At 39.9% G+C, this 119,865-nt stretch overlaps 1 protein-coding gene, 2 long non-coding RNA genes and 1 pseudogene across 8 annotated transcripts; 1 reads left to right on the plus strand and 3 right to left on the minus strand.

Annotated features, from left to right (window-relative positions):
* Nucleotides 1–18,507: 18,507 nt before the first annotated feature.
* LOC112658019 (uncharacterized) lies at nt 18,508–21,467 on the minus strand. Of its 2 annotated transcripts, none has more exons than XR_003135443.3 (3): nt 21,327–21,467; nt 20,523–20,761; nt 18,508–19,845 (listed from the first exon to the last, which is right to left on the minus strand). It is a non-coding gene; the product is annotated as an uncharacterized LOC112658019 (long non-coding RNA). The 2 variants fall into 2 exon arrangements; XR_003135444.3 differs by having other exon boundaries at nt 21,254–21,411.
* Nucleotides 21,468–25,151: 3,684 nt separating this feature from the next.
* Nucleotides 25,152–37,952, minus strand: LOC125754385 (uncharacterized). Of its 2 annotated transcripts, XR_007408408.1 has the most exons (4): nt 37,677–37,952; nt 36,425–36,673; nt 33,519–33,633; nt 25,152–25,728 (listed from the first exon to the last, which is right to left on the minus strand). It is a non-coding gene; the product is annotated as an uncharacterized LOC125754385 (long non-coding RNA). The 2 variants fall into 2 exon arrangements; XR_007408409.1 differs by lacking the exon at nt 33,519–33,633 and having other exon boundaries at nt 37,677–37,946.
* On the plus strand, nt 37,612–101,482 carry RNF182 (ring finger protein 182). 4 transcript variants are annotated; one of them, XM_025444112.3, is made up of 3 exons: nt 37,612–37,765; nt 38,504–38,694; nt 97,955–101,482. In XM_025444112.3, the coding sequence occupies exon 3, from the start codon at nt 98,164–98,166 to the stop codon at nt 98,905–98,907; it is 744 nt and encodes a 247-aa protein (XP_025299897.1). In that variant the 5' UTR covers nt 37,612–37,765; nt 38,504–38,694; nt 97,955–98,163; the 3' UTR covers nt 98,908–101,482. The 4 variants fall into 4 exon arrangements, with proteins under 4 accessions (XP_025299897.1, XP_025299915.1, XP_025299889.1 ...); XM_025444130.3 differs by having other exon boundaries at nt 38,504–38,602; XM_025444104.3 differs by lacking the exon at nt 37,612–37,765 and adding an exon at nt 38,029–38,203.
* On the minus strand, nt 80,839–81,453 carry LOC112659647 (rRNA-processing protein FCF1 homolog; annotated as a pseudogene).
* Nucleotides 101,483–119,865: the final 18,383 nt, after the last annotated feature.

A 119,865-nucleotide genomic window follows, 5' to 3' on the forward strand; every position in this document is an offset into this window, starting at 1 on the left:
TTGACAAGAACTCTTCCTGGCAGAGTGGCAGACGAAAGCCAGATTGGCACAGGTTTCAGCAGAATGGGAGAAGAGAAATTGGAGACAGCAATTATAGTAACACTTTCTGAGTCTTACTCTAAAGAGCATGGAGAAATGAGATGGAAGCTGAAGGGTAAGTGAGATCAAGAGAGGCTTAAAAAATTTTTTTTTTATTTAATGTGAATAGGGACACCTGGGTGGCTCAGCGGTTGAGCATCTGCCTTTGGCTCAGAGTGTGATCCTGGAGTCCTGGGATCAAGTCCCACATCAGGCTCCTCACATGGAACCTGCTTCTCCCACTGCCTATGTCTCTGCCTCTCTCTCTCTCTCTCTCTCTGTATGTGTCTGTATTTCTCATGAATAAATAAGTAAAATCTTAAAAAAATTAAAATTAAAAATGTGAATAATCACAGTAGGTTTGAATGTTCTAGCATGTTGCAGGTGCAGGAGTGAGATGGGAGAAATGATGGACTGACGCTCTCAAGGGATGGCTAGGATCTCACCCTCACTGTCAAATGTGACTATGTTTTGTCCTGATAAAAATGTCGTTTTTGGCAGTGGCTCATCAGAGGAGACCTCTGTGAAACAGCCGTTGCGGGCATCAGACAGTCTGTATTGAATGAAGCATCTCTTCTAGTGAATTTGAGGAATTTTGGAGTTTGTGGGAAGAAGAAGGAAGAAAGAGCACCAGCCCTATCCCCAGATGGAGGGTGCGACTTTGGGCAGAATCACCGGGCTGGCGGTAAGAAAAGGCACCATCTGTCCTGGCAGTTCAGCTCTGGCCTTTCCCCAAGAAAGTGGCATTGGTACCATGGTCCCCTGTGCAGCCAGAAAAGATAATTAGACTTTAAAACTCCTTTCTAAAACAAAAACAAAAGCAAAAAAAAACCTCCTTTCTGGGGGTGCCTGGGTGGCTCAGTCGGTGACTCCAGGGTCCTGGGATCAAGCCCCACATCGGGCTCCCTGCTTCCCCCCTCCCTCTGTCTGCCACTCTACCTACTTGTGTTCTCTTTTTCTCTCCGTCAAATAAATAAAGTCTAAAAAAACAAAACAAAACAAAACTCCTTTCTGCTTTCTCCAAGGCGATGACTTTGATTCTATACAAAAAAATGAACATTCTAAAAACTGAAATCAGGGTGAAGAAAGATATGATGAGTTTTCACTTGAGCTTAAGGGTTAAAAGTCCGAATTCTAGAGCCAGGCTGCCTGAGTTTGAGGCCTGTTTCTATCACTTACTAACCTTAGGTAGGTTGCCCTAATCCTTCTGTGTCTTGGTTTTCCCATCTGCAAACTGGGGAAGACAACAGTTCATATCTCAGGCTGTACAAACCAAATGAAATTGTGTAGGTAAAGCATGTAAAGTGAACAGTAAGCATACAGTAAATGCTATTACTGTCGTTGTTGTTTATGAAACGGGCTCCTTTTTGTAATGTTTGATATGTTTTATTATGGGGAACAAATGAAGGATCGTTGGACTTAGATTCAGAATCAGTGGGTTTTGATCCCAGTTTACCATGATTCCTTCGGGAGGCCCTGCATAAGATGCTGAACCTTTCTGAGACTGAGCTTCTTCACCTATACAATGGGATAAGATGACATCTAAGTGCTTTTATTTTTTTTAGATTTTATTTATTAATTTGAGAGTGCACCAGCAGGGATAGGGGCAGAGGGAGAGGAAGAAGCAGACTCCCTGCCGAATGGGGCTGGATCCCAGGACCCTGGGATCATGACCTGAGTTCTAGGATGACCATTAACGGATTGAACCACTGAGGTGCCCCTTCAGTGCTCTTTCAATACAAATATTATTTGTCTCTTTTTATGACTTTTGCTAAAGTAGCTTAGAGCTACCTTGAAATTGTATGGCCTCTTTTTTCAGATCACAGTGATACTGCCCTGCAGAAAATAACTTGGGCCACGTGGCTTAAAACACAGACAGAACAAACAATTTGGATGCAATTATTGAGGTGTGTGGGTAAGGGAATGAGAAAGACTCAGAGACGGGTGAGGCTCAGGGTCGGTTGACAGATTTTGCTTAAAATTTTACTAAGTAATGAAAATCATGTTTTTGGGAAATGTTTTGACCCAATTGACAAATGGCCAAACATTTTCCCCTCACTATGTCACAATGGCCTGTTCTGATCCACAGTGTATGCACCTCCCATCTAGCAAGGTGAATAAGAACTGGAATGTAAGTGGATTTAGATAAGGTAAGATTTATGCTAATGGGTATTCTAAAAAGGCAAAGATATGAGGAGGGGCAAATTTGGGTGATGGATGTTCTTGCCCTAGTCCTATGAAAGGGTCAATTGATATTTTGATATTCCCATTTTTAAAAAATGTATTTTTAAAATTTTATTTTAAGTAGGCTCCATCCCCAATGTGGGGGTTGCATTCACAACCTTGAGATTAAGAGTTGCATGTTCTACTGACTGAGCCAGCCAGGTGCCTCTTGATAAAACCACTTTGACGATGACAATTTGTGACATGCTAATATTCCATTATAGATATATATCACATTTTGCTAATCAATTCTGTTGCTGGACAATTGGTTTTCTTTCATCTTGGTTATAGTGAATAACACTGCTATGAACATGGGCACACAACTGTCTCTCTGAGACCCTGCTTTCAGTTCTTTTGGGTATATACCTAGAAGTTGAATTGCTGGATCATCTTGTAATTCCATTTTTTAATTTTTTTAATTTATTTTTATTTTTATATATATTTTTTATTTATTTTATTTTATTTTATTTTATTTTTTACCATTTTTTAAATTTTTTGAGGAGCTGCCATATTGTTTTCCATTGTGGTTGTGCCATTTTGCATTCCCACCAACAATGTACGTGAGTTCCACTTTCTCCACATCCTTACCAACACCGCTTCTTTCCTGTGTTTTTGGAGTAGCCATCCTAATAGGTGTGAAGCATCCCTTCCCTTTTCACTGGCACAGAGATGTGAGGATTCCAATAACCTGGGATCTGTTGCCTGGGAGAGCTTCTGGGTAAAAGAAGCCAGTGGCTCTTGGCAGTGGTTAAAGAAACAGAGCACAAAATAGATGGAGCTTGAAAATGCGTCACCATGCAGAAGTAAACTAGCATCGAGGCTATTTTTGTGCTTTAAGAGACTCAATTAAGATAAAGGGGAAAAAAACCCCTATTCAGCTATGGTGTTGTGATGGGTGTGAAGAGAAGTTGATAGCTTTGTTTTGCTCCAGAAGTTCAGCAAGAAGCAAAAAGTAGTTTTATTTTGGTGAAATGCTTCCTGAAACAAATCCACCTCTAGCTCTCATTAATGTTTATCAGGGAGACTTGGACAGTGAAGGAAAAATGTGCAGTGAGCTGGTGTAGTCCAAGGTGAGGTTTTTGGGGCCCAGCCAGCTCCAGCACCTCGGCTTCTGCTTTCATTTTTTCCCCTTCACTTCCCCTGACGATGATTCCAGGGACTTTAAGTCTCCTGTCTATACTTGTCGCTCACTCTCTTTGCACCAGAGGAGTTATCCTGATGTCAGAGAAGGGTTTGGCTCCCCCACCCCCAAACTCCCACATTTGGTTTTACCGGTGCTGGATCACTGGAAATGAGTTTATGGATCCCATCTGAAGTGGCTGAGAAGGAGCTTCACACTAATATTTGTGAATGAGGGCGCTTAGATATGGGCCACACGGGCAGGCGAGGTGTTTAGTGCGACAACAGCCTAAGGGGTTGGACCTTGAGAGAACCCAAGGAGAAGGCAGCCATCTGTGGGCCAAGGACAGAGGCCTCAAAGGAACGAAACCTGCTGACACCTTGATCTGGGACTTGCAGCCTCCAGAACAGCGGGGACATGCGTTGTTGGCGTGTACATCTCCTGGGTCTGTGCGCTGCGCTGGGAAGCCAGAGCCCGCCTCTAGAGACTTTGTCCTGATGGGACAAAGTCGAGAAAAGGAGGAAAACTGGTTTGTCTTCTTTCTCCTGTGTGTGTGTGTGTGTGTGTGTGTGTGTGTGTGTGAGAGAGAGAGAGAGAGAGAGAGAGAGAGAGATAAAGAGACGGGGGCAGCCTGGGTGGCCCAGCGGTTTAGCTCCTGCCTTCAGCCCAGGGCCTGATCCTGGAGTCCTGGGATCGAGTCCCACGTCGGGCTCCCTGCATGGAGCCTGCTTCTCCCTCTGCCTGTGTCTCTGCCTCTCTCTGTCTCTCATGAATAAATAAATAAATCTTTAAAAAAAATTAAAGAGAGAGAGAGAGACGGGTGGGGGAGAGAGAAAAGAGGGAAGGGAGGGAGGAGAGAGGGAGAGGTGGGGGAGAGAGCAGGTGCCTTTTCTTTTGGAGACAGAGTCGATTGACGGGGTGGTGACAGTTCCCTCCCCTGCCCTTCCAGTGAAGAGGGGAGCGGTCGCCTGTCTCCCCATCTCCTGCAAGCGTTCCTGATCGCCCCCCTCGGGCTCCGGGGCCCCAGGAGACCCCGAGGGAAGCTGTGCGCCCAGCTGCCCCGGCGGGAAGCCCGGCCCCGGGGTGGGGAGGGACTTGGACACCGGCCGCGGAGCTCGAGGCCCGGCGGACCGAGGACTGTGGCGGAGAAGCGGCCACCCCACAGCCGGGGGTGGGTGGGGGGAGGATTCCCGCACCGCGCGTGGAGCAGGAGCTCTGTGGGACCGCGGCGCCGAGGTCCCCGCACCGTCCTGTGGGGCCCACCGCTTGTCGTCGGCAGAGCACCTGCCCCCGGGCACCTGCAGGCCACCCACGGCTCCCAGGACGGGGACCTGCAGGGATGGGGACCGTGGGGCCGGGTGAGGACAGGCGCAGGTGCCGCGCAGGTGCCGCCCAGGTGCAGCGCAGGTGCAGGGCAGGTGCAGCGCAGGCGGGGCCGGAGGGACCAAGCAGGCCCCTGAGGCCCAAGTGGCACCTGTTCAGGGCTGGCTGGAACAACGATTTATTGGAATCCCCTGAAGAGTCCGAAACACTGTCAGCGACCTTTCCGTTGTCTTTCCCTCCCGCCCCCAGGGCACCGAGGGGGACAGCTGGTGGGCTCCTCCGAGCAAAGTCATCATCATCAGTTACAGAGGAGAATAAAACCGCCTCCACCTTGGTGCAGTGAGCTGAGAGCGCTGGATCCCGAGTTCCTCCAGGAGCTGCTTCCAGGCCCGCGGTTGGACAGTGCCTATTGTGTGGCCGCGTCCGGAGGCTGGACCCCAGCACTGACACCAGGAGAGCGACTGTAGCTACACGGACACCAGGAAAACCAGACCTTAAGGTAGAAAGAATTACTAGGCGTAATGAAGATCTCTCTGTCATGACACAACCTTAGATTTACCAGAAAGAAATAACAATGCTTGTGTGCATCTAGTTTCCTTTAGGACACAAAGGAAGCAACCGTTAGGACAAGTAGACACACTCACCTTCATGATGAGATATGTTCACATACACTTTTCACTTTTTTTTTTTTTTTAAGATTTTATTTATTTATGAGAGAGAGAGAGAGGCAGAGACACAGGCAGAGAGAGAAGCAGGCCCCATGCAGGGAGGCTGACATGGGACTTGATCCCGGGTCTCCAGGATCAGGCCCTGGGCTGAGGGCGGTGCTAAACCACTGAGCCACCAGGGCTGCCCTCACACTTTTCACTTCTTGAAGACCAAAAGATATTTAAACAATAAGGACATGAAAAACAAAAAACAAAAAACAATAAGGACATGGAAGATTAAAAAACAATACTACTAACAACATTATGATATGTTATAAACTCCTGCATCCACAAACTGGAGGACATATTTTTTATAAGAACACATGTATAGAAATTTAAAAACAAAAACAAAAACAAAAAAGAAATTGACTATGAATGAATGGATTATAAAGGTCATCTTGACAATTTTCAGAGGTCACATTTTCTGAGTATTGTGAAATTAAGTTAGAAATCAACTAGAAAGGGGCACCTGGGTGGTTCAGTGGTTGAGCATCTACCTTTGGCTCAGGTTGCGATCCTGGGGTCCTGGGATGGAGTCCCGCATCAGGCTCCCCATAGGGAGCCTGCTTCTCCCTCTGCCTCTGTCTCAGCCTAGCTCTCTGTGTCTTTCATGAATAAATACATGAAATCTTTTTTAAAAATGAAGAAGCAATAAAAGAATATATTAACCAAGTTGAAAAGTGTTTCATTGAAAAGACAAATTTTTGGGCACCTATCTGGCTCAGTTAAGTGCTTGACTCTTGATTTTGACTTCAGTCATGATCTTGGGTGGTGAGTTGGGTTCCATGCTCAAGTCTGAGTCTGCTTGAGATTCTCTCTCCCACTCCTTCTGCTCCTCCTCCTCCCCTCCTCTCTCTCTCTTTACAATAGATAAATAAGGCACTTGGATGGCTCAGTTGGTTAAGTATCTGCCTTCAACTCAGGTTGTGATCCCCAGGGTTCTGGGATTAAGCCCCACATCAGGATCTCTGCTCAGTGGGGAGCCTATTTTTCCCTCTCCCACTCTCCCTGCTTGTGCTCCCTCTCTCTCTCTGTCAAATAAATAAATAAAATCTTTGAAAAAAAAAGACAAGTTTCTGGGAATGGTACTTTTAAGAAGTCTGCAATTAGTCATATAGTAATGTAATCACAAAACATCAAAGACAACACAAAATTCTTAAAGCAGTGGGGAAACCCAGATTACACAACAAAGAGTCCATTTAGACTGGTAGAGGAGGCACCAAGAGCAAAACAGAAGCTAGAAGAGAAGGAAACTGTATAAAGTACTGAAGAAAAATAATTACCAACCTAGAGGTAAATATTCAGCAAAACTATTCTTTAATAGGAAGGCCGAAACAATTCTGATAAACACTAGGAGTTTATCAACAACAGATCCTCACTAAAGGAATTTCTATTTAAAAAAAAAAATAGAAGAGAGCAGGTGTAGGGAGGAGAGGGAGAAGCAGGCTCTTCACTGAGAGGGGAGCCCACTGTGGGCTCCTTCCCAGGAACCCTGAGATCATGACCTGAGCCAAAGGCAGACATTTACCTGATGGAGCCACCCAGGTGCCCCACTAAAGGAATTTCTAAAAGATATACCTCAAGAAAATGGAAAAATACCTTAGAAGAAAGAGCTGAGATGCTTATCTGTATCCTTTCTTCTAACTTAGTTATCATCCTTAACCACCATCTGACAAATTGTATATTTTTCATGTTCATTTGGTTTTTGTCTCCCTCCTGCTCCAAAGGAATATAAGCTCAAGAATGGTAGAGAGGGGATCCCTGGATGGCGCAGCGGTTTGGCGCCTGCCTTTGGCCCAGGGCGTGATCCTGGAGACCTGGGATCGAATCCCACGTCGGGCTCCCGGTGCGTGGAGCCTGCTTCTCCCTCTGCCTGTGTCTCTGCCTCTCTCTCTCTCTCTCTGTGTGTGTGACTGTCATAAATAAATAAAAATTAAAAAACAAAACAAAACAAAACAAAAAAGAATGGTAGAGAGTCCCAGGCAGTAATACATAGAGTCCCTCGATAATATTTCTGAGGGTGACAGTGTTATTTACATCATAAAAAGGATTTTAACTACAAAGAAGAATTTATAGTGATAAAAATACATTGTTTTATTTTATTTTATTTTTTTTTTAAATTTTATTTATGATAGTCACAGAGAGAGAGAGAGAGAGAGAGAGAGGCAGAGACACAGGCAGAGGGAGAAGCAGGCTCCATGCACCGGGAGCCTGACGTGGGATTCGATCCCGGGTCTCCAGGATCGCGCCCTGGGCCAAAGGCAGGCGCCAAACCGCTGCGCCACCCAGGGATCCCAAATACATTGTTTTAAAAGCTTTTCTTATTATCCAAAGTTACTATAGGATCAGCTCCCTAATGGGCAGACCATGTCGGATTCCCAGGGCAATTCCTGTCCTGGCACACTGCTCCTTTAACCACAGCCCCAGAAGGACCCCCCCCCCCCCCCCCCCGGGACAAATAGCCCTGCCATATACTCTCTGTCTTTGGTTTGGCTTGTTGTGGGAGAGACTTTTAAAGACAAAGGTTCAGGACCTTTGCAAGTTGGAGATGAAAATTGAGATGATGCATTCTGATTGGGTCACTAATTTTTCCCTCCTTCCCTCACTATAGTTTATATAGTAACAGGTGTTTCCTTAGCTTCCTACTTTCATAATCATGGTAGGTACAGAAAATAGTGACAAACAATGATTTTGAGGCTCTGAGCAGTCCAGCTACTTCTTCTGGCTAACAACCCCTTGAAAGTCCTCCTTCTGGATAAGTGTGTATGTGAGAGTACATGTGTGTATGTATGAGCATGTCTGTATGAGTGTGTATGTATAAGCATGTCTGTATGTGCATGGAAGATGTGAGTGGGTGTGTGTGCATGGCAGGTGTCTGTGTGCACATATGGGGTGTTTGTATGAGTTTGTGTGGAGGGTGTGTGTGTGTGTATGTGGTGTGCGTGTGGGGAGAGACTTTGGGATGCCTTATGATGCCTCTCCTTCCCATCCCCTCCTGGCCCCAGACTGTCTCTGCTCTGCACCCCCTCTGTAGCCAGGGCTGCCAAGTGTCACACAACACTGCTCTGGAAGGTCTGCTTGCTGATCAGAGGCAGGAAGCACTGTGTTTCCCTAACTTTGGGTTGCCCACCTTCCGCCTTCTCCTCCTTCTGTCGTTCCCTTTAGTTTTTGCCTCTTGAGAAAGATGTTCTGTGCCCTTGCTACTGGTCTCCTCCTCTCTTTTTGGAGTTTGATATAATCACATCTTTCCAAAAACACATCTAATCCACAGAATAATATACAAGTAGTCTCCTTAACACAATAGTTATACTTCCATTTTACGGATTATATTTTCGTGACTGACATAAATATTTCCCTCTTTTGTGACTTCAAACTTAAGCTAATTAAAACAAGAAGAAGCTTATACTTGGTGATGGAAACACTTTTCTCCCCCAGAACATTTCTTTTTGGCTTTTATAACTCCCCCTTTGGACATTTCATTTTTCTCCCTATCATTATGGAGTAGAGTATGTTCAGCTTTTGGAAATAATACTTACTGATTTTATAATTTTGCTAGCTCTTTTCTCTTCTTAATTGCTCTTTGAATCTTCTCCAAAATGTTAACATTTATCTCCAATTAAATGGTGCCAAAAGCACGGTCGTATTTCTTCCCCTAGCTTGGAGCTCCGCTAACTTGCTTCATCACTGCGTCCTCATCTCGCTCTGAATCCAGCCACTCTGTGCTTTCCTCCTTTCTCTCTGGGGCGGGTGCCCCCCTCACCTGGTTTCTCAAATGACTCTTCCTTTGACTTCACCACTGGCTGCCAGTCAATCACAAAGCCTTCTTGATTTCTACTCAGGTATGGCTCAGATTGGGAGGGCTTGCTATGTCCTCACAGCAGTTTCCCTCTGAGAAGCTACCATGCTTTCTCACCTGATTTCCCAAAAGTGCCCAGAGATTGGTCTCACTTCCTCATACTATCCCTAATCGATGCTCATCTGCGGCCCATCTTCCATCAAATCCACTCTACAGCCCGGCAGTTCTCTGCAAAACCATTTTTATTTCATCCTTTCACTTTAGATCTTACAAATGCCTCCCCATCACTCTTTGTATAAGGTCAAAACTCCTTGGATGGTCCAGTCACGCTACTCCTCAGCTTCCTCTCTTACCACTGTGTCCCTTCCCACCCTTCTGTTGCATTATACATCATCAATTCTCACTTCCTGGCCTTTATTCCTGGATTATTCCATCCCCCACTCAGCCTAAAATCTCTTCTTCCAAAGCCCTTTTGACCACCCAGGTCTAATTAAGCACCCCCCAGCTGCACTTCCATGATCATGTTCATCCTATATCATTGCACCTACCACGTTATTATACTTATCTTTTGGTCTATATCCTTCAAGAGGGCAGGAACTGGGTAGCATGCTTCTCATTGTATTGCTAGTGTATAGCATTGTGCCTGACAGAGACAAGGTGATTAATAGTATTATTATTATTACTATTTTCGGTGAATGAATGAAATAAGTTGCTAGTGATACACTTGATCTTAGCCAAAAGGCCGAAAAGTGATAGTTGCTGGTGATATAAAGGAATTATGATGATGGAATTTCAGGCAGAATGATTCTGTTTGATAGAAAGAAGCCTGGCTCTCTGTATTAGTTAGCTCAGGCTGCCATAACAAAATACCATAGACTGGTGTCTCAAACCACAGAATTTTGTTTTTTCACAGTTCTGAAAGCTCAAAGTCCAAGATCAAGGTGTTAGAAGGTTTGGTTTTTTGTGAGGTATCTCTTCTGGGCTTGCAGATGACTGCCTGCCTTCTCACTGTATCCTCATATGGCCTTTCTTTTGTGTGTATAACTCTGATATCTCTCCCTCTTCTGATAAGGACACCAGTCGAACTGGATTAAGATCCACTCATATGACCTCATTTAACAGTAATTACCTCTTTAAAGCTCCTAGCTTCAATTACAGTCACAATCTAAGGTACTGAGGGTTAGGACTTTAACATGTGGACGTGGGGGGTGGGGAGCACAGGTTAGTCTATAACACTGTCTTGCCTCAATCTAGGCAATCTGAAGGGTAACCCAAACTCCAGAGCTCCTCGAAGGGTGGGCTGAGGCCTCTGTTACAATTGCATTGCATCGCAAAGTAGCTTCTCCCTCCCTTCATTGCCTGTCTTCCCCATCTGTATCCCCTGAGAGCATCTGCAAATGAACCCACTTCATGCCCCTCTGCTTGAGAGTCTGTTTCCGGAGAGCCTTCCTCAGACCCTCAAATTACAGGGCATGTACCTATTTATTTCATCCGCATGTACTGCAAATTCATGCCTCTGCTTTGGCATTGCTCAAACTAAGTGTGATGGCAGAGTTCATCCTCCGATGATAAGCACCGCTGATAAAGAAAGAGGTGGTAATATTACCAATCTGAAGAATAATATTTGTATAATTCTTAGTAGTTGAAAAACTGCAGAACAAAGAGTATCAGACAGAGTTTCAACCACGGTCAACCACGGTGACCTATTTTATAAACCCATTTTCTATTTCTTTAGGTTCATTTTGGAGTTATGACATTGCTAACAACATGTGGGAGCCATTTTAACTTTTGAGCTTCCTTTCCAACATGTTGACTCTGACTACAGACCATTCACCCAATGAAAACACAAATACTTACATTGTGCATGTAGGTTCTGTTGGTATGTTTTTATATCTCAGATTTTGAAATCTCAGGTTATTTGGTAACGCTTTCACGAAAAGAGGGATTATGTCTGACTAGCACTTGCATTGTAGATGATAGAATAGCTCAGAGTACCTAGGAAGTGATTTAATGGATTCAAAACCCACATTTTTGCCTCTCTTTGAGGATTTTCCTGAAAAATATTCCTGGAATAATGTAGCAATAAGTAAGTTTGAAAACATTAAAATTCTTACTATGTTCCCAGGGGGTCTATGGATCCAGTGTTTGTTTGGATAGCCCCTAGCATCTGTAGCACCTGCCCTCCTGCTTTCTTTCCAGGTGATTATTTGGTTTTTGGAGGGCTGTTAGCTATCTTGTGACGAAGTGTTAGCTATTCACAGCTGGTCCTATATGCATTGTGCCAGGAATTTGTGTAGCCCTGTAGACATTTAAATTATGAATTCAGTTTTGGATTGACAAACCGTGCTAAATAGGACTTTGGCCAAACTATACTTATGGAAGTAAAAACTGCGAAACGTAGGAATTGCTAAAGTAGTCTGAATCATATAATCACCTAGCATCTAAATAATAGAGCTGTCCTTCTCCCAGTGAAAAATAGCCTAGGACCAGCTGGTTTCATTGGTGAATTCTACCAAACATTTAAGGAAAAATTAACCTCAATCCTTCTCAAACTCTTCCAAAATATTGAAGAGGAGGAAATACTCTCAAACTCATTTTATGGGGCCAGCATTATGCTGATAATAAAGCCAGATAAGGATACTATAGGAAACAAAAACTAGAGGCCATATATCCCTGAAGAATATAGATTCTCAACGACGTCCAACTAGCAAACTAACTCTAGTAGGAAAGGATCATGTACCATTATCAAGTGGGACTCATCCCTACAATTCAAGGATGGCTTAAAATATGCAAATCAATAGATATGATTCATTAAATTAAGAGTACAAATGATACACAACATATAATTATCTCAATAGCTATAGAAAAAGCCTTTGACAAAATTCAATATTCTTTCACAAATAAAAAACTCAAGAGATTGGGTGTAGAAGAAATATACCTCAACATAATAAAGTTCACATATGACAAGCTCATAGCTAACATTATGCTTAATGATGAAAGGTTGAGAACTCTTACTCAAAGAATAGGACAAGGATGCCCACTCTTACCTCCTACTCAACATAGTCCTGGAAAGTCCTAGCCAGGGCAATCAGCAAGAAATAATAAAAGTTATCCAAATCAGGAAGGAAGAAGTAAAATTGTCTCTGTTTGAAGATGACATGATTTTATAGATAGAATATCCAAAAGATTCCAACAAAAAACTGTGGTCTCTGTTTTTCTGACTGCCACAGTCTGGCCTTTGAGGCCAGCCGAGTGGCAGCATCCAAATGCTGGCTTCGTTTAGGTTATGTGAATTCTTAAATATTTTTTGTTTGTTTTTGAGAGCTTGGAGATCTCTCCAGTGAACAATTCTCTGATGCCGGAGAGTTAGCTCCAGTTTGATTGACTGTACCCCTGTTTAGCTCTTGCCACTACCTGAACACCCAGGCTTTTGCTGTTGGGATTCTTTGCTTTAGTGGATCATAATAGAAAATGGTGCACAGATGACTTCCTTGCAGAGAAGGGCATTCCTGTGTTCTTGTGCCAAATGATGGGAGACAGGCTGGCCCTCAGCTGCTCTTTCTGCTTTCCCTTCTCACTCTTGTCATTATTATAGTTATTTTAACAATATGCAATTGGAGCTTTATTTAGAATACTCAAGAATTGGAAATGGATCAAATTTCAATGATAAGGAAAAGGTTAAATGAAATGCAATTCAATTTTAGAGTGAAATACTTTACAATCCTTAAATACAAGAGTCATGTTTTTAAGGAATAGTTATGTGCATGGGAAAATGTTCACAATATAATAATAAAAGGAAAAAATAGTTAACAGTTTATAGTAAATCCCAATTTTACTTAATACACACATGTGCCTGCATATACACACACACCAACACTCACACTAAAAAATCCTATAAGAAAAAAAAAATCCTATAGGAAAAATAAGACAATGGTTTTTTTTTAATTTTTATTTTATTTATTTATGATAAGCACACAGTGAGAGAGAGAGAGGCAGAGACATAGGCAGAGGGAGAAGCAGGCTCCATGCACCGGGAGCCCGATGTGGGATTCGATCCCGGGTCTCCAGGCTCGCGCCCTGGGCCAAAGACAGGCGCCAAACCGCTGCGCCACCCAGGGATCCCAAAATAAGACAATGTTAATAATGGTTTCACCTGGTGGGATTTAAGTGATGTAGTATAATTTATTACAGCTTCTTATTTGTTTTCCTTTCCTTCAATTTTCTGTAATCAATATATATACTTTTATTTATTTTTTATATATACTTTTATAAACAAGGGAAAGAATTTTTTTAAAAGATTTTATTTATTTATTTGACAGAGAGAGAGCACAAACAGGGGAGCAGCAGAGGGAGAGGGAGAAGCTGAGCAGGGAGCCCGACACAGTGCTTGATCCCATAACTGATCCGAACTGAAGGAAGGTGGCCAACCAACTGAGCCACCCGGGGGCCCCTAAGCAAGGGAAAAATTTTTAATCCTGTCTGAGTTTTTAGCAATTTTATCATGAGGTGGATAATTTTCTGCCACTTATAATAAGGGCCATGATCTAAGAGACTTTCCCATTGGAGATAGTGAGAAATCAGTGTGCCAATAAAAAGGGATGAGGATGAGCAAATAATTGTCTTCCTATGCATTTTATCAAATGCTAAAAGGAGGGATCCGTGGTTAAGATCGGGCACTGCTCTGTTATTTATACCTGTGATATATAATAGTGATTAAATTAACTATAGTAAACTGAATACAGTTCTCATTCTACAGTGTACAGTTATTCTCACTGAATAACTGTCTTAAAAAGGTTTGGTGTTAAAAAATCTTTCTGTTGTCACTATGGGTTCCAATTATTATTTTTCTTTAAGATTTTATTTATTTATTTGAGAGAGAGAGTGTGTGTGGGAGCACAAGTGGTGGGGAGAGGCAGGGGGAGAGAGAGAAGCAGTCTTCCCACTGAGCAGGGAGCCTGATGTGGGACTTGATCCCAGGACCCCGGGATCATGACCTGAGCTGAAGGCAGACGCTTAACTGACTGAGCCACCCAAGCACCCCTCCAGTTATTTTTTTAACCAATGAATTTGTTCTCTATGCAGATGTTGGGCTCTCCAGTGAGATAGTCTTTCCTACCCTTTCTAGCAGGCACCGTCAATCCCAGTGAGAGAGTCTCTTGAGGAACCTCCCACTTTGCTTCAGGGCGATGGCGAAGAAGAAAGCTTTTTCCCCCTGACACTACTTTCGCCAGTACTCTAAAGATTCCTTCTCCCTGTCCTCTTGGGGCGTAGTGGAGAGTGGTGGGGCCCAGTTCTGCATCCTTAGGAGACTAGAAAGACATTTAATTGTTGGCAGGTCTCTTAGAAAGTGGAGGTCTTCTGGGTGTTATACTATATGTTGGCAAATTGAATTTAATTTTTTTTTAAAAAGCGAAAGTCTTAACTCTTGCTTGTCCTACCTTTGGATCCTGATTGTCAATGTAGGGTCAACAGAGAAAAGACCTGAACACTCTGTTGCACTCTTAGTCACTATCCTTCATAGACTCTTGGCTATTTTCCTCTCCTCACATCATATTTTATCAGAGTCACTATTAAAATATATTGCTTCCCAGAGCAACTTTCTTCTCATTAAGCTTTTGTAGTTCTCTGAGTCAGATGCTCTTCCGTGTTGTGAGGCAAGCCACCAAAAGAAATTGTAGGTAGGTAATGCACATGAAGGGCCTGGCACAGTGCCTGGCTTGTTGACCATCTAAAAACCCTGATCATGAATCTCTTTATATTTTGAAGACAAAAGGATTGAAGTACAGTTCATGCCTATTGAACTCCTTTTATCAGTTTACAGAGATTCAGAATTATTCCTTTTGATAATGACAGCTCCCTTTTAGGGGGCATATGTTAGGCATAGTTTTGGCCACAAGTAAAATAATACTGATGAATAGTTGCTCAAGCTATGATGCATCTAATTATCTTACTTCACAAGAAGTTTGGAGGGCAAGCATTTCCAAATTTGGTGAAGCATCTCAACGGTGCCTTTAAGGACACTTTAAGAAGACTTCCTAATAGGGATGCCTGGGTGGCTCAGTGGTTGAGCATCTGCATTCAGCTCAGGTCATGATCCAGGGGTCCTCGGATCAAGTCCCACATTGGGCTCCCTGTGAGGAGCCTGCTTCTCCCTCTGCTTATGTCTCTGCTTCTTTCTCTGTGTCGCTCTTGAATAAATAAATAAAAAATCTTAAAAAAAAAAAAAGACTTCTTACTATCATTCTGCTCTGCCTTCCCTATCATGTTGCTTTTTCTTGCTAAGCTGCACTGCTTGCCAGGTAATACAACAGGTCCAGATGTGGTGACTGCATCTGAAGGCAGGAAAGAAGTGGAAGAATGGGGAGGGCAGTCTTAGGAGTGGCCAGTTATCAGGTTTATAATCCCTGCTTCCCCAGGGAGATCTCTCTTACAAACCTTTGGCCAAAACTGGCTTGTTAAGCCACACTGGCTGCAAGGTAGATTGGCAAAGCAAATTTCTGAGGTTTTCATTCCCTATCGTTTGAAATACGTAAGGGACCAATAAGCAGGGGGTGAATTTGAACTAGGTAACCAGTAGCATCTGTTACAGTGGGGATTTGGGCAGAAGAAAGAAAAAAGTAATTTGACCTTTCCATTTTTCCAATTACGTGTTGTGATTCAATTACATGGTTGGAGAAACCAGACTTTCTTTTTAACTGTAGTTTAGGTGATACTTTTGGGACTGTAGTGCTTATATTGATTTTATTTTAGGCATATGTCATAAGCAAATCATACATACCTTCCCTGATAACAAAAATTGCTGACAGCAATACGTCATTTGTTTGCTTCCCGGTGTCTAATTATATTCATAAAACTCAACTTCCCAGGCAGGGTGCAAACTAGGAAATCAACTCACCTCATAATTATTGTGTCTGACCTCCTGTCCCATTCTCCTAAACTGTTCAAATTTGAACAACAGCTTGAGAAAAGGTTGGGGGGGAGGGGCACTGAGTTTAGGCTTCCTCTAAGAATGTTAAAATCCACTTAGGTGTGGCTACATTCATTGGAGCTGCACATTTTAGGAGAAGTGGTTCCCTCTTCACATTGCATTACTATAGGAATTGGAAATAATTGAATAGATCAACAATTCCAAATAGATAAAGAGGCTCAAAGAGATAAGAGAATGCCTATGACATGATGCAAGGACAAGACGGTACATAGGAAAATATTTAAGTCAAGTTATCATATTTTTAATGCTCACTCTGTGCTAGTACTATGTACCCTTATCGCAAGATGGGAAAAAAAGGAAGTCCAGAGTTCTCTGGAAAAGCTCACTATCTTAGAGATCTTATCAATTTCAGGAGGCATTAGAAATGCTGCAGTAGAAATGCCTTGGACTCTGGAGCCTGATAAAACAGGGACCTAGGACAGGCCTCTGCTCCCTCCCGGAACCCAGCCTATCTCTGAAGGTGCCAGAGAAATGAAAACAGTATGTGAATCTGAGAAACAAAGAGCAAGAAACCCCTAGGGAGAGAAAGAGGTTGTGAGAGTTGCTGGGGAAGAAATGGAATAGGGGCAAAGGACAAAAGTTTGGGACAAATTGAGCACACCTTCCCCGTGGATCCCCCCCAACCCCTATCTGTTGGCCTTGGAAAATCACAGCCTGCCTCTTTGTGGATAAACATCAGCTTCTGTCCTGTGCCGCAGACATGGGGCAGAGACAATGTCAGGAAGGCAGTGGAGCCAGCCTACCTGTCCACTACTGAGTGGTCCTTCCTCTTTCTTTCCCTCCAGACCTTGAATAGTAGATGAGTACACTCAGGAAAACACCTTGAAGAACAATGCCTGGGGCAGAGAATTAAAAGTATACCTGAGGGACAAGATCATGGTGAGAGAGGGTAGTTGCCTGTGAGTGAGAAACAAAGTTTTGAGTTAGCCACTGAACTCTCCAGCAATACTTGTTACTGCAGTATATCCTATCCTGTCTTGGCTATTGCATTACTATAGGAATTGGAAATAATTGAATAGATCAAGAGTTCCAAATAGATAAAGATCCTCAAAGAGATAAGAGAATGCCCGTGACATGATGTAAGGACAAGACAGTACATAGAAGGATATACTGATTATAGATTAAAATATGGTTACAATATCAAACTCAAGAGATAGGGTACAGAGCAGAAAGCATGTAGTTGAACCATTAATTAGTGAACTGAAATATCAGGTCCACAAACACTCCCAGGAGGCAAATTAGTGAAGAGAGGAAATGAAAGGGAAACCTAAAATAAAATGAGAAGGGAAAATACTGATAATTGATGATAATGAACTTGTAAAAATATAGAAAGAGGAAAATGTGAAGTGAATGTATGAGTGGTGTCAACAGATCTGGGTCGGCCTCCTGCTAACTGGCAGTGTACCTTGGACAAATCATTCATCCCTCTGAAACCTCACCTCTCAGCCCTACAAAATCTTAGTGGGATTCACACACCCTGGACTGAACCCCAGCTTAGTCATGATCTTGGGCAATTCTCTCAGCCCCTTTGTATGTTCGTTTCTTTGTATGTCAAACAAGGTAACAATAGCTATCTAATAGGCACACAGCCTATTAGCCTATTTCTATTCCCTTTATTTTAGGAAAATTCTAAGACTAAAGTTTAGATTCTAGCTCAACATAGTAAATTCACAATGTCTAAATTGTGATGTCTGAATTGTGATGAACCCAGCTCTTCTGCTGTTGGCCTATGGATCTCTGTGATAAGCCCTGGGTGCTTAGCCATTAGAAAAATAGGGCTCCTTTTGTGGGAACTCCATTTTTCATAAATTTTTTGATTTCTCACTTAGCCTAATGAAATAGTCTAATTTTACAGCTATTGAGTGGAGAATTTGGTGGTGCACTCCAAAGCACTGGGAAAGTTAGGGGCAGCCGTAGGACTAGAAATCATTTTTTAGAAAAAATGAACCCAACGGTAGAATGAAAGAAAAATGTGAATAAATTTGTATGGCATGCCAGTAAGAAGAATGTTGCTATTTACAATATCCCATCGATAGGAGTGATTGCATTATTTTCCATTATAAATGTAGTAAGTGGTTACTTAGAAAATTGGAAAACATGGAAAGGTATAAGGAAGGAAAATAATCAAGGGGACCACCATCTAAACAATGTTATTCTTAGCTCTGGAAAAATTTCTTTTTGTTATATTTTCCATTCAGAGATCCTACTGCACGCATTTGAATAGACACTTCTGTGTCTTGCCATTTACTCTTCACATTATGATCATTATCATTACCGTCACCCTTAACGTGGGCATTTCATAGTGTTTCATAGTCTTCTTAATCTTCTTATTAAATGGCTGCATAACAGTTTATTGGGAGTGGCCGTTTATTTAACTATTCCTCTGTCAAGCACTTGGGTGTTTCTAGTTTTCTGCTGTCACAATAGAATTATGAATAAAGGCTCTCTATGTTAACAATCAGTGGACTGAAGAATATAAACAATGCAGTGTTTATAGCACACAGTAACTGTTTGAAAGGAGCATATTCCATTTTCATGTAAACTTTCATTTGAAATTTTCAATTTATTAGTGCGAAATGTATTTATTACACCTCATATTTAAAAGGAGATAGAAGTCTTTTTCAATTAAGGAAGCAATATGTGATGATTTTGAATAAGGTTGAAAATCAAATTGCCCCCTCATGTTATTTCCCAGAGAAATTACTGTCTTTATTTTGTATACACTTCCAGATTTTTTGATATGCACATACTGACATTTATTGCTGTAACTACCAACATTAGAAACATGCATAGTGTTTTGCATCTTGCATTTTTTTTCACTTATTTATAGATGTTAAATATCTTGTCACTGGCACATGTAGGCCTCCTTCTTTCTTTTTAATAGCTGCACGGTATGAACACAGCACAATTTCTTTGTGTCATCTCCTTTGATAGACATTTGGGTTGGTTTCAAGTCTTCTCCTCTTACAAATACTGCTGCAGTGAGCGCTCTTGTATATATGGTTTATTTTTAATGAGCATTTACTGCTGTGAAAATGGGACTTTGAAAATAATTGCTGGCAAGATCATTATCTCAGTGCGCTGAGACATGCAATATTTAAACATCATTTAAATTTTAAGGTTTGGATTGAGTCATTTCCATTAAAACCAGGTTAAAATCACAATGATCTTTTTTCTCTTATATAGGAATGAATCCTCTTGCTCCAGATGGGACATAAAGCTCCTTAAATTGAAATTCATTGCACGGGGGCTCTGATGGCCCTTAACAGATGGAAGAACAATCTCATTTGGATGGTTATGTAATTCAGTGATGATCATGGAACCCTTCAGATAGTCTCAGACAGAAGGTGGACAGTAAGGAAGGCAGGTGAAGAAGCTGTGGATTCATTATATTTGCTGCTTTGTGTGTATTTATTTGCTGGTGTCAAGAAGACTGGAATCCGAGATCTGAGCATATGACACGGTTTGGTCTGATGACATACCCTGGGATCTCAGAAATCAAGCATTTGGATACCAGTTGGAATTCCAAAAGTTTCTTGTTAAATAACCGTGGGAGGATCATTCCATCTCTCTGAAGGCCTCATTTTCACAACTGTGCCACAAAAAGGCTCTAATGGGAAAGTATAATAATAATGTTCATTCTTAGATATTTATTGAGCCCTGTGTCCTGAGAACTGTTCCAAGTGCTAAAGATACAGCTGTAAACAAAATAGATGAGAACTGATTCCACTCCCCCCCACCCCACCAGTTGCTACCCTTCCTCAGCTGGAAGTAATCACCTGCTGTACATAGTTGACATATCCCATCAAAATTTAGCTTTTCTGCATTACATCTTAGTAATGCAGGCTACACCATGGCCAACTTATTAGTCACATTAAGTGACCTATCTGAACTTATTCATTCAACAAGCTACGGTTATATTATATTATGCCTGCATTGCTGAAGTTAACACTCAGTTTTTAACACACACTAAAATCCATCCATCTTTCTTTCCCTTTACCTATGATGATACCTGGAATAAGTATCTAGAAAATACATTTTTGTTGACTAAATACTCACAAATATTTATTGCTAAAACTTCAGGCACTAGGAATAGCTTCAGAATATACAAGGACAATATACAATATATAATACCACTGCTGCTTTCAAAGACCTCACATCTAGTTAGGAGAGAAGACTATCAACCAGGAATATGATGAATGCTTTAAGAATTGTGTGCACAGTTTGTCTGCCTCAATCTCTCCAAAAAAAGTTGCCATTTCCTATTTTCCTGTTCTATTCACTTACCTCGGATTTTTTAATTTGTCTAAAATTAGCAGACCAGATAAGTCAAAACAAGTTTTTTTTTTCTTCTGTTTTTTGGTGAATCAGAGATAACAGTTTCCATCTTTTTCAAGGATGTGTTTGGAGGCAGAACTGGTAAATGTTTTATACCTAATTGCAAAGCTGGTATAAATATTTCAGGACACAATTGAGTTTTTCTCATTAAAACTGGTTCTCCTGTCTCCGTATGCAGAAGTTTCTAGCTGTGGAGAGAAAGTACTATTTTAAAATAATTGCAAAGATTCTAATTCCATGGTAACCATGACAAATAGACCTCTGTTATAATAGGTTTTGATGGGCTTATTTTTAGTTAGAACAAAGACAATTTTGGTTATTAAAAAATACCTTAACCTAACTTGATCTCTATTTTTTAACTTGCTCCTACTTAAAGGCTATGGTGGGCCAGACAAATCAGAAATGATTAGTTTTTCAAGTCAATAGCATTATCTGTGAATCACTCGTCTCAGGCAGATTTGAAGGTATTTGTTGCAGGGTTGCTAGAAATCCTAAATCTTTTTTTTCTCATATTTCCACATTTAGGAAAATCAGTGTAAAAGCAAACGACATTCTTTGGTACTCTCCATAGAGTTACATTTGAACGTGCACTAATGGATAGGAGAAATTTTCATTTTCCCTTTGGTCACTTTTCATGTCCTACCCATAGATGGCAGCAAGTGATCACTCTGCTAACCCACCTGGCCCAGCCAGTCCGGGTCAGCCTGTGTTGTAAAACCATGGTAAAAGGGAGGAAAGTGGAAGACAGCATACCACATCCTCGGAGGATGCTTCGTTTAGTTGTCTGAGATATGGCTCTTCTCTTCAGAGCTGGAGAACTTTGCTCTCTTTAGATTCTTCTTCTGAGGCTTGAAAGAACTCTAGCAACATTGAAGGAACAGTCAAGGCCGGGCAGGGAGGGCAAGTAGCCTGGGGCTTCCTGGATCGCTCAGTGTCTTCTGTGGTCTCATTCAACTCAACTCATTCAACTCAAGTGTTGTAAAATGGAAGTTCTTCTGGAAATTCAGTCTTGTCCCTTTGGTCTCTATGGGTCTGCAGTCTCTGTCTCTTTCTTATTTCCCAACCTCCCAGCAAATTGTATTTTGGGGTGCCCCCCCCCATGTATACCAGCAACCCCACGAGGCTGGAGAGTCAACCTGCAGGTGATTTTCGACAGAATAATTTAAAATAGGCATAAACTGATTGACGGGTATACATATACTTTTCCTTTTATTTTGTATTTATTATGTGTCTAGCACAAATGCTTTATATACATCTCATTTAATACTCACAAGTACTCCATAAATTAGAGATTATGAATCTCATTTGACCAGTGAGGAAATTAAGTTGTTCACATTTATAAATTCAGTTTAAACTGCTTTCTTTGGCTTGTGTAAGGAGGCTCCTTCTTGAGAAGTGGTAAGACTTTGACCTTCTTAGTCAATATGTATAGATTACTTCCGTGTGTATTATGAAAGATATAAATGTTCCATACTTTTTAATGGTTGGGCTCACACACAGGAAAAAGATGTCAAGGGAGCAGAATTTATAATTATGGTAATTGGAGCCTTTGGAAGACACTGAAATAAGAATTTTTCATAGAAATAAAAGAGGCCTGGGTGGAAAAATAGAAGCTAAACAGGAGCCTGGTGAACTTAAGAGGTACTATCATATTTTTCTAGTTTTCCTTGATTGGTATAACATTAAGAACATGGCCAGTACCCTCATCTTGCAAGGGCCAAGTTGTATGAAGAGGATCTTTTCAAACTCTCATGGGAACCTAGGATCTATATCTGCTCTCAAGGTATCTCTGGTGGTATAAGGTCTCCTGAGGCATCGACACAAGGTATTTTATAAGAATCCATAGCTTACAAATAGGTGCTAAGCACATGCAAAGATGTTTAACATCATTAGATATTAGTAAGATATAAATCAAACCCACAATGAGATACTACTTTATACCCATAAGGATGGCTGGAATCAAAAAGTCAGAAAACCACAAATATTGGTGAGGATATGTAGAAATTCCCTACTACCTGGGAATGAAAAATATGCAGCTGCTTTGGAAAACAGTTTGGTGGTTCCTTGAATAATTAAACATAGAGTCACCATAGATCCTAGCAGTCCTACTCCTAGATTTATCCTCAAGGGAAATGCCAATGTTTGTTCACACAACAACTTGTATATGGATGTTTATAGCAGCATTGTTCATAATAGCTCTAATGTGGAAACAACCCAAATGTCCATCAACTGATGAACAGATATACTCATACCATGGAGTGATATTCAGCAATAATAAGGAGTGAAGTACTGATACGTGTCACAACATAGGTACCTCTTGAAAACACTACACCAATTGAGAGAAGCTAGTCACGAATAAACCACTTATTTTATGATTCCATTTAAATGAGATGTCTATAACAGACAAATCTATAGACACAGAAAGTAGATTAGGGGTTGCCTAGGGCTGGAGGTGGAATGAGGGAGGTTGGGAGGCTGATAGCTAAAGAATATGGGGTTTCTTTTGGAGGTCATAAGAATGTTCTAAAACTGATTCTAGTGAAGGTTGCACAACTCTGTAAATATATGGAATTATATGTTTGAAATGGGTGAATTATATCTCAACAAAGCTGTTAAAGAAAAGAATCCAAGGGCACCTGGGTGGCTCAGTGGGTTAAGCATCTGCCTTTGGCTCAGGTCATGATCACAGGGTTCTGGGATAGAGCTTCGGAGTTAGGCTCCCTGCTCAGTGGGGAACCTGTTTCTCCCTCTCCATCTGCCCCTCTCCCTTGCTTATGCCTGGCTCATGCTCTCTCTCTCTCTCTCAAATGAATAAATACAAAATCGTTAAAAAAAAAAAAAAGGAATCCATAATCTGCTACAGTTCGTTTTGTAGAATTTATTTGCCAGGTACTCTTCTAAGCACTTTGCATATGTTAATTCTTGTCATCTTCACCACAATCTCATGAAGTAGGTATTTTAATCTTTTCTATTTTACAGTTAGGGGGATTTAACTGTAGACATACAGGGGATGAAGGATCTTGGCCAAGGTCGCCTAGCTTGTGAGAGGCTGCATTAGAATCTCTTGGGTAGAACTAGGAGGGTCCCAAACCTACTCTGAGTCATAGGAATTCTGCTTCTGAGAGAGAAATCTGTGTGTGTGATCACCTAGCTAATCTTTTCCTCATTTTATATAGAGGAAAAAAGGGCACGCTTACAGGGAACTGGCACAGAAGCTCTGTCTACTGCTCCCTATCTGGGACTCTCCATTGCATCATATCAACCAGGTGCAGCAGGGTTAGCAAGGACACAATCCAAGCCATCGCCGTACATGGGAAGACAGTTTTTTCTAACCTTTATTATTTTTGAATCTGGAAGGAGAGGTAGGTAGGTCAGAACGCAGAGCTGGTGGAAGAATGTTACAGAGAAGAAAATGAAGGCGCAGGCAATGAAATTGGTTGGGGATTTGGGAATTTGTGAGAAGTAAAGTGAAATAATATGCAACCGTGCCCACGAAATAGGGCCTGTTTCATTTTTCATTATGTATTACAAGAAGATTTCAAGGGGACTAAATTTGCAGAAAGCTTTTGCCTGAAGTTAGAATGATTCTCATATGAGAAACGATTAGGTACTCCATATTCCATTTCTGCTTCGCTGTTACATCTAGAGAGGCAGTGGGTGGACGGTGGCAGGCAGTGGGGAATAAGGAGAAACCAGAAGGAAACTGCCATTCTATTAAAATGACTTAAAGTCATTGAGTATCAAAGAAAGCCTTTGGTAGTAGCGGATGATCAAATTGCCCATCATTGCTCCTCCTCAGAGCCATCTCGCAGGCATCATCCCCTTGTTTACCTAAGTCAGCCTTCTGGAACAGACTTCCGACAGCTTCTGCGCTCCTCCTGTCTCTTTATGATGTTGGCAGCCAGTTTGGCCCACGGTCTTCAGAGTTTTCCTTGAGCCTGGCACTTCAGTCATCCTTTGGAAATTGCTCAATTGCTCTGTTCATTCTCACTGCTGTCTCTTGAATGGCTCCAAGTAGAGCCCTGCTTCAAAGAGCACTCTGATATTTGTAGTCTCGCACTGGATTGGTAATCTTGCAGGTACCCCTCAGGGGAATTCATATGTCTGTGGGCAAGTGTAGATGGCAATGACATTCACAAGGACATTGTCAGCAAACGTGTGAATGCCAGACGCGAGGGGAAGAACAACCCCTGAAAAAGTAGATAGAGTGAATTTGGGGTGAGAAAGAACAACAATACAAAGGAGGAATGCAAGAGAAGTGTCCTTGTGAAGCAGTGATAAAAGGTGAATGACAGCTGTCCTCTGGCTAGCAGGAAGTGACAAAGGTTGGTGACTCAGTTTGAGTGACAGCTCTGGGTTATGGACAGATTGGTAGGAATTTCCCCAGAAGGCAGGATAAGCCTCTAGGCCCAGCCACTATACATAAGCCACTACTCACTTAGCGATCCACGCGAAAAGAATGAATAGCGAGAGCCTTTCAGCTTAATGGAAGTAAACATAAGATAAACACTTTCAGTAACAGTATGTGAAAATATTCAGGACCATAAAACAATAAATCAGGCAGACTGTCTTGCTTTTATTTTATTTTATTTTTTGACTGTCTAGCTTTTATAGATTCAGCTCTTCTTCATCATCCTTTTCATGATGATGATGATGATGATGATGGAAATAATAGCAATAACAGTTATTACCATTATTTGATTGTGTTTGGGTTGATCTCTGTGGAAAGTCCTTCATTCACTGAAGGACTGATTTCCTGCCTATAAAGCACCTTATGCGTATTGAACCAGTCGGAGAGTACGACGCAGCCCTTGACAGGTGCAGTAGGTTGCCGGCCCAACAACCTGCTCGCTGGTCTCATCTGGCCATGTGCCCGCCTCCAGGGCATGATGTCATTGGCCTACACCAAGCATGGCTTTAGAATTTCTCTCCAGCTGTGATTGGCCCGGGCATGAACCTGTGACCCCGATCAGTCCACTAAGACTCAAGCTGCTGAGGAATTCTGGCAAAGGTGTTCTTCCTTGATCAAAGGGAGCAAGAGAAAGTCCTTCTGAGCCATCCCACTTCTTCCTGTTTGGAGGCACTTGAGTGGAGATGTGAAGTTTGCAGCCACGATGACCATTCTGTGACTATAAGAGCTGCCGCTGCCAGCTTCCTAGGAGAGGAGAGCAGAGAGATAACAAGAGCTCATCCTTTGTTGGTGTTATGAGGCTTCTCTTCTTGTGGAATTGTCTTCCTCTAGATGTCTTGTTTTAGGAAATAAACACCTGTTATCTGAACTACTTTTACTTGGTTATTTCCTTCCTTGCCATGGAAAGCATCCTACCAGATACAAGGTGCTATGGTCTGAATGTGTCCCCCTAACATTCATATATTGGAGCCTCATCCCCAGGATGATGGTATTAGGAGGCGGGGCCTTTGGGAGGTGCTGAGGTCATGACAGTGGAACCTTCATGAATGGGATTGATGCTCTTATGAAAGAGACCAAGGAGAGATCCCTTCCCCGTCTGCCATCTGAGGCTGTAGCAAAAAGACCACTGTCTGTGCACTAGCAAGTGAGCCCTCACCAAGATGCATTTGCCAACCCCTCCACCTTGGACTTCCTAGCCTCTAGAACTGTGAGGAAGGGATGTTTATTGTTGGAACCACCCAGTATAAGGTCTTTTTGTTATAGCAGCCCAAATGGATGAAGACACAGGTATTTGAATAATTTAACGGTCTGCTGCCACAAATGTGAAAACAGTCAAGACAACCATCTGGGGTATATGCCATTATTTTGTACCCGTGTCCCCTGAGGCTGAGCTATCTTTCTGCTCCCTGGCATTTCAATCTCTTTAATCATCTGATTCTGTGCGCACACATCCCAGTTTTACAAATAAAGTCCCTGAAGAGAAAACAAAACCAAATTAAAAGTTTGCTTAAACAAATTGATCCTATAAAGTCCTTTCGGAGTAAAAGCTGATGGAACAAATGTGTTTCTAGCGCTAGGGTGTTCAGGGCTGTTAAACAGGGCAAAAGTCCAAGAAAGGAAAAAAACCTCCAACAAAAGAAGCCCATGTGAGTAATTAGGGACACAGGAAAGGAAGCTCAGATTGCAACTCCAAAGCTGTGCTTTGGTGCCAGTGAGAGCGCTGTCAGAGCAACAGGATGAGTTAATTTCCAGGCCACATTTTACAAACTGGCACCTCTTCAGGTTGCCTTCACCCAAAACCCAGAACAATCAAGCACCACCTCCCGTACGTACAGAGCAGAATGACAAAACAAACTCTTCACTGGCATTTGATGGCTAAGCACAATGCCATGGCAATGACCCAAATGCAAGTTCTACCTGGGATGAAATGCTTAACTAATTAATTCAACAAACTCCCAGTGGAGGGCACGATACCATGTCCGGAGGAAAGATGCCGTGCTACGGATGGCATGGGATTCAAAGAGAAGACACCCAGCTTATGTGGCTTGGGAGTTTTTATTCCTGACATATGCAAATACCACTCTAGCACAAAATGTAAGGTAGTAAGTTTTACAAGAGAGATATTAGGTCATGTGCTATGGGAGGTACCAGGTGGGAGAGATTCTATCCCACCAAGAGGGTGGGAGATTGGGGTGCCTGGGTGGCTCAGTCAGTTAAGCATCCAATTCCAGGTTTTGGCTCAGGTCACGATCTCAGGGACCTGGGATCGATTCCCATGTTGGGCTCTCTGCTCGGAGGGGAGTCTGCTTGAAGATTCATTCTCTCCCTCTGACCCTCCCCTCACTCCTGTGCTCTCCCTCTCTCTCAAATAAATAAATAAATAAATAAATCTTAAAAAGAAAAAAAAAAAGGGTAGGAGATTGCTTCATGGAGATGGGGGCTGGCATTTCAAGTGAACTTTGAAAGGTGGGTAATCTTAGAACCTGAGCAGAGTCAGAGAAAAGGGCAATCCAGGCAGAATAAACCTGCCATTCCAGAAAAGAAGCTCTATTTTAGTTTAGCTGTGGCAATGAAGGCAATGTAGCAGGCATTACCATGGGAAAAATAAGTTAGTGCCAGCTTATGGAGAGCAAAAGACTTGGAAAGGCTGTTATTCTATAGGCAATGGGGAAATGGGGAGTTACGGAGTGTTGAAGAAGCTCAAGCCAGCAACAACGGGAGAATGAGTAAAGGTTGGGGAGCCTGGGGTCACATGACCCGTTAAGAAGCTATCATGACATTTCACATACAATATAGTAAAGCCCTTACTAGGGTTATGGAAATGAAGGTGAGGAGGGGGGGGGGTGGTTTGAAACTTAAGTATTTTAAAAATTGAGTTGATAGAATGTGGCAAATGGCCAGTACAAACGGCAGATGAAAAAGTTCACCCAAGCTTTCCCCTGTAAAGTGAGTTTCTGAAAGGACCGAGTACCCTGCCAACGCACAGGTTTTGTTTTTATTAAAGTCAAACTGTTCTCATGAATGTCTTTCCTGTTAGATGAGTTAACTGAAGCCCCCTGTGATTCCACAGTCTCCAGCAGCCTACACAACAGGCCGCCTTGGAGGATTCCTGGCTCCCTGCCTCTCTCAGGCAAGCTGTCATTGATGAGGCTAACAATCGCGCTGGTCTTGGCGACACTAGATATCCATCCATGGGAACCTGGCCTGGGACCAGCCGGCCTCTTAACTTCCAATACACTTCATTATTAATCCTGGTCAGCTGTAAGGTCCTTTGAAGGCAATCTCATAGAGGACATAAGAGAGCATTTAAAGAAGGGTGTGTGTGTGTTTGTGGTCACCTAGGGGATGAAGTCTCAGCTTCTCGGCTGGAAGGACAAGGGATCTCTAGGACTGTTAATAATATTGAGTTAATACTGCAGGGGGCAGGAAAATCCAGGAGGGGACAGAGTTAGGCTCTGTGAGGTCCTATTCACCAGGAAAGTATTTTTCCAGAGCTTATAGATTTTACTATCCTGGGTTTTAATTTTACTAAAGAGAATGACTTTTCCTTACACTATTCCATCCAATCTGCTCTTTGCTACTACTGTCCCAATATCATTTCCTGCCACGAGCCCATAAACACCCTGAATTCTGGCCACACCGAATCAAGGTCTCCGAACTTGATATGCTAGCTCAGCACCTTAGAGCCTTGCATCTGTTGTTACCTCTACCTGGAATGACCTCCCTTCCTTTGTTGCTTTGAGAGCCAGTGGGAAAATTGCCTCCTTGGTGGCCTGAAGCATGATCTGTGGATTGCCACAGAGTGCTTACCACCTGTGCTGCCACCGACACACTCTCCCTTCTCTGCCCGCTTCAGACTGCTCTTCCCGATGGCTAGGCTGCCCCTGCTTTATCTCTAGGTCTCTGGCCCAGCCCAGAGATTGTACATGGAAGGGAGGCAGCACAAAAGAATAAAATCTTTGAATCGGCTGATGTTCATCAACAGGTAGTACATTAATATCTTAGTGGGTTCTTTTTCTCTTGACTATCTGTTCTAATTTTTTTTAAATCTGTGGCTTTTCTCCTTATTAGAGGTTGACATATCTGGCTCATTCCCCAGCCTTCCTCCAGCCCCTCTGCTGATTTAGATTTCTGCGTGTGTCCTGGTATAGCCCCTTTGTTGGTGAGGAAAAGAAGCCAGTCGAAGAAGATGAAGGAAAAGAAAAGGTTATTATAAGGAGCTGGCTAGGAAACAAACTATGGCTGGCTCCCTGTCAACCAGAACTTGGAACTAGGAAGCCATCTGCTGAGAAACCCTTTACCAGGTGTTTACTGGGTTCCCACCATCAGGTGGAAGGCAAGTCCTGCCGTCTGGGAGCTTGCATTCTAGAGAGTGGGGTGGTGGCCAGTACATAACGTTAACCGGTAACAATTTAGAAGATGGCGTTTGGAAAACAATAAAAGAGGGCCATGTGATAATGAGAAAGTCGGTGCTGTTTTAGATTGGGTGGTTGGGAAAGTTCTCTTTGAGTGGGTGACATTGAATGAGTAGCTGAAAGACACAAGGGAGGTAGATCCCCGGGAAGAGCATTCCAAGTTAGGGAAGAGCAGGGCTGGGGACTCAGATGGGAATGTACTTGTTGGGTTCAAAGAACAGAAGAGAACTTGTGAGACAACCTCATCGGCCTTTTGGGGGCCACAGAACTCTTGTCTCTGCTTCTCTCTTTGCATTCCTTATCTTCCTTTTGTCCCAGGATGGGCAGCACAGTTGACGCTAGTTGTGCAGCATGACATCTCAGCTGTATCTACTTCCACCTGCTTCTGCTTTTTTTTTTTTTTTTTTTTTTTTTTTGCCAGAAGAGATCATCTAATTGCCGGGGACTTCTCCCTCAACACGGAATCCTTCATGGCAGGCCAGATACCTAGGATGTGTTCTTGGCACTGTCTTCTTCCTGATGCCCTAGAGGAGACCCCTTAAAGGAGACCCCCTTCTCTGTTCTTCCTCCAGAATGCTTCTTGATTTTTTCCTTCTCTCCATTTCGGCTGCCACCACTTGTCTACTCCAACTCACAAGCCTCTCTCGCCTCGTCTACCCTTCTAGTGTATTGTGGGCCTCCCTGCTTTCATCTTGGTCATGGCAAATCCATTCTCCCTAAACTAGAATCATCTTCCAAAAACTGCTGATTGCTAATTGCTCATTTGTGGTGGCAGTGCCTGTGTGAGGCTTTGGGGTGGGTTTTTCAGACTCTCTCCTTGTTGGGCAATTTGATACACCTCTGGGAAATCTGAAGTATGCCCAGTTGGAGGATTTGGTTTTGTGAATGGTCTGGAGGCAGGAGCATTGAGACCCACACCTGTGGCCCAATGATTTGGGAGTCAGCATCAGCTTTGCTCTTCGTGTGGTCTTGATCTTGTGCCCAGTTCTAATAACTGTGCTCTTCCTCTCCCCAGCCTCCCTACATCTATCCTCATTTCCTCGCCCAAGCACTTAGCTGCACTGCCATTATTAGCCATGACTATGATCGTGTTGACTAGAGCTGTTGTTCTGCCCCCTAGAAGAGGAGCTGCATCTGCCCCTGTTGAAATCTTCCCTGTGCTCTGCCTCAGGTTGCCTGACTTTGCCAATGAAAACGCAGGGTGTCTAGTTAAATTTGGATTTCAGAAATGCACAAAGAACACATTTTAGTATCCGTATGTCCCAAATATTGCTCATCTGTATTTTATCTGGCAACTCTAACCTGCCCTTTGCCTAGAGTCCACCCTACCCCGCTAAAGAGCTTGTTCAAGATCTCTCTGCCACATCTGGCTACAGTTAACAAGCCTGCATCTGGTTATTTTCGGTTATCTCTGCCAATTTAGCAAAGCAAGGTATGCTCTCAAAGTGATGGTGAGGCATCCGTGGAAATGGCGCCATGCGTCCTTTCTTTGACATGTTGCGTAGCTCAGCCACAAGGAGTCTGTCTGGTCATAACACCCTTGGCTTGCCTTTGATGGGGTCAAATTCCTCATTCATAATGTTCAAAAGATCTAGTCACAAAGAGGGCCTTTAAAATAATTTTACTATTAGAATGATGTGTACGATGCATAGTTTCCCTTTGATACCTCTTCTAGGCTCTCGCTCCAATGGTATTATGGCATTAGAGTCACAGAGAACCTTTGATCAATGAGCTTTACTAAATGATCTAATTCAAACTTATGAAATCCATTACTGGGGACAAGGGCAGGCTTCAATACCCTCATTTTATAGATGAGGAAACTAGAAACAAATCATTTCCATTTTGCTAAGAGCTAATTTGCAGCTGTGTCAGGGATCAATAAGTAAATGAACTATGAATTCAAAACAGATAATATTGGATCTGATTGATATGCTGACACATTTTTTTTTTTTTTTTTTTGGCACCGAAACAAGATAAGCTGAGTGTGGAGAAGGTCTGATGCCAGAGACTCCTGAAAAGACATGTGAGCCTCTACTTCAGGACTCAAGAAAAGGAAGCAACATCTTTACACCATCTCCATGAATACAGAATTTTTGAACAAAGCTGGGAGTTCACTTATTTCAAACAAAATTTCTTTAAACCAGATCAAAAAGGACAGCAAAAGTTTACTTTAATGTGATTTGATCAATATCAAATTATACTTCTGGCAGAGATATTATGTTGGATCTCTCCATAGGGAGCTCTTGGCAAAGAACTGTGATGTATTCGTGTCTCTAATTTTGTTTACCTGCCATTTTCCCCATTGGCAAATAATCTGTATATATTTTTCAATGAACTTGCACAATAAACGCAAGGGGATAATAATTGATGTCTAAGACAGTGCTTCTCAATCCCATCTCCTTTTGGCTGTGTTCTTTGGAATTCTTAGAGGATGTTTCTTTAATTAGCAACAACTTTCTCATGCTAGTATTACGTCCGTGAGCCCAGTCGTTAAATATATCGCCACTACCAACATTGACAACATTTTTCACAATACCTGGTTAAGTAGCAATGTAATTTCAAAATTCATCTTATCTCTGTGGAATGAATTGCAGGGAGAAGTTAGTCTCCTTCAGTTCTATAAGCAGTTATGGAAGTGTTTGGCACTGATAAGAAGGCTGGATGTCTTTTTATTTCTTTACTTTCTGAAGCCATTAGGGTAGTCTATAATCTTTGGCAACCAACACGTACAGGGACCTCATTTCAAGTTAGGTGAAATGCTTGCGATTTGGCTGCATCTTTTATTTCTCTAAGAGATTCACTATGATGGAGGAATTGACAATGTAAATTGGGCATCTTCCGGAGCCTTTGAAACAAATATGACTTAAAGGCTCCTGTATGGCCACAGGTGTTTTTTTAATTCAAGGCACCAATACACCTTCTTTGAGCAAGGATATTCATACTGCTCAGGAGAAGTGTATAAAGGAGTGCATTTTCCCTCCTTGCAGGGATATTGCAAATATGTCAATATTTGCCTTTTAGAGCAGATTTGTCTGGTGTCCTGGCAGGGCTATTGGAAGAAAGGAATTTGTGAGTTCTGGATTTTTCAGCTTCTATAGACTTGACAGGGTGTTTGTTTTTCTTTTCTTTTCTTTTCTTTTTTTTTTTTTTTAAACTCTCTGAATGGTTAGAGCCAATCAAATTTTAAAACTACTCAAGAAGAAGACTAATTTTAAGGCATAGACAACAGAAGCATTTTTTTCTACGTGTTTTGAATGCATTCATATCACCTCATTAAACAATGTCAGAACAGGCCCAGAAGGCAGGGGCTGAAGAGTAGTGGCTTAATGAGGTTGTAATGAGGACACATTGAAATTTGCTTTTTCTCTCTGCCTATTCCAAAACCCATGGCTTAATGTAATAAAACATGTTTGAGCTCAAGCTCTCAAATAATTTAAAGATATTTCTTAGTGTGTGGTTAAAGAGTCTAGTCATTCTCCTACTAAACACCTACATGACCTTGTACCCAGTGTGTAATGAATATTACTCTTATTATGACTTATAACTGAGAAAGAAGGACTTGGGAAGACAGATGCCAAATTATTAGAACAGGAACATTTTTATACAAATGTTTCATGAGCGATATCTTATTTATTTTACACATCAGGAATTTGATGATCATAAACAGAATATAAACCACTTGAGGATATTTGTTATATTTTGTTAAACCTGGAATTTTTAATATTTATTTAAATGATCATGGAATGCTGATTTGGTCATTGAAATTTCTTGCTTATTTTGCTAACTTAAAATAGATTAAAATATCTCTTTGATTTTGATAGTAATTTTATAACCAGTTCTGGGTTGAGGAGAATTAAATTTTGATGGCTCAGCCACAGTTCCAATCAGCTTATTTAAAGGAAGATGAAAGATTTGTTATAAATATAGACTAACCTGAATTGAAGGTTAATAGACTATGTATATCAGAGCTATAGCATCAGAAAACAGCAGAGGCAAAGTATAAGGAAAAAAACTAAAATTTACTCAGCATTTATATGATCAGGCATTATAATTTAAGTCTTTCATGCACTTATTTATTGCATTCTTATAACAACTCAGTGAGATAAGTACCATTATTACCTCCATGTTACAGATATGGAAACCGAAGACTGGATGTATCAAACTGCTTGCTCATGTCATGTAGCTGATAAACAGCAGAGCTAGGATTCAGGCCCGGGTCATCTAGCTTTACTGTCTGCGGTAAAGTTTTTATAAAATATAAACAAATGAGCTAATGTCAGTATATAATTTTTTTTTCTAATAAGTTGACATTATATAACATAAAATGCTATATTACGTCATATCTATGGGTTGGGAAGCACTAGTGAGGTAATTATATTTTGTTTTAACTGAAAATTAAGAAGAACAGTTAACTTTGGCCTCTTTTTTTTTTTTTTAAGATTTTATCTATTTATTTATGAGAGACACAGAGAGAGAGGCAGAGACATAGGCAGAGGGAGAAGCAGGCTTCCTGCGGGGAGCCTGATGTGGGACTCAAACCCAGGGCCCTGGGATCACGACCTGAGCCAAAGGCAGGCGCTCAAACACTGAGCCACTCAGGTGCCCCAACTTTGGACTTTTTGATGCTATTTTAGCAGAAACAGTCATTCTAAAACAGAACTAGCCAATATGCCACATACTTAATCTTTAACCTTCTAGGAACCATGTTATAGTGAAAAGAAGAAATGTAATAATTTGAATAATAGATTTTATTTAAACCAACATATTAAAATCATTATAATACATACTATAAATACTCTTAATGAGATATTTTGGGGTTATTGTTCCAAATCTGTGAAATCTGGTGTGTATTTTGTGCCTACTGTATATGTCAACTTGGACTTGCCCCATTTTAAGTGCTCAACAGCCTCATGTGGCTTCTAGTGGCCCCTGAATTGGATTATGCAGCTCTGGAAAATCTTTTTAGGAAAGTAAGTTTATCATTTAACAGATTTCAGAAAGGCTGAGAATTAGAAAGGCTAGTCAGGCATCCACAGAAACATTTTTCAGCTTGAGTACCTTCATTTCTGACTTAACTACATTGGATTAATGGCTGCCACATAACCTGTTCAAATGATATATATCCACTGGCAGGTAAGGTGACAAATTTTAGAAGGATGGTTTCCTGACAATTTTGTCATTTTGTCTAAAAGCTAGAATAGAGCAGACCTTAAGATAAAACTAAATCTCCTTGAGGAAAGTGAATGTCTGTCTGTAAGAATAACTCATAGAATAAGGCATAACCAGGTCACTAAGGAATTCACACTTTGGAGGCCCAATATGGGCTTTTTCAAGCTTTTGGCATCTGAGGGCAGGGCTGGCCAACTTAGTAGGCCTTCACTGTTCTGTATTCTGTTCCCAGCCAAGCAGTAATGTTTCCGTCAACAAGCATTTAGTAGGGCTCTTTTTTTAATTCTTCATTGAAAAATTGCTAATACCTGTTCATTGAGAAAAAAAAGAATAAAAACCAAACAGACCAAATAATTCTGAGCTGTATGTAGTAACAAGTAAGAGTTCCTTCAGTTCTTGGGATCCCTGGGTGGCGCAGTGGTTTAGCGCCTGCCTTTGGCCCAGGGCGCGATCCTGGAGACCCGGGATCGAATCCCACGTCAGGCTCCCGGTGCATGGAGCCTGCTTCTCCCTCTGCCTGTGTCTCTGCCTTTCTCTCTCTCTCTCTGTGACTATCATAAATAAATAAAAATTAAAAAAAAAAAAAAAAAAAAAAAAGAGTTCCTTCAGTTCTTACCCCAGTTTCAGGGCTAACCACTGTTAATAATTAGGTATGTATTCTTCTAGATCTTTATCTATATGACCAAGTTTATGTGTCTACCTATTTATCTATCTAGAAAATCTCTTGTGCAGAAATGGATCACCCCATATACATTGTTTTGCAGCCCCTCTTTTTAAAATAAGAAACCAGTATCTTTCTATGTATCATATATATATATATATATATATATTTTAAAGATTTTGTTTATTTATTCATGAGACACACACACATACACACACAGAACCAGAGACAGAGGCAGAGGGAGAAGCAGGCTCCCTGCAGGGACCTTGATGCGGAACTCAATCCCAGGACCCTGGGATCACGACCTGAGCCAAAGGCAGTTGCTCAACTACTGACCCACCCAGGCGCCCCTATATTTTATTATTTGTAATGGCTGTGTAGTATTATACGGTATAAATGTGCCAAAGTTGTTTAGCAATGTGACTATTGATGGATATCAATAGCTGCTTCAAATTTCTATTACAAAACTGCTGCATGGCACATCCTTGTCCATCTGTAATTGCACACTTGTGTATTTGTGCACAACAGATTTCTAAGAATTGAGATCGCAGGGTGAAAGGTATGTACATCTTAAAATTTTTTTTCTTAAGGAATTTATTTTTGAGTGAGAGAGAGAGGGAGAGGAGGGCTGTGGGGTGGGGAGGGACAAGCCGACTCCACATTGAGCTCAGAGCCTGTCTTGGGGCTTGATCTTACGACCCTGAGATCACGACCCTAAGATCACAACCTGAGTGGAAACCTAGAGTCCCACGTGCAACCGACTGAGCCACCCTGGCGCCCCTGTGCATTAAATTTTGACAAATACTGCCAAACTGCTTAACAGTCTGTCGGAAAGACCTTGTCTCTTGACTTCATCTGGAAGTACCAATGTTCCTGTTACAGGAAACTGGCCAGCCTTCCTGAGGAGCAAGCTGTTTCTATTCTCCACCATAAAATGGATGTTATATTTTCCTTGATTAATATGTACGGCTTCAGTTGGTAATAACAGTGTTCTGCTTTATGGCTTACAGGTAGCGAACCCAGAAAATGTCAGTTACCGTGGATTTTTTTTTAAGTTATTGACATTCCTTTGGTGATTCACAAATGCCAGAAAATAAATGCCATGCTCCCCAGGGTCTACACGAAGACACTGTGGGTTCTGGATTCTGTAGCTCATCTTTCAAGAAGACCTAGGATGGGGTGATGACTCACTCACCCCACGGTAGCTGTTCTGTAGCTCTGTCCTTTAGAGGCAGCTTGACGGTGGGTCTGCTAGTATTTTTCCTCCCTCTCCAAGAATTTCCTTAAGAAGGGACGCCTAGCCATGTGCCAAGGTCAGCCTCGCCACTCTCTTCTGGGAAGGGCCGTGCACGGTCTGGGTCTGTAGCGCCTGGCAGGCTGCTGGCACAGAGTAGGCTCACGGGAGATGCGCAGCAGCGGCAGCCGCTGGGATTCACAACGCAGCCTGAAAGTTGAGTTTTGCCTTGTAGGGTTGCAAGTGCATCCTGTTGTTTATCATAAGAACACAAAGCCCCCCTCCTCCACCCCCCCCAAGTTTCTCCTACTGGTGCCCCGCGTGGGACCAGGGTGTGATTTGGCGGGAGGGAAAGCAGACCCAGGTGGAGCAACGCTGGGGAGAGGAGGAGGAGGAGGAGGAGCAGGAGGAAGAGGAGGAGGAGGAGGGGAGGAGGAAGAGGAGGAGGAGGAGGGGAGGAGGAGGAGGAGGGGAGGAGGAGGAGGAGAGGAGGAGGGCCAGGAGGAAGAGGAGGAGGAGGAGGGCCAGGAGGAAGAGGAGGAAGAGGAGGAGGAGGAGGAAGAGGAGGAGGAGGGCCAGGAGGAAGAGGAGGAAGAGGAGGAGGGCCAGGAGGAAGAGGAGGAGGAGGGGGAGGAGGAGGAAGAGGAAGAAGAGGAGGAGAGGAGGAGGAGGAGGAGGGCCAGGAGGAAGAGGAGGAGGAGGAGGAGGGGGGGGGAGGAGGAGGAGGAGGAGGGGGAGGGCCAGGAGGAGGAGGAGGAGGAGGAGGAGGAGGTGGAGGAGGAGGGCCAGGAGGAGGGGGAGGGGGAGGAGGAGGAGGAGGGGAGGAGGAGCAGGAGGAGGAGGAGGGCCAGGAGGAAGAGGAGGAAGAGGAAGAGGAGGAGGAGGGGGAGGATGAGGGCCAGGAGGAAGAGGAAGAAGAGGAGGGGAGGAGGAGGAGGAGGAGGAGGAGGGCCAGGAGGAAGAGGAGGAGGAGGAGGAGGGGAGGAGGACCAGGAGGAGGAGGAGGAGGGGGAGGGCCAGGAGGAGGAGGAGGAGGAGGAGGTGGAGGAGGGCCAGGAGGGGGAGGGCCAGGAGGAGGAGGAGCAGGAGGAGGAGGAGGGCCAGGAGAAAGAGGGGGAGGAGGAGGAGGAGGAGGGCCAGGAGGAGGGGGAGGTATGGTGTCCCTTGGCAGCTCCGTGCGCGCTGCGGCAGTGGCCACAGGAGCATGGGGTACCAGTTGCTCAACACTTTATCAGTTTGCACTGCTCTTTCTTCTCTCTCCGGTGAATTTCCATTTTGAGGGAAGAGCTCCGTAGAGGAAAGGTGTGGTGGGGGGTGGGGGTGCCGGAAGGTCCAGGGCGGGGCGGGGGTGCCGGCCGGGGTGGAACTAGGAACTGGCCCCGGCTCGCGGCCCGGCCGCTGCCCCCTGCTGGGGCGAGCCCGACGCGCGGTGCGGAGCGGGCGAGGGGGCGTGTGTGCGGCCGCTCCTGGGGGGGCTGGTCCCCTCGGAGCCCGGGACTGCCGTGGCGGCCCCGCGCGCCCGGGCCCCTGCGCACCCGGGAGTGGGGGTCCCCGCCCCCCGCCCGCCGGGCCCCCGGCGGTTGCCATGGTGACGCAGGGTCGGCGGCTCGGCGCAGTGGAAACAAAGCGGCCCGCCCGCTCCCGGCCGAGCTCCTCCTCCGCGGCGCCTCCCTCCCTCGCTCGCTCCCTCGCTCGGTCCCTCCGGGTCCCGCCGCCGCCGCCGCCGCCGCCGCGGGCCAGGTAAGGCGAGCGCGCCTGCGGCCGGGGAGGGCTGGGGGCCGCGCCCCCGACGCCCCGGGGCCTCCCCGCGCCTCCCGCTCCCCGACGGCCGCCGAGCATCCCGGGCGCTGCGCGGGGCCCGGGGCTCCCTCCGCCCGGCCGGCCGCGGGGACTGTGCCCCCGGGGACCGCGGCGTTTGCCGCCCTTCGGACGCGCCTGCCTCCCCGCTGGTCCTGTTTGAGGACGGGGCGGGAGGGGGAGGCTCGCAGGGCCAAGAAGCCACACATTTCTTTTTTTTCTTTTTTTTTTTTTTTTTTGCAGTTTCTGGAAAGTGAGCCCATACTTCGGTGCCCACGACCCGAAGCCTTCGGGTGCTCCCGAAGTTCACTTGGATTTCGAGCACGGCCACCTTTGTGGAAGGTGCAGTTACACCTGTAAGGGGACGGGGAGGGGAGCCCGCGTTTCCCACCCAGGCAACGAGCCGAGTCGGTGCAGCCGCAGGACCGTGGGGGGTAGGTGCTCGGCGCGGGTGTCCTTGCTGCCGCTTGCTTCTGGGAGGTATTTGCTCGTGCTTTAAGGAGCTGCAGCATGCCCGGCGTTGTTGTGTGTGAGGACGTGGTCCAGAGCCCCTCTGGAGGCAGGTAGCCGGGCGGTGTTTGCACCTGTGTTCGGATGCTGTTGCCAAGGGCGTGTGGGCCCTGGGTGGGGATGTGCTCAAGTTGGGGTCCATCGCTCCTTTTCTCAACGGGCCCCACGCCTTGCTCTCCTTTCGTGATACTTAGTTTGTTGCAGACACAAAGAATGAATTAAAGATAGCGATTGTCGAGACTCTCTTACTACTTAGATATACCATCTTGGGTGTGATAATGTGAAAGACGGCAGTATTCACTTTCAGAAGCAGAGGTTTATCAATCCGGAAGGAAATAGTACATCAGTGTTACTTTAATTGGGGAGAGAGGTCGGTTGGTAACTGGAAAATGATTCCACTAATTGTATTCTCGATTTAGTAAAATAATACGCAAGTTGGAATAGGTCAGTCAGACAACATTACATGGAATGCAAGAAATGATGTTTGCTAAAAGGTAGTTCGTGGAAAAAAAAAAAAAAAGCCAATGGCACGGATCATTTTGAATTGGAGTTAAGTTGATTAGAATTATGGCTATTAAAGCTACTTAAGGTGCCAGGCATGAAGTGATTATCTAATATACCTCCTCTCTCTTTTGGGATTTCAACACCTGTTAGCCGGCTGATTACTAGGTTTCTAAGTCAGTTTGTATTTGCCGGCAATTTTAAGTAATGCTACTTCATGAGAAGATTGTACTGAGAACCAAAGGATTAAGTTGCAACAACATTTTGCGGATTATTTCACAATTGGGTTTGTTTCTAAACTGATTTTACCTGTACAGCCATTCACAGATGCTCTGTTAAATACTCTTTGATGGTGGTAATGAATGGTACATTGATTAAAATGAAGTAGATCTGCTTTGAGAAGGTAACCAGGAGAGAAAATAAATATTTTCTCATTTAAGCATGAAAGGCAATCAGAATACTGAAGCCTAGGCATACTAAATAGGCACAGAATGTAGTTTCATGTCTTGTAGTAGAAATAATTATTTTTGTGCTCGGAGGTATCAAGAATACAGCTTTATTCAAATATTTGTTAGCAAATCCAGTATTAGGTGCAAGGACTCTGGACCTGCTCTTCAGTCAGATGGAACCCTCCCTATGGGTTCTAGCCCAAACATTTACATTGTGGAATTTTGTATTTCTGAAGAGTGGAGTTGTCCAGTGTTAATTCAGCACGATAAGGACTCATGTGTTGCCTTTGCTAAAGGCACAACGTTCAATAGAGTGTGGCATTTTTAAAGCTGTCTCTTTTTCTGCCAAGAAATAAAGTCAGTAAACATCAGGAATACACAGTCATGGACTGCAGGCATCGGTTTGTAGTGATTTATTTACACAAGCTCTCAAGCATGAAATGGAGCTTTTATCAGTGCAGTAAAGAACAATCATTTGGCATGTTCATATATGTTGCTGGCTTTTGGAGGTATGTGCATACCAAGATAATAAAAGAAAAAAAAATAACTCATTTCCTCAGTATCTTAGGAAGTGCAAAGGAAGAGTGTGCTTTATGGCCTTGATTTTGATTAGCCACCTGGTGGAAGTAGAGACCAGCACAGCACATCCTCAGGTGTAAAAAATCCTAAATTGTCACTCTCGATTTTTCACAGTAGTGTGAGTCTTCTGCAATTCTAGGCTTAAAACTCTTAATTTTATAAGGGAACACTGGTCCTAGTTTTGGGGATAAATTGTAAAAAATGGTCTGATAATTGTAATCACAGCCATTATTGTCCCTGGAAAATTCTGCAACTTCACGTAATCAAGCCGGTCCACGATTGTGAAACAAGCCACGAAAGGTTCTCGGTTAAGTTAGGATTAACATTTATATTTGTGCCATTGAAAGTCGGTTGTTTTGTAACCATCTGAGCCTGCCTGGCAGCATAAGGCCACTGAAGCCTTTATTGGTGGTTTCTGGGTCAGCGTTCTCTTGCAGTTTCTAGTTGCCCTGTGCTAACATGCTGCCTGGTTGGTAATTTGGCATCGAGTACAATGTGTTGTGGCATTTATAAAAGTACATTTGTGAAGGATGATAGTTTTTTTTTTTTAATGATTTCTCCATTTTCAAAACATGTAGGCTCAAATTTGTGGCTAGGGAGAGAGTAATATGGCCCCTGAGACCTCGAGGAAAAATGGCATAAATAGAAGGTTAAGTGACCTGCTGTGCAGGGTGGGTGGCTGTTGATCATAATGATGGCGCTGACACAAGGCATAGGAGAGAGCATGGCACTGGTCACAGGAAGTGGTTTTCTTGTGACATGGATTATTAATAGTGACTGATGGAGATTGAGAAATGTTTGGGCATATGTTTCATTTTTTGTGCTCCCAGTGAATATGAAGATAAGATGTCTTCACCATTTTATAAATCACAAGTGGTTGGGGAAAATATGTACATTTATACTGTCTGGCACTTGATGGGAGTGTTATAAATACAATTCAAAGTTAATGATTGATTTCCTTACCTGTCAGTTATTGGTAACGATTCAGTTTTGGATATCAGGCAACAAATGTGTATCAGGTGTTTCCTTCTGTATATTCTGTATTGCTTGATCAAAGTCTCATCTGAGATCTTAGGGTGAGGAATTATTTGTTTCCAACTATCATGATTATTTCTCTTATCTATAAATCGTTATATGTGAAATCCAAGTATTCTCCATTGGCCTGGTTTTTAGCCTTCTCTTTTCTTATGGGGAAAGTTAATTCCTTAATCTTCTTAAATAATTTTATATCCCCAGGGCTTTAAAAAAATATGATTTGGTTAATTTGTTATTCAACCAGAAGAATATCTGAAACTTTGTTTATAGTGGTGTGCATTAAAAAAAAAATAGCGCATGTTATAATCTCACATTTTGGACGTTTACAGAGTTGTAAGGTGATTAGGAAAATTTCGGATCCTGTAGGGTGATGAATTGTACAAGTGTCTTACATTAGATCCCCTGCTTCTCTACCTTGTAATAAGTTGAAGTGAAAACCAAAGAACCATGAGGTGGAGTCTTCAGTGAGTTAAAAGATGTTAAAAAGGGAGTTTAGTACATGCTGAAAGGCTGTAGGGCTACATGGTCCCAAGGATAGGAAGGAAAAAGACTCTGATGACCTTAATAATGTCTTAATCACTTTATGGTCCAAACTCCGGAAGCGGTCACCAGAGGGCTGTTTCCATGCTTTTCAGAGGGCTGTTCCTGGTCACTTACCCCCACTTTTTCTCCTGACTAACCTAAAAATGACTCCCTTGAACTGTGGCTAAGTGCACTCTGAATATTATAAACCACAAATTAAGGTATGAGCGCAAAGGTTTGCTTGCTGCCTGGGTGTATTACGTAATCTAATTGGTCAGGGTAGACCAGTTAGATAATCAAGACAGTAATGGAACTAATATATTGGTTGTATTTACATGAAAAACTGTGTTTCTAAGGATCAGTCCTCCTTCCCTTTCTTTTATTTTTCATGAGAGACACACAGAGAGAGGCAGAGACATAGGCAGAGGGAGAAGCAGGCACCCCACGGGGAGCCCCATGTGGGACTCAACCCCAGGCCCCCGGGATCATGACCTGAGCCAAAGGCAGGTGCTCCACCACTGAGCCACCCAGGTGCCCCGAACCTTCGTCCCTTTCTTATAACCATTGTCATTGAATGGAGATGTAGCATTTTACACAATTTCATCGCCCTGTGACATGTCAGGCATAATTATATTGAAGAACAGATGCTTACTCAAACTCTTGAATTGTAAATCTACAATAAAAGGTTTGTGTGTGTTCTTCTCTGGCATTTCCTCTTGTTACATATGGTTTCTTCAGACCTTGTGTAGTATGATTGCAGTTTTATCTTTTTTTTTGTCAATCAATCAAACCCTCTCTAGTGCTTCGTACGAGCCAGTTTTGTTCTATGCATGGCACAACTAGTAGCTTATTTAAACCTCCCGGGAACCGTATGGGGTGGGTACTTTGGTGAGCTCCAATTGAAGATGGAGAAAACTGGTGTGATCGTTCTCTGTTGTATTGACCTAAAGGTCTACAAAACATACCAGGATCCTAGTGTTTTTTATGTGAAGGAATGCAGGAAGCTTTGCTTTTTTTCATGTCACTGATGTGTATGTGTGTATGTTTGTTGAAAGTGTGGAAATAATGGCACTCATTGTTAATGGCATGTGGGCTTTTTTTTCTCATTTTAATGATAAGAAACAAAGCCCAAAATCATAAAACAAGCATTTCTTCATAGCATATTGTGACATGCACCAGTGTTCTTTTCTGTATATAGAGACTAGGGAGTGCCTGACTGGCTCAGTTGGTAGGGCATGTGATTCTTGATCTCGGAGTTGTGAGTTCTGGCCCCATATTGGGTGGAGAGATGACTTAAAAATAAATCTTAAAAAAAAAAACAAGAACTAGAACAGATTGATTTACAAAAAAAGCTACTTTCTGAAGATATTTGTCCTTTCACTTATTATTTGTATTCAATATTAAAAAGAATACATCTTTTTGATGGTGTTAGCTTGCTATATACATGTAAATATGTCTTTTGAATGTTTGTCTATTTTGCATTGCCTTTTGTGGGCTATCCTTAATCTGGGCTCACCTGTCCTTAGCTAACTTCTTGCCCTAAGGGCTAAATGATACTCCTTTTTTTTAACTCTCTTCCAAGAGAATTTTGTGTATGCTTTTAAAAAAACCAATTTGGCATGTTGTGTTGAAAAAAAAACATATCTGTTTTCTTGTGCTAGACTGTAAGCTTCTGAATAACAAGAGTTAAGTCTTAACTCATTTCTAAAAATAAGGTAGGTACAAGTATGCTTTTTTTTTTTTTTTAAGATTTTATTTATTCATGAGAGACACGGAGAGATAGAGAAGTAGAGACACAGGCAGAGGAAGAAGCAGGCTCCATGCAAGGAGCCTGATGTGGGACTCGATTCTGGATCTGGAGATCATGCCCTGAGCCAAAGGCAGATGCTCAACTGCTGAGCCATCCAGACGTCCCACAAGTATGCTTTTCTTAATTGAATACTTAAAAGATTTTTTATGTGATATAAAATTACTACAGTTTATTCTAATTCCAAAGTCAGTAGTGAGGGCTTTTAAAAAATCAATTTTAGGGCCTTAGGAAACTGATTCAAGTTTAATGTATCATTAGGGCCCTATAAAATTAATCTAAGCTTTTAGTTATTTAAAATACAACATTAAAAATCATATACCACAATTCTGTTTCAACTAATATGGATTTCTGATATTCGTGTTTCAAAGGTTATATATAAAAAGCATAAAAAATAGTAGCTAGCTTATTGTATGAGGACTGGGTGTTGTATGTCAAGTGTTCAATCACTAAATTATACTCCTGGAACTAATATTATACTGTATGTTAACTCACTAGAATTTAAAAACTTAAAAGATAGTATCTAGCTTAATTTTATACTAGCAATTATGATAAGCTTTTGATTATTCTAGTCAAGGAGCAAAAAAATGGATCTCTGAAAATCGTTTACATTTGTTCTTACAATAATTTCAGTGTTTTACCTCCTTTTCTCCTCCACTACTCCGTGTAAAATGATTAAGAGTGATTAAGCATTTTAACTTGAGTGGTCTTTCTTTTTAAAGGTTTTATTTATTTATTTGAGAGTGAGGTGGGGGGGAGAGAGCATAAGCAGGTGGAGGGGCAGAGTGAGAAGCAGATTCCCCACTGAGCAGGGAGCCTGATGGAGGGCTCTTGGTACCAGGACCCTGGGATCATGACCTGAGCTGAAGGCAGACACTTAACTGACTGAGCCACCTAGGTGCCCATCAGTGGTCTTTTCTTCTCTCTTTCTCTCTCTCTCTCTCTCTTTTTAATTTTTAAGATTATATTTATTTATTTGACAGAGAGTGCATGTGAGCGATCGCGTGAGCATAAGCGGGAGCAGAGGGAAAGGGAGAAGCAGACGCATCACTGAGTGGGGACCTGATGTGGGACTCGATCCCAGGACCCCAGGATCATGACCTGAGCTTAAGGAAGATGCTTAACTGACTGAGCCACCCAGGCACCCCCTCATTGATCTTTTCTTATTTAAGCTACGTGAAAAGATTAAGAGACAAGTGTCCATAAAAGCAAGTAATGAAGCAGAGTTCTGTAGGTTCTTTTAATAAATATTGTAATAGCTACCAGTTATTGAGCACTTACTTGGTGCCAGGTAATCTATAATAATCTATAACATATACTATACAAGCAATCTCTCTTGATTTTCAGAGTAACTCTTGTTTCCTCACTCTTGTTTCCCAGCAGCCATAAGATGCTAATAAATAGCTTATCTAGGTTGCATAGAGGTGGTAAATTTAAATATATGATTTGTGTGACTAAATCACAAGCTGAACTTGACCAGGATTGCTTTGCTAATTATGGGCAAAGACTGTTTCCTGCTGCCGTAAAGATGCTTTTTGCTGATGTGTGCTTTGGGAAGGGAGGCCATTGAGGATGGCCAGGTGGGGCAGGTTCAGAATGGTGGGTGTGGTCCATTAGAGGAAGGGGGAGTTTTCAGGAGAAAACCAAGAAAAATATATCCTTGCTTATGCTTACTGCTGCAGACACCAGGTGGGGTTTTGGGGTAGAAGGAGAGGTGAATACTTTCTCTCAATCTAAATTAACTTTTAGAGTTTAAAACAAAATTAAGTGGAGTTATATTCTATTTCCTGAATTTATTTTGTTTTATTATATGAAATGAAAAAGAACTCTGTGCCCATCCCATACCTCAGGGTGGACTCCTCCAAGGGTCAGAGCAATATGTTCTCCATCACATAAGGAGACGTCCTTGTCTTAGGATGCTGGAGGTCTGGATGAAGTTAGATGCCTTGTTCTTTGAGCATACCAAGTCCGGTCTGGTTGCCAAACCTTAGCACAAATGTCCGTTTTGCTGGGACTGCTTGTTCTCCAAATAGTAGTGTGACTAACCCTATTGTTTCTTTCAGGTCTGTATGCTGATGTTATCAGAGTGGCCTTCCCTAAGCACTCTATACAAAATTGTGATCTGTTTCTAGGACTTTCTCGCCCCTTATCTGTTCTTTTCTACATTACTATTACCACCTGGCACATCATGTAAACAAAAAAGTATATATGTTTGTCTTACTCTTCCGTTGTGTAAAATTCCATAAAGACAGTGGCTCTTTTTTTTTTTTTTTAATTAAAAAAAATTTTTTTTTTTACTTTTTAATTTTTTGCTACGGAAGTTTTAACCTTGAGAATATGTCTGGAACATAGTAAATGCTCAATAAACACTTCTTGAATGAATAAAATAATCTTATTCATTCAAGTTTCTGGTAGAGGGGACCCGTCTTAGGAAAACCCTGGAATATTATAGGAAAGTTTTAGATTTTCATAGTCAAGTCTCTGTCTGCTTAATGTGGTCAAGTGGTTGTCTCTGTAGCTTATTAAGTGATCCCAGAGAAAAGCACAGAAAATGCCATCCTCTATTCTAGTGAACAGATCAGAATTACTGACTTGGTGAAACTTGAGACCTCTGTAATCACTGAAACATCAACACTTCCATGGCAGAAACTTTTTCAAATGGGTAGAGAGCTGTTAATAATACCTTTCTATTTTAATTGTTTTGTTGAAGTCTTAAAAAAAAATGTACCATATAGTCCCCTTCTCTTCTCAAAGGCTTTGTAAAAATGAATATAAACTATTTGGAGATAATTTTTGAGCCCTTGCTAATGTTAATATGAATTAGAATTTCTTATTGCAATTGTAGGGTGAAGAAATAAAAAGGAAAACATGAGAAGTCCCCTGCTCTATAAGCTTGAATTAACAGTTTGCTTGTAGATATTCAAATACTAATGATAATGATAAAGCATCCCAACAGCTGGAGGCTGCAAAATCAAGTCAGTCTAACCATTTTCTGATTTATGTTTTTTTTTTTTTAAACTAAGTGTATTTTGGGGGAGAGGGGTTGCCAAGTGGTGCTTTAGCAAAGATTTTCATGGTCTCTTAATCAGTGACAAGTTGACAGGACTATAGAAACTACAAAACACTTCCGCATTCCCTGGGATTTAAACAATTCTGCTATTTGTTGTATCTGATGCATCTTTGTCACTTATGAACGTTTTCTTTTTGAGCTTGTATCCATGTCTCTGAGAAAGAGGATAGACGTATCGAAGATCATTAAGTCAGCTCTTAGGAGCTAAAAAATGTGCGGTCTGACTCACTAGTTCATGGTGCCTCCATTGTAGGGACATAAAGAACCTGGACTTCTAGTAGTCAGATCTGTGCTGGATCCTGGCTTTGCATTTAGTATCTTACAACTGGTACCAGTCTATTGGTGGGAAGTACTTAGATTTAACTCTACCTCTGAAGAGAGGGCCGAGATGGAATAATTTGGAGAATTTGGGGAACAAATACATTTGTTGGAATAAGGTAGGAAGTTCTTCCTACTGGTCGATGGTGGTGGTATGAAATTAAATTTAAGGAGCCAGATAATCAGCTCTTTCTGTTAAAACTCCTATACGCCTAGTTCTGAAGCTGGGAATCTTGTACTTAGCCCATGAACTTTTGGTTTTAGAAGAGAATGTATTCATTTGGAGAAATGGCACAGGTGCCAGGAACTGTACCAGGAGCTGGGGGGATCTGAACTGGGCAGGGGGTGTGGTGGGTTGTGGTAAGAGGACACGTGATGGACAGACAGATGCACTTAAGGTACACCACATGGATGATGGATAAAAAGCACTTAAAGGTAGCCTGATGCTCTTTGGCATCTCTTCCCTCCATCACATGACCTCCCATCTTTCTGCCTTTTCCCCTTAAAAGATGAAGACTAATTACTTGAAGATCACTTTAAATCATTTCTTTAAAAAAAAGAATTCTGGCATTTTACCTTTTTCTTTTCTCAAGGTCTCTATAGTTGTGTTCCAATATAAAGTTGTGAATCCAATATGTAATTATAAAACTACATTGTGAGTCTACTTAAAAAAATTTAATAGTATAACATATTAAGATGTCAGACATATAGTGGCAGTAATATCTTAATAAAATAAGGATTTCTTATTAAACTAAATCTACAAGTAAATTTTCATCAGTTGATGTGCATTATAAGACATTTTTCATGTAGTAGATTTTTTTTAAGACAGCAATTTAGTGAAATCAGGACAGAGAAATAAGAACAGATATGATTAAATTGTGGGATTTAGGTTAACTATGTTATAGTAGCTCCTTTTCTAAAATTATTACTAATTGGATACATTTTTATCTTGTTTTTTTATACCTTATTTGATTTTATTATTATGGAATAATTCTTCAGTAATTCTTTTTTTTTAAATTTGGCTTTTGTTTTTGCTCAAACTTGATGGGCATATTAATTTCATTGTGTAATATTTGCCTTTGTATTCTTTATACAGCTAATAGTTCTAACATCTTCCTTATCTTTTTGTACTCTGAACTTATGAGGCTTCTCTCTCTCTTTTTTTTTTTAAGATTTAATTTTTAAGCAATCTCTACACCCAGTGTGGGGCTCAAACTAACAACCCAGAGACCAAGTTGCATGCTCCACTGACTAAGCCAGCTAGGTGCCTCATAGGACTTCTTTTAATCCTCATTTGTGCAGTGCTTTCTTCTGCCCCTGGGCCTTTGCATTGGCCACTCCTTCTGTGTGGATGTTCTTTCCTTCTGTCTTCACTTAGTAACTCCTGCTCATTTGTCAGATCTCAATTCAGTTGTTACTTGCTTAGTGAAAATTTCCATTACATTCTTGACCAGATCAGACACTTGTACTCATTCAACAAATATTTATTGAGTGGCCACAGTGGGCCAGCAGAGCTCTAAGCTCTGGGAAAATTAACAGACAAGGTTCCCTTCTGCTCATGCACGTGTGAGTGCACACACACACACACACACACACATACACACACACACAAACAGAAATCCAAATAAAAAAGAAAACTAGCAGGGACAAATACAACACAGATATGTAAGGCAAGTGAGTGGATGCTACCTTAGATTTGGAGGCGAGATAACATTTAAGCTGTGATTTGAGTGACAAGGGGAGCCTTTATCAGGAGCAGAGCAATTTCAGGCAGAAGGAACAAGTGCAAAGGCCCTGAGGCAGAGAGAAGGCAGGAGAATGGTATGAGACGATGTCACAGAGGGAAGGAGTGGCCAGATTGCTCAAGGTTTTATAATTCGTGGCAAGGACTGGGTGGGTTTTCTTCTTTGTGCCATGGGAAGCAGTTGTAGAGCTTTTTGTGGAGGTGGCAGTTGGGGAAATGGGAATAATTTGGTTTACATTTCAGAAATATTCTTGTACATAGAGGTTGGGTCATGGGTGAGCAAGAATGGTGGCAGGAAGAATTATTAGGAACCTATTGCAGTAGTCCAGGGTGAAATGTGGTGTACTTATTACAGTTGTAATTTTACATTTATTTATGTGCTCATTCGGTTGATACTGCCCTCCGTGAACTGTAAGCAACATGAGGGAAGAGGCAATTTTTTTTCCCCTCCTTAAAGTTGTATTCTCAGTGTTTATTCGAGAGACTGGCAGCATATGGGCACTCAGTTGACATGGTACTTGAGTAGCTAGATAAGGTTTATGAGAAACAATGAATAAGATGTAGTCCATATATGTTGGTGTAACTGTCCATTCAGTGTTTTTCTGATATTATGCCTAGAAGATCGAGGAATGCATCATGGCCTAGGAAATTATTACAGTTAACAGGAAAAAGATGTGTGAAGTCGTTAATAGCAAGGGCTTTATTCAGATATTCAGATTAGAATTGCTAGTCCTTCCTCTTACTCTGATAGTGGAAATGCGACAAGCTACATATTAGTGAGTGGAAGGTATTTTCACAAGGAATCTGGGAACGTTTGGTAGTCAAAAATGATGCCATGTTAGTTATAACCATATGTTGTCACTGAAACCATTGAGATTGTTATGATCTCTAAACCATGGTAATTTATGAGTAGGAAAGTTACTCTGTGTATTTACATCTGAGTATACATAAAAGATGTCTTAGAGCATTTAATTAGAAAAAATCAGACCTATAACCGTGATTTATTTAAGACCGACCTCACTTACTCTAATGGGGCATTCGAAATGAACCATGATACTGATTTATGTAGTGTTGGTATGCAACTAGCAACATAACGGATTAAATGTTTTCTCTCCTCCTGTCTTTATAGACAATGATGGAAGAGTCTGAAACCTTTAAACAATTTTATTCAGACAGTGGGACACATAATTAGGAAGAGCTTAAAGCATTTTAAGGTCTAATTTATATCTGGCCTGAGATTCAATTATTCTTTGTTCTGCAGTAAATTTAAATGGTTTGATTATTAACCTCTAGGTCATGGTCGACTGGTCTATAGATGATAGGTTTTTCTGCCAGACTAAATCAGCTTAAAAAAGGAGAAAATTTAGACAGCCCATATAAAACTCTTGTGTTGTAGAAAGGACAAATTTCTTAGGTAAATGCATCAAGGATTCTGTTGACTTTACTACTTAAGTTTTTCTGTAGCACTTAATGAATATCCAGCATGTACAAGGCACTGTGCCAGGCACTCATGACCCCGAAGCAAACACCTTGCTGATAGGGTAATGACCAGTCGTTCCACTAGACTGTGATGTGAAGGGTGTGTGATGCCCATGGAAGCACATAGCGGAGGCATCCGAACAAGATTTGGGAATAATTATTATCAATGCTGAATGAAGGATGGCCCCAGCAAGGCCAGATTAGGAAGACCTTAATCTCTTTCCAGAGGGGAGTGAATCATCAGATTTGAGTTCTAGAAAATCTCTCTGGGGGCTGCCTGTAAACTTTTATTTTATTTTTTTAAAGATTTTTAAATTTATTTATTCATGAGAGACAGAGAGGCAGAGACATAGGCAGAGGGACAAGCAGCCTCCTCACAGGCAGCCCAATGCAGGACTTGATTCCCGAACCCCAGGATCATGCCCTGAGCCAAAGACAGATGCTCAACTGCTGACCCACTCAGGTGTCCCAACTATATAGACTTTTTCAAAATCACAGCATTCTTTACCTGTATTGTGTAAAGATACAAGGCAGCAGCATTTTTACTTATTTATTTGTTTGTTTATTTATTTGGTTGGTTGGTCGGTCGGTCGGTCGGTGGATCAGTCAGTAAGTACGCAAGTAGGGTTCATGTTGGAAGCCCAGTGTGGCACTTGAACTCACCACCCTGAGAGTGATACCTGAGGTGATATCAGGCATTGGATGCTTAACCTACTGAGCCACCAGGCACCCCAGGATCATTTTTATTTTTATTTATTTATTTATTTATTTATTTATTTATTTATATTTAAAAAAAATTTTTTTTAAGATTTTATTTATTTATTCATGAGAGACAGAGAGAGAGAGAGAGGCAGAGACACAAGCAGAGGGAGAAGCAGGCTCCATGCAGGGAGCCGGATGTGGGACTGGATCCCGGGTCTCCAGGATTACACCCCGGGCTGAAGGCGGCGCTAAATCGCTAGGCCACCAGGGCTGCCCCATTTTTATTTTTAATTAAACTTTGTCATTGAAGATTAATGTGCATCCAGAAAAGTGCACAAGTTGCAGGATGGTAGCTCTTTGCATTTTCTGAAAGTAATCCACCTTTGTAACCACTGCTCACATTAAAACATAAAATATTATCATTATCCTAGAATCCATTTGTTTCATGCTTTCAGCTGTTAACTCTCACCCACAAGGTGATCACTAGTCTGAATTCTATCACTATTGATCAGTTTTGCCTATTTTAAAACTTGTGAATCTGTTTCTGGAGACTTTCTGTATTCCGTCCTATTGGGCTACTTGTCTAATAAAGTACCTTAAATTTTTTTTAAGATTTTATTTATTTGAGAGAGAGGCAGAGATAGAACATAAGCGGGGAGGAGAAGGAGAAGCAGGCTCCCCATTGAGCAGGGAGCCCGACTCCAGACTTGATCCCAGGACCCTGGGATCATGACCTGAGCCAAAGGCAGACTGAGCCATCCAGGTTCCCCTAAAATATCTTAAATTGTTGTAGTCCTAATACCAGATAATGTTAAGTCTTTCGATTTTCTTTCTCAATTTCGTTTTGGCCTTTTCTTGGTGTTTAGCATTTACATATAATTTCTAGAATCACCTGATCAATATTCACAAAAACACTGGCTGAGATTTTGATTGGAATTGCATTTGAATCTGTAGATCAGTTTGAGAGAGTTGACATTTTAACAGAGTTGGGTCTTCCAATCCATGAACACAGTATAGCTCTCTGTATGATTAGGTTGTCTTTAATTCCTCAAAGTTTTCAAGTAGTGTTTTCAAGTTCTCTCTGTACCATTCTTGCACATCTTTCATCAGGATTCTTTTTGTTGTTGTTGCAAATGATGTCTTTAAAGTTTTACCTCTTAATTTCATGTTGCCTGTGTTTGCAAAATACAGTAGATCTTGGTGTATTGACCCAGGTTCCAAGGATTTTGCTACATTGACTTGTTAGTCTTAATAGTTTGTCTATAGAATCATCCATCCTCACTTAGTAATTTACTCATCACTTAACTTCCTTCACCATACAGGATTCTAAGAACACTTTAACTCTGTAAAAGCCGCTACTCTACTGTTACTGTCATTTCTTTTAATTTCACACATAAGTACACCACACAATACATTGTTTTGGGCAGTTGATATCTATTTGTTTACTATTTCTTTTTTTTCACTTTCATACAACATGCAGTGCTCATCATAACAAGTGTCCTCCTTAATGCCCATCACCCTATCTAGTCCATCCCCCTACCTATCTCCCTCCATCAACTCAGTTTGTTCTCTGTTAAGAGTTTATGGTTTGTTTCCTGTGTTTTTCTTTTCCCCCTTCCCATATGTTCCTCTGTTTTCCTTCTTAAATTCCACACACAAGTGAGATCATATATTTGTCTTTCTCTGACTGACTTATTTCACTTAGTATTATATACCCTCTAGCTCGATCCACGTCATTGTAAATGGCAAAGTTACATTCTTTTTGATGGCTGAGTAATATTTCTATATATATATATTCCTATATATATTTATATATATACACAATATTCCTATATATTTAAATATATATACACACACACACCCCACATCTTCTTTATCCATTCATCAATTGGTGGACATTTGGGCTCTTTCCATAGTGTGGCTATTGTTGATAATGCTGCTACAAATATTAGGGTGCATGTGCCCCTTTGAATTAGTATTTTTGTATCCTTTAGGTAAATACCTGATAGTGCAATTGCTGGATCATAGGGTAGTTCTATTTTTACATTTTGAGGAACTTCCATACTGTTTTCCAGAGTGGTGCACCAGTTTGCATTGCCACCACCCGTGTAAGAGGGTTCTCCTTTCTCCTACCCTTGCCAACACTTTTTGTTTCTTAGGTTGTTAATTTTAGCTATCCTGACAGGTCTAAGATGGTATCTCATCCTGGTTTTGATTTGCATTTCCTAGTGATGAGTGATGTTGAGCATTGTTTCATGTGTCCGTTAGCCATATCAATATCTTTTTTTGGAAAGAGTGTCTTCATGTCTTCTGCCCATTTCTTAACTAGGTTATTTGTTTTTTGGGTGTTGAGTTTGATAAATTCTTTGCAGGTAGTGAATACTAACCCTTTAGCTGATATGTCATTTGCAAGTATCTTCTTCCATTCTGTAGGCTCCCTTTAAGCTTTGGTGAGTGTTTTCTTTGCTGTGGGGTAACCACTATTCTATAACTTTGCCTTTTCTATGCATTTAATATAAATTGAATCATACAAATGTAGTCTTTGTATCTTCTTTCACTTAGCATGTTTTTGAAACGTACAAGTCTTGTCTATATTGAAATATGCATTGATTGGTATTTTATTCCTTCTTATTACTGAGTAGATTTATATTGTATGGATATACTTTGTTCTGTTTATCCATTCATCAGTTAATGAAAACTTGGGTTGTTTCCAGTTATTGGTTACTCTGAATAATGCTGCTATGACAATTCATTTAAGTCTTTGTGGAAACCTATGCTTTAATTTCTCTTGGGTAAAAGAGGTAGTGTGGAATTCCTGGGTCACATGGTATTTGTGTATGTTTAACTTTTTAGGAAACTACTGAACTGTTTTCCAAAGAGGCTCTAACATTTTATATTCCCACCAGCAGTGTATGATGGCTTCAGTTTCTTCATATCATTGTCAATAGTTATTGATTATGGTCATTATAGTGGATGTGTTGAGTTTAATTTGTGATTTAATTTGCATCTTCCTAATGATTAATGATGTTGAGCACCTTTTTATGGGCTTATTAGCCACTTGTAAGTTTTGTTTGGTAAAATGTCTATTCAGTTCTCTTGCCCATTTTAAAAAATGGGTTGTCTTCTTATTGATTTGTAAGAGTATTTTGTATATTCTAGATACAGGCCTTTTATCAGATCTGTGATTTGCAAATATTTCCCCCAACTCTATGACTAGTGTTGTCATTTTCTTTATGACGCATTCTTTTGAAGTACAAAAAGCATTTTAATTTTGATGAAGTTCAGTTTAGTAGCATTGCCCTGTATGGCATGCTTTTGTTTGTACCAACGAAATTTTGCCTAATCTGAGGTTTACTAGGTTTTTATGAGATACAGTGATTTTCTCTATTTTCTTCCAGAAGATTTGCATTCTTATTACAGTTAGGCTTATGATCCTTTTTTTTTTGTTTAAAACGATTTTATTTATTTATTCATGAGAGACACAGAAAGAGAGGCAGAGACACAGGCAGAGGGAGAAGCAGGCTCCATGCAGGGAGCCTGATGTGGGACCTGATCCCGGGACTCTGGGATCAAAACCTGAGCCAAAGACAGAGGCTCAACCACTGAGCCACCCAGGCATCCCTATGATCCATTTTGAATTAATTCTTTGCATTTGGTGTGAGGTAAAGGTCTGTTTATCTGTCTTTTTTTGCATGTAGATGTCAAATCTTTTACCAGCACCATTTTCTGAAAAGACTATAATTGCCCCATTGAATTAGCATCCTTGTCAAAGGTCAACTGATAGTAGATGGAAGGGTTTCTTTCTGAACTTTTAATTCTGTGCTGTCTATCATCCGTCCTCACCCTGTATCATGCTGTGGAGTTACATCAAATTTTAAAGTAAAATAAGTCATCTTCCAACTTCCTTTTTCTTTTTTAACAAAATTGTTTTGCTTATTTGAAGTCCTCTGCACTCCCACATACATTTTAACTTTGCCAATTTCAACAACACTATTGTTGTTAGAGATTGTTTTTGAATCTATAGCTCAATTTGGGGTGAAATTCCATCTTAACAACAATGAGTCTTTCAATTAGTGAATATGGAATGTCTCCATTTACTTAGATCTTTAATTTTCTTTGGTACTGTTGTGTGGTTTTCAGTGTGTATGTCTTGCACTCCTTTTGTTAATATTCTTCCTAAGTGTTTTATTCCTTTTAATGCTCTTATGAATGAAGTTGTTTTGTTTATTTCATTTTTGGATTGTTTGTTGCTAGTGTGTAGCATATTAGCTGGTTTATAGCTGATAGGAAGAAATATAATTGACTCTTGTGTTTGTTCTTGTGTGTTGCAGTCTTGCCAAATTCATTTATTAGTTCCAGGAATTGTTTCTACATATAGGACCATATAATCAACAAATTAAAAAGTTCTGTTTTTTTTCCTTTCAAATCAGAATGCCTTTCTTTCCTCTTTTTTTTTTACTTTCACTTCTTTCTTTCTCCTTATTACAGTGCCCAGAACTTCTACTACAATATTGTAGTAAAATGGGACAATCTTGCCTCTTTCGTGGCAAAAACAGACATCCTTGCTTTGTTCTTGAACTTAGGGGTGAAAGCATTCAGTCTTTCAACATTATGTATGGTGTTAACTGTAGTTTTTTAATAGATGCCCTTTTGTTAGATAGAGGAAGACCTTTTCTATACTTAGAGTTTTAAAAAAATATAAATGAACATTTGATTTTTATTAAATAATTTTCTGCATGTAGTGAGGTAATCATGTTTTCCCCTTTATTAATATTTATTAATTTCCTTCTTATTAATATTGTGTTTACAAATATAGTTCATTACATTATTGGATTTTGAATTTTATTATTTACTTATTTATTTAAAGATTTTAGTAATTTGAGAGAGAGCATGTGCACAAGCAGGGAGAGGGAGAAGCAGGTTCCCCACTGAGAAGGAAGCCCAACACGGAACCTCCATCCCAGGACCCTGGGATCATGACTTAAGCCAAAGGTGACTGAGCCATTTAGGCACCCCAGATTTTGAATTTTAAGTGAACTTTGCTTTCAAGATTAAATCTCATTTGTCTTAGCTGTATTTTGCTGTATTGTTGAATTTAGCCCACTAGAACTTTTTAAGAGGATTTTTGTGTCTGTATTAATAAGGTATATTGAACTATAGTTTTCTTGTGATATCCTTATTTGGCCTTGGAATCAAGGCAATACTGGCCTCACAGTTAGAAAGTATTCTCTTCTTTATTTTCTGAATGAGTTTGTGAAGAGTAGACTTTGTTTTGTTTTTAAATTTTTGATAGAGTTCACCAGTGAAGGCATTTGGGCTTGGGCTTTTCTTTGTGGGAGGATTTTAATTTACCAATTCAATTTTTTTTCCTTGTATAGGTCTATGAATATGTAGTTGTTTGTAATATTCCTTATAAGCCTTTTAATTTCTGTAGCATCAGTAGTAATTTCCTCTATTTATTTTGATAATTTGGTAATTTATGTCTTCTGTTTTGCTAGAAATAGTTTGACTATCTTAGTTGTTTTATCAATTTTGTTTATTTCTTCTTTACAACCAACATTTAGTTTCAATGGTTTTCACTATTATTTTGTTTTCTGGTTCATTAATTTTCTTTCTAATCTTTATTATTTCCTTCCTTCCATTTGCTTTGGGCAGTTTATTTTTATCAAGTTTCTTGAAGTGGAAGCTTAGGTTAATAAGACCTTTCTTCTAATGTGATATAGACATTTGTAGCTATAAGTCTAAGCTTTGCTTTCAGTACATCCCATCCAGTTTGGTATGTTGTGCTTTCATTTTCATTTAGCTCAACATATTTTTATTTATATCTATTTTTTAAAGATTTTATTTATTTATTTGACAGAGCACGAGAGGGGTTAGAGGGAGAGGGAGAAGCAGACTCCCTGCTGAGCAGGGAGCCGGACATGGGGCTCAATCCCAGGACCCTGAGATCATGACCTGAGCCAAAGACAGATGCTTAATCGACTGAGCCACACAGATGCCCCTCAAAATATTATTATAGTTCTCTTTTCATTTTTTGATCTAGGTGTATTATTTAATTTCCAAATATTTGGGATTTTTCCTTATTTATTTTTGTCGTGGATCTCAAAGTTCCATTGTGATACATATATTTTGTTGATTATAATTTTTAATTTCTTGAGACTTGTTTTTTCCTAGCATGTGTTTTATCCTGGAGAATGTTCCATGTGTGCTTGAAAAGAATGTGTATTCTGTAGTCATTGAATAGAGTTTTCTACTAATATCAGTTAGCTTAAGTTAGTTGATAGTTTTATTTACGTGTTGGCTATCATTGTTGATTTTAGGACCAGATGTTCCATCAATTAGTGATGGTGTGTTTTTGAAATCTCCAATTGTTATTGTTGAATTGTCTGTTTTTCCTGTAATGACGGTCAGATTGCGCTTTCTGAGTTTTGGGGTTCTATTATTAGTTGTATATAAATTATAATTGTTATGTCTTCCTGATGTATTAATAGGTTTATTATTATGAAATGTGTCTCTTTGACTCTAGCAATATTTCTTGCATTAACGTTTGTTTTATTTGATATTATATCCATTTTAGCCTACTTATGTTTGCTGTTAACATGATATATCTTTCTCTACTTTGACTTCCAGTCTATTTGTATGTTAGGTGTGTTTCTTGTAGATAGCACCTAATTCAGTTGTGCTTTTCCATTTGGTCAGTCTCTACTTTTTGATTGAGATATTTAGTCCATTTATATTTAATGTAATTGTTAATTTTAAAAAATGTATTTGTGAGAGATGCAAAGAGAGAGGCAGACACACAGGCAGAGGAAGAAGCAGGCTCCCCATGGGGAGCCCGATGCGAGACTCAGTCCTGGGACTCCAGGATCAGGACCTGAGGCAAAGGGAGACACTCAAACACTCAGCCACCCAGGTATCCCTTTAATGTAATTATTAATATGGTTTTATGCCTGCCATTCTGCTATTGGTGTTTGATATATCTCCTATTTCATATCTCTTTCTCTTTGACTTCCTTTTGCATTAACTACTTTTTAGTCAGCTGTTTTTTCTGTGGACTTTTAAATTATGCTTGCTTTTTTTTCTGTTGTTATTATTTTAGTGGGATTGCAAACATGTCTTAATTTATAGCAGTATACTTCAGATTAATAGTAACTTAATTCCAGTATAATATAGAAACTTTGTTCCTAATGGTTCTCCTTTTCTTCTCCCTTCCTTAGAGTTCTTATTGCCATAAGTGTTATGTCTGCATATATTAAGAACTAAACAACTGTACCTCTAAATATTTCAAATCTAGAAATTTTATAATTATTACTTTATAAATTTTGTGTATTTTAAAGAAGATAAGAGAAAAAATGAGAAAAAGATTTTTAAAAGATATTTCAGAGAGAGAGCAAGAAAGAGTGCATGAGTGTAGGGGGAGGGGCAGAGGGAGAGAGAGCCTTAACCAGACTCTCTGCTGAGCATGGAGCTAGATGCAGGGCTCAGTCTCACAATCCTGAGATCATGACCTGAGCTGAAACCAAGAGTCAGATGCTTAACCAACTGTACCACCTGGGTGCCTGAGAAAAATATATTTATGATACATTTGTATTTACCTACATGCTTAGAATTTGGAACACTTTTCATTTTTCCTTGCCATTTCAAGCCCACGTCTGATGTCATTCTCTTCCAGCTTGAAGGATTTCCTTTAGTATTTCTTATAAGACAGGTCTCTGCTAGGAACAAATTCTTTCAATCTTTTTCTGGGAATATGTTCATTTTCATTTAAAAAGATATACAGGTTTTATTTATTTCCTTAAATAATCTCTGCACTCAAACTCATGACCCCAAGATCAAGAGAAGCATGTTCCTCTGACAGAGTCACCTAAGTGTCCCTTTCATCTTCATTTTTTGTTTTGTTCAGTTGGTTGAGAGTTTTTTTTCTTTTCAAGACTTTGAATATGTCATCCACTGACTTCTGGCCTCTATTATCTCTTTTGAGAAGTTAATTGTTAATCTCATTGTTCCTTTGTATATGATGAATGTTTTTTCTCTTGTTGCTTTCAAGATTTTATCATTCTGTTGGTCTTCAACAGTTTGAGATGTGTCCTCGTGTGGATTTCTGTACTTACCTTTGTTAGAATTCACTGAGCTTTTAGATTTGTGGGCTAGTTTTTTACATCAAATTTGGAATATATTTGGGCCAGTGTAGCTTCCAACATTTTTTTCTGTTCTTTACCATTTGATTCCCCCATTATACATATATTGATATATTTATGTTGTCCCACATGTCTCTCAGGCTCTATTTGTTGTTGAACATTTTTCTCTGTTCTTCAGGTTGGATATTATCTCTTTATCTTAATATTACTGATTTTGTTTTTACCACCTCAAATGTACTATTGAGTCACTCTGCTGAATCTTTCATTTCAGTTACTGTAATTTTGAACTCCTAGTTTCTATTTAATTCTTTTGAAATAATCTCTCTCTCTTTTTAAAAAATATTTCATTTATTTATTTGACAGAGAGATTCAGAGAGAGAGAGAGCACAAGCAGGGGGAGCAGGAGAGGGAGAAGCAGGCTTCCTGATGAACAGGGATCCTGATGTGGGACTTCATCCCAGGATGCTTAACCAACTGAGCCACTCTGGCTCCCCTAAAATAATATCTCTTTTTGATAACCTCTATTTGTTTACCACTGTTGTCAGACTTTTCTTTAATTCTTTGAGCTTTTAAGAAAAAGTTGTATAAATATAATCATAATAGCAGCATGAGGTCTCTGCTATATGTAACACTTGGGGTCACTCAGAGATAGTTTTTATTGATTGCTTTTTTTTTTCTGACTATAGGTCACACTCTCTTGTTTCTTTGCATATCTTAACTTTTTTTGTTGAATTTCAGATATTTTGAAAAACATTATAGCAGTTGTGGTGAGGGGGGTGGTGATGGTGGTTGTTTTATTTTGTTTGTGTTTAGTAATGTAACTGGCCTAAATTGTGACATCTGTCTCCCCATAACATGCAGCTGATGTCTCTGTTCAGTTCTTTTTCTCATCTTTTATTATTTATTATTTATTTATGCATTCATTTATTTTTAAAGATTTTATTTGAAAGAAGAGAGTAAGTAAGCAAGAGAGCACAAACGGAGGTTGGGGAAGAGGCAGAGGGAGAGGGAGAAGCAGATTCCCCATTGTGTACAGAGCCTGACTCAGGGCTTGATCCCAGGACCCTGAGATCATGACCTGAGCTGAAGGCAGATGCTCAACTGACTGAGCCACTCAGGTGCCCCTCATCTTTTATTTTTTTTTAAACCTGGCTTCCTAGGGATCTTTCCTGTGTCTGCATAGCTGAAGTTACAGCTAAAGATTAGTCAGAGGTTATGGTCAAATATCTCAAGTCAGCATGGCTTCCACTCTCTACAGATAAATCTGGATGTGGGTTGGGGAGTCCATTCAAAGTTCAGACTGCTTTCAAGTTTGCCTTAGTTTCTATTTTCACTGGGCACTCTGTGCATGTATTTAGGCTCTTTTGTCATTAATATGTTTGTGTGTTAAGCTCTAGTCTCTACTATGGGTGTGCTCAGCCTCTGGTCAACTGAGGCCATGTGGAGAGTTTTTCAATAATAACTTCTTGAATACCATATCTGGCTCATCTGTCAGTTTATGACTGGATCCAAACAGAATTGTTATCTTAGGCTGTGAAGCTGTTGTCTCCCTGCTACCTTGTGACTAAAATGACCACTTCATTTTTTAAAAAAATATTTTATTTTTTTTATTCATGACAGACACACAGAGAGAGAGGCAGAGACACAGGCAGAGAGAGAAGCAGGCTCCATGCAGGGAGCCTGACATGGGACTCAATCCCAGGTCTCCAGGATCATACCCCGGGCTGAAGGCGACGCCAAACCGCTGGGCCATCGGGGCTGCCCCCACTTCATTTTTTAAAAAAGACTTTATTTATTTATTTATTTATTTATTTATTATTTATTTATTTATTTGAGAGAAAGAGAGAGAGTGGGTGAGAGAGCAGGAAGTGGGTGGGGGAAGGTAGAGGGAGAAGCAGACTCCCAACTGAGCAGGGAGCCTGATGTGGGGCTCAATCCTGGGACTCCAGGATCATAACCTGAGCAGAAGACAGATGCTTAATCCACTGACCCACCCAGGTGCCCCTGAGATGACCACTTTAAACAGCACTTTCATATCAAGTGAACCTCCTTGACAGTAGCAGTGAAGCTGTTTCTCATAGGTGGGTATGCCCTGGTTGAACTACCATGCTGAAGAAGGATACAGGGTGAGGGGAGCAGCCCCAGGCAAGAATACTACAGTATGTATGGGAATTTCACCTAAAGTCACTTGTTTTCATGGATGAATGCTTCTCAGTTTGTTGTATGCTGGAATTTCTGAAGTGTTGAAACTATTATTTTTTTTTTTTGAAACTATCATTTTTGACAGTGTTGAGCAGTTTTGTAGTTGCCTTGTGGGGAGAGGCTTTATCAGCCTCCTCACTCCATCATGCTGAAGTGAGTCTGTTCTAGTTATTGTATCTTTGAGATTTATAATCTTTATTTGATCCTTTCTTTTTCCCGTTTAAAAGGGATTATAATTCTCTAGTGAAATTCTTCACTTGTCATCTATTTTCTTGAACATATCAATCATAGTTCTGTTAATGTCCATATCTGATACCTTCAGTATTTGAATTACCACTTTCTCTCATTCCCTCTGAGCCCAGGTTTTAGAAAGTGAGACAGTGTATCTGAAAAGATTGTGGAAGCCCTGGATGGTGTTATTTTTCTCCTGGAAGACAGGGTAGGGGTAGCCTATTTTTATTTAGTCAGAGTTTGAAAAAATCTCATTGGGGTTTGTTCCCTTTGAGAGATATCTTCCTCTTGGCTTTCCTTTATTCCTAGCATTTTAGAGATCCCAGCTACAAGCCTGAGGTGTTACTGGGGCCTTCCTCTTTAGTGACCCTGAGCTCTACTTCTTTTTTCCTGTGCCCTACAAATCTGCCAGTAACTCTGCTGGTATTTTAACTTTATGTGTGCCACTTTCTCTTTGGTTTTCTGGCTTCTCATATTATATGGTTTTGGAAACTTGAAGGGAAATGTTGTATAGAATATTGGTCTTGGTTCTTTGCACTTCCCCTTTTTGGGGGATCTTGGCTCCTCCAGTCCCACCTGCTTTGGTAAACCTGAACTTTTATTTCTGAGCATAACTCAGTAAGCCAGACTTTTTGAGGTGTTGCTTTCTTTCTGGCCTCCTGGCCCCCCAAGTGTGCAAAGAAATTGGCAAATGCCTTGATCAAAAATGGCAGAGAATGTCAGCTCAGTTCATTTCTCTTCCCTCCAGGGTCTCTATCAAGCCCTGGTTGCTTTGGTTGCTGTCAGAAAACTTGAACTTTTTTTGCTTTTGTGAATTTTGCTTAGCTTTTCTTCATGGAGGGTTGGTCTGATATAAATGACTTCCTTCTTTATGGAAGTGGATCTCCAAAAGCATTCTTTAGCATCATTACTTTATTTAACCTAAGTTGACAAAAACATGATCATTGCAATTGTTTTTCTCTAGATGAGGGTCTTTTCTTAGAATCATCCAAGGCTGTCTCTTCAAGATACTAAGACCAGGCAGAAAAATTTTTTAAACTATCTTGCAAAATTTGAGCTACGGAACCTCTATTCAATATTGATCAATAGCTAAGAGACTAAACTTTTTTTGCATAAAAGGATAAACTGACTTGCAGTGTTATTATAATATTGGTCTTTGGAATACTTTCTCTTGAACTGGTGAATTTCTTCATTATTTCTTAGAGTAAAATCAAATATATAAGGCAATTTTATAAAATTTTGATGATGGCTTTTAGTGTTGATCTTTATTTGTAATTTATGGAATATTAAGACCAACTTTATTTGAATTTATTGTTAGAAAAACACAAACATCTAGCTTAACTCATTGTCAAATTATTATTTTTTAGTTTTTTAGTGAAATGACATAGAATGCTTAATTTGTAATGCTGGTTTCTTTGGGATTCAATACATTATCAAAGTAAAAATCAGTCTTGATAATAGCTTTCGAAAATTATTAGATAAGATTCATTAATTGTGTCAAATATACCACTCTGGTGGGGGATGTTGATAATGTGGGGTCTATGTATATGGGAAATCTCTGTACCCTCCTCTCAATTTCACTCTGAACCTTAAGTTGCTCTAAAAACATTAAAGTTTTCAAAAAACTTACTAGATCCACAGAAATTGCATTTACATACTCTGATATACCAGTGTTACTCTGATATATGCTGGATAAGCTTTAATTATTAACTCTAAATTAATAACCTAAATATGTTAGGTGCTGTTTTTCCTTATACTCCTGTAGTAAATAACCAATATAATGATGAACTATAATGATCTTAAGGATGTGTTTTTGGTAGCCATTGATTTTGAATTAATAGAAGCTCAAAAGTTGAGGTGATAACATTTTAAAATAAATTTTGTTTTTGTTGTTCAAGATGTTAAGTTTATGGATGTGTATAGTACACTGGAGACTAAAAAAGAGATAAATCAGTGACTTTCCAGAATATATGAAAATCTTGTTCTCTTTTTTTCTGAAATTCTTAGAGTTATTCTAACTTTCCTTCAAAAAACAAGTTCATGCTTCTTTGATGGAGACACAGAAGCAGAACGTTTTGTAGGAACTAAATTATGAGATAAATGAATATGAAGGTGGCAGTAGAAGTGTGCACTGCTTCTCCTGCTGCCCGGAAACTGCTATATTTGGCATATATTTCTGTCCCAGCTGGTAGGTTGTGAGCTCTGTGAGAAAGGTGACAGCCTTGTGCTCATTGTTGGATATACGGTACCTGGTACATGAGAAGTATTCCATAAACACTGGCTAAGTAAACCCCATCAAAGAAAAATTTTGTACCAGACACCTGTTAAAAATGGCAAGGACAGCTTTTAGTACTGCTGCAGTAGGAGAGAGAGACTTCAGTGTAAACTGAGCTCGACACCACTGAAACAAAAGGGGAGAGGCCTTTTCCATCTTGGGGTGCACAAAAGGAAAGGTACCAAAAAGTCTTTAAGAGAGGTTGTATGGTTAGGCAATCTGGCAATTATCTGGAGGAGAAACAGATTTCTCCTATCTTTAGGACAGGAAGTAGTTTTGCAAATTTGAGCAAGGCACCCAACCCAGTTAGGCTCTTACCCTCCTGTAGAAACCAGGGGAACCGGAGAGCCACCTCCCCAGATGTTTGCATTTCAAAGAGGTGGCTTCCAGGTCCTTAAGGAGATGTTTCAGATGGTAGAAGATTAACAACCCAACGGGGCAGTACAGGGATTTACAATTGCAAGCTTTTTAAGGTAAGTGCTCTAAGAGAAGGGAGCCTATCCTTAGTGGCCTGTCATCAGCCTTAGGACTAGAACAAACAGTAAATTCATCAGCAGCAGTGAACTTTCTTGGATAGATGATTGGGAGACCTGAGTTCCTCCTACTAGGAACATGGCTTTGGGCTGATAGAAACTATGCTCGTGATTGTGGAAGTCTCTTAGGGTGGGGAATGAAATAATTTGTGCTCAAAGTTACAGTTTTCATAGACCAAGGTTGAAGCCTGATTGAGGAGAAGGTTCAGAGGAGCCTGGACAAAGCTTGGTGAAAAAAAAGAGTCTGTCAATAACACAGAAAACGAGGGTATTTTATGTGTGGACATGTAAAGTGAAACCAAAAAAAGAGGTAGAAATCAAGAATATCCAGAATTTAATGTCCAGGACTAGCTAGGGGAGAAGGAACTAATGTTTGTTTAGCCAGGCACATGACATCTGTTATTTTTACTTTATCCTTCTAATAACCCTGTGAGGTCGATACTATCTTCATATTGAATCATGAGTCACAGACTCAGATGTTTTAAGTAACATGATCAAGGTCATCTAAGTTCATGATTGCTGGAGTTGGTATTCAGACCCAGAGTCATTTGACTTCAAGTTGCCAACACATTGTCATATATGCTTACCAATGTGTATTTTAGTGTTCTTATATAGCAACTTGCTTTTCTTAGGAATAACTTACATTAGTAACAGTTAGCATTGATAAGCTGTTTACTGTCTGTACCAAATCCTAAGAAGAAAATTTAGCAAGTCTTGATAAACATTGAGTGAGAAAGTAAGAGTGTTACTAGTCCTTTGCTTTTGGAGGATATAAATGCTCTCAGTTGTCATTGGAATTACTGCTAACATCCCAATACACATGGAAAAGCTGCTCCTGATCACAGATCTCAGTAGTGCCGAAACAGGAAGGTTTGTAGCCATCAAGCCCAGAATCTTAATTTCTCCCATGAAAAAGCTATGACCCAGAAAGGTTAGGTGATCTCCCCAAGTGATTGACTCAAGATCCCAGAGCTTGCTCATTAGGGAAAGCTGGGATTGGCTTAACCGAAAATTACTGTGGCCCAATTTGGGGATTTACCCTAAGATGTCATCATCACAGAATGTCTTTATCCAGTGTCAAACTGCCACAGTGTCACTACTGCATTCTCTTAGAAAATAACCAAAAGAGGTGAAATTGCCTGTAGGTGGAGGTGACAGTGACTCAGCAGTGTCTCCGCAGCCCCATCAGGTGATTTAGCAGAGCTCTCTGTGTCAGACACTCCTGCCTGAATCTGCTAAGTCTCTTTCCAGTGACCCGCCCCACCTCCATTACACTTTCAGCAAAAATAAACAGCGATATGACAACAAAACAGCTAACACAGATCTAAAAAACCAAACTTTTAAACTTTTTTTTTTTTTTTTTTTTGCCTAAATACGTCCATTACAATGTTTTAAAAATTTCAAAGATTGAACTAAGACCACTCCTCTTCCTTGTGTCCAAACATTTTAATTTATGCTGTTTGGGGTATTAAACAATAAGTTGGGTTTTTTTTTCCTCCCGTGTTGTTTAACCTCTGTCATTGCTGTGGGTGAATTTCATTTTAACAGTTTTCCCACTGCTATTTTTGGGCTAAAATAACCCACTATAAGGATTGTAGTAAGAACACTAAACAGGACTTGTACCTCCCTTACAAATTTTTAAGTGTTCAATGCCATTTTGTTGGCTAAAGGTTCAGTGTTGTTCAGCCGATCTCCGAAGCTCACTCGTCTTGCTTTCTAACATATGCCTGTTGATAGTAAGTCTTCATTTCCCTCTCCCTGCTATTCCACTCTGATTCTATGAATTTGTCTACTTTAGACATTCATTTAAGTGGAATCCTGTAGCACTTGCCTTTCTGTGATTAGTTTGTTTCACTTAATATAACGTGGTTTGCTTTACTCAGTATAATGTCCCGAAGATTCATCTATGTTGTTGAAAATGGTAGAATTTCCTTTTTTGGGGGTGGCTGAGTAGTATTCCTCTCTCTCTCTCTCTCTCTCTCTGCCACTTCTTTATCCATTCATCTGTCAATAGACATTTAGGCTGTTTCCACATCTTGGCTACTGTGAGTGGTATTGCAGTGAACATAGGGTGCTCATATCTCTTCAAGATCTCGATTTCAATTCTGGATGAATTCCCAGAAATAGGATTGCTGGATAATATGGTAGTTCTGTTTTTTTTTTTTTTAAGATTTATTTATTTCTTTTAGAGAGAGAGAGAGAGAGCACGCAGGAGCAGGAGGGGCAGAGGGAAAGGGAGAGAGAATCCCAAGTAGACTGCAGTGAGTGTGGACCCCCAAGCAGGGCTCGATTTTACAACCCTGAGATGATGACCTGAGCTGAAACCAAGAGTCAGACACTTAACTGATGATGCCACCCAGGTAGTTCTAATTTTAATTTTCTGAGGAGCCTGCATGTTTTTCATTAGGCCACACCATTTTGCATTCCTACCCACAGTGTGCAGGGATTCCAATTTCTTCACATCCTTATTGCCATTTGCCTTATTAGTATTTTCGGATTTTTGATACTAGTTAACATGACAGGTGTGAAGTGGTATCTCATTATGGTTTTGATTTGCCTTTTTCCTTAATGGGCAAAACTGAACACTTTTTCATATACCTGTTGGCTGTTTGTATATCTTCTTTGGGAATGTGCTTATCTAAATCCTTAGCCTATATTTTAGTCAGCTTATAAGTTTTTTGCTATTGAGTAGTAGGAGTTCCTAATACATTTTGTGTATTAACTCCTCATCAGACACATGGTTTACCAACATTGTCTCCCATATTGCAGGTTGTCTTTCACTCTGTTAATTGTTTCCTCTGCTTTGCGGAAGCTTCTCAGTTTGATTTGGTCCCACTTTTCCTCTGCCTTTCTGGTGTCCCTTTTATTCTGGTGAGGGGATCCCTGGACATGGAAACCTTGGGGGACTCTTGATGCCTTTGAGTCACACAGTGGGCAGGTGAGTTACTAGTGAAGATGTGAAGAGAGAGGTTAGCACTGCACTGAGTGTGAGTGTGTGTGGTTGTTAATGACCAGTGAGCATGACGGAATTAGGACAGCAGAGAGCAGAGATGGGAGTGTGGGCTTATGAGAGTCCATCCCTACAGATGTAAGGGGCTTATGGGAGACAGGACGGAGGTGGAATCCAGTCTTTCACTTTCATGGAGTAATGGAATAGGCAATGGGAAACCCTGGGTTTTAAGATGGGGTAAGTCAGGACCACTCAGAGAAAGGTAAACTAGTCCTTAGAAGAGGAAAGTAGAAAATCAGGATAGACTACCACCACAAGATAACATTAAGGGGGTAGGAATGAGGAATGCAGAAACGTGTAGCTCTACCTCCTTTGCATTGTTCCCTTCGCATACTTTGGGTCCTTCTCTTGCAGCATTTATCCTCAGTTGTATAATAGCTGAGTTACTCATTGGGCTCCACCTCTACATTGTAGATCACTGGAAGGGAAGGTCATTGCCAGCGCCTAGCATAGGGACCATATGTAGTAAGTATTCAATAAATATTTGGGGTGAACAGATAGACATGGTGGATGGACAGGGCAAGAAACAAAATATCCATGAATGCATATGTTGGAAGTAAAGACAGAAAGCTTTCTTAGTTGTATTAATTCTTATCTTTTTATTATGAAAAGGTTTAAACATATTCAAAAGTAGAAAAAATGGCAGAATTAATCCCTTTTTACTAATTACTCAGCCTTAACAATGATCAACATATGGCCAATCTTGCTTCATTTCTCTCTCCCCCCTCCCCACTGGATTGTTCTACACAAAGCCCAGATGTCATATTATTTCATCTGTGGATACATTCAGTATGTGTCTTTAAAACAGTAAAGAGACTGGGCTGTTTAAAAAGTCCAATCACAACACTATTAACACACCAGGAAATAGCACAGTAATTCCTTACTGCTATCAAATATTGGATTAGTACTCAGATTTTCCATTGTCTCATAAATTTGTTGTCCGGTTGGTTATGATAGAATCAGAATCCAAATAAGGACTATACATGATTTAGTTGATAAATCTCTTAGGACTTTTTAAAAAGTTTTTATTTAAATTCTAGTTGGTTAACATATAATGTAATATTAGTCTCAGGTGTACAATATAGTGATTCAGCAGTTCCATACAACACCATGCCCTCCTTAATCCCCATCACGACCAGTGCCCTCCTTAATCCCTATCACCCGTTTCCCCCATCCCCATCTGCCTTCCCTCTGGTGACCATCAGTTTGTTCTCTATAGTTCAGAATCTGTTTCTTGGTTTGCCTCTCTCTTTTTTTCCCCTTTGCTTGTTTGTTTTGCTTCTTAAATTTACATACAAGTGAAATCATATAGTATTTGTCTTTCTCTGATGGACTTATTTTACTTAGCATTATGCTAAGCTCCATCCATGTCATTGCAAATGGCAAGATTTCATTCTTTTTCATGGCTGATTAATATTCCATTGTATTTATACATCACATCTCCTTTATCCATTCATAAGTTTTTTAAAAAATTTTTTATTTATTTATGATAGAGAGAGAGAGAGAGAGAAAGAGAGGCAGAGACATAGGCAGAGGGAGAAGCAGGCTCCATGCACCGGGAGCCCAACGTGGGATTCGATCCCAGGTCTCCAGGATCGCGCCCTGGGCCAAAGGCAGGCGCCAAACCGCTGTGCCACCCAGGGATCCTATCCATTCATAAGTTGATGGACACTTGGACTATTTCCAGAGTTTGGCTATTGCAGATAATGCTGCTGTAAACCTCAGGGTGTGTGTAGCCCTTTGAATTAGTATTTTTGTATTCTTTGGTAAATTTCCTAACTAGTACAGTTGCAGGATACTAGGGTAGTTTTATTTTTAACTTTTGGAGGAACTTCCGTACTGTTTTCCAGAATGGCTGCACCAGTTTGCATTCCCACCACCAGTGCAAGAGGGTTCCCCTTTCTCCACAGCCTTACCAACACCTGCTGTTTCTTGCATTGTTGATTTTAGTCATTCTGACGGTCATGAGGTGATATTTCATTGTGGTTCTTTTTTTTTTTTTTTTAAAGATTTTATCTATTTATTCATGAGAGACATAGAGAAAGAGAGGCAGAGACACACAGGCAGAGGGAGAAGCAGACTCCATACAGGGGGCGCGATATGGGACTCGATCCCAGGACCCCAGGATCACACCCTGAGCTGAAGGCAAGTGCTTAACTACTGAGCCACCCAGGTGTCCCTTCATTGTGGTTCTGATTGCATTTCCCCGATGATGAGTGATATTGAACATCTTTTCATGAGTCTGTTGGTCACGTATATGTCTCCTTTGGAAAAATATCCATTCATTCTTCTCATTTTTTAGTTGGACTACTCGTTTTTTGGGGTGTTGAATTTTATTAAGTTCTTTATATGTTTTGGATACTAACATATCCATATGTCATTTGGTAATATCTTCTCCCATTCCATAGGTTGCCTTGTCATTTTGTTGATTGTTTCCTTTGCTGTGCAGAGGCTTTTTATCTTGAAGTCCTAGTAGTTAATTTTTGCTTTTGTTTCCCTTCCCTCAGGACACGTATGTAGAAATTTGTTACAGCTAATGTCAAAGAGGTTACTGCCTATGTTTTCCTTTAGGATTTTTATGGTTCCATGTCTCACAGTTAGGGTCTTTAACCCATTTTGAATTTATTTTTGGTATGGTGTAAGAAAATGTTCTAGTTTCATTCTTTTGCATGTTGCTGTCCAGTTTTCCCAACACTGATTTTTGAAGAGACCGTCTTTTTTCCATTGGATAGTCTTTCCGGCTTTTTTAGAGATTGATTAACCGTATAGTTGTGGGTTCAAATCTCTTAGGGCATGTTTTTTATTAAAAAAATTTTTTTAAAGATATTATTTATTTGAGAGAAAGAGAGAGGGAGGGAGAGAGAGAAAACACAAGCAGGGGGTGGGGATAGAGGGGGAAGCAGACCCCTTGTTTAGCAGGACTCAATCCCGGAACCTTGGGGGTCATGACCTGAGCTGAAGGTAGACGCTTAACCGACTGAGCCACCCAGGTGCCCTCCCTTAGGACTTTTTAATCTATAGGTTCACCTTTTACTTTTCCTTACAGTTTATTTATTGAAGAAACCAGATCCTTTGCCTGTAGAATTTCTCACAGTGTGAATTTTTACTAATTGTTTCCCCATGGTGTCGTTTAATTTGTTTTTCTATTTGCTATATTTCCTGTAAACTGGTAATTAGAAACAGAGGCTTGATCATATTTTTAATTTTTTGGCAGGACTTCAGAGGTGGGGTATGTGCTTTCTAATGCATGGCATCAGGGGCACATAATACCTTGTCCCCCACCTTTGTGAGGTGAAGTTTGAACAGTGAGCACAGCTGTTGTCAGCCTGATGCCTGCATTATAAACATTGTCATCTGCTTCTTGCCTAATGGTTTTAGCAACTGTTGATAATTATTGTCAAGATCACGGATTAGCAGACTTTCTCCGTAAGGGGCTGGGTAGTGCATGTTTTCAGCTTTTGCAGACCATGTGGTCTCTGTCATCGTGGTGGGCCAGCAGCTTTGGGGAATACGTAAGTGATGGGCATGGTTGTGTTCCTGTAAAACTGTATTTGCCATCGTAGATTTGGCTCGCTAGCCATTGTTTGCCAACTCCTGACCTACACCGGTTGTTTCATTCGGGGTTGCAAAATAATATAGTAATTCTGTCATTCTTTGTTTATTAATTGAAGTGCTTCTGTAGTGAAGAATTTTACTTCATCCATTATTGATTTACTCTAAGGAACTATTTGTAGAGGAAAGGCAGGATAAATGCTCGAGTCTTTCCCTTTGTTTATTATCTACTTTCAGAATAAGGAGTTGGTTTCTTAGCATCCTCCAAAGCTAATCAGTTTGGTTTAAGAATCATCATGAAATTATGGATATTAAACGTATTTGATATTTCAGTCTTCCTAGACATAGGCCGTGTGGCTGTTAGTGTCACACTGCAGCCATGTGAAACTTCAGAGGCACCATTAGCTCCATAGCAGAATGTCTGTTGTAGTTTTTTTTTTTTTAATTAAGGTATAATTAACATACAGTAAGTAGTATGTTAGTTTCAGGTGTACAACATAGTGATTTGACATTTGTGTACATTGCAAAAATGGTTACTATGATGAGTCCTCTTACCACCTGTCACCTTACAAAGTTAATACAGTGTTATCGACTGTATTCCCAGGATGCACATTACATCCCCATGACTTGTTGATTTTATAACTGAAGGTTTGTACTGCTTAATCCCCTTTAGCCATTTCATCCCCATCCTCAACAGCTTTCCTCTCAGGCAGCCACCTATCTCTGTATCTCTGAGTCTGGGTTTTGTTTTATTTATTTTATAGAGTTCAACATAAGTGAAATCATGTGGCATTTGTCTTATTTCACTTAGTGTAGTTGTGTACCTCGAGGTACATCCATGTTGTCACATTTCATTCTTTTTTATGGCTCAGTAGTATTCCAGTGTGTGTGTGTGTGTGTGTGTGTGTGTGTGTGTGTGACATCTTTATTCATTCATCCACAGATAGGCACAGAGATTGTTTCCACATCTTGGCTATTGTATATAATGCTACAGGGAACATAGGGCTGCATGTATCTTTTTGAATTAGTGTTTTCATTTTTTTCAGATAGATGCAAGTAGATAGATAGTGGAATTGCTGGATCATATGGTAGCTCTGTTTTTAATTTTTTGAAGAGCCTCCATACTGTTTTCCATAGTGGCTGCACCAATTTACGTTCCCACCAACAGTGAACAAGGATTACATTTTCTCTACATCCTCACCAACAATTGGTATTTCTTGTCTTTATGATACTTGCCATTTTGTCTGGTGTGAGGTGGTATCTCATTGCATTTCCATGATTGGTGATATTGTGCATCTTTTCATGTGCTTGTTATCCATCTATGTCTTTTTTTGGAAAAATGTGTATCCAGATCTTCTGCCCATTTTTAAATTGGATTCTTTGGGCTTTTTTGTTTTGTTTTTGTAATAGGGTCATATGAGTTTTTTTAAATGTACTTTGGATATTTACCCCTTATTAGATACATGATTTGCAAATATCTTCCCTCATTCAGTAGGTGGTCCTTTCTTTCATCTTATTGATGGTTTCCTTCACTATCAGAGCTTTTTAGTTTGATATAGTCTTATGTTTGCTTGCCTTTTTCTCTTCTTTTGTAAAAGATTTTATTTATTTATTTAACAGAGAGAGCACAAGCAGGGGGAATGGCAGGCAGTGGGAGAGGGAGAAGCAGGGTCCCCTGCCGAGCAGGGAGCCCGATGTGGGGCTCAATCCCAGGACCCTGGGATCGTGACCTGAGCCAAAGGCAGATGTCCAACTGACTGAGCCACCCAGGCACCCTGCTTGCCTTTGGAGTCAGATCTTCAAAAAAACATCATAAGGGAACCTCCATCTTCCAGTAATTCGCCAAAATGACCAACACAAAGGGAAAGAGGTGAGGTACCCGCTATATGTTCTCTAGGCCTTTTAGAAAACATGGAGTTGTTCCTTTGGCCACATACATGCGAATCTATAACAAAGGTGATATTGTGGACATCAAGGGAATGGGCACTATTCAAAAAGGAATGCCCCACAAATGTTACCATGGCAAAACTGGAAGAGTCTACCATGTTACTCAGCATGCTGTTGGCATTGTTGTAAACAAACAAGTTAAGGGGAAGATTCTTGCCAAGAGAATTAATGTCCGCATTGAGGATATTAAACACTCAAAGAGCCGAGATAGCTTACTGAAGCGTGTGAAGGAAAATGATCAGAAAAAGAGGAAGCCAAAGAGAAAGGTACTTGGGTCCAACTGAAGTGCCAGCCTGCCCCACCCAGAGAAGCACACTTTGTGAGAACCAATGGAAAGGAGCCTGAACTGCTGGAACCCATTCCCTATGAATTCATGGCATGATAACTGGAAAGAAAATAAAAGACCTCAGGATTGTAAAAGTGTTTCTCTTAAAAAACAAAAACAAACAAAAAAGCATCATAAGACCAATGTCAAGGAGCTTGCTGCCTAGGTTTTATTCTAGGAATTTTATGGTTTCAGGTCTTTCCTTCAAGTCTTTAGTCCATTTTGAGTTGATTTTTTTTTTTTTTTTTGTATATATGGTATAACGTAATGGCCCAGTTTCATTATTTTGCATGTAGCTGTCTGGTTTTCCCAACATCATTTATTGGAAACTGTCCTTTATATATTTGTATATTCTTGTCTTTGTCATAAATTGTCCATATAAGCATATTTTATTTATGGGCTCTTAATTCTTTTTGATATGATTGTAAATGGGATTTTTAAATTTCTTTTTCTGATAGCTTATTATTAGTGCATACAAACAATACAACACATATTTGTATAACAATTTTGTATCTTGGAAGTTTACTGAATTCATTTATCCAAACAGTTTTTTTGATGGAGTCTGTAGAGTTTTCTATATATAGTATGTCATCTACAAATAGTAACAGTTTTACTCCTTTCTTTACAATTTTCATGCCTTTAATTTCTTTTTCTTGCCTAATTGGTGTGGCTAGGATTTCTAACACCATGGTGAGTAACAGTGGGGATAGTGGGTATGTTTGTCTTGTTCATAATCTTAGAGGAAAAGCCTTCAGGTTTTCACTGTTGAATGTGATATTAGCTCTGATTTTGTCATATATGGCCTTAGGTATATTCCTTCTATGCCCGCTTTGTTGAGAGTTTTTATGGTAAATTGATGTTCAGTTTTGTCAAGTGCTTTTTCTATCTATTGAGATGATTATGTGATATTTATCTTTAATTTTGTTAATGCGGTCTATCACATTAATTGATTTGCAGATGTTGAACTATCCTGGCATTGCTGGAGTAAATCCCACTTGAGTATGGTGTATGGTCCTATTAATGTATTACTGAGTTCAGTTTGCTAGTATTTTGTTGAGGATTTTTGCACGTATGTTCATTAGGGATATTGGGCTATAATTTTGTGTGTGTTGTGTTTGTGTGCATGTGTGATGTCCTTGTGTGGTTTTGGTATGCTGACTTCATAAAATGAGTTTGGAAGGTTTCTCTCATAATTTTTTTTGGGAGAGTTTGAGACAGATAGGTATTAAATCTTTGAGTATTTGGTGGAATTCACTAGTGAAGCCATCTGGCCTTGGACTTTTATCTTTGGAGTTTTTTGATTACTGATTCAATCTCCTTACTAGTAATCTGTCTATTCAGATTTTCTATTTCTTTATGAGTTAGTCTTGGAAGATTGTAAAATCTAGGGATTTATCTATTTCTTCTAGATTGTTCAATTTGCTGGTATGTAATTGTTCACAAATCCTTTGTATTTCTGTGGTATCAGTTGTAACATCTTTTTCATTTCTCATTTTATTTATATGAACCCTCTTCTTGGTGAGTGTAGCTAAAGGCTTGTTAATTTTGTTAATCTTTTCAAAGAATCCGCTCCTAGCTTCATTGATCTTTTTTATTTCTTTGTCTTAATTTATTTCTGTTCTGATCTATTTCTTTATATTTTTTTCTTCTTTTTACTAACTTTGGGCTTTATTTCTTCTTTTTAAAGGTATTTTTAAGGTGTAAAAGTAAATTGTTTGAGATTTCTGTTATTTCTTGAGGTGGGCCGTATTGCTATGAACTTCCCCTCTGATAACCACTTTTGCTGCATCTTATCTATTTTGGTGTATTGTATTTCTTTTATGTTAGTCTCTAGATATTTTTTTATTTCTTCTTTGATTTCTTCTATGACCTAGTAGTTGTTCTATGACCAGTTGTTTAATCTCCACATATTTATAGTTTTTCCAGTTTTCTTCTTGTAATTGATTTCTAGGTTCATACCATTGTGATCAGAAATGATACTTGATCTGATTTCAGTCTTCTTGAATTTATTGAGACTTGTTATGTGGCCAACCATGTGATCTATCCCAGAGAATATTCCATGTACACTTGAGAAGAATATGTATTCTTCTGCTTTTGGATGAATGTGCTGTATATATCTATTAAGTCCATCTGGCCTAATGTCATTTAAAACCATGGTTTCCTTATTGATTTTATGTCTGGATGATCTATCCACTGATGTGAGTTCGTATGGTGTTTAAATTTCCTAATGTTACTGTATTACCTTTTAATATTTGCTTTATAAAAAAATAATATTTGCTTTATATATTTTATATTTTGTGCTCCTAAGTTGGGTGCATATATATTTATAAATGTTATGTCTTCTTGCTGGATTGACTCTTTTATCATAATGTAGTGCCCTTCTTTGCATTTTATTATAGTCTTTGTTTTAAAGTTTATTTTGTCTTTATGAGTGTGTGTATACCAGGTTTCATTTCATTTCCCTTTGCATGGGGTATTTTTTTTTTTTTTTTATGCCATCACTTTCAGTCTGTGTCCTTACTTCTGAAGTGAGTCTCTTGTAGGCAGAATATAGATGGATCTAGTTTTATTACTCATTTAACCATTCCATGTTTTTTGGTTGGAGAATTTAATCTGTTTTCATTTAAAATAATACTTCCATTTTGTTCACTGTTTTCCGGCTGTTTTGTAGTTTCTCTCTGTTCTTCTTCCCTTGTGGTTTGATGACTTCCTTTAGTTTTATGTTTCATTTTCTTTCCCATTTTTTTCTTTTGTGTATTTACTATAAGTTTTTGCTTTGTGGTTTATAAGAAAGTTCACTTATAACTTCCTATGTATATAACAGTCTGTTTTGAGTTGATAACAACTGAAATTTGAACACATTCTCAAACTCTATATTTTTACTCCCTGCACCATGTTTGGTGCTTTTGATGTCATTTTTTACACCTTAGCTAATTATTGTAGTTTTGGTTAATTATACTACTTTTGTCTTTTAACTTGTATGGTAACTTTATAAGGGATTAATATGCTACCTTTATTATATATTTACTTTTTGTGGTGAGACTTTTACCTTTGTATGTTCCCTTGTTATCAGTGTCATTTCTTTTCAGCATGAAGAAATCCCTTTGATATTTCTTGTAAAGCTGGGTTAGTAGTGATGAACTCCTCTAGTTCTTGATTGTCTGGAAAATTCTTCATCTCTCCTTCAGATTTGAATGAGAGCCTCGCTGTGTAGTGTTTTCATGGTTGGAAATGTATTTCAGCACTTTGAATATGTCATGCCACCCTCTTCTGGCCTGCATAGTTTCTGTGGAGAAATCTGATAGCCTTATGGGGTTTTCCTTGTACATAACAACTTTTTTTTTTCTTTTGAGGCTTTTAAGATACTGTCTTTAACTTCTGACATTTTAATTCTCATGTGTCTTGGTATGGCTGTCTTTGGATTCGCCTTATTTGGAACTCTTTGGGCTTCTTGGATCTGGAGGTCTGTTTCCTTCCCTAGGTTAGGGAAATTTTCAGTCATTATTTCTTGAAATAAGTGCTCCTTTTTCAGTTCTTTTTTTCTGGGACCCCAATATATGACTTATTCCACCTGTTGTTGCAGATATCTCTTAAGTTATCTTAATTTTTTTAAAAAAAGATTTTATTTATTTATTCATGAGAGACACAGAGAAAGAGACAGAGACTTAGGCAGAGGGAGAAGCAGGCTCTCTGCCTAGAGCCTGATGCAGGACTTGATCCCAGGTGCCCAGGATCATGCCCTGGGCTGAAAGCAGACATTCAACCACTGAGCCACACAAGTGTCCCAAGTTATCTTCATTTTTAGAAATTCTTTTTTCTTTTTGATGCTCTATCTGGATGAGTTCCATTGCTTTATTCTCCAGCTTATGGATACATCTTTCTGCTTCATCCAGACTGCTGTTGAACCCCTCTAGTGTATTTCTCCATTCAGTTACTGTATTCTTCATCTCTATGACTTCTGTTTGGTACTTTTTTTGTTTTCTGTCTTCTTGTTGAAGTTCTTATTGTGTTCATCCATTCTCCTCCCAAGTTCAGTGAGCATCTTTCTAACCATCATTTTGAATTATCAGATAAAATTCTTGTCTTTGTATCATTAAGGGCTTTTTCTGAGGTTTTGTCTTGTTCTTTAGTTTGGAACATGTTTTTCTATTTCTTTATTTTGCTTGACTCTCTGTGTTTGTTTGTTTCTGTGTATTAGGTGGAACATCTACCTCTCTCAGTCTTGAGAGAGTGTATTGTTTCTGTGTATTAGGTGGAACATCTACCTCTCTCAGTCTTGAAGGCATGGCCTTCTGTAGGTGTGATCCTTCTTGTTCAAACCTGCCTTAGCTCCTGGTTGTCTTTCAAGCCTTTGTGACTGTCAAAACTTCCTAATGGGCCTCATTGCTTCAGATGTGCCAAGACCTGTCAGTGATCCAAGGGGAAGAATCTTGTTTAACACCTAGTTACAGGCTGTTTGGAAGCCAGACCCTCAGGCAGCAGCTCTTAAAGTATCAAGTATATATAGTCTTGTGGGGGCTATAATCATGGCTGTAGCAAGGCCAAAGGGTTGTGCAAAGGGTGGTGTCTCCCTGCTATGTTCCCTGGGTGTGCTTAGCTACTAGATGTGTGGCCTAGCCTGCCCTTCAGGCTGAAGCTACAGGCTAAGTAAATAGGCCTTTTTTTTTTTTAAAAAAAAAAAAAACCTCAGGAAGATTAGGGTTGTGTTTCCCTCTGTTGTCTGTGTAGTGGTGCCCTAGAGATGGTGGCCTGCCAAGAGCTATTTCTCTGATCATTACATCCCTGTGGAGCTCTGGAACACCAGCCTTCTTGGTCACCAGGGCCAGGTGCCCAGATGTCTCCTTTGTGGATTGCCCATGACTTCTGGCATGAGCAAGACAGCTGGAGAGTGTACTTGGTGGGCCATGCTCGCTTCAGAAAGGCAGTGGGAAAATATCTTGTCTGCGTGTGCCCACAGGCTTTGGCAATGCAGCAAGAGCCTTGTCTGTGCATGTGTGTGCCTCACTTGTAGTGATTATCAAGTAAAGCAAAGGTCTCTTTCTGCAGCTGTAAAATCCATGATGCTACAGTTTTACAGCTTTATTAGGTAAGGAAAACATTTAATGTTTCTTAAACTAAAAAATTAGATTCTTTCTTGTAATTTTACATATTTTTATCTGGGTTAATATACTTGTTTATGTATTTATTTTTTAGCATGGCTGGGTCACTGTTGAGCCAAATTGACATTTGAAAGTTCAAAATGCAACTTTATTTCATTAGCCTACAATGTGAAATTTGATTTAATACCATATGTTTTTTCATTAGTGCCAAGTAGGGAAAAACGGGCATATTTGAAGAGCTCAAATTTTGGTACATTCCAAAAAGCTCTCTCCTGATTTATCATGTATATTTCACTTAGCTCAACTGGTTCTGATAATTTCCTTCCTCAGTTCTTTTCTTGGTTACTTTAGCTCTTCAAATTCATTGTCTGTATTTTCTCTCTGCTACAGCCAAACTTTTACCCAGGCCCATTGTAGTCTGTCTTCTGGGACATTTATGGTTATGTGTGATCTCCTCTTCTTGTTTGTCCCATCAGTCTGCTGGCTACTTTGACACTTCCCTTTACCCTTTCTTTCCTTGGATTTATGGATAACCTTTGTTTCCTTCTCACCTTTTTTTTTTTTTTTTCCTTCTCACCTTTTGATTCTTTTTTTCTCTTCTGTTTTCCCAGCATGTTAACAATGTTCCCAGGTCTTTTTTATGTATCCTAAGCATTTTTCTCTCTCTAAGTTGCTCTAACTTCCCTGGGAAGCTCATGATTTGCCAGTCTTATTTTCAGGATTTCAGTTACTCCTCGTATGCGGATGACTTGTATAACTCTGTCTCATTCTGAGCTCTGATGTTTCTATTTCCATATTTATTGTGGAATATCAGATGTTTCAACTTTGACTTTTTCTAGCAAATAAAAATAAAATCCAAGGGAAGAGAGGTACCTTTTAAATGTATTCATGTCATCATGGAGCCCGCCTGGGTGCTGGCTAATCCGTGAAAGATTTTGAAGATGAGCTTATTATATTTTTATTTAATTTAAATTTTAGTTTTTTTTTTTTTTTTTTTTTAACATATAGCCCAGTATTGGTTTTTGGAGTAGAATTAAGTAGATTCATCATTTACATACAATACCCAGTGCTTATCACAACAGGTGCCCTCCTTAATGCCTATCACCCACCTAGCCCATCCCCCACTCACCTCCATCCATCAACCCTCCATTTGTTCTCTGTAACTAAGAATCTTTTATGATTTGTTTCCCTCTCTCCTTTTCCCCCTTTCCTGTATGTTCCTGTTTTCTTTCTTAAATTCTACATGTGAGTGAGATCATACAGTATTTGTCTCTCTCTGACTGACTTATTTCACTTAGCATTATACACTCTAGCTCCATCTACATTACCGCAAATGGCAAGATTTCTTTCTTTTTGATGGCTGAGTAATATTCCATTGTGTTGGCCGTGTGTGTGTGTGTGTGTGTGTCCATCCATTCATGATTTGATGGACATTTGGGCTCTTTCCATAGTTTGGCTATTGTTGATAATGCTGCTACAAATACTAGGGTGCATGTGCCCCTTTGAATTAGTATTTTTGTATCCTTTGGGTAAATACCTAGTAGCGCAGTTGCTGGATCATGGGGGGTTCTATTTTCACATTTTGAGGAACCTCCATGCTGTTCTCCAGAGTGACTGTACCAGTTTGCATTTCCATCACAGGTGTAAGAGGGTTCCCTTTCTTGGGGGCCTTTCTCCGTATCCTTGCCAACACCTGTTGTTTCTTGTGTTGTTAATTTTGGCCATTCTGATAAGTGTGAAGTGGTATCTCATCATGGTTTTGATTTGTATTTCCCTAATGAGTGATGTTGAGCATCTTTTCATGCGTCTATTAGCTATCCGGATGCCTTTTTTGGAAAAGTGTCTATTCCTGTCTTTGCATTTCTTAACTGGATTATTTGTTTTTTGGGTGTTGAATTTGATAAGCTCTTTATGCTATTTATTTTAATTTTATTTTATTTGTGAGCAATCATTTGATTTATAAAAAGATTAAAATTTTTTATTTTATTTTTAATTTTTTTTTTTTAAGATTTTAATTATTTTTTGACGAGAGACACACAGAGAGAGGCAGAGACATAGGCAGAGGGAGAAGCAGGCTCCCTCTGGGGAGCCTGTTGCAGGACTCGATCCTAGGACCCCAGGATTGTGACCTGAGCCGAAGGCAGACACTCAACCACTGAACCACCCAGGCACCCTGAAACAAATTATAAGATGATGTGAAATATCAATTTCAAAACAACATCAGAAAGTGAGTGTATTTAACCATACTCAGCTCATAACAGAGCAGATGAGTAAGTGGAATAATAATTCATTCTATAACTCATATAGCTATATGATCTGGCAGTAGAAAAAGTTGGTAAAAGAAGGCAGAGAAACTCTATTAAGAATTAGAACAGGGGGGATCCCTGGGTGGCGCAGCAGTTTAGCGCTTGCCTTTGGCCCAGGGCGCCATCCTGGAGACCCGGGATCGAATCCCACATCGGGCTCCTGGTGCATGGAGCCTGCTTCTCCCTCTGCCTATGTCTCTGCCTCTCTCTCTCTCTCTCTGTGACTATCATAAATAAATAAAAATTAAAAGCAAAAAAAAGAATTAGAACAGGGGCCTCCATGATCCTCTGGCATCCACTCAGTGTTGTAGCTGTGGTTAGAAATGTTCATGATGGGAACTCCAGGGATCTTCACATCCTTCATTTAGGGTCCCTGTTAGCTGTGGCTACAGTGTAACACTTGTGCTGAGTTATTCTCTATACTAAGCACTCATCTGCTTTCTTTGTGTGTACATGGTCATCATTCAAATCTTGGATCCTTGGCAATCCTTAGAGGCATTCGATATTTCTGCCCCAATTGCTCAGTTTCAGCCATCACAAACCAGTTATATAGGGGATACACTTGGTATACAGACAGTCCATCTTTGTGCTTAAGTTGAGTTTGGCCTTAATGGAAAAGTTGATAAAGTTAGTATCAACCAGGATGTGGTAAGGCGGGTCCAGCTGTGTGTTATATTGGAAAAAGAAGCAGGAAGGATGTTGGGAGACTTCTCTTTCCTTGAGTGCACTGGGATCTTTCTTTTCTTTCTCTTTAGAGGTTTTAATCTATCCTCCTTTTTAAGCCTCTCCTGAGATTAAGCCTTCACTTCATGATTACGTACATCCTTGCTTTCTTTTGCTTCTGCACTTCACACTGCATTCCTTTTGTTAATAGCTATCTGTTTTAATCTTCCACTACATCCTGCCTGTGTTGGCCCAGGCTCTGCTGGCTGTCCTTTGCTTTAGACACATCTATGACTTCTGTATTTAACATACTTGTCCCACTGCATGTTTCCCTCCTTTTCATGAAGATTTTCCAGACTAATTCTGACCATCTAAAGAGACCAGCAGCTGAGCTACATTTTTCTCTCAACCATAAAATTAAGAGGAATTTTTTTTCATAACTTAAAAGCTTCTGTAAGCCAGTTATTTTCTGAGCTGATAAGAAAGAAAGCAGTGCTCTTCTGGCTTTGCTTTTTAAGGGCATGAGTGTTTAATGGGTCTGTCACACAACACAATCCCTTAAACTTAATATGTAATAAATATAAAACTATCTTCCCTAACAATGTGCTTCTTTTCCTGTACAAATATCACTTTTATCTCATCGGAAAAACATTGTAGCTTTTCACTTTATCCTAATCTTCACCATGGAGTATATGTCAATCAGTAATGCTACATTATGTAGCTGTTTTGCAGAGTGACACATTCATTAAGATTGAATCTGAAAGGCCTTTTGAGAAAAGCCTTTTAGGGCAAATAAATACAATAAAGTCTAACTATAGTTCTGTTTCTCCTTGCCAATCTTGGATTAAGACCTATAGTAAATGTGGTAGGATTTGGAAAGTGATTCTTTTCCCTTCATAAATCTTTTTGCTCATTATTAACTGAAGCATTTCATGAATTAGATTGTTCTCATTTTGCTGAGTCAGAGCACAGTTGGACTTTGGTAACTGTAAATATATTCCCTTTCAGGAGGTGCTGTGAATATTTTTATTAATGCTGGAGAAGAGATGATATATTCTTTAGAATTATGGGAAGTGAGCAAAACACTTTGGGGAGAGATGAAAAGGAAAAATATTTTTGTCACTTTGTTTTTATTTTAGAGTAATAGTACAAAAATAATTTTGTGCTAAAAATAATATTTTTAGCTTTTCTTATGTCTATAATAATTTTGAGAAAGCTGTATTTAGATATAGTAGTGATGACTGTTTTGCTTAGTATATAAGGGTGTGTTAAGAGAAAATTAAAGACAACATATACCTTCTCAGGTTGATGTCTGGACATTTACAGAGAAACAATCCCAGAGGAATTGTGTCCTACAGATTTTATGAATCCATGTCTTTGATGAGTCCACACCTGAAACTGGTAGACAAATATGTATGAAAACTGATTTTCAGTGGTAAAGATAAAGAGATTCATTCATTTGTTCAACATATATTAAGGCTTCCTAGTTGCTATGATTTATGAATATTTTGACATACATATTTTATTTATAGTTATAGGTTTTTGAGAAGTTCAGCTGATCAGATTCTATATTTCTATATGGAAATTATGGGGTATTAGATTTAAAATTTAAAAATTTAGATAAAAAATGTATAGCATTTAAGAATATCAAGACAAAGTGCTGACTGCACCACACTTAGCCAGGTACAGTGCACTATCATAAATTGATGGAGAGAGGAGGAATCTTGGAGACAATTTAATATATTTATCTATTAGGCAGGTAGTTACTCTGTGCTGGCTTCTGATAGGTGCTTGTGCTTCAGTGGTAAACAATGTGTCGAAGGCTCTTCTATTCTTAGAAATTACATTCTAGTAGTGGAGGTTGAGAGCTGACAAATTAATTAGTCAAATTGGGCTTGTGGAAGACTGTCAAAGATAGAAAATGATGTTATAATAGAAAATAAATGGAAAGGAATTTTAAAAATGAGGTAATTAGGAAGGTGCCCCTGGAAGACTATCCTGAAGTTGAGGTCTGTGAGAGAGAATGAGTGTGGCAAGGACATTCCCCATCCTAAGCAGGAAAGAGCTTGGAGTGTTCATAGAATTTAACAAAGCTGCATGTGATAGAAGGCAGTGTGGACTGGGGTTCAAGGAGGGACTGTATTCTAAACTCCATACTGCCTTGCTATATGGCGTTTGGATTTCAATCTGTACTTAAAAGAAAACTATCGAGCAGGCAATAGATATAATCTAATTTATATTTTAAAAGTTCACTTTTGGCTATTGCAAAGAAAACAGTTGGTAGTAGGAAACACTTGGAAGCAGGAAGATTACTTAGGAGGCAGTTTTATAGTGGACAAGGATGAAGGTCAGATGAAGGTAGATTAGAGGCATACTTTGGAAGCAGAATTGACTTGACTTGGTAATGGATTGGGTGTGAAGATAAGACAGTGTGGAATCAAAGATAACTCTCAGCTGAAGTCACTGTTAGCCTGAAAAATTGGGAGAATTGTGGTATTGTTTGTAATGATGGGGAAACTGTTGAGTGAGAATTAGAGGTGAAGACTAAGACTGGTCTTAGACTTACAATAAGTTTGAAATATTTTAAAAGATTTATTTATTTATTTTAGAAAGAAAGAAAGAGCGTAAAAGTGGGGGGAAGGGTAGGAAAGGCAGAGGAAAAATTATAAAGCCAAGCAGATTCCCTGCTGAGCATGGAGCCCCATGTGGGGTTCAATCTCACAAGTGAGGTCAGGACCGACGCTGAAATCAAGAGTTGGATGCTTAACTGACTGAGCCTCCCAGGAGTCCCAAATTTGAAATATTTATAAGAATACAAATAGTGCTTTTCAATAGACAGTCTGGAACTCAGAAGAAAGGTATAAGCTGTAAATACAAAACTGGGGGAGGTGTCAGTTGGTATTTAAAGCTGTTGGAGTAGATGAGACAATCCAAGGGAAAGATTGCAAACAGAGAAGGAACAGTGTGGCTCAAGGCCAAGTACTAGGATGCTCCAGCATTTAGAGATTTGATAGAAGGGGAGCTGGGAGAGAACATTGAGAAAGAGTGGTCAGGAAGAGAGCTGGAACCGTGTTACAGCGCTGAAGCAATGAGAAGAGAGGGTTTCAGGAGAAAGGGGGGGTTGGTCTCTGGGTAGAAAGCTATTGAGAGGTGAAACAAGATGAGGGCAGAAAAGGATCCACTTACCTTTGTAATCAGCTTCTGCTTTCAGGGATCCCTGGATGGCTCAGTGGTTTAGCACCTGCCTTCAGCCCAGGGCATGATCCTGGAGTTCCGGGATCGAGTCCCACGTCAGGCTCCTTGCATGGAGCCTGCTTCTCCCTCTGCCTGTGTCTCTGCGTCTCTCTCTCTCTCTCTCTCTCTCTCTCTCTCTCTCTCTCTCTGTCTCTCATGAATAAATAAACTTTAAAAAAAAAAAAAAAGAAATCTTGCCTTATTTGTCTTTGCATCCCTAGCATCTACCATCTAGCCTGACACAAAATAGGCATTAGGAAAATACTTGTTCAAAGATTAAATGAAAGAGATAGAGTCAAAAGAGAGCTACCTCGTGGAGTCTATCCCAAATTAAATCCAACTGTTGCTCTTGTGAGTTTCCATAGCAGTCGATACAACTTTTCTATTAATTACTAATATACTGATAAAAATATATTGGAAGTCTTTGACTTTCAGAATGGTTTCAAGAGTATAACTGCATAATTTTTTATCTGTAGGTATATTCTGTGTTCTAAAAGAAAAGTGGCTATGTTAGTTTGGAAGAAGGGAATATTTGCGTGTATGTGTGTGTAATATTAGTTTCATTTGGTGAAATTGGCAGCACAATAATTAAGCTACTTCCACCTAAGTTTGAAATTACAGAAATGATACAAAGCCACCTATTTTAATTTTTTTAGACATTTTATTCTTTCTTGACATGGTTAGAGAATTTTATAAAGCCTTGGTCAAGGGAAATTATGGAGGAAGGCATTAATAGCGAAGAGATTGGTTATAATGGGAAAGGATTCAGTCACTTTTAAGAATGTAATTTTCAGCCTGTATTCCTAATAACTCTTGATCTTAAATCATAGCTTTGCTACTTCTAAGTATAGAGGAAGGTACAGAGCAAACAATTTGAATTTATAAGATTTATTCATTATTTGTTAATACCCCGTATAGATAGGATAAATAAGAAAAACATAATGAAATTTCTCTTTCAACTATGGTAGTAGAGGTTACTATGTTATTGCAAAATTGGTATGTTATACTTGACTTGCAATGCGCTCTATCTATAGATAGAAAACCTGGGTAGCTTTTGGTACTGTGTTCAATGTGGAATCTTAGATGTACTACCAATTGAGAATGCTGAAGTACTTTAAAAATATCAATGGATATGTTACTTCTACATTCCAAATAGCATCCATATAGTGCTTGTTTATGCAAAATATTTATGCCTGTATGATTTCATTGAATCCTTACGACAACCTTGTGAGGCAGTGTTCTTGGTCTCTTAGCTCAAGATCACATAACCAGTCACTTTATAGAGCCAGCCCACAAATCTAGGTCTCCTGATTCCAGATCCCTGTGTTTCCATTTTGGACTGCCTGAAAGTGACGGTCATGCTCCTAGCATGCATAGGGTGAGGAGTACCTATCTTTTCCTCCTGTTGTTAGACATTCATTGTAGCATCGTAAGATTGTTAGCATCAAAGGATGCATCATTAATGTCTCCATGTGTATAAATGGCGGCTTCTCCAAAATTAATGGCCTGGAATTCTAGATCATTAATTTGGTTGTATTCTAATAGATTATGATTCCCTATCAAATTAATTTGCTTGGTTTTGGAGAAGGGGTAAAATAAGAGTTTTAATCTTTGAGTCTTTGAATCTTTCTGGAATTCTCAGTATGCTGCCAAACAACCATTAAAGGTTATTGATGTTGCAGCTTAAATTCATTTAAAGTCAGCTGTCAATCCTTTGAAAATGAGTGCTTGCCATCTGTTGAGCCTATTCTTTTAGGACTTTCTAAGTTATAGCCTTCTATTATAATATGAAAGATTGTTTTTAAAGAAAAGCCGTAATGGCAAAAACCTGAACTCTGAGACTATTGTGCTATAAAAGAAAGTTCAAATATTGCTAATGTTTCCCAAGGGAGAACTATAACTGGGGCTGAGACCAGCATAATATTGGTGATTAGTAATTATTGATGGTAATGAGACTTTCTCATACTTTAACTGGAAGCCAAATTACAAATATCTAGATGAAAAAACTGGACTTTCTTGAGGGTAAGATGCCACATGTATGGTTTCAGCTTAATTTGAGATTCAAGTACTACAGACGCTAAGATTTGGTTTTTGTGAATGAGAGACTTGTCATTAGAGAGATGGCAAGTGTATATCATATATCAGTAGCTAAGTTTAAAAACCAATGTTCTTGAGGTGCCTGAGTGACTCAGTCGGTTAAGTATCCAACTCTTGACTCGCAGAGTCCTGAGATCAAGCCACATGTCAGGCGTGTACTCAGCGAGGAGTCTGTTTGTCTCCCTCTCTGCTCTCTCTCAAACAAATAAATAAATCTTAAATAAAGCTCCAAAACCAATGTTCTGCCTTGATCATTCACAAAGAAGTATGATGCTCTAGTGCCCAAATCTCTCCTATATGTTGGGGGATAGAATTATTAAACAATGTAGGCTGTCATAAAAAGCAGTGCTCATTAAATGACAACGTTTCAGTGTTTGAAGAGTGACAGTCCATTTGCAAAAATAAAAAAAAAAATTAAAGACAGAAGCAAATTGTTAGCACCAGTTCTAAAAACAGAAACCATGGATCATGGAAATAATGGTCCTTTAGTCTATATCTTTTTTTGTTGTTTTTAGAGAGCCCTTTAAAATATCTTGACTCATCATGTAGAAAGCAATGTTAATAATGTTTATTTTCCAGGGTGGGAGGAGGATCCAGGAAATGGGAGTTGAAACTTGGCAGGTGTTGCTATTTCATAAGGGGGAAAAAATATAACCTGTCCTATTGGTGCCAAATTAAAATGGTTGATGGACTCTGGGAGCATGATTCAGGTTAAATGAAACCTGTGTGAGAAACACTTTGGAAGAACCTGAACTCCCAGAGATGTAGAAAATTAACTCATACAGACAGCAGAGTGATATATAGGACAGAGCCTTGGATGGGTAAAAAATAGGATCACAGTGAAGCTTGTTTTTTGAGTTCCCTTTGTCCTGACTTATGGCATCTTGTGTAAATGCCCATAGAAGATAAGCTTTTTTTCCATCTATTAAGTGGGAATATATAATTGCCCTTCACTGTTATGAAGGTTATGTAATATTTCTAAAAATTTTTGAGCTTCTTAGATTCTATTAACAGAAGCTATGATAATAAAAATTATGAGTTTATATATAGAAAAAATATGTGAACTGTTTTATGACCAAGAATTTTTTAACACAAACAAGAATTGCAAGAACTGTAGGGTTAGGCAGCTTCAGAGTAAGTAAGAAAGTCCAAGTCTTCTAGGTAGAAATGATGGCCATGATAAATGAAGAAAATAATTTCTTTGGACCGAGATTAGTTTTGGATTAGGTGAGAAAGGGCTAGTTTAGCATGGTATGTTGGTTATCTATTGTAAAGCAAACTACTTCAAAACATGGTGGCTAATATAACAGCCATTTTACTTGCTCAGGATTCAGTATATTCTACTGGGTTAAGTAGGGATGATTCTTTGGCTGATTTGTCTTGGTATCATTCATTCAAATGGCTATAATCACTGGTAGTTCAACAGAGACTGGTTGTTCTTTTTTTTTTTTTAAGATTTTATTTATTTATTCATGAGAAACACAGAGAGGCAGAGACAGAGGCAGAGGGAGAAGCAGGCTCCCTGCGGGAAGCCCAATGCAGGACTCAATACCAGGACCCCAGGATGATGACCTGAGCTGAAGGCAGACACTCAACCCCTGAGCTACCCAGGTATCCCCAAGAGACTGGTTATTCTGTGATGGTCTCATTCACATGAGTGATGTTGATATTGGTGCTGGCTTTTGTCTGGGTTTGTCGGCTTCAGGGAGACTACCCTGGGCTTCTTCACATAGCCATGCCACGGTTCCAAGGGGACAACCTTATTTTGTTAGTCAAAGCAAGTCACAAGGCCAGCCTAGATCTCAGGGGTGGGGAAGCAGATTCTTCTACCTGTTGATGGGATAAAGGAAAAGTCCCACTGCAAAGGGCTTTGGAGAATTATTATAGTCCTATTTGTGTGCAAACAATCTACTACACATGATGCAGGAAGGGCAAAGGATAGTTAGGTAAAATGGTTTACTAATAAATTTAAAATTTAAATAGAGTTATATCATGAAAAACTGGATAAGAAGACCCAAAATAGCCTAAGACCCAAATAGTGAAGACCACGAACCGTCTAAGTTTCTAAAAGTATATATGAATTTTTTTGAAATAGAAAAATATTAAAAAATAGAAAAATATGAAGAATTCTTATCTAGTGGCTTTTTGGTATAACTGATATGTGCTAGCTAGTACAACTCTCTGATATAAAAAGTAGAACTTGACAGGTCTTATTTAGGCAAGATAGCCAAGAAAAAAAGTAAAATGATTCTGGCACTCTTGGGTGTCCAGTTCATGTGTTCCTAGAGGTATAGAAGAAAGAAAACAAAAGAATATATAGAAAGGAGAATTTTTTTAAAAAGTGAATTTCAAAAATAGTTATGAACTTAGAGATAAATATCAGTTTGATAGTATCTTTACATAATAGTCACCAAACATGATGAGGACTGCCATCTTCCTCCCCCTAGTTAAGCTTTTGTCACAAATTCCCACATTTCCCATCTGGATAAGTATTTGAAAAAGAAATCCAGGAATTACAGTTGGTGAGGATTCTGGGGAGATCGCAAGGTAAAATGGCTCACTCTCGTGCTATTTTCCATTCTACCCTGCCTCTCCTGACCCAGACCATTCCTGGAGCCAGCCCGAGCACTCAGTGCAGGTGAAACCCTGAACTGTGTGGAAGTTAAGGGTGAAAGACAACAGGTGGGGGCTTTCTTCTTGGACTGGGCTGGGCTGGTAATAAAGGCGGGCATCGATGGGTCATAGGAGAGGATCAGAATACATGGGTTACTATATAGAGCTTGATCTACAGGGGTCGAGGGACTCCTGGGAGGAAGATTGAAAATGTCGCTCACCCATTGTATGTGTGTGACTCTCTCTGTGTGTGTGTGCGTGTGTGTGTGTGCGCGCGCGCGTTTCCCATAAGAGACCAAGGAGAAAATGAACACTTGAGCTGAGTCTTCCCTGTTTGGGAGGCTGGGAGAGTATAAGGAGACTGGAGCATAAAGTCCTTCCTCCTGGTGCCTTGGCAGGGCCCTGGATGCCACATGCATCCTCCAACAGTCAGACCTGAACCCCAGTGATGTGACAAAGAGAAATAATGCCATCACAGCCAAAGAGAGGATAGTTCACGAGGACAGATAGGACACAGGATTAATGCAATACAGCAGTAGCTGGAGACAGATGACAACCTGACAAAAAATAGTTAAGAGCACACAAGGGGATTTAAATGCAAGATAAGGGATCCCTGGGTGGCGCAGCGGTTTGGCGCCTGCCTTTGGCCCAGGGCGTGATCCTGGAGACCCGGGATCGAATCCCACATCGGGCTTCCAGTGCATGGAGCCTGCTTCTCCCTCTGCCTGTGTCTCTGCCTCTCTCTCTTTCTCTCTCTGTGACTATCATAAATAAATAAAAAAAAAATGCAAGATAAAATGACTTCCTAGAGATGAAATGCATGATTTTCCAATCAAGTGTTTTCAGTAAAATGAATTAAAGGAGGTGATGATCATTCCTGAGACTTGATTAGTAGCCTGGTCAGTCAAGTGGAAGAATCTAAAAGCACAGAGCCAGAAATGTAAAGGGATGGAAATCAAGAGAAAAGGGATCTAGGAAACATAACATGTGAGTAACAGGAAAGCCAAAAAGAGAAAAGGAATTGATGGAGGAAAGGCAATAATTAGATAAATATCAGAAGCAAATTTTCTGAGCTTAAAAGTCAGGACTTGAGTCTATAAATTCAAATGGCTCATCAAGCTCCAGCCAAGATTTATGAAAAAAGACATCCCAGTAGATACTGGGAAAGTGCTTTACTCCTAAGAATAAAAAGCAAAATCTTAGAAGCTTCCAGGCAGAGAGAACAAGTTATCTGCCATTACGAAGTATCAGACCAACCCCAGATTTTTCATGAATGACACAGGTAGAGTAACTTCTGTAGACCATGGAGACAAAAAAATCAGCAGCCCAAAAGCCACATACATACTCAAGCTGTTATCTCCCTGTCAGGGTATAAGAAATTTGCTGCTCTGTTAGAATCAGAGATTCCATCCCCCATTTTCTAACCTCTTTCTTGATACCCAAGAAAGAGTATCAAACAAAAAGCACCTAAACAAAAACTTCATCATAAACACCACAAGGTGAGGGGAGATGATAGCAGAGGGAATTTTTCTAAATTAATCAGTTAACTCAAGTGGGAAGGAAAGAATAAGTTAAAATGTAACAGTCTTAACATTAAATAAAAATGAACCAATTTTTTTCCCCATGAAACATTTGATACTAGACTGAGTTAATAAGCAAAACCCAGTTATCTGGTGTTTATAAAAAAACACTTGAAACAGTGATAGAAGGTGAATGCAAAAAGATGGACAAAGATCCCAGGCAAAGGCAGAGTCAGAAGAAAGGCATTATATAATACTTTTAAAAGGCGTAGTTAATGAGGGAGGTAAACAAACTTGTATATACAGAATAACATAGCCACTAAATCTGTAAAGCAAAAGTATTAGAAATGCAAATATAGTTATGAGATACTTTAATAAACATCTCTTGCTTGTCTCAACCTGTGTTAATCTATAGAACCCTAAGATGTAGAAATTGAATAAATAAAAAAAATTGGATTCAATGGATATGTGACTCCTTACATTCCTTCAATACAGAATGTTTGTTTTCTGGATCACTTACAAAACTTGATCATATATTTGACTACAAAGGAGACCTTAGCAAATTGAAAGGAGAAGGGATTTTTATAGATCCTGTTCTCTGATCATAACCCAGTAATATTAGAAATAAATAATAGAAGATAGCAAAAAGAACCTTTACTATTTGGAAACTTAAAAACATTCTTTACAACCTTAGCATCAAAGGAAAAAACAAAAGTCAATCTAGAAATCAATCAAAGGAGCACAATTTATTGCAAAAGCCGTGGAATACAGTGAAAGCTGTAGCTAGTGGAAATTTTACAGCCTTTAGATGTTTTCATTATTTAAGAATAAAGACAAAGTGTACTCTTATTATGAAGTGAGAAAAAGAGAATGACAAAACTAACATAAATTAGAAAGAAGAAATAATAAAGATAAAAGCTGAAGTTAATAATAATGTAAAGGACAAATACATACAATAGTTCTTTGAAACAACAAAATAGATACAAAGATTTATGTATTTGATTAAGAAATAGTAAAAAAAAATTATGAGAGCAAACATGTAATCAGAGAGGCAGGAATGAATCAAAACAGACAACAGAGATAACTGTATTCAACGCTATGGCAACGAACTTGAAAAACTAGAAGAAATGGGTTATTTCCTTGCCAAAGATAAATGTCCAAATTTGGAAGAAAATAAAATTAGGATTGTATCTTATACTGTATGTAAAACTGAAAACAAGTTAAAAATAAAGCAAGACAAACTTTATAAGAAAATAACCGCACACATAATATTAGGAACAGTATTAATTCAGATTGGCGATCTAGAAGCTACAAGAGAAAGGATAAGCCTATGACTGTCCAAAGAGTAAGACATTCTGCTTTTCAAAAGATACTAAGCAAAGCCAGTAAATGCTAAAATTTGAGGGAGTGTGTGCAATACGGAGGACAGAGTTTGATATGTCTTGTAACAATGAACGTTTACAAATTGACCAGAAAAGCCCAGCAATCCAATAGAAAAATAAGCAAAAAAAGAAGAAGGTGGAGTTCAGAGAGGAGCAGATGCAGAAGGCTGACACATAAAAGGTAGTCAAACCCAAATCATGGTCTGACATTCCTCAGATGGGCAAATATATAGTCCGTGAACATCTATTGCTGTTGGGGGAAAAAAGTCCTTCTGTTACTCCTGGTCAAAGTCTGTGTTACACTCCTGTTGGAGAGCACTCTGGCAGCATATGTCAGGGGTAGGATCTGACTCAGGAGTTCCACTCCTTGTCTCCTACAGAAATAAAAACACCCATATGTAAGGGTGTGTATCGCAAGGTTGTGTCGTGCCGTAATGTTTGTTTTGGGAGGAATGGGGGTAAATGAGTGTTTGCTAGGAGAGGAATGGTGGGCTGTCTTACAGTATATCCAAATGGTGAAATATGTATTTATTAAATTGAGTTTAAGGCTCTTACTAGTTGAATTGAGAGCTTTTCTTGAGCCATTATTGGATGGGAAAAGCAAGATGCAGAAAAGTGGGTATTACATAGGAGTCAGAACACAATGGAAAAATTGTGCTTATATCTATGTAATTATATGTAAGTGGAGAAATATGTGTACATGGAAATATATAGGGAAGAAACATACCAGGTAGTTAATATGTGTTACTGGGGGGAAGAGGGCAGCACTGAGGCTGGTTATGGGGAGGTGAAGAGGGGAAATTAACAAAATAAAAAAGAACACACACATGCTAGTAATAAACAATGATATTTATGATGTTTGCATATTTATTAAATTTAAACATGTATATGTGCATGTACATACACATGTAAATGAATTTTATAAGTATGTTTATTTAATCTTATTATTTACAATTTCTGTATAACTAAGGAGGCACCTAGATCTGAAAACATAAATTCTCAAATCAAATACAGCATGGTAATTGTGTTCAGGGCTCTTTCGGCTGTAAGTAAGAAGCAGAAATCCAACGAAAAAATTAACATAAGTGAAAAAAGGAATTTATTGGCTCATGGGAGCCATCATTCAGGTCAGTGGAGTTGTCATCAGGTGTCTGTCTTTTGCCTCTGTATCTCTGCTTTCTGCTTTCCTGTGTTTCTCTTTTTATTTTTAGCTTTATTCTCTTGTGTTCTCCCTCTTGAGGGCAAGACACTTCCTTGAAACATCTTTTTTCTGGTCATTGCTCCCTCCCTTGGCCCCTGCTGTGTTCCTTCTCCCCCTGGCTTCACCTAAAAAAGTCCTAGGGAAGAGCACTGACTCTGGTCCAGGTCCCTTGCCCACCCTGGCTACCCCCTGTGAGCAGGGCAATAGTGGAGTAGCACGATGGGCCAGACCTGGGTCACAAAGTCACACCTTTGGAGAGAAGGGAGGTACTGCGGGTGACAGTGCAAGCATGATCACAGGACTTGAGTGAGTGGGGAGCGCTTCCCCAGAGAAGTGGTGGCAGAAGGCAGACCAATTCAGTCTAAAGGAGGAAAAAAGATCCTAGAAACAACAGATGTCCAATGATGGGCTTTGCTTCAAATATAGGACCATGTTTGCATCTTTAATATCAAAGGAATTAAGTAGTAGAGCAAGTGGCTTTGAATCGAACAGTAAGTCCCATGCAGGGAAAGTAAACATTTGTCCAATATCATCAAGATTTATAATAGGTGATTATTTATGCACGTAGCCTTCCCCCGGATGATTTACAGAAGGATTGATGTCTATTAAGATTAATAAGGAATATCTACTTCATATATGTGAATATGTATTTTTCTAAGAAAAGAAACCCTTTTGTATTTTTCCTCAGCTTTACTGAAACATTATTGACTCACAACACTGTGTAAGTTGAAGGTGGACAACATTATATGATACCCATATATATTGCAAAATGTTTACCACAGTAACATTAGTAAGCACATCCGTCATCTCAGGTAATCCCATGCATTTATTTTTGAGGCAATTTGAATGTGCCAGATTCTTTCCCCTGTGCCTGCTGAGACGGTTGCTCTCATCAATGAATGCACCAGATGCACTCATCTTAGAGATTTTATCCATCTTAATATTGACTTACAGTAGTGCTTGGATATTTAGGTGATAAATAATTGACATTTCTATTTTGTGAAAAAAATAAATGCAATTACAGACCATAGAGGAAAAGATGATAAGCTGATCCAAAATACCTATTGACAGAAAAATCTGTGCTATAAAAAATGCCTAAAATATTTAGCCAGAGATGTCTTTTCCTTTCCCTCCCCTCCCCTTCTCTCCTCAACCCTCACTTTCCCTTCTCTTTTTGTTTTTAACTGTGATAGATAACACGTTTAAAATTTTTTACTGTGATAGGTAACACAGAAAACCGTATTGCCCAATGGTGTATCACACACCAAACACTCCTGAGTACCATCCAGGTCAGGAAGCAGAGCGCTGTCAGCCCTTCAGCCCATCAGCCCCAGCCCATCAGCCCATCAGCCCCAGCCCATCAGCATGTGTCTTCCCCAGACTGCTTGCTCCACCCCATCAAAGGCAGCAGCGATCCCAGCTTATATGTGAATAACTCCCTAGCTTTTCATCATAGTTTCACCACCTAAACTTGTATCCACACACCTTAGTTTTGCCTGTTTTTTGAATTTTCCAGAAATGGAATCATAGAGCATGTGCTCTTTTGGGTCTTGCTTCCTTACTCTGCATCAGAATCATTGTCCACCGCTTTTGTCCAGAGCAAAGGCAGGATGGGAACGCCTAGCTTTCAGAGGACCGAATAACTCTGACTCGTGGCAACCCTATGAAGTTATAGATTTTAGGTTATTAATCAAGTCCTTTGAGGGACCTTTGAGTGACAATGAGACAGATGAAGTGTTTATTTTTTAAGAACTCGAGCAGTTGGTACCCCGCCTTCCCAAGAGGAACAATCACCATGCTGCTTTATGACATTTCTAGGAAGAAACACTTGTGCTGGCTGCATTTCCAGGGATGCACCAGAGCTCAAGGCTGTCAGCCAGTCCTGCCCCGAAGTGCCTTTCTCAGTGGCAGGACTTGAAGTATTTCAAGCTAGTGGAGCTGGTTTTTTAGAGTTAGTCTTAGAATTAAAGTAGGTATCTTTTTTTTTTTTTTTTTTTAAGACTTATTTACTTATTTTAGAGAGAGAGAAAGAGAGCATGGAGGGGGGCATGAAGAGAGCGTGGGGGGGAAAGGGCATGGAGAGGAAGAGAGAATTTCCAGCAGGCTGCCTGCTGGGCCTGTAGCCCGACTCAGAACTCCATCCCATGACCCCGAGATCATAACCTGAGCAGAAATAGACTCAGATGCTTAACTAACTGAGCCACCCTGACACCCCAAAGTAGGTGTCTTTTTGATTGGATATGTGAACATCCAGTATTTTCTTTGCATGTTATGTGAAGTTTTACGAATATGGACCTTATTATAATGTATTATACATTATCTTAACATATTCAAAAGTCTGAAAGTGTGTTTCTGAGAAAAAGGAAAGCTTTGTTTCAAGTAATAGCTCAATATTGTCAAACAAGTGATTTTTTGTTCAAAGAACTATAAACTAGAAATTGTGGCTGGCCCAGTGTAGAATATTCCCGCTCCTCTTCTGATGGCTGGAAATCGGGTACAGAAAGTACTAATATGATGAGCTGATCATCAAATGTTGAATTTTCACATACACATAAGCCATTTGTTGGTGTTTTTAGATGCATATTCTAGCTTTCTATGCCTTCAGATATAATTTTGCTTCTTTATCTTCACTGAATATTTTACTCTCTTTTCCGGGTGTCTTTATGTCTGTCTGTTTACATACCGTCTCTTCCTTTTCCAAACACCTTCATATACATCAGTCCTCTCGATGGCAGTAGAGGGAATCACTGCTGTCAATTCTTCTCTTCCTGTCAGTTTCAGTACACCTGAAGAAATTAAGACTGAGTGGGAGGGTAGCTGCAAAGAGTACAGAACATGTTCCATTTAGATGGGTCTTTTTGGTCTGCATGTAGCAGCCAGGAGGCCTGATGAGTGGGAGCTGTCCAAGAAGTGGACCTGCAATAACCTGCCCAGGGCCAGAGCCCATTGTCTAAGGATGACAAGGACTGGGAATGGTGACTCCCCTCCTGGATAGATGTTCATCCACCAGGAGAATAAGAAGCCAGCTTTGTAGAATTGTGGGCAAGATACAGTTACATCTTGTGACCATATGGGCACATGTTTCATGAACAGGTTCAGGAGTAAAGAAAAATTAAGGGCACATAGAAGGGAAAGGCATAGAAGAGTTGGTGTCTGTGTCTGTATGTGTGTAAGAGTGAATATACAGAAATCGGCTTATGATAGTAGTTCTGAAATACATACATTCAAATACAATAACTTTTTTTTTAAATCCTATCTACGTGTTTTTGTTGACAAGAGAGATTCTATTTATTGATTGACCTCCTTTTCCCATCAAGAATGTCTTGCAGTTGATACCTATTATGCATTCTTATATTACATGAAGTCAATTAAAAAATTAGCTGAAGTGACAAAAAGGAAGGTATTATGTATTCACAGCCAACTACTCATAATTTCAAATAAATTCAAGTTGAGCCACCCACCACCTCTTTCCTGTTAAGCAGGATGACCCATAGCAAAGTTAATTCCAGCATAGCTGTTCTCTACCTCTTAGAACTATTGTGGCAGCCTTACTACAGTGTGTGTGGGGGTGCTCAGAAATTCAAATACAGGGACACCTGAGTGGCTCAGTGGTTGAGCATCTACCTTCAGCTCAGGGCATGATCCTGGGGTCCTGGGATTGAGTCCCACAACGGGCTCCCTACAGGAAGCCTGCTTCTCCCTCTGCCTGTGTCTCTGCTTCTCTCTCTCTGTATCTCTCATAAATAAATAAATACAATCTTAAAAAAAAAAAAAAAAGAAACTCAAATACATGTTGACATTTCCCCAAGCAAAACATCATTTAAGACAAATCTATTACTAAAAAAGTCACCTATGTCAAAGCCATATACAGATGTTATGAGGATATCCCATACTGCTGCCCCCTTCATTGGTGCTAATAATTGGGAACTGACCATACACATGGAATCAACCCTGACCTTTTTGGCTAAAGCCAGTGACAAGCACCTGAGAGCCAGCAGGAAGTCCTGTGGGCTGTATTATGCTTTCTGTTCACTACAGAAAGAGTTTACATGATGTGAAGTTGGCGAGTAGGTGAACATGGAGTACTTCTTCCTGATAGCCACCTGCGCACAATTCTTCATGCTTGGGAATGTTACTATGCACGTGTTGTGTGTGTTTACTTCTCTTCATTGAGAGACTTGCTGTCAGGTGTCATTGGCTTCATTCTTCCTTGAGGAAATTTATCCTTGAGATTTTCCTTCTTTTGTGTATCCCTAGGCACTAGTAAGGGTATTTAGATAACTGGCATTTACACTATTGATAATCTGAATTAATCAGCCTATATTGAGTAGAATTTGATTACAAATTTATCTACTTCCAATACGTGTCCCGTTCTGTTTTCAAAGAGGCCAGAACTTCTACAGGTTTCATAGAGAAAAATCTCCTTATCTCATCATACTCCTTGATGGTGTGTGAGAATGTGTTTACACCAATAGGAGTCTTCATTCCTCCTGTACTATTGTATGTATAGCCTGAGAAAGCTAAGCACTTTCCTGTTTTGGGGCTCTAACCTTGAAACCTATTGCTTCTACCCACTGAAGCTCAGAACATTCCATGAAGTGCTCTGCAGTGAACTGTTCACTATATTAGAATCTCTTTTTTCCTTTGCAGACCTCTCATGTGGCCTTTGTAAATGTGGGTTTGCGACAGAGTGAATGTAGAAGCTGAAAATGCCTGGAAGATTCCTGGTTTCTGTTGCTACATGCCCTGCCTTTTTGCATCACCGCCTGATTCGGATGAGGTGATGTTCAGAGGGACGCCTTAATCGACACTGTTGTCAGCGAGTGGCCTCTAGCTAGAGGTAGTACGCACGGTTCAAGATGGCCAGTCAGCCTCCAGAAGACACAGCAGAGGCTCAGGTCTCTGACGAGCTCGAGTGTAAGATCTGTTATAATCGGTACAACCTGAAGCAGAGGAAACCCAAAGTGCTGGAGTGTTGTCATCGGGTTTGTGCCAAATGCCTCTACAAGATCATAGACTTTGGGGACTCCCCACAAGGCGTCATCGTCTGTCCTTTCTGCAGGTTCGAGACATGCCTGCCAGATGATGAAGTCAGCAGCCTGCCGGACGACAACAACATCCTGGTAAACTTGACTTGTGGAGGCAGAGGCAAGAAGTGCCTGCCAGAGAACCCTACTGAGCTGCTGCTGACTCCCAAGAGGCTGGCATCTCTCGTAAGCCCTTCACATGCTTCCTCCAACTGCCTGGTCATAACCATCATGGAGGTACAGCGAGAGAGCTCCCCATCTCTGAGCTCCACTCCTGTGGTAGAATTTTACAGGCCCGCAAGCTTCGACTCTGTTACCACTGTGTCACACAACTGGACTGTGTGGAATTGCACATCCCTGCTCTTTCAGACGTCTATCCGCGTGTTGGTTTGGCTGCTAGGTTTGCTCTACTTCAGCTCCTTACCTTTAGGCATCTACTTACTGGTGTCTAAGAAGGTCACCCTTGGGGTTGTCTTTGTCAGCCTCGTCCCTTCGAGCCTTGTTATTCTCATGGTGTATGGTTTTTGCCAGTGCGTTTGTCATGAATTTCTAGACTGTATGGCACCTTCTTCTTAATCAATATGCAGACTAAGAAATTTGACACACATTGCCATCTTTAAAGTTAGGTAATTTATCGTTTATTTATTTTATATTCTCTCTGATTAGTGTCTGTGATGTTAACAAGCCACTGGCCAAATGTTTGTGGTCTGTTTTCTATAAAAATTTTGACTCAGTTGGTTTTCCTGTGTGCTGGACATCAAAATGTTCATTTCTACTTAGGTGTTAGAGACACAAAAATGTTTAAGGTAAGCCTTCATAAAGATCTTCTTGTGAGTCTTCCCACAGAAAGGGTGGGATTTCACTCAGCCCTGCTAGACAGACACCAGAGATGTAGTGTGTTAGGCAGTAGTTGGGGCTTTGTGGAACGTCAGGGATGAACTAACTCCTCTCTTAATCCTCGGGAATCTATGATGGATGGTGGACACGAGAGGAAAGCTGTTCCAAGACACATCCACTTGAAAAATGTGACTTCCCCCACCCCACGCCCCCTCCTATATTCCCCTCCAACACCCCTCCCGCATCCCCCTCCCACACAATTCTTCACACTCCTCCCATATCCTCCTCCCACCCCTCCCGCATCCCCCTTCCACAACCCCCTCACAGCCCTCCCACACCCCTCCATTTTTGATATTTCCTGGAGTCCTCTTCATGTGTTCTCAAGTTAATGCCACTGTCTGTGGTCTGCTGCTCCAGTGAGGTGCTTCTTCCCTCTGCACATACTCCTTCACCAAGAGGAAACCGCCTCCTGCCCTTGTGTGGTTTCCATTAAATACCCATTTTGCCACATTACTAGAGAGTGGAATTTGCATGGAAGCAAATGTCATGATAGAATATGGCCACCTGTCTTTGAAGCCATCTTCTCCATATTTATTTTCCTCTCTCCTCCATCTTCTCTGAAATTCTCACAGAGCAGTTACTGTTCACGGAAATAAATCTTGAGTCTTGCCCTGAAACATTTCAACTGAGTTTTGTTAACCACATTGTTCAACGAGCCCCACGCCTTACCCTGAATGCGGTTCCACTTCAGTTAGTTGTTGGAAGCACACGAGGATTCTTTCCCCCACTGTATTTCAGATTCTATGATGGACTTGTTTAACCTAATCCTATAACAGTTTGGGGTGAATTGTGGCCGTGGAAACCCAGAAACAATTATTGGGATGTTCTGGCTCGCCGTTTGAAGTATTTTTGCTGTACTCTACTGAGTGGGACCAAAACACAATGGTTTAGGCTTATGTGCAAAACGAGGTTGCAGTAAGCCAGAGAGAGAGATGGGCAAGAGACACACAGCGCCGATGCCTGCTGGAGAGGACCCTCCAGGGCAGTAAAATGCAGGTGCAGAGAGCAACGTGATGTGTTGCTGTGCCTCTTGCTTTAAAGTCCATTTTAGAATGGATTCATGTTCTTACATAATTTATTTCAAATAAAAGCATAAGCTATGTGACTTGAGTTAATGAACTTCTTTTCGTGATGCAGGGGAAGTTGAATGTATATATTTATGAGAAGAAATTGTTTAGCAGATTTTAGGTTTGAGGGAATAGAATGTCCACAGAAACTGGGCCAAAAAAAAAAAAAAGCGTTTCAGTTTCTAAGACCCATTACTGACGATTAACATTAAAATATTTATTACTCTTAGGAAAGGGCAATACTAAGATGACTTCCACTTGTTTGTGATGAAACATTTGTTGTGTGACATGGTTGCAGTGGACCAGTTGGATTTCCTTATTCAGGAAGAATTGACACTTATTTTTAGATTAGTAGTTTGATTTTAATCGCGTAACTACTGACTTTGAGAATATATACACCCATGGTGAGTATGATGAGAAAGCATATGTGGGGTGTGGTCCAATGAATTTAAGCCCCAAGTTATAGATAAAGACATTTATAATTTCGTAAAATCTAGGTTAGATAGCATTGTGAATGCAGTTTCCAAAAATCCATTGTACTTAGAGTAAACAAAATGTTTAGGAGGTGTTTTGTGATTTGGATTTATATATTTATAAGGTTTTTACAAAATGTTCATTTTGTCTGACATGTAACATCAAATAAATTGGTGAGTTATATGATGAGGTTTCTAGAAAGCTCTGGGTGTGGGTACTGTGTATTTTGCTTATTTGTATAATGTCTGCAGTGCTAAATTTGTGTTTCTTTGTAAATTGTGATTTTTTTTTTTAGTTGCCAGTAAATTAATTTGTTTTTAAAGAGTTTTAAATGTAAGACAACAAAAAACTCTTAATGCTGTTGAATGAAAACAGGACAATGCTTCATTCACTATTTTATTCACTGTGATAATATTTTGTCCATTAAATTGTTATTGTTTCGATACCAGAAGTTTGATTTCTCTGACTCATTGGTTAAGATTCAGTTATTTCTTTGGACTTCTGTTAATATTAGCTAATTGGAAACCTGAGCTTTCAGAAACACCAATGAAGTACCTCTTTCACATGGATGAAGATTTCAGAACTTTCTGATCTAACTGGTGCCACCTCTGAAAGGCTTTACACTTAAAAAAACAAAACAGGGGAGGGAATTTGGGAAGATGAAAAAAAACCATTGTCTTTATCTTGATAAATACATTTTTTTTTGGTTTAAATTTGTTTGATTTATTTTCTAGAATCTGCCTAGCCATTCAGCAAAACAGTGTCCATCTTAGTTGGGGAATCACTAACCTTCTGTGATCTGGGCAAATTTTTATAATTACCTGATCTTTAAATATGACCGTTGTGAGGCAAAGCAGAAATCACTTGGAAGTATGTACTGGTTACATATTGATGATAATTAGTGAATTGGTACCACACATTAATCAAGAGTAATGGTTTTCATTCACTTCTGAAATCTTCACATAAATGAGCAAAGAATCTGGTTAAGGAAAGGCATTACCTGCACTAGTCATAACTTAGAGGAGTCATGCTTCCCTGCCGAGAGACCCACAAGTGATGAGCATGTGCCTGGTTGTAAACAGACACCCTGGCTTAGAAGAAATGCTCTAATATGTCATCCAGGTAGACACAGATGCCAAAGGAACCCTGTATTGATAGAGAAACTGATACCACAGTATAAGAGCCACCTCTGTGAGTTCTGGAGTTCAGGTGTGAAAAAGAGTTAACCTGAGTGTAATGAGGGCCAACTACAGTTCTCTGTGTTTCTACTTTTTTTTGAGGCTTGTTCTGTTTTTCACTCTTCTTGGCAAAAAGCAGATACTTGCCTTAATTCCTTAGAAACACCACAGAAAACCACATATTATTCCAGAGCTTTCTTTAAAACCAATAGGAGGCTTGGTGACAGGTAAGATCTCTTAAAAAGTTGCAGCATTGGCTCTTGAAGCTTGAGTTGGATGTATTTTCCACATCTCTGCCCATTAGATGTTTACTTCTCGGCCTCAAATGATTTATGAAGTCTCACTCTTCTGTAGGGAACTAGATGCTTAGTATTGGGTCTACCCTGACAGGTTTACTTTTGTGTGAAAGAGATTTTTTTTTAAAAGAAATAGGTGGATAGTCGGATGTTAAATTTGTAAATTCCACGTGAGTCTGGAGGCAATACAGATTCAACTCAGTTGCTTATGTCATGTAAATTTTTGGTATAACCCAAATCTCAAGTACACTCAGTATACAGATATTTATGGTTTTTGACATGAAGGTGCTTTAAATTTAGGAATAAAAAAAAATCATAAATTATGCCCTGCACATTGTGTATACGATGTAGAGCTATGTGGTAATGTATTTTTAGAAGTGGTCGAAACTTGATTTAACAAAAACCTTCAATTACTTGGAACAATCACTCTACAAGCATCTTTTTTCTACAAGCATTTTTAATTGGGCAGGAGTTTATTAGATTTGCACCACATTAACATTTTCCCTTCAAACTGAGACTGTGGGGATTTTATAAGAGGAGAACATGCTCTGACTTAGTAGGTCATTTCAGATCTTCGTTTTCCCATGAAATTCAGTGCTTTAGGTAAGAAAGCTTTTTTTTTTCTTGTTATTGTTTTTCTTTTTCCCATCAGCATTCAGATCCATTTACCTCAGATCAGCAGTCTAGCCAGAAGACATACATTTGAGAGTCTTTGGTGTTCTAGCAGCAAACAGAAGCCAAGGAAGTAGAGAAGTGAAGAGCAGGAGAGAGGAGAGGGTCAAGGTTGAGCTCTGTGAAGTTCTAACTTTGATCAGTAGAGGAGCCAGCAAAGGGACTGCATTGGTATAGCCAGAGCCCCAGGAAAGAGAACAACAAACACTGGAGGATGTGTGCTCACAAAGGCCAAGAGGAAGCAGGTGGAATTAGGATGATTAGATGAATACAAGTGGAAGCAGATGAAGATTACTTTATTGAAAAAAAGGCTTATCAAGCTTTTCTCGTGAAGAAATAGTTCAGAGAATTGTGTAATTGTCACTGGTACGCTCACCACTTAGAGTCAGCACTTAACCTTTTGCCATATTTGTTTTTCCTCTCCCCCCAAAAATAAGAGACTTCCTCTAATTTGACTAAAATATCATTATATCTAAGACAATTGAAAAAACTTTCTAATTATTTAATATGCAGTCTCAATAAATTTTTCTATTCCCAAATATCTTTTATAGCTTGAAGCACAAAACACAAGGCAGGTGCTAATCAAGATTCATGTGTTGCATTTGGTTATTATGTATTTTGTTCTCTTTTATTCTGGAACAGTTCCCCTGCTCTGTTTTCCCTGTGACATTGACTGCTTGAAGAAAGAAGGCCTGTTATCTTGAACAATATCTCACATTCTGGATGTTTTTTTCCTCATGGTGGTGAGGAAATAGAATTTCTTCTTCTATCACTTGTATTTCCTGTAAACTGGAAGTTAGAGGATTTTTTTTTTTTGAAGATTTTATTTACTCATGAGAAACAGAGACATAGGCAGAGGGGGAAGCAGGCTCCCCACTGGTAGCCTGATATGGGACTTGATCCCAGGACTCCAGGATCATGACCTGAGCTGAAGCAGACTCTCAACCACTGAGCCACCCAAGTATCCCAAAATTAGACGATTTTGATTGCATTCAGATTTGGGGCAAGAATTTTTCTAAATGGTGCTGCATACTTGGTATTGCATCACATGGGGGGCATGATTGAAAGTCCGCTCCACAATACGAAGTGCTGCTTCATCACTCAATTAAGGTGGTGACACCCAGGCATCTCATTTCCCCAGTCATCTGTGGGGGGATATTTGGGCACCATGCAAATGTCATCTTCCTTGATAATTTCTACCTGATGGTCCTTAGCAGGTCCTTAGCATCCAGTGATGATCCTTGCTTGAATTGGTTATTTCATTTCCCAAAGATTTGGAATGTGTTATTCTGTGAGAACTAACTTCTCTTTCCCTGGAGGATTTCAAGAGAGGGTGGTCCAGTTACGTGTTGGCAGGAATGCTGTGGAGGACATAGACTCATAGGAGCCTATACCTGTCTAAAGCTTCAGTGAATCTTAGGGTTGTAATGCATCATTAGAGTCATTCAGTTATTGAATGAATAAACTGAAATGGATAACAATCTTTAATCAGTCTTGAGATACTTTCATTTAAAAAATTTTTGAAGATTTTGTGTACTTGAGAAAGAGACCATGAGCAAGGGGAGGAGTAGAGTGAGAGGGTGAGGGAGGGAGAAAGAGTCTCAAGCAGACTCCTCTCTGAGTGCAGAGCCCAAAGTTGGGGTTGGCTCTCACAACTCTGAGATCATGAACTGAGCCAAGACGAAGATTTGGATGCTTCACTGACTGAGCCACCCAGGTGCCCCTCTCCTGAGATACTTTCTATAATCTCGGAGAAAAAAGAAACCCAAATCTTCTGTGAAGTAACATTTTGTGAAACTTGTAAATAATGTACCTGATGAGCCTCAAACCTTTGAAATACTACTTGGATATTTATCCACCAGAAACACATTATGACTCTCTGGCTTAAGTTACTTAATCAACTCTCGTTATTTCTAGTCATGTTGGGACTATTTATCATTTCCCTCAAGCCTCCAAATTCCTTTGCCTCAGTCTTTGTCAGATCTTCTTGAGCACTTCACTTCAGATAGCTCTATTCTCTTGTTTTTCTAGCAATTAGTGCACTCCTCAGTTTATCTTCAGAGTCCTCCTGTTTCACCACAATAACCACTTGTTTATTATCTGACCATCTTCACCCTTCTTAAAATCCTTTCCAGGCAGTGGATTCTCCATAAAGCTCACTGTATTTTCCTAGTTGTGATAATAGTCTAGAACTTTTCTGTATGCACCCTCCCATTTTTAGATTTTCCAGTCCCTTGAGTAGTAAGTGGGATGTGTGCAGAGCTTCTTTATTATGTCAGCTCACATAATAAATTCTGTAGTCTTTAGATATATTTGTAAAGTTTTTAATAAGCATTATTCTTAAAATGTATGCTGCGTGATTCTAAACTTAACATCTCCCCTTAATCCTTGCCAATACAATTCCAATTTGGTTGAGCCAGTCATAAATTACCCTGGCTAATAAATGTGTACTGGACTATACAGTAAGGTAATTCTGAGAGCTGGCTTCATCTCAAATTCCTTCTCTATACTTTAGAATAAATTAAGCTTTTTATTGTTCCATATCTATAGATAAGAAAACTTCTCTCCTAACATGGAATTTTAATTGGATTAAGAGGACACTTTAGCTATGAAATGTTATTTTTATGCTAAATTAACATCTCGAGTCAACAAATGAACATCTGTTTTTGTTATGTCCTGAGCCAAAACCTCCTGCACTCTTCCTTCTTTCTTATTTTCTTTGATTTCTTTAATGCCACTTATGGAAGAACCTAGTGCTCCTCATTGTCCCCCTCCTTCACACCTCCTCATGTGCGCATGTGCTTGTGGACACACACACTACACATCCCAAGTCTTCACATTTTACGAAACAGATTTGTAAAGGAGTACCACATTAGTCTTTTGCCTATTGGTAATTATCCATTTAGGAACCATTTCAAAATATTTTTGTGACCTCTAACAAACTACGTATCTGACTACTAGAATAATGGATTCAGCTGCTTGTCTTGGGGGTAATTATTTCCTCCTTTATAGCATTCACCATTAATAAGCAACTGAGAACATCCCAAGCTACACGATGGACAGGTTGTTGACACTGCTTCCATTTAGTGTGGTTTTTTTCAAGATGTTCCAGCTAGAATGATGTATTTCTATGGTTAAATTTGTTGTTATTACAAGTTTTATCTTTGGTTACAGCTTTTAATATTATAGAACTATTTCCAGCCTATAATTTGAGAAACTCTAACCACCAGTTGAAAAGGAGCAAAATGTACTGTAATTTTGTGGGTTTTTCTGGTGTTGGAGTGGAGGGTAGAGTAAAATGGCACCAGAAGGCCAAAAATACTAACTTCTGTTCTTGGAGCCAAGGAGGAGGACCACACTGCCATTACTTAGTCCTCTTCCTTACCTATACCTTTCTGTTCCAAGTGGGAACTTGAACTTTGTCAGGTTTTTTGATCAAACACTTAGATTCATTATTTAACCCATAGCATTGACTACCTATTATGCATAGAATACAAATATTCCTTGACTCTTTGACAGAGTCCATGCATGTCATGCTTCAGTGAAAAAAATATAAAGACAATCACAGTATCTGGAAAGAGTATCATATTAAAGCAGGTCATTCCAAAATACATGACATGGAACATGTCCAAGTAGATGGCTCAAGAAGAGAGGGCTTCATGGCTGAGTATGTTTCAGTAACTGTGCAAACTCTGGCTTCCTCTCAAAGATCCTCACTGAAGGCCTGTAAGATAGTTAAAGAAACCTATTTAGTGGTTTAGTCCAATGTTTTCTCTAACTTAAGAAACCATCAAACTTTTTCTCAAACATCTATTAATATTTCATGGAATTAGTGTTCTGTGGGGGCACATTTTATGAAATTTTCACTAGAGAATTGATAAAACAGTCATATGGAATCTGACTGCAGATGTAAATCACTGAACCAGTGTGTGAATTAAAAAGACAGTCGAGAAGAAAGTCACAATTTGGCAGTACATCCAAGTAGAATGCCAAAATGCAAAGGAGGAAAGGAACAGGCTTCCAGTAGCAGAGACAGTAAAATGTTGATAATACCACTTGTTTCCAAATTAAGCAATTTATATTCTTATCAGAGTTTTATGGGATGACACATTGAAACTATGGCTCTATGCCCTGTGTCAGCATCAGTCTTTACATTACACTGGGAAAATATCTAAATATGTGCAGAAGGAAGTCTCCAGCAGAATTATGAACCACTGGCTATTTTTTGAGTCTATGAAACTTCCACAGTTAATTCTCAAAGAATGGAACCCAATGTTCCAAATTTTGAAAGACATGTACCAGATTTAAATTTTTGATCGTTGAATGTTAGGGCTGGGAAGATTTTAGACATCATAGTCCAACCGCCTTATTTTACAGACAGTAAAGCCTACACCCTGAAAAGCGATTGAAGGAGTCACATGACAAGTGCTGGAGCCAAGTTCCAAGCAAGATGTTTGAGATCCGAGTTTGCTTTTTTTTTTTTTTTTTTTTTTGCTTTTTTTTTTTAATATAGATTTTTTTAAAGATTTATTTATTTATTCATTCATGATAGAGAGAGAGAAGCAGAGACACAGGCAGAGGGAGAAGCAGGCTCCATGCCGGGAGCCCAACGTGGGACCCAATCCCGGGACTCCAGGATTGCACCCTGGGCCAAAGGCAGGCACCAAACTGCTGAGCCACCCAGGGATCCCCCCGAGTTTGCTTTTTATCCTCCACTTTCCAATAGTCAATACTGGTCAACTTATTTTTTCCATATGGACAACAAAATATGTAGCTGGACAGAGATTATTTTGTTCCTAGAAGTTATATCTCGCTGCAAAAATTTGTAATGAAGATATGAGATGATCATCAGAATCATTCAACATCCTTCTTTGTTCTGGAGAAGAAAGATCAAACCAGTGGAGTGAGTATGGCCAACTTATCCATAAAACAAATACTGAGAGCTTTATCACACAGAAGCAGGTAGCTGTGATTCTTAGGAAAAGGAAGAGGGTATTAAGGTAAGAGGTCCATACCTCTTTATGTGTGATAAATCATCAGGATCTGCAAGCTCTCACATTGATCTTTTCTTTCCTTATTCTTTAGGAAAAATATTTTTCTGTTAAGGAAAAAAAATGACATGTATTCAAGCATGGTAAAGCAAGGGAAGCCACGAGGTGGGTGAAGGACCCACTGAATGGGGTCTTGTACTGGGGGGAAGACATTGGACTCAACCCTGGCTACACGAAGACAAGAGGGGATTTATATCCAAGGAGTAGGATGGTGGTCAGACGATAGAAAATTACTAAGAGGAGACTTCAGGGGTAAGGGGGATTCTTGTTGGGCCCACTCAAAATAATTCTTGCTGAAGGTAGACCAGAGTAATAAGATATTAAGGCTGGTCAGACACCAAGGGTAGGGCAGCCCCGGTGGCTCACTGGTTTAGCGCCGCCTTGAGCCCAGGGCGTGATCCTGGAGACCCAGGATCGAGTCCCACGTTGGGCTCCCTGTGTGGAGCCTGCTTCTCCCTCTGCCTGTGTCTCTGCCTCTCTCTCTCTATGTCTCTCATTAATAAATGAGTAAAATCTTAAAAAAAAAAAAAAAAAAAAAAAGACACCAAGGGTAGGTGATTTCTCTTGCTCAAAATGGATTCTACAAAGACTCCATTCCTCATTGGGATGAGAGGAAATCCCAAGTGAGGCAGAATTGAACAGATGGCTCAGAGGAGCCTGATTAAAGATAGGCCATGGAGGGGTGCGTGGGTGGCTCAGTCGGTTAGGTGTCTGCCTTCATTCAGCTCAGGTCATGATCCCAGGGTCCTGGGATCGAGCCCTGCATCAGGATCTCTGCTCAGTGGGAAGCCTGCTTCTCCCTCTTCCTCTGCCCCTTTCCCTGCTTATGCACTCTCTCTCTCAAATAAAATCTGAAAAAAAAAAAAAAAAGAAGAAGATAGGCCATGGAGACAGTCTTTGTAAATATGCACCACCCTCATTTCCACCCTTACCTGGAAGTTCCAATAGTTTTTGAGGTATGGTGTAGAAGGATGCTCTATAGTCTGACATTCTCAGTATCTGGACTCATTCTCACATCCAGGGAGATGCTCTTCTGGTGCCCCGGTCCTGCAGTGCCTGGGCCTCAACTCCCATGATTGGTTCTCTTCCCCCTGCCCTATCCCCAACGTCCTCACCACCCATCATCCTGTAGCTCACATCAAATTGTGCACAATTGGCTTTTACCACTATAACTGTAATGAAACTGTTATCTCGAAAGGACTGATAACTTTTTTAAAAAGTAACATTTTTATTGAAGGTAAACATGTTCATGCTATCAAAAGCTAAATGTATAAGGTCATATAATGAGAAACAGGTGCCCCTGACCTATCTGTCCTGGTCCTCAATGTGCAATCTCTAAAATCTGTCTTAAATCTTTACTTGCATATTTCTGAAAATTGTGCTTATATAATAATCCCTTATTTTTTTCAATTTTACTCATTATTTTCTGTTGTGGAAAGTGAGGATTTCCATTTTTATTGTCTGCCTTCCACCACACACTAAACACACACACACACACTCTTTCACTCTTTACATCTCAGTGTAGTTCTATCACAAGTCTTGGTAAAATAAATATTCAGTGCTTAGATTGTGAATGACTGTAGTATTATAGCTGAAGTTCTAGTATTGTGAATACATTTTTTAAACAGCTTTTCTTGCAGTACAAATGATATACAAAAAAACCTGGGACATATTTAATGTATGCAATTTGATGAGGTTGGAGATGTGGCTATACCTGTGAAAACCATCCCCACACTCCAGGTAACCAGCATGTCAGTCACCTCCATACTTGAATGGAGGTGAATCTATTCATAACGATACTGAACTGTAAGCTATGGGCCCCATGTCTAGCACTTATTCATCCTGTATGAATTCATCCTCATAAGAGAGGAACTTTATGCCCATTGAACACCAACTCCCTGTTTCCTCCACCCCTCAGACCCTGTCAACCACCACCATTTTCTTTCTTATTTTAATTTTCTTATTTCAATTTTCCTTGAGTTAGTTGCTTCATTTAAAAATTTACGTCAATTTCTCTGAACTTACAACTGAATCATCCGGAGAGTCTCTGACTCAGGAAAGACCTTTCCTTCCCATCAAACATGGCGGGTAATCTGCCAATTTGCCCTCCTGGAGCCCTTCATTGTTTCCATGCAATCTGGATGGGTTGTTTTCTGCCCAGCTGGCCTACAGGGACTTTCTTTCATCCAGGGAATTCTCTCTTTCTGAATTGCATGCCATCTTTTTCTTGGTTTATTTATTTTGGGGGGTGGGGGAGCACATTCTCCAGCAGCTTGCAGGAGGAAAAAAAGAGGCTTAAGAGGTAAAAATCTCAAGACCTTGTGTGTTTGGAAATATCTTTATTCTAGCCATAGGCTTAATTCACAACTTGTTTGGAAATCATTTTTCTCTCAAAATAAAGTAAGATAAAAACAGAAAGAGAGAGGCAAACCACAAGAGACTATAGTTAAGAGAACAAACTCTATAGTTAAGAGGGTTGTTGGAGGGAAGGTGAATGGAGGATGGACTAGTTGGGGGATGGGCATGAAGGACAACACCTGTTGGGATGAGCGCTGGGTGTTGTATATAAGTGATGAATCATTGAATGCTACTCTTGAAACCAATACTACACTATATGTTAACTAACTTGAATTTAAATTAAAAAAAAGAAAGAAAGAAAGAAAGAAAGAAAGAAAGAAAGAGAAGAAAGAAAGAAAGAAAGAAAGAAAGAAAGAAAGAAAGAAAGAAAGAAAGAAAAAGAAAGAACTCATTCTTCCTCATTGCTTCTGCTCCTTGCAATCCCCAGTTTGCTGTGGAGAAGTTCTATAGCATTCTAATCTTTGAGTCTTTGTGATCTTTATTTCTTTTTTTTTAAATATATATTTCTTAATTTTTATTTATTTATGATAGTCACAGAGAGAGAGAGAGAGAGAGAGAGAGAGGCAGAGACACAGGCAGAGGGAGAAGCAGGCTCCATGCACCGGGAGCCCGATGTGGGATTCGATCCCAGGCCTCCAGGATCGCGCCCTGGGCTAAAGGCAGGCGCTAAACCGCTGCGCCACCCAGGGATCCCATGATCTTTATTTCTGTTGTGGAAACTGTTAGGATCTTCTTTTAGTCCACATTGTTCTGAAATTTCACAGTGAACGACTATTACACAGCTTCTTTCCGTATATTATGCTGGGTGTTCAGTAGGCCCTTTCCATATGGAAATTCATTTCTTTGGTTCTAGAAATGCTCTTGAATGGTTTTTAATATAATATCCTCCCCTGCATTTTATGTCTTCTGGTTTCTAGAACTCCTGTGGGATCTTGGCAGATCTTCTGATTTTCTTATTCTTTCTCTCCTGTTTCTCATCTCTTTCCCTTTTTGATCCGTTTTCTGAGAATTGTCCTCAATTTTATCTATCAACTTTTCTGCTTAATTTTATAGTATCTGCCATCATTTTAAATTTCGTAGAGTGCTTTCTTGTTCTCTGAATGTTTTTTTGTTTTTTTTTTAAATAATATTCTCTTCTCACTTCATGAGCACAGGATCTTCTCTTACTTTAGTGAGAATCTTAATTCTAGAGTTTCTATGTATTCCTTTACTCCCTGCATTGTCTGTTTCTTTCAAGTTGATTTCGTCAGTTTATTCTGGGCTCTGTCTTTCATGGAGAACCACCTCTCAACTATCTGATCCTTGTCTGTCTTTTCGGTTTAGTGGAGGAGCTCCATAAGGCAGTTGGAAATCTGTCTGCATGGCTGGGCTTTTGTCAACTGACAGGCCTCAGGGGAAGGTCCTCTTGTTTTACTGGCTGACATTCAGTTGTTACTCCCTGAGGGTCTTTTACGTTAATGAGTTTTCTCCTCAGAGAACCATCCTGGTTGCCGGTGATTTGGAAGCTAAGCTAGGGGAGGAGGGTGTCAGACTCCCTTTTCAATATAGAACCTGTCATTTAATACTTCTGTTTTCAGTAGGACTCCCCACTGCTGCCCTCAGTGGGGAGGCCTCAGGACAGGCCCTCTCTGATGCAATCCTTTGAAAAAGTGAGCTTCTTCTGGCTTTTAGTGGGCCACAGGAAGAGACAAGAGGAACCAGGAGGGTAATTTCCTCTTTGCCAATGCTCAACCATGCTGTACCCCCATCCTAGAGGTAGCTGGTACCTCTAATTCTTGAGCCATTCCAAGCTTCTGTTAAACTTGCTTCTTTCTGACATTCATTCTTCTCCCTGTTGCCTCTGCCACTTGGTCCTATTGCAGGATTAAGGGCAACTTCCGGTAAAATGTATGCTCATTGTGATGAAGTTTTGGAATATAGGTGAGGTCCAGAGACTACGACCAAGAAAGAATTCTTGAGATGTCTTTGGTGCAAAATGGTGGTTTTATTAAAGCCCAGGGACAGGACCCATGGGCTGGAAGAGCTGCTGCCCCAGAGCTGTGAGGGGTGGTTGATTATATCCCTGCGAGTTGGGAGGGGTTTGAGGATAGCGCACTCTATAAGGAATTTTGGAAGCAAGTTTTCAGGGACCTTGAGGCTGGTGGCTATTGTTGGGAAAAGGTCACTTATTACCATCTAATAAAACCTGAGTCATGAGACCCTTCAAATGTATATTGGTGGGCCATGTGCTTGGAGGATGATTGTCAGCATGTATCTTGGGGGTTTAGAGATAAAGGACATTTCTAAAGGAATTTTTATATGCTAAAGTAGACTTACAGGATCCTGGGGGTTGAGCTAAGATTGCCTTCTGCCCTTAGCAGAGTATGAACATTGAGGCAGTTGAATCCAGAGAGGAATTTCCCTCTGCCTGTTTCAAGGACTTGTCAATGTGCTGCCCCAAGCTAGTGCTTTGTCCTCAGCTAGCCCTGTGTTCCCCCACCAACTGTATTTATTAGCTGGGGTGATTCCAAATGAGCTCCCATGGGTTCTAGAAACTTTAGAACTTTCTCTTACAATGTGGTCGAAGTGTATACGCAACACCATGAGGGTTAAAACAGTTCAAAAACACACGCAGTGCCATGGAATGATTCCACCTGAAGCTCGTGTGGGTTCACTTGGAGTTCAGAATCACAAAAGACACACACATCTTCGCTAGCAATCTCACCAAAGAGAAAGATTCTTTATCAGTGGGTGTTGCTGTCTCTATATTAGAACACGGAAAATGTGCAGGACAGCCTGGCAGGGTTTTTTTTAAGCCTACTCTTTCTTGTATTTAATAAAGAGAAGGAAAAATGATTGCTGGTTTAGAAATTATTTTTAATAAAATTTGAATAGCTCTGAGCAGAAATCATTTTCTTTTTTAACTTCAGTCTAATAAACATGCTACAGCCCTAAGCCCTAAGGGTATAAAATAACTCTCTGGCAGAAATGAGACATAACACTTGCCATGATTAATGACCTCATAATCTGAAAATCTCAGATCATCAAAGCCAGTATTTTTCTTTTAAAAGGTTCACCGTGGCCAAGTTATTCGTCAAAATCTATTTTGCATGATGCTGACATTGTTCTAATATAAAATCCAGACATAATTAAGCATTTGTCAGGCATCATTTGTTTTCAATCATGCAGGTAAATGTGAGACTGGAGTCTGTTGTCTGTAAAAGTATCTGACATTGATGCTGACCCCAGCCAACTCTTGCTTCACATTGGGTTGTAGAATTATAACGTGCTCTGCGTTATATAGAGTACTAAAAGTGAAGTGATGTACTCTGTTGAGCCATAAAGTTGTTTCCTGCACTTTTTAAGTTACTTTGTGCTTGTGAATTAAGGGCCCTATGGAATCTGGGGCCCCGTTACCTCCTCCTGTAGCATACATTTCTGGAAACCCTACAATGACAGTCATGCCTGGGATTTACTGAGCACACACCACATGCCACACTCTGGGTGAACTGCCTTCAGCACATTATTTCAGCCAGTTGTCACAGCAACTCCATTATCCCCATCTAGCAGCTAACTGCAGGCAGCTACTATGTGAAAAATAAAAGTTCTCTCTTTCCAAACTCAGGTCTACTCTCTAGAAGTATTCCCTTTTAAGTATAAGGTAAGCACTACCTTACATAGTGCTTGATTGCCTTCTCTGAGAGGGCAAGTAGTTAACTCACATTATGTTTCATTTAATCTCTCTCCAGTTTTCTTGGTTATGCTTTTTGTGATATTTCTGTTGATTATGTTAATACTTTAAATTGTGCATTTCAACTCCCAACCTTATTTCTCTATGACTGGCTGACTTCCGGTTCTTAGACCCTAGCTTTTTGTTGATTTGGGATGGAGACTCTGAGAGAGGCCTATTGCTGTGCTTCCAAACAGCATTAAGTGAAGAAAATCAAGAGTCGCACACTCTACTGCCTAAGCCATGCAAGCTTCCCTCCTCCTTACCGTTTTCTTAACATTTTTTTCCTCCAGCTTACTTTATTGTAAGAATACAGTGTAAAAATATGTGTTGCGGCACCTGGGTAGGTCAGTCAGTTAAGGGTATGACTTTTGGATTTCGGCTCATGTCATGATTTCAGGGTGGTGAGTTCAAGCCCCAAGTCAGTCTCTGCAATCAGCAGGGAATCTGCTTGAGATTCTCTTTCCCTCTCCCTCTCCCTCTGCCCCTCCACCAGCTCATGCTCTCTCTCTCTTAAATAAAGAGGTAAATAAAATCTTCAAAATATGTGTTAATTGGCTGTTTATATTATTGGTAGGACTTCTGGACACCAGTAGGCTGTTAGTAGTTAAGTTTTGGGGAAGTCAAAAGCTATATGCAGATTTTAGTTGGTGGAGGGGATTGGTGTGTGTGGGTCATTTGTAGTGTTAAGGAGACCTTGAGAGTTCTAAGAGTTTTAGCTATTTTGTACAATGTCCTTCAACTGGGATTTGTCTGACCTTTTCCTCATGATTAGACTTGGGGTTACGGGCATTTGTGTGGAAGACCATGGAGAGACATGTATATCAGTATCAGAATTGTTAATCCATATCCCCATGGGATACAACTTTATCAATTAACCACGTACCTTGCTTTTACACAGTACCTTTTGCTTTATTCTTTCCTTTTCTAAAACATTTATTTATTTATTTATTTGAGAGAGAGAGAGAGAGAATGAGTGAGCAAAGCAGGGAGAGGGGCAGAGAGAGAGGGGGGAAATCCTCAAGCAGAGGGAGTCTGACGTGGGGCTCTGTCTAAGAATTTAGACTCTAAGATCATGACCTGAACAGAAATCAAGAGTCGGCAGCTTAACCAACTAAACCACCCAGGTGCCCCCTTTTGCTTTATTCTTACTGATTCTGTTTCCTAAGTGTCTTATGTCACCACCTTTCTCTCCACCACCTCCTTCAGGGAGGCTGTTTCAGGTATTTATAATACAATAATATCACAGTTGCCCTTGAATAATACAGACTTGAACTGCACAGGTTTGAACTGCTTTGTATATTTTGTATACATGCCCTTTATCAGACATGTGTTTTGCAAATATTTTCTCCCAGATTATGGGTTGTCTCTTTATTTTCTTAACAGTGTCTTTTTTAGAGGAGTTTTTAACTTTAACAAAGTACAGTTTATCAGTGATTTCTTTCATGGATTGTGGTGTCATATCTAAAAATTCACCACCAAATCCAAAATCACCCATATTTTTCTTCTTTGTTTTCTTCAAGAAATGTTATAATTTAGTGTTTTACATTAAGGCCTGTGATCCATTTTGAGTTAACTTTTGTGAACAGTTTAAGGTCTCTAGGTAGGATCTTTTTTTTTTTTTTTTTTTTTTGTAGATGGTCATCTAATTATTCCAGAACTATTTTTTGAGACTTTCTCTATTGAATTGCCTTTGCTCCTTTGTCAAAGATGAGTTGACTATATTTATGGTTCTCCAATTCTGGGAGAAGGCATTCAGTCTTTCAACATTAAGTATGGAGAGTTTTGTAGATGTTCCCCATCAACTTGAGGTAATTCTTCTTTTTCCTACTTTGCTGAGTTTTTGTCATGAATGGGTATTGGATTTTGTCAAATGCGTTTTCAAAATCAATTGATATGATCATATGTTTTTTCTTCTTTAGCTTGTTGATGTGGTGGATTACATTGATTGATTTTTCAAGGTTGTTGAACCAACCTTGTATACTTGCAATAAATGCCACTTGGTTGTGGTATATAATTTTTATACATCATTGGATTTGGTTTACTAATATTTTGTTGAGGATTTTTGTATCTATGTTGATGAGAGATATTGGTCTATAGTTTTTCTTTCTTGTAATGCCTTTCATCTGGATTGGGTATTAGAACAATGCCAACCTCATAGAAATAAGGGAATAAAAATGCCTTCTGCTTATATTTTCTGGAAGGGGTTGTGGATATTTGGTATAATTTCTTTTTAAAATGTTTGGTAAAATATCCAGAAAACCATATAAGCCTGGTGCTTTCTGTTGTTTGGAAGGTTATTCATTATTGATTAAATTTATTTAATAGATAGTTATTCAAATATCTCTTTCTCTGCATGTGAATTTTGGCAGTTCTATTGAAAGCTGGACATCTTGTATTGCATATTGGGAACTGAGGTAAATAGGCCATCAGTGTGAAAACATATTTATCTGGCTAAAATTAATACTTAAAATAAATATATACTTTTATGTATTTATGTATAACATCTGCAAGATGCAAACTTTCCAGAACTCCCCATTATTAGTAAAGGGTTTCCTTTAGTCAAAGCCCTCCATATTTTGGCTTCAATCTAACTTTTCGATTTTTTTTCTAATAATAATGATGTTATCATTTATAGAGTACCTGTTATTTATGTATTTAACACAGTAACACTTACTACAAGGTATACTTATGTCCATTTTACAGATGCAAAGTGGGAGAACTTGGTATGGTCACATAGATCTTCAATGACCAAACCAGGATTGGATCGCAGATCTATCTGGTTCTAAATTTCATGCTTTTTCTCACTCGATTTCAGTGTTTATTGCTTTTATCAAGCCCTCTAGTTTACCTAGTCAAATTCATCCATTCATCATCCCCAAACATGCTAATAACTCTTGCTGTTCTTCTTGGAATTCCTGAGCCACCTGTATCAGTAATGGAATAGCCAACTAAAGTATTTTAAGTAATAAAGGCATAGTTATTTCACATAACAGAAAATTTGGAGGTGAGCAGTCCCAGGGTTGACAGAATAGCTCTGCAACATCACCAGTGACCCAGACTTGATCATCCTTGTATTCTACTACCTTCATTGTCTTGGTGATGCCCTCTATAATGTTCACTAGAAGGCTGATTCAGCTTTCAGACTCATATCTTTGTAGGACAGGGATACAAGCAAATAAGTAAGTGGGGCAAACAGCAAAACAGTATTTCCAAGAATTTGAGTGAAACTGTACCCTAACCCCATCCCTAGATCCATCAACTGCAAAGACAGCAGGATTACCATAAGACATGACTTATTTTTCAGAATGGGCACATTTCTGTACAAACACAATCAGAGATCTAAAAGCAATGAGGAACAGGTGAATGACATTGGAGCCAACCTGTGGGTTGCCAGACCATCCATCCTTTAATGTCCAGATCAAGCACTGTTCCCTGCCCTGATGATCTCCTTACTACACCAAACAGCTTGATCTCTCTTTCACATGGAATTCTTTTCTCTCTCTCTCTTTTTTAAAAGATTTTATTTATTTATTCAAGAGAGGGAGAGAGAGAGAGAGAGAGAGAGAGAGAGAGAGAGAGAGAGAGAGGCAGAGAAACAGGCAGAGGGAGAACCAGGCTCCATGCAGAGCCCGATGTGGGACTCAATCCCGGGTCTCTAGGACCACGCCCTAGGCTGAAGGCGGCGCTGAACCGCTGAGCCATCGAGGCTGCCCTCACCTGGAATTCTTATAGGTATTATCTCTCCAGGTGATTAAATTGTTTACCATCTTGTATTATAAATTATCTTTTTAAAAAAGATTTATTTATTTGAGATAGCATAAACAGAAAGTACAGAGAAAAAGGGAAAGAGAATTTCAATTTCAGCAACCCCCACACCACCCCTGTGGGGCTCAATCCCATGACACTCAGATCACAACCTGAGCTGAAACCAAGAGTTGGAGGTTCAACTGACTGTGCCACCCAGATGCCCCATGAATTATCTTTTTATGTCTTTATTCTTCAAAAATATTTTACAAGTGTCTTGTGAATAGAGAGTATGTCTTATCCACTGCTTTATCTTCAGCACGTCTAGTATTTGGTAGGCACACTAAACATTTACTTGAGGCACAGAATGTGGTCTGTTCAGCAAAACCACCTGATAGCCTACATGAATGTAGTTCCTTCTTGCTTGTATATGTAGACTCTGCATTTCTCTCTCCTGACATACATAAAAGAAAGGATTTGAGAAAATAAGTAGTTTTGAAAATGGTGATCATATAATGTTGTTTTTGTAATCCATGATATGCAGAACAAGTAACAATAGACCTTGAGAATAGAGTCCTATCTTCTGAAGTCAAGAGAAGATTCATCCATGAGCAAGGTAGTTTAAAAGATTGTGGCTTTGTAATATGGCATCTTTCCCTCTATTTTAAAATACCTTTTTTAAAAAAGATTTTATTTATTTATTCATGAGAGACATGGAAAGAGAGGCAGAGACACAGGCAGAGGGAGAAGCAGGCTCCATGCAGGGAGCCTGATATGGGACTCAATCCTGGGACTCCAGAATCATGCCCTGAGCTGAAGGCAGACGCTCAACCACTAAGCCACCCAGATGTCCCTGCAAAATACTTTAAAAAAAGAAGAAAGAAAAAAAAACCATTTTCATTCATCACTTTGATGATGTTATCTGACACATTGAGATAATGATATCGGTTAAAAAGAAATATTGAGAGTCCAGCATACCAAGTTGTTGGCTGAAGGGCTATATTTTGGGTATAAACATGCAATTGTGGCTTTTCAAAATTCCAAGCATGCTTGGGAGAAAGCAGCAGGATTTTAGGCTGTTTCACAGGGTAGTCAGTGGGATGGAGGAGGAGGAGAGGGAAGACTAGGGCACAGGGCGGAGGATGGTGTTAAGACGCTCAGCCCACTCCCGGGATCTGAGCAATCTGCTTGGTGTTCATTTGTAAGATCATCCAGGACAGTAACTAATTTTCACTGCCATAAAATGCATCACAATTTTATTTGTTAATCTTAAGGAGAAAAACTACTTATTACTGCCATAAATCGGGTACTGTGCTCAGTAATTTATTCACATCATTCATTTTTAATTCTTCTAACAATCCCCCCAAATAAGTATTATTATCCACATTGTTGTGATGGAGAAGTTGATAGTGAAATTACCCAGGATTACAGAGCAGTAATCCCCACCTTCAGCAACCACACCCTGACCACAGTCAGCAGCCAGCAACATAGAGGCAAGACCCTCCACCTGCAGAAAGGTTGCACCTCACTGAAAGCTCAGATGATGGTTAGCATTTTTTAGTGTTGTGCCCAAGACTGCGAATCCGAGAAACCACCAAGGAGCAGACACCGATGCAAGCACACGAGGGTTTATTAGAAGCTCTAGCTTGGGTCCAAGTATACCCGACACAGCGGAGCAGGGACTTGGACCCTGAAGTGGGTTACAGCTGGGTTTTTTATGGGCTGGTCTAGGGGATTTTCAGAAGGGGTGGAGGAATTTCTCAAGTTCTGTTTACATTCTGATATGGGGTTTTCAAGGGCATTGAGCTCTGTTCTCATTCTAATATGGGACTTTCTGCCACGGGTGTGAGCTCTGTTGTCTTTCTGATGTGGGATTCTCTGCTAAGGGCAATTCTGAGCTCTGTTGTCTTTCTGATATGGGATTCCCTGCTGAGGACATTCTGCAATTTTTCCTGTAAAGTTCAGCTCTTATTCACAGGGGCCTAAGATGGCTGTACTTGTGCTAATGCTAAACTTGAGGTGGAATGGCCTTAATTTTTCTCGGCCTCCACATTTAGCATATTGTTATTGAACACTTAATAGTCT

The sequence above is a fragment of the Canis lupus genome, chromosome 35 (genome assembly GCF_003254725.2).
Source record: "Canis lupus dingo isolate Sandy chromosome 35, ASM325472v2, whole genome shotgun sequence".
In the NCBI taxonomy this organism is placed as follows: Eukaryota; Metazoa; Chordata; class Mammalia; order Carnivora; family Canidae; genus Canis; species Canis lupus.

Bases quoted from the DNA above. Each gene is read 5' to 3' on its own strand.
- RNF182 (XM_025444112.3), top strand. From the start codon at position 98,164: ATGGCCAGTCAGCCTCCAGAAGACACAGCAGAGGCTCAGGTCTCTGAC.